At 44.2% G+C, this 144,179-nt stretch overlaps 1 protein-coding gene and 1 pseudogene across 2 annotated transcripts; one reads left to right on the top strand and one right to left on the bottom strand.

The window, feature by feature from the left end:
• Nucleotides 1-36,044: 36,044 nt before the first annotated feature.
• Nucleotides 36,045-87,613, bottom strand: DUSP22 (dual specificity phosphatase 22). 2 transcript variants are annotated; one of them, XM_049765058.1, is made up of 8 exons: nucleotides 87,218-87,613; nucleotides 76,178-76,211; nucleotides 70,596-70,678; nucleotides 50,131-50,180; nucleotides 41,850-41,924; nucleotides 38,867-39,038; nucleotides 38,147-38,219; nucleotides 36,045-36,584 (listed from the first exon to the last, which is right to left on the bottom strand). In XM_049765058.1, exons 1-8 carry the CDS (start codon nucleotides 87,236-87,238, stop codon nucleotides 36,538-36,540), a joined length of 555 nt encoding a protein of 184 aa, XP_049621015.1. In that variant the 5' UTR covers nucleotides 87,239-87,613; the 3' UTR covers nucleotides 36,045-36,537. The 2 variants fall into 2 exon arrangements, with proteins under 2 accessions (XP_049621015.1, XP_049621014.1); XM_049765057.1 differs by lacking the exon at nucleotides 36,045-36,584 and having other exon boundaries at nucleotides 36,966-38,219.
• Nucleotides 87,614-116,380: 28,767 nt separating this feature from the next.
• LOC125996179 (THO complex subunit 7 homolog) lies at nucleotides 116,381-123,354 on the top strand (annotated as a pseudogene).
• Nucleotides 123,355-144,179: the final 20,825 nt, after the last annotated feature.

Here is a 144,179-nt window from a genome sequence, read left to right as displayed (position 1 = left end):
TCACTTTGTATATAAGAAAATAAAGACAGGAATTAAGGAACTCATAGCCTAACCTCAAGTACCCAATAAAGGAATTTATATCTGCTACATTTCATATATCCTAGCCTTTATCTTCTGCAATCTTCCAACTGAATTATCCAGTATGCACCAAATGAAGACAGAGATTCAGAGAGGAAGTATTCTTGGGATCTGGCCCATGGAACTTGTCCATGGCTGCACTCTGAGAAGACTCCAAAACCAGCCTTTGGCCGCTTAAAAGCCCATCAGTATAGTATAGTACCTAATTGAGCCCTGGATAAATCAGTCAGTATAGGCCAAAAGCTCTCTTTCTCTTTGACCTCCTCATTGACAATATAGGCTGATAGCCAACGACCACCAAACCTTTTTTCAACTCCAAGCAACACTTTTCTTCTTTCAGTTCTGGCTTGAAACTATCCCTGGCAGCTCCAAGGCCTTATCAATCATGGTAGATTCAGAATTAGGAATTATTGATTCAGTCATTGCTTTTACCACTGATCCTCACTTTATTTTTTCCCCCCAAGTTATGTTGCCATTGAGGAAATTGCTGGAAACAGGGCTGCTTCGTGGCGAAGGAGAGGAGCTGGGATGGAACATGCTGGAAAGAGAATTCCATGTCAATGGTGCTCAACACACACACAGTTGAAAGGCATGAAACTGAGATTTCTTGGCCCAGCTAGAAAGGCTTTGGTAATATCAACAAGGCATCAAACCCAAATAGATTTTTTTTTTAATTAGGGGCTACCTACATCTTCTTCACTTACTCTGCAAATTGAACTTCTATAACTTTGGATTTTTTAGAGCTAGTGTGTTTGATACTTTCAAGACAGATTGTAATGTGGGGAAACTCTTAGGCTCCAAAGCTATGAGGCCTGAATCTCCCCTGGGCCCACAGCTCTACCCACTTTTCAGGCCTGTGGGACGTTGGATTTGTCACTGTCTTACCTTGGTAATACAGCAGATGTGGTCTTGTTTATAAACAACGTTCTGTCGTCTCCTGCTCTTGCCAACATTCTAAGAAGTCCCGAGTAACATTTTCTTTCTCACTGACTTGTTACGTTCTAGACCGAAGCAAGTGACGTGTCTTTTCACAAGGGATTCTCTGGGTTCTGCCAACGTCAGGTCCCTGCAGCCAACAGGCATGCACATGGCCTGCAATCACTTTGGTGCAATTTTCTGAAAACTGAAGCAAGAGAAAGAAAAAAAAAAGTACAGAGTTTGTCTCTCCGCCCATTTGCAGTAGTCCCAGTCTTGGTGGGTTCTTTTGAAGTTTATCATCTGTCCTTTCAGCTGAAAATTGTGAATCAACATGCTAACACTGGTTACATAGGAAATGTCACTTCTCAGAGCCCAGGGCAGGCTTGGAGTGTTCATCAGAGGTCAGATCATGGCGATGAGGCTTCTAAATCTCAGGGGCTTTTAACCATGAAGCTTGGCTTCCTGCTCATATAAGTGATTCATGGCTGGGTCTCGCTCTTCTCAGAATACAGACCAGACTGACAAAGCAGCCTCCTTCCAGAATGTTCTTGCCACGAAGTGGAGAGAGAAGAGTTCTGCATCCTTGGGACGTGCTTTCCTTTCCAGAGGTAAGAATTAGAGCCAAGAAGACCCAGGAACAGACCCTCCAGAGGGCTGGTGGGGACCATCTCCAGGAACTGCCCAGTAGCTGGGGGTGTCTCTCTCCCTCTTGAGTGTGAGTTGAAGCAGGCCTGAGAAACCACCCAATACTGTGCTTGAGTCCACTCTCAGCCATGCTCCTGGGAGTAGCTCATCTGGAGACCAGCAGTGTCTCTGCCTTGGGGATTGGGGGGTAGATAAAATGTCAAACTCTCAGGGATTGGGGGGGTAGATAAAATGTCAAACTCTCAGGCAGGAAAGATCATAGAGCAGCTAAATGCCCAGCACCATCTCTGGTCTTCCTAGCATCACCAGGGGTAATCCCTGAGCACAAAGCCAGAGGTCAGCCCTGAGCACGGCCAGGTGTGGCCCCAAAACTTAAGGCAAGAAAGAGAAGAGTATAGAGCTATAGTGTAAATATAAAATATAGAGTCCTAAGTTGGGAGTGAGGCCTTTCTTAGCATGGCTCCTATAGCCCCTTGGCCAGTGGGTCTGAAGGTTGCAGGATAGTGGCTGATGTTCACAAGCCAGTCAGATGAAGTTTCAGGAGACATTTAGCTTTATTTCACAGCCCTAATCTCCATGTAATTTTTTCTCATGGCTTCTATGCTAAATGTTTCATGCAGCCTCTTTCAGCAGTCCTCCATGATTCCTTGCTGCCTCTTTCTCTCCTCCTTCCCCCCAAGGCAACACCTTTATTCCCAACTGCAGATCCCTCTCAGCTATGGGTGGGTCTGACCATCCAGGTGATGTTAGCATTTGGAATTGGGGGGATGGTAACACAGAGCTTTCAAAACACTTGAATTTCTGGTGGGGGGGGGGCGTAATGCAGGAGAATTAATGCAGGGTTGAAGCACTTGCCTTGCATGAAATCAAATTTTCCTTTGGTCCCCTAAGCATTGCCAGAATGGATCCCTGAGCACAGAGCCAGGAGTGAGTCCTGAGCTTTATGGGGTGTGACCAAATGACAAAGCAGACCAAATGACTCTTTTTTTTTTTAAGGAGATGTTCCACGCAGGGTAGGAGACACATGTATTCCAAATAAATGGTTTGCTGTTTCTCTAAATGTCAATGTAGCTGGGTTTCTTCTGTCTTTCCTGACAAGCCTGGAGTGGGGGGAACTGCTAAGAGGAAGGTGAGAGGGATGAAGGGTTCCCCGAACACACACACACACATACACACACACACAGCAGTTGGCCTCCATCTCCATCAATGAGTTCTCTCTCTTCCTCTCCACCCATTCCACCTTGTCCTCTTTCAGCTTGCAACTCAGCTGCAAAGGGGTGCGGGGGACTGCTTTGCTATGAAGACTAAGTCTCCATCCCAACACCTTTGAACTCCAGGTCCCCAGGCTGCCCTGGTTCAGGGGTGCTGCACCCCAACTTTTCATTTACCATCAAAAACATACAAGGATGCATTTCTGAAGCCCAGTGGGTGTCTGGCACCCCCATATTTCCCACTGAGCTGGGCCACCATGGGTCACTTGTTAGAGACCCCCAGGACCCCGCCTCTAGAAGGGTGCCTCATGGCTCAGAGTACAACTATTCTCTTGCTGTGTCTCCCAGAGTTGAATGCCCCTGGTGAAGCCCGAATGTGAATGTTTGAAGAGTACTTTTTTTTTAAAAAAATTTTTTTTAATTCTAACCTTTAAGAGCTAATTTTTTTTTATTTTTTGACTCAGAAGAGCCATTTTCTTTTTTTACAATTAATATCTTTATTTACACACCTTGATTACAAACACGGTTATGGTTGGGTTTCAGTCAGGTAAAGAACACCCCCCTTCACCAGTGCAACATTCCCATCACCAATGTCCCTAATCTCCGTCCTCCCCACCTACTCTACTCTACCTCCCCTCTACTCTAGAGAGGCTTTCTACTTCCCTCATTCATTCACTTATTAGGATAGTTCTCAATGTAGTTATTTCTCTAACTTCACTCATCACTCTTTGTGGTGAGCTTCATGTAGTAAGCTGGAACTTCCAGCCCTCCTCTCTTCTGTCTCTAAAAATTATTACAAGAATGTCTTTCAGTTTTCTTAAACCCTATAGATAAGTGAGACTATTCTGCATCTATCTCTCACCCTATGACTTATTTCACTCAGCATAGTAGATTCCATGTACATCCATGTATAGGAAAATATCATGACTTCATCTCTCCTGACGGCTGCATAATATTCCATTGTACATATGTACCACAGTTTCTTTATCCATTCATCTGTTAAAGGGCATCTTGGTTGTTTCCAGAGACTTGCTATGGTAAATAGTGCTGCAATGAATATAGGTGTAAGGAAGGGGTTTTTGTATTGTATTTTTGTGTTCCTAGGGTATGTCCCTAGAAGTGGTATAGCTGGATCGCATGGGAGCTCAATTTCAGTTTTTCCATAAAGGTTGGACTAGACGGCATTCCCACCAACAAGTGGATGAGTTTCTTTCTCTCCACATCCCCACCAGCACTGTTTGTTCTCATTCTTTGTGATGTGTGCCAATCTCTGTGGCTGAGATAGTATCTCATAGTTGTTTTGATTTGCATCTCCCTGATGATTAGTGATGTGGAGTATTTTTTCATGTGTCTTTTAGCCATTTGTATTTCTTTTTTTTTGTCAAAGTGTTCATTTCTTCTGCCCATTTTTGATGAGATTAGCTGTTGTTTTCTTGTAAAGTTCTGTCAGTGCCTTGTATAATTTGGATATTAGCCACTTATCTGATGGGTGAATAGTTTCTCCCACTCAGTGGGTGGATCCTGTGTCCTGGGCACTGTTTCCTTTGAGGTGCAGAAGCTTCTCAGCTTAATCTATTCCCATCTGTTAATTGGAGAGTCCATTTTTGCAGGGAAGATTTTGGATGCCTTAAATGGATACAGGCTACTTTGGCAGTGGGGCCCCCATTATCTGCCGGACCTAGGAACTGAGCTCAAGTCTGACCTCAAGGTTCTGACCAGCTGTAGCTCTGACGTACTTGTGTCCTGCCCCCCAGTTTCCCAGTGGTCCCTGGCTGCAGCACTTCTGCTACCACCAGGGACCCCCAAAGCTTTCTCAGATTGCCAGTGTCTGGCATGCCACCTGCACTTCTCCCCCACATCCTGACCAGCGGAGGGTCTCTTATACCTCTCTCTCTTTTATGGAAGGTGACCTTGACTCCTTGTCCCAGTGCTCCCCAGAACTTAGGACTCTAAATGCTCTCCCAGATTCTGCTCAGAACACCTTGGTGTGTGCGACAACTTTGTGGGGACAGTCCCCTGGTTTCCCGGCTATGTGCTGGACCACATGATCTGTCCAGCTTTCTAGAAACCTGGTCTGGTTCTTGACTTTGTGCAGGGCAAGAGGGAGAGATGGAAGGATGGGGTAGAAAGAGTGGAGGCACAGGACCAAAGATGCTGCTTTGCAAAAGCAAAATTAGGGTGCTGTTTCTGAACATGGGGGACACCTGTCCTTAGTTGCAAGATGACTCATGGCTTCTTCTCAACCTGGGTCCTCTCTGCAGCTTTTCCAGTTACCTCAAAACAAACCTTTTCCTCCCCTGATAAATGACTCCTGGTTCTTAAATCCTTCCCAGCCTCCATTGGGCTCTTCACTATAAAATCCACAACTTGTTTGTTTCTTAGGCACTGACTTTCTTCCCCTGGTCTGACAGAGGTGACGTTAGAGGTCTTTTGGGTGAGAGAAGTGTATAGAAGACCTAGCTCATTTCCCACAGGACCCAGCTCTGGGCAGTAAGGCAGGGGGATTTGCAAGAAAGCAAAATGGGAGAAATGAGATCTGGGAGCAGAACTTGGATTTGCCTCGAATCAAGCTGGAAGGAGGTATTTTTTTTTTTTTTTTTGCAAATGGGATTTTTGCAAACTGCCTTCAAGACAGAACAAATGTGGGTAAGGACGCCCAGGCCTGGTGTGGTAACTAGAGGGAGGTTGGCACTAGGCAAGCCTGGCACTAGGGAGAAAGAGCTGGCAGGGCAGGGCATTCTCCCCGCTGGCCAATTCCAGGAGTGCTGTAGGGTGGAAACAGGCTGCATCTCCATTGCTTCAGCCTTTCTATGTCAGAACCACTCCTGACACAGTGTTTTAAGGCTTTCCACGTCAGAGCTGCTTGAAGCCAGAGACTCACTGCGTTTATTTTGATTTAGGGGTTAAGCAACCTCCTCGCATCCTCGTTCAAGTTCTTTCCACTCGTGTTAGGAAAAAAAAAACAATTAGGACAAAAAATAAACAAACAATCTGGGGTCTGGAGAGACAGCACAGGGGTGGAGGCCTTGCAGAGAGCCAGCCCTGGTTTTGAATCCCTGGCATGTCATAGGCCCCCCCCCCAACACCACTAGAGGTCCCCCCTGAGCACAGAGCTAGGAATAGTATAAACAGCCCCACTCCCCACCCCCCTGTCCAAATCTGAACAGAAGCCCCAGGAAAGTTTCAGTGGCAAAAGGTCTTGAACGGTGAGACTGTGAGTTGGATTCCTGGTACTGCCCACATGTGCCGAGCCTGGTCTTAGCTGCTTCGATGTTGGGACCTCTGGGCACTGTCACTTGTGCCAACTCCCGGGGCATACTCAGGGGTGTGTGCCAGCCCTGCAGTGAGCCCAGGTGGGCATAAGCCATCCAGCACTTGCTAACCCCGGCCATTGAAACAAGAGAAGAAAAGAAAAAAGGAACCAGGTACAGAATGGGAGCATCTTTTTCTGGAATGGAGAAATCCAAGGAGATGGGGCTTTTAGTCTCCCATGTGTGCTGGGGCCCCCCAGGAGGCCATTGGATGAGGACAAGGGCTTGGATGTTGCTCTCCTTCTCTCCCCTCCAGAACCACCTGCACTCAGGATAGTGGAAGCTTTTCAGGGATCAGGGAGGCTGCAGTTTCCCCCTCTGAGCTGGGAGAAAGGCCTGCCCCCCCCCCCAACAGCCTTGTTTCTGTCCCAGATCCCCAAGTACAGCATGGAGCATTCCCACAAATCCACAAAATCATCCTGGGCTGGTTTTTGGGTGGGGGACACGGAATGATGCTGGGTTGGGCTTCTGACTGGGCATTGAGTTTTGTTCTCCAGAACAGGCTTGGCTGGTCCCAGCCAGGGGAAAGGACTCTTTACTTTTGTGCTCACAGGGGTGATGAGGGGCACTGGCCTGTTTGACTTTTGGGTCACACCCAGCAGCAATCAGGGGTTGCTCCTGGCTCTGGGCTCAGAAATCAATCCTGGCAGGCTCGGGGAACCGTCTGGGATACCGGGATTCAAACCACTGTCTGTCCTGGGTCAGCTGAGTGCAAGGCAAATGCCCTACAGCTGTGCTATCTTTCCGGCTCTGGCACTGGTCTGTTTGGGAAGCTTTGCTGTCACCTAGTCAGTTCTGCTGCAAGTACTGGATGAGTCTATTGTACAGGTGTACTTGTGGAGATGGGGGGGGGGGGAAGGAGCTGGGCAGGGGGCAGGCTCACCCACTTTTCTTGATGCCCATAGGCCTCAGACTCTCACTCCCTTCCTGTCTATCCCATACAAGCCCCCCCTCACTATGGTGAGGAAGCAAAGGCAGTTGAACTTGGCTCTGCCAACAGCAAAAATCAGGGTTGGCTTTTGTCTAAGTCACTTTCCTCCAGCCTCAGCCTACGTGCCCAGGGATCTGGGGACCATGAGCTTTCCATGAAGCTGCATGAAGCAAGTCTCACTGGCTGGACCCCAATTCCTCACACCATCTTCCCTACAACCCAACTTTTGACTCTCTCATCACGTGTTTCATTGCCCAGTGCAGACTTATGCTATCTACTATGTCCCTGCTGTGAACACGTTCAGGGACGCACTTGACTCTGTGCCTGAAGGATGAATAAAGATGCAGCTAGGAGGAGACTTGGGAGGTAATCTGGGGTTAGGGTGCCTGGTTCAATCCCTGCCCCCCAATACTAAAGGGCTGTCCTGGAGGACCCCCAAATACCATCTAGGATGCCCAGAAATGCAGGGTCTAAATAGCTCTGTTCCCCTGAACCCAAGGATGGCTGAGAGTGACCTCTGGGTGCCCAGAGCACTGCTTGGGACAAACCCTCTCCCACCCCAACATTAATACCTAGAGTTATAACCAGAGGTTATAGTCCAAGTCCCTCCCATCATCGGTGGCAGAGGGGGAGACCAGGGCATCCTCCCCTTGAATGTGTCCTCTCCACTTCCTCTCAGAGCTGCCAGGTGACATGAAAAGGGGTTGGTAAGGGTAACTGGTGGGACTGTAGAGGTGGGTGACATCCTGGCACAGAGTCACATGGGAAAGGCAAAGTGCTGGTCCATCTGCATTTGCTGATGCTGTGACTCATGACTCCTGCCTGCAGATGAGATTTTTAGGGGATGGTTCTATGGGAAGGTTCTGAACACCCAGCAAGACCAGGGCTTATCCAACCCCATGCCCTGAGGATCTGGTCCCTCAACTTCATTCCTCTCTGCCCTCCTAGAACCTTTGGTTGGAACAAATTTACCCCCAGCCTGGCACCTGTGTGGGAGGTGATGAGCAGTGCTGCTCGTTCCCAATCCAAAACATCGACCGCAGAAAACTACCCTCAGAAATTCCCTTTCTCTGCTAAGCAGCACAATTGTTCTTTCTGCTCATTGCCAAAGTAGCACCAAGCCGCAAAATAGCACATTTCCAGAAATCCCTAGACTGGTCGCTCCCTTTCTGCTCCTTGAATCCACTTCTCTTGCCTTTTCTCCTTGGGGTTTGTCAAGGGACCAAGGCCAAGGCTTAGGGATTGGGGGGGCCTAACTGGGATGAAGATCTGTTTGTCTAGCTTCTCTGGCAAGAGTGTTTTGCTTTAACTTGGAGCAAGTGCCTTGTCACTTTAGTTTCTAAGCCGGCAAAGTTCCTCAGTGAATTCCTGAAGGTTGTTTTTGACTATCCTCATCTTGGAATGGGGGGGGGGGGATCTCTGCAGGATTTGGAGGAGACTTATAAAAGGGTTTTTGATGCAAAATGGTTAAGGGAACTACTCCCAGGGAGAGTCTGCTTGCATAGGGGTACGCCTGTTAGTTCTCAGAGTGTATGGCATTCGGGATGTTGGGCTAGGAACCTCAGCACACCCAAGTCCTTGATCTCTTTTTCCAGGCTGAATTAGGTGCGACTTTTATGTTAGAAATGAATGTTTTAAGTCAGAGGGAGAGATATAGACACAGAATAGGTTCATTCATCTGTGGGATTTAAGAAAAATAAATAATAGTATAAAATAAAAAAAAAGTAGCATGGTAATACTATCCAGGGACAATAGAGATGAGGGCCAGAAGAACCAGCCCATGAGATAAAGTTTATCACAAAGAGTGTGAGAGTGCAGTTAGAGAAATAACTATACCTCCAACTATCATGAGGATGGTAGTGAGTGAGAGAAAAAGAATTCCTGTCTCAAATACAGGCCGGGGGTGAGGGAGGAGGAAGAGTGGGGGTACTCTGGGGGTGGAAAGATTGCACTGGTGAAGGGAGGTATTCTTTTTTATAACTAAAACCCAACTGCAAACATGTTTGTAGGGGGGCGGAAAGATGCACAGTGGTAGGGAGTTTGCCTTGCACACCGCTGATCCAGGACGGATGGTGGTTCGAATTCCTGCATCCCATATGGTCCTCTGAGTTTTCCAGGAGTGATTTCTGAGTGCGAGCCCCCAAAATTCCCCAAAACAAACATGTTTGTAGTTATGGTACTTAAATAAAAAATATATATCTTTATATATACATGTCATATACATGGTGTATATATACACATATATGGTATATATATATTTATATAAAATAAGTGAATGTTTCTTTGGGGATGTTGTTACTTCATCTCGGATCCTTTCTGTACTATCCAGAACAAAAGTTTCCAAACCCTTTCCTCTCAGCCTCACTCTTGGCAAACCAGAAATCCGTATTCCTTCCATTTTCTCCTAGAAACCACTTCCTTCTGAAGCGATATTATGCTTTGCCTGCAAAGCTACATCCTGGGGTGGGGTAGGGTGGGGTGGGGGATGGTCCCTCTGATTCTCATCTTCAACCCCCCCACATGCCACTGTCTGTTTAGCACGTGTTGTTAGTTCCAGATGCCAAGGAAGAAACTTTCAGCAAAGGTTCCCCTTGGATAAATGCATGGCTAACCAGACTCTCTTGGCGTGGGCTCTGTAGCTACATCCCCTTATCTTTGTTGTTTTTTATTTTATTATTATTATTATTATTATTATTATTATTTTGAGTTTTTTTGTTTGTTTTTTTGGGTCACACCTGGCAGCACTCAGGGGTTACTCCTGACTTTACGCTCAGAAATCGCTTCTGGCAGGCTTGGGGGACCATATGGGATGCTGGGATTCAAACCACTGTCCTTTTCCATGCAAGGCAAATGCTCTACCTCCATGCTATTTGTCCGGCCCCTTATATGATGATGATGATGATGATGATGATTATTATTATTATTATTATTATTATTATTATTATTATTTGTTTTTTGGGGACCACACCCAGGGCTTACTCCTGGCTATGCACGCAGAAAACGCTCCTTGCTTGGGGGACTATATGGAACTCTGGGGGATCAAACTGCGGTCTGTCCTAGGTTATTGTGTGCAAGGCAAACGCCCTACCACTTGCGCCACTGCTCAGGCCCTGTCTTTGTTGTTTTTTAGTTTGTTAGGTTTGAGGCCACACCCCGCAGTGCTCAGGGCTTACTCCTTGCTCTGCTCTCAGGGATCACTCCTGGCAGGGTCAGTAGACCATATGGGAGCTGGGATCGAACCTGGGTTGGTGGCATATAGGGCAAAGGCCCTTCTCGTTGTGCTATTGCTCCATCCTGAATCTCCTTGTCTTGGGACTGCAGAGGTAACATCAAGGGTCATGTGCTTGCCTTGCTCAAGGCTGACCTCGGTTCGGTCCCCAGCTCTGCATATGGTGCCAAGCGCTGCCAGGAGTGATCCCTGAGTGTGGAGCCTGTACTGAGAACTGAGCACAACTAGTGTGGCCCCTAGCCAGGACTAACTCACTTTTTTTTCCTTTCTTTCCCAGCAGTTTACTTATTGATTGATTGGTTTTGGGGACACAGCCAGTGATATTCAGGGGTTATTCCTGGCTCTGTGCTCAGAAATCACTCCTGACAGGTTTGGGGAACTATATAGGATGCCTGGAATCAAACCCAGGTCCATCCCGGTTTGATTGCATGCAAGCCAGCTTCCCTACTGCTGTGCTATCTCTTCAGCCCCAGACTACCTCCCTTATGATGGTGTAATCTTTCCACCTGTTCATTTTCCAGGGGCTAAAAACTATGGCACCAAGTGCTCATCTGAAGTGAGGGAGGGCTACAGAAACCATAGGCTCCCCTGCTAGGCCTTCCTTCAAATGGGTCCCTATACACAATACATGAAAGAAAAGCTGCTTGCCTCTCCGCTCCCCCTTCCTGGAACACTGAGGACACTCTAGGCACAAACTTCACTGAGTTGGCCATTTGGCTAAGGATTTACGAATTCTTTCCATCTTGGTGTGAAGGAAGCATGTTCTATGTTTCATCTTGGTGTGAAGGACATATGCTCACTTATATTTCATCCAGGATGAAAGGACACATGTTTGCCCAGGTGGTCTGAGGGATACATGTTCTCTCATTTTTTTAATCCTAGTCTGAATGACACATATTCTCCCATGTTCCATCCTGGTGTGAAGGACATAGAGTGGGGGAACGGTGGCCTTCATGGGCTCTGGAACCATTCTGGGGCAGAGCAGGAAGCAGGCTGGATCAGTTTGAGCCTTTGCTCTGGATGGAGGACACCCCAGGACTGTGGCCGGACTGTCTGGAAGCAGCAGCAGGGAACTCCGAGGGAGGAGACTGGCGTCAGGCCCCGCCTGCTGCTGCCTCTGGGAGGCCCCCGGGGTTGCCCTATATGCCACCATCTGTCCATGGTGCCTGGAGGATCTGGGCAGAGGCCAGAGCTTCTGTCTTTGCGGTGGGGCAGGGACAGGGCAGGAGGAACTGGGTTTGCTCTGACCCCAGGGCCAGCACTTCCCCCCGCAGGTTTCACTGGGGGGAAACCACTCGAGCTTCTTCCTCTGGAGGTCCACAGGGAGCCAAGAGAAAAGAAGGAGCAAGGGGAGCCGGGACGACTCTCAGGAAGATGCTCTGGGCCGAGGGGGATTGTGGGAGAATCCCAGTCCACCTGCTCCAAGCTCTCTGAGCCACTGCCTGGTGGGGTAACACTCCTGCAGTCAGGCAATAGGATGGAACTGGGCTGAGAAAGTCAGCCTTGTCATAGTGAAGGGGCAGGTGGGTACATGGGCCAGGGCAGTGCAGGGAGTGACGGGGATCCCAAAATATGTGCCCCAACTCATCCCTGCACCTGAGCCTGTCCCACACCCATGAGCCCACACCCCCACACTATCACTCACACAGAATTTACACACAAATTCTCTCTCACCAAAACGCTATTCTCTCCCCACACAAACTCTCCCACAATCATGCACACACACTATCTCTACACACAACCTCCAGTTCAACATATACACTTCCCCTCAGGCCACTATCTACACACACTCACGCCCACACACAACCATATCACATATATCCACACACATCCACAACCTCCACTCTCCCACACTCACAAGCTACCCCGACTCCCACACACTCGGTCTCACCCTGCTTTCATTGTTGTCTTCTGCTCATAGCCTCCCTCAAGGCCTGTTCCCTGTCAGTGCCTCTCACTGAGGTACATGACTCTAAACCAGGGTTTAAACCCATTGAGTCAGAACCGTGTTGGGACAAGTGAGTAAGGTGTGAATGGTGCTGAGGAGAGAAAGCAAAAGCAAGACATCTAGGGAGGCCATAGCTAGGCAGATGAATGGGTAACTCCTAGAAAGGCCTGCACTCTTCCAGGAAAGGTTCATCCCAACGTTGGTGACTGGACTACTTGGGCTTCATTTCAAAACTCACCAGGCTGCACTGAGTGCATGACAGGACCTTACACATGGTTGGGAAACTATGAACATTTTTTTTGTTAATTTGAGGAGAAAGATTAATATGAAATTCATGGAACAGAGCAAGCTCTGAAATCGCCTTCACAGTAGGTCTTACTGAGAAAATTGTATGAGCATTAGGGGGAAACCCCATCTGAATGGGAGGCCCACAAGGTTGACATACATAGCCTTTATCTCAGTCTTTCAAAATGTTGTCTTTGGGGCCTGTACAATATTTTGAAAAACCATCCAAAATTCTCAAGAACATAAAATGAGCTGCTTGCTGTCCCATTGTGCGACAGTATCTCTGGCCCTTCACTTGATTCAACTTTAATCTCTCTTCTTCTATATAGCGTTCTTCATTCCTTCCATCATCAGGTCTTTGATGCAAGAGACTCTTAATCTCACATCAGTGACTTTTTTTCTTGGTTCTTTGGGACCCTGTCTAGGTTGAAGCTCTTGGGAAAAATAGGGCTCTCTCGCTCCATTTGTCCAAAAATTGAAGTGTCAAAATTGAAGATGCTATTCTGGGTGAAGTATTTTGGGGAAATACAAAGAGATGTTAGAGCGTGGTTCCTGCCCCTCATAAATTTTCAGCTGAGTGGCCCTGCTTCTCTGCTCTTCATCTTGGAGGAACTACTGTTCTTAAAACCGCTGATGACATTCTTTTGGCCCAAATCCAAAGACCTCATCCCTTTTCTGAGCTTCTGGGCCTCTTTGCTCTGTTATGGCTAACCAGCACCCTGCTCTCCTCAGACAGCCCTTTTAGGCTGGGGTTCTAGAACATTCCCTATGTTTCATCACAGATCTCGTGATGCGTTAGGTGATTCAACTCCTGCCTTCTCAGAATCTCTAGTCTCACCAGGCTCTTGACTCCACCACAATTATCTGATCTATTATTTTGCGCACAAAACAAAGATATTTATCTACCTGACACCAATTCCCCACCTCAACCTCGGACCCAGAGCCCAACTTCAACCCTCTTCAGGCAAATAATAATAAAAATTCTCAGTCACATTCTAACTTCTTGCCTCTGACATGGTTCCAGGTCCTAATAATTTACAGCCTTGGCGTTAGAAAAAAGAAATGCAGTTTAGTCTCAATCTGAGAATATTCCCTTCACAGTTTGAATTCATCCAGAGCTTGTAACATCTTTCTTCTCTCATCCAGTGGGTCCCTTTTATCTTTAATGCGTAGTTGGACTTTCCTTCCCACAGCTATAGCTCTACAAGAACGACTTCTTCTTTTTGTTTTTGGGTCACACCTCGAGGCACTTAGGGGTTACTCCTGCCTCTGTGCTAAGAAATTGCTCCTGGCAGGCTCAGGGGGCCACAGGGGATGCTGTATTTGAACCACTGTCCGTCCTAGATCAGATGCATGCAAGGTAAATGCCCTACTGCTGTGCTATCTCTCTCCAGCCCCAGAATGACTTTATTTTTTTTATAAAAATTAATAACTAAATCACCTTGAGTTATGACCAGCTTGGACAAGGCAGGACATATCCAATGCATTTAAGGTGAATTTGACTGTCTGTACCCCATTCCCTATAGCATACAGGCTGTAACTAAACCCATCACCTTTCTGAGTCCCTTACCCTCCTTCCGATGATTATTTTCTTCCTGTGTGATCAGAATACCGAAAATGAGTACTCTCTCATTAGCAATGTGTCAAACTGAGCTCAGAACAGTTCATCTATAGACTATGGATATATGATGACTCTCATGGATAACTCCAGAACTCAGCCTAGATGATAGGAATTTTGTGAGCTTGGGTTGAGGGAGAACTCAAAGGTCCGAGTGCTCATTGGACAGGCAAGTAAGAAACCCCAGTTCAATCTCCGCTACTGGATGACACACAAGGTTTTCCCCAGGGGTGGCCCCAAACACTCCTTCTCTCCCCACACCTTCTAGCTGCAGCCACCCACGTGTTTTCTGCTTCTCTGAGTTTGATGATTTCTTGAAGTGGAATCATAGAATGTTGCCTCTATGGTTTATTTCCTGAATTTGATTGATTAATTGATCCCTGTTTGGTTGATCCATCTAGGACCTATGGCAGGATTTCCTTCTGTTTGAAAAATAGACACATTTCCCAGTGTGTTTTGGGTCTTGGACTTGATTTGCAATTACCTACCAGGGGTCCTCAAACTTTTTAAACAGGGGGCCAGTTCACTGTCCCTCAGACCATTGGAGGGTCTGACTATAGTAAGAACAAAACTTAGGAACGAATTCTTATGCACACTGCATAGATCTTATTTTGCAATGAAGAAACAAAACAGATACAAATACAATATGTGGCTCGAGGGCCATAGTTTGAGGACCACTGGACCCTTGCTCATACATTCTTAGACAAGGACACGTCTTTGTGTTTGTCATTTGCACCCAGAGTTTATGTCACAGGACAAGTGCTCTGCCTGAGTGGCAGGATAAATGAAGCAGGAACTGAAAACTTTTCCAGTTTGGATGCTTTTGAGAAAAACAAGAACTTTCCCACTGTGTGACCTAATGTATCTACAGTGGCAAATGCTATAGCTTCTTCCTCTTATTCTTCATTTTCTCCCCACCATGGCCTCCAGAATGTGTTTCTCATGCCTCTAGGGCTGCCCAGGCGAGACTCATGTCCTGCCAGGTTCAAAAGCATCTCTTTATCTCAGCCTTTATTTTTTGATTTTGAGGAGAGGGGTATTGGCTCACATCTGGCGGTGCTCAGGGGTTACTTCTGGCTCTGTGCTCAGAAATCACTCCTGGCAGGCAAGGGGGACCATATGGGATGCTGGGATTAGAACCACCATTCGTCCTGGATTGGCTGCATGCAAAGCAAATGCCCGACCACTATGCTATCTCTCTGGCCCCTTTTGATTGTTTCTAAGGAGAGAAAATTATTAGAATTAAAGGGGTGGAGGGGCCAGAGAAACAGCATTGGAGATAGGGTGTTTGCCTTGCATGCAGAAGGACAGTGGTTCGAATCTCGGCATCCCATATAGTCCCCTGAGCCTGCCAGGAGCAAATTCTGAGCACGGCCGGGTGTGATCCAAAAATCAAAAAAAAAAAAAAAAAAAAAAAGGAGGGTTGAGAAAAATCACTAGAATTAAGGACTTGTTCTTCAGTTTTTCCCTTGGCATGTTTTTTTTTTTCAGTAGACCCTAAAAATCAGGTTCTGTGTCCTAGGTCTTCTTATGTAGGGATCAAATCTTGATCAATGACTTGCAAGGCAAGTTCCTCAATCCTGTGCTCTCTCTCTCTCTCTCTCTCTCTCTCTCTCTCTCTCTCTCTCTCTCTCTCTCTCGCTCTCGCTCTTCCCTCGGTACTTTTGCTGGTACAAGTCTGTTACATCCATTAAATGTCTCAAAATTGGGGTTCAACCAATGTTGGCTCAATTGCTGATGGCGTGGACCTTTTACTCATTTCTTTGCACCTCTTTGAACTCATGAATCTTTGTTTTACTCTGTGGATTTGAGCCTTACACCTGCCATCTATGAATCTATCATTTACTTTTGTGACTCCAGTTCTTCCAGTTTTGGTCCTTGGGGGGCTCTTCTGGATTAGTTCTGGCAACTGTTGGCATGTGCCCTGCTTTCTACATGCTTCCTGATTTTCAACTCATCTGGTGTTTTGGCTGATCCAACCCTGAATTTGGCCTCTTCTGAGGAAAACTCTTAAGAGGAAGATCTTCCTTCCTCTTTCTTCTGTTCTCTTATTTCTTCCTTTTTCTTCTCCCTCCTTACCTCTATATCCTTCTTTCTTGCCTTTCTTCCCTCCCTCCTTTCCTTTCTTTCTTCTTTCCTTCCTTCTTTCCCTCCTTCTTTCCTTCCTTCTTTCCTTCCTTCTTTCCTTCCTTCCTTCCTTCCTTCCTTCCTTCCTTCCTTCCTTCCTTCCTTCCTTCCTTCCTTCCTTCCTTCCTTCCTTCCTTCCTTCCTTCCTTCCTTCCTTCCTTCCTTCCTTCCTTCCTTTCTTTCTTTCTTTCTTTCTTTCTTTCTTTCTTTCCTTCCTTTCCTTCCTTTGCTCCCTCCTCCTTCCCTTGATCCTCCCTTCATCCTTCCATCCCTCATTCCTCCTTCTTTCCTTCCTTCCTTTCCTCCCTCCTTCCCTCCTTTCTTCCTTTCTTTTTTCCTGTGTCAGTAGACCATATACAGTGCTGAGACCAAACCAAGGTTGCCTGTGTGAGGCAAATGCCTTATGTTTATACAGTTTCTCTGGTCCTCAGTCTTTGAGTCTTTGGGTCTGTTTGGCCCCCACAATCACATTCCCATCACCATTTCTATTGGTGCCCTAGTCTCAGGATTCTTGTCCTTCTTGTCTGTTATTACTGCCCCCTGTCACTCCAAAGAGCTCACAAGTTTTCTTTGTGAGCTTTCGGATCATCTATCACTTCCCAGAGAGCTGGTGAGTGGATGCAGGAGAAATGGGCGACTTTGAAGCAATTCCTTCTCCTGCCAGTCTGGGGAGCCTGAACCTAGCAAAGAAATCCTGATGTCCATTTTCTAAAAATAGTTCTTTAGGAAGCAGGATTGAGGCTCCACACGGAAGCCACTGCAGGGAGCCCAGGACCGGGAGAAACCTCTTGAGCCTGCTGGGACCATACTCAGCTGTGAGTGTGACCTTTCTCTGGCGAAAGGAGATTCATGGGCCAATTCATAATCTAGCAATTGAGAATGAGGCCAGGAGCTTGTTTCTGGTCTGGGGATGAAAAGAAACCCAAGAGGGGCCCGGAGAGATAGCACAGCGGCGTTTGCCTTGCAAGCAGCTGATCCAGGACCTAAGGTGGTTGGTTCAAATCCCGGTGTCCCATATGGTCCCCCGTGCCTGCCAGGAGCTATTTCTGAGCAGACAGCCAGGAGTAACCCCTGAGCACCGCCGGGTGTGGCCCCCAAACAAAACAAAACAAAACAAAAGGAAAGATACCCAAGAGCATGGGGAGTAAAGCTGGGTCTACACCAAAAGGGAAAAATAAAACCCAGAATACTAAAAACAAAAGAGAAGTATAAGAGTCTCTGTTGACCCTTAGCATGTCTCCTTGTGAGGCTGTGTCACTGATGTTTAAATTAAGCTCTTTATCATATTTCTTAATGGCAGCGGATTCTCCCTAGCTAAACTTGCAAAAATAAAGTTTGGTTTCAGAGAGGAAAGATGGGGTGAAGGAGCTTGCCTTGTATGCAGTGGACTCTGATCTAATCTCTGATCAAAATACATGGTTCTGGGAGCACTGTCTGGAATGATCCCTAAACATAGGACTGAGAGTAGCCGGAGCACTCTCTGTGCCCAGAGTCACATATGATGATGATAATTAATAATAAGAATAATAATTAATAATAATAATGATAAGTGGAGCCCCAGGTTTCTAAAGGAGTGCCTGGTAAGGCACAGGTCTTCTAGCAAATGTTGATGCAGGAAACAATTCACACAGTGAAAAAGTACAAGAATGGGTTTAGGAAATCTCGCACTCAGGCCAGGAATCCCACCTGCTCCTAAGAAGGAAAGCAGCTTAATGGAAGAAGATCAAAGCATGAGCTCCTGCCTTCCTCAGACTTCTGCTTTTATTCACTTGAAGCAGGCCACAATCCAATGTGGGAGAGGGATACCATATGTAGGGAATAATCCAATAATCCCAACACCAGATCACACCTTAGGGTGGAGTATGAATATTCCTTAGGGTTGGACCAGTATTCCAACAAATAATAATAAATAATGATAATAATAACAATGAAGGTTGAATGCCCTAGGAAGGCTGGAATCATCTAGTTGCCATAATCATGGCCTAGGAGAGTGCAAGGAAATGGATCTCTCTGGCAATCAGGTGAAAGTTCCAGCCATGGCCACAGTGGCTCAATGCTCCTTGGGCTCCTGATTCGTGTTGCTGCTGATTGCTCAGATCCCACTGAATCTCTGACTTGCTCTCTGTCTCTCGGCCTCATAGCATTGAATGGTGAGGCCTTCATAGCTCTGCAGGCAGGCTGAGGGCTGATGCCCCTGATGGTGAGCTGCAGGGTGCCACCTTGCACTTGTCCTAAGAAAGTGTTGTGCTCCTTGTCTTCTGAGAATTCAGTTTCAGCATGTCAGGGGGTGTTGGGTTAACTGGTTCCAGCTTCCTCCGCTGTGTTCCCCTGGGCTCTGTCTATGCCTGTTTCTCACTGCACAGATGGAGAGAGGCGAAGAGTAGACAGAATGTCCAATGTTTCCTGTCCTGGACCACTGTACTCAGGGTTTAGTGCTCCCTGTCCTGTGCTCCTGTGCAGGGATCTGATGTTCCCTGTCCTCTGGACCCAGGCAGAACAATTTCTTCTTCAGGGCCTTGCCTATACCCTTGAGAGTAGGCTCAGTTTCTGCCTCCAGTTGGCTATGCTGAGCTCCTGGTGAATCCTGGTCTGTTGGCCTCACCGTGTCCTTTACCAGCATTCTAGAAAGTTCTGTGGGCCAGAAAAAATTTCTATTGATGCTGGGATAGTTTCAGAACCTTTCATGATGGCCTGGGAAGAAGGAGGGAGGGGACAGGGGCCACCTTGTTCAGGGAAGGGCCTGCAACCTGGGACAGAGAAATGGGGAACAGTTGTCTACCTCTCTTTCTTCCAGCCCATCAAGGCTCCCCTGTATTAAAGGACTATACCAGCAGGACCAAAAGCAGGAGACCCCCAACTCCACAGCCAAGAAGGGCAGGAATGGGGATCTTGGGGGAGGACTCAGAACTGGGACATAGTGGGTCTCAAGCTACTATGGCTGTTTGTAATTCATGGTGTCGGATGACCAGAATGATAGTGAAAATCCAAAGAGGTCCCTTGAAATGAAGCCTAGTGGTCTTAACGCTCACGAGTGTTCATGTCAGGATGTCGCAGGGACCGGAAATCTAGATTCTTCCTCCCTCCACCCCTCCCTGGGTCCTTTTCAAGTGCTGGAAATTACCCAGGACACTTTCTAATGACATCAAAGATAATAAATCTAGCATTTGAGAAGAAATCATTCAGTCCCGGTGCTCAGAGTCCCCCGGGGAGATCACAGGCAGCCAAGTCCAGTTGTTCTGTGGTGTCTGAGGGTGCAGGGTGACCAGTGTCTCTGCCAAGGGCAGAGCAGCCGTATTTCACCACCAGGATTGACGTCACCTTCTTGGTTGGCTTTGGAGGTCAGTGCCTGTCTCCAGGGTTGGGAAAACAGCTCCTGAAAGCACTGGGAAGTAATGAGAAATATCCAGGGGCCAGAGCAGATAGTAGCATAGTGGGGAGGGTGTTTGTCTTACGTGTGGCCAACTCAGGTTTGATCCCTAGCATCCCATATGGTCTCCCATCTCATATGGTCTCCCATCCCATATATCCACCTGAGCCTGCCAGGAGCGATTTCTGAGCCAGGAGTAACCCCTGAGTGCTGCTGAGTGCGACCCAAAAACCAAAAAAAAGTAAAAACAAAAACAACACCCGGAGCCTCTTAGGTACAAACTGGACACCCCTACCTAATCCCCAAGAGGATAGGAAGGTCACAGAAGTAGGCATGGACAAATGGAGGAAGGTTCTGGGGGGCAAACTTGCCCCCTCAATTGTAGATTAGGGTGAATTTCTCTAAGGGCACAGCTTCCCCCCTCATAGACACATTCCACTTCCCTGAGATTTTAGGGCTCATTAAGGGGTTGTTTTGCAGCAACTAGAGCTCCCACCCAGGCACCCATGGACACATTCTCCAGGGGAACAGAGTGAGGCAGCTGCAAGCTAGACCCTGCCTCTCTGGGGTGCTGGGGGGGGGGTCCACTCACTCTTCAATTCTGTGCATAGGGGCCCCAAGCAACTCTCATTCTCAGGACACCCCCCTATTTCACTACCACCCACCACTCCTGGAAATCAAAACACTCAGCTCTGAATTATTTTAAAAAAGTTGGAGCTGGGGGTGGGCTGGATTTACATCTTTTATTTATTTGATAGTGAGGAGGAGAAGAGAGGGGGAGAAAGGGGAGAGAGGAAGGGAGAGGGAAGAGATAGGACAATAGGAAGGAGGGGAGAAGGGCTGTAGGGAGGGGAGGGGAGAGGAGAGAAGAGGAAGGAGGGAGAGAAGGGATGAGAAGTGGAAAGAAGGGGGAGGTGGGAGTGGGTGGTGCAGGTAAGCTCTAACCACTGATGCGCCCTGTTGCGTGAAGTACCGCTGGACCAGCTACTCTTAGAGGCGACTTGTTCATACAGGGGACCCAGTGGGGCAGGGATGAAGGAGGAAACACAGATTTGCAAAGGTGTGTGTGTATGTGAGACTCAGGTGTTACATGTCCCACATACCTGTACAAGATATGTTGATGCATGTGCCATGTTCATGTTCTGTGCACAGGTGTGTTCATTTGTGTACATGTGCTGCAGTACATTTCACCTTACTTTATTTCCACCTTCTATTTCTGTTCTGATTCACTATCACATAAACAGCTGGCACTCTGAGGGGCTGGACGGGAGGCAATATGGGACCTTAAACAGCTGACCTGCAGTGGGAGAGACCCCCAATCTCTCCTCGGTCCTTCCAGCCAGTACCCACCCTCTCTGCGTCTCATTCATCATTGTCCACCGTGTGGGGTTGAGACTAATCTGCCCACCTGAAAATGGAAGGGGTCTGAGCAAGGAGGAGTTTCTGAGCCTTGGGAAAGTCCCTGCTGAGTTTCAACCTCCCAGAGGTACCCCTGTGCCGGGTTCAGTTCCCGATTCTCAGCTCCTTTACCTCCTCTTTCTGAGGAAGCTGCAATTGGGATTTGAGGTCCATTTCATCATCACTCAGACAGAGCTCAGGAGGATTCAGAGATAAAATCCGACCTTTGAGCAGGACACAGCCAGCCATGAGCAAGTCCTTAGACTATGATCAAAATCTTTAAACTCTGACGTATTTGTGCTTATTTCCATGAAGGATTTGTTTTGGCTGCTCCAAATACAAAGCAAGACAAACCTCTTTACTTTTGTTCTTTTTGGGGAGAGGAGGAGTTATCAATTTTCTTTTTTTGTTTGTTTTTGGGTCACACCCGGCATCGCTCAGGGGTTCCTTCTGGCTCTATGCTAGAAATTGCTCCTGGCAGGCTCAGGGGACCATATGGGATGCCGGGATTCGAACCACCAATCTTCTTCATGAAAGGCAAATGCCTTACCTCTATGCTATTTCTCCAGCCCCTATCAGTTTTCTTTTAACCTTAATGACAACTTTATTTAAGTGCATAAAGTGGTGTGAAGAATAAGACAACAGACTCAAGACTCCTGGAGCCAAACTGATCAAGTAGAACTTGACTATGCAACTCTGCTCCTGCCGCTGCAGATTTGGTGGCCTTTTGTGGCTGAATAATTTGATGCACTTTAGGAAATGCTCCATGTGCTACTTCCTGGAAGCTTCGCCATCCCAGTCATGCCTGTGTGTGTCTCCATCATCTTCAAAACTGAGTGGTACTGAAAACTCCACAGACAGGTACCATCAACTTTAAATGTTCTAGCCCCCCCACTTTTTCTTCTGATGGACACTGAAACCTACTAGATAATATTTGAGGAGATTCCAAAATGAATGCACATGGTTAAAAAAGATCAGTGTGACACGAAAGCTAGGATAGTGAATATGACACAAACATTGGATATGTCACTTCCCATGACAGTACAAATTCCCAGGGTCAGTTTCTGTCCCACTACACATGATCTGAGACCTGTGCACCAATGAGATGGGGAAATTCTGTGAAATTAGCTCTAAGCTTCTCTATTTCAGCATCACTGACATGGGGGGAGGACACAGTCTTTTGGTGTTGGGGTCCCTTAATACAATGCACAGTATTTATTTCATCCTGGACTCTTGTCTATCAGAATTGTGTCCCCTCCCCTTTGAAACAATAAAAAATGCCTGCTCAATGGCTGGGGTAATAGTAGGGAGGAAGAATGTTTGCTTTGCATGTGGCCAGCTAGAGTTTGATCCCTGGCATCCCATGAGGTCCCCTGAGTCTACTAAAAGTGATTCTTCAGTGCAGAAACAGGAGAAACCCCTGAGCACTGCTGAGTATGCCCCCCCCAAAAAAAAACCCAAAAGAATATGCCTGCCTAGATTGGCCCAGAAGACCAGTTCACTGGTTCACAACACTAGGGACAGATCCTTAACTCAATTTTAAAAAATCAGAGATGGGGAGATTATACTGTCGTTAGGGTGCATCTCATGGTCTCCTGAAAATTGATGGGGGTGGTCACAGAGGTCCCAGAACTCTTTAGCTCTACTGGTGTGACCCTGACCCAATAGGCAACTGTTGAGCCCTTGCATGAAACCCCTGGTGTGGTTGGCTAAGAAATCAGAGATGGGGTTCCCTGGACCTCCCTGAGCTTCATTTGGGAGGTTACCCAAAAAAACTCTGAATGAAAGAAATACTGATGCATGTTCCAAGTATGGATATCCAAAACAGAGACAAGGGCAGTTCAGAACCTTTGGCCTGCAGAAACAGATGAGAAGGCAGAAATGGCAGGAGGACTTCAGGGGGAGGGTGGAAATACCTTGAATGGGATAGTATTTCTGGCAGCACAGTTTGGGGTGACCGGAGTCAGGAAAGGGAGCACTTCCAATGAGTGGGTTGGATCCCACAAACATGCCGCTTCAAATAAGCTGCTTAAGAAAATGGAAATGATAGATCTACAGAGAGTATAGTGGGAGGATGTCCACCTTGCATGTAGCCATCCCAGGTTCAGTCCCTTGTACTGCCCATGATCTTCTGAGCACCAGGAAGGATATCTGGTGTACAGAGCTAAGAGTATGCCCTGAGCACTGCTGAGTGAGCCCAACCCTCCAGCTTCCAAATGTATTACAGGAGAAGAGGAATAAGGGTCAGAAGTAATGTCCAGCTTTGGGGTTTCTCTGCTCTCTGACAAATAATATGACTCAACTCCATTCTGGCCTAATCCCTCACTTTCTGTTCAGCCCAAATGACCGTTTGAGCAAGGATAAATATTTTTTACTGGGCAGACAGCTGCAGAGGCTGTTAGCAGCTGACACGACTCACGGGTAGCTTAATTTGAGCAATGGTGTCTCTTCCTATGGAAAAATCATGGGTATGCATGGCCACCCATGTTCAAAATGGCCAGGAGAAAACAACAGGGTGACTAGACTTTGGTTGGTCTTTTCAGACACTTAATATTTTCTTCAAGTGCATAAAATATTCCACACTCAGGATACAACAGGTTTGGGGGGGGGCTTGCCATAAGAAGGGAGAAAATTATGAAATCCCCCCCAAATCTCCCAGTGCTCATGCAAACCTTTGTCTACCCAAGATAAAAACCGAATTTCTCTTTTGATGTTCACAAAATAGCAGCTGGTGTTTCTATTCAGAGTCAGACAGGGGACTTACTAATCGTCTAGGGAGAGCACATGTCTGCCTGGAGAGTGGTCAGCTTCTAATTTATTTTAGACTGTGAGGTCTAGTGATTTTTAGGGGGTGTGGCCAGACTTGGGACTGTTGAAAGAGGGGTGAAAAGGTAGCCCCTAGTCAAATTAGAAAGACTGAGTTCTGCCAGTCAAGAACCTGAAAGGAGGCAGTCCTTGAACTTTCTAGAATCTTCTGCTCAGAAAGACTTAAGACAAGCAAGAAATGGATTAGAAATCAGGCTTTGGAGGGTGCTGAAAGAAAGTACAGACGTGAAGGCACTTTCCTTGCATTCTGTGGACCCAGGTTTAATAATTCATGGCAGCCCCTCTTGTTCCCTGAGCACAGAGCCAGGAGTAAGCCCTGAGCATTGCTGGATATGGCTCCAAACCAAAAAAAAAAAAAACACAACAAGAAGAACAAAAATGATTTCTGATCAGTCCTAATTTGCACAGCATGGAGCTGAGGCCAGAGCAGGTACTGATCTATCTGATTAAATTTCCCCAGTTTCCTAGAAAATGTCACAAAGAAACTTGCCTTTGATTTTTTTTTCTTTTTGCTTATCTAGTATCAAAACCAGCATTGAATGTAAGTGAGGACTATGGGGCAAGATCTACACATATGCTACATATATGATTTTACCTTGACATTTTTGCTGAACAAGAATAAGAGCAGACACAGGTGAAAATCAGGCATTCTTTTTTTCTGAGGTGGCAGGGAGATAGTTCCAAGGGTCAGAGTATGTGTTTGGCATGAGGATGGCTGGGGTGCGATTCCCAGCATCACATAAATTGGATCCCCTGGGTTCCAGGCAGGAGTACTCGCCTCTTTACATACAGCCTTCCCCCCACTAAAAAAAATAGGGAATAAGGAAATAGAAGATTCTAGAGAAAATCCAAAGGCTTTTGATTATTATTTACCTTAAAATGGTCTTTCTGACATTTTTAACAGCATCTCAGAGACAAGAGAGATGAGGGCTGGTAGGTGCAGCTCATGACATGAAGCTCACCACATAGAGTGATGAGTGCAGTTAGAGAAATAACTACACTGAAAACTATCATAACAATGTGAATGAATGAGGGAAGTAGAAAGCCTGTCTTGAGTACAGGTGTTGGTGGGGTGGGGAGGAGGGAGATCTGGAAAATTGGTGGTGGGAATGTTGCACTGGTGAAGGGGGGTGTTCTTTTCATGACTGTAATCATACAAGTATAATCATATTTGTAATCACAGTGTTTAAATAAAGATAATTAAAAATGGTCTTTCTGTCTTTTGGCAAATAAAGAAACACAAGGGTCAGCATTGTGAAAAGAGAATCACTTTTAGAGTGTTGAGTTAACAGAGGTTATACTCATGCTAATTTGTTGAGAATCTCAACAGAAACTCCTGCTATATTACAATGCGAGGCTAGGTCCACACAAAAATCATTAAAAAATAAAGAACAATTTTGACATAATTTATTTCCAGCTGCAGAGTTGTTAATTGCTGTGATAAGGTCAAGCAAAACAGAACTGGGTGACTACGTAACATCCTTGATTCTTACATGGTGCAAGGTGGCTTTTTTGTCCTCAAACATTGCCTCCAACTTATATAAAATCTCATGCATTTTTACTATCAAGTTTTCTATTCATAGCAATGTATACATTCCCAACACTTCCACCTAAGCAAGATGGGTTCTGAGTCTTTAGCCTTTGGGGCCTCTTCACCCCAATTCGCCCCCTTTTCAAATAGTGTCTTCAAAATGATGCCCAGAGCTGTTTTACCATGGTCTCAATGCTGACTTCTTTCCCGTTCAAGTATTTTCTTCATTATTTTGGTCTTTGGGCCACACCTGATGATGCTCAGCAGTTACTCCTGGCTATACACTCATAAATCGCTCCTGGCTTGGGGGACCATATGGGACTCCAGGCATCAAACCAAGGTCCATCCTGGATTGGTTATGTACAAGGCAAACGCCCTACTGCTATGTTATTATTGCTCCTGCCCCATGTTCAAGTATTTTCTTTGAAAAGGTTAGCTCTTTCCTACAAATCGGAGGCATATTATTTTTGAGGGCACAATTCTTCCGTCTGGGCCTATGGAGACTGACACTGTGGAACATATGTATATATTCCATTATTTGGTATGGGATGGTCCAGAACTGTATTTCTTGACTGTGCAACTCTGCTTTCCACCAATCCAACTTATTTCAAAGCTGTGCTTGATCGCTAAGCTGTCCCTCCAGATCCCAGTGGCCCACAGGTACTGCTTCTGTCTTACCATCACCCTATCTTACCAATCCGCTCCTTCCTGTTTGCTGAGTTTAGGGGCTACTAACTTGCTCCCCCACTCCTAGGGAAGCTTCTATTGCCTCTTGTCTGCCTCTTGTCCTCAGTTGTTCATCATGGTGCTTCTCACAATGAGCCTCCAGACAGACTTCAGCTCTCTCTACTGTCCCTCCTAGTCCAAGGTGCTCAACTGACCTGTCCAGTAGACCCCAGCACTACACTAACCCACTACTACACTAACCCACTCTACAAGTGTCAACCATGCAATGTCCTCAAGGAGAGCCATTTTCTTGCATGAATGTCTTTTTTTTTAATATCTCTTACAGACACATTAACTGTAAGCCCTGTGCAATTCTCTCCTGCTTTAAGTTAATCTCAGGAGAACCAAGTCTGCATGGCAATAAAGTTTCTTCAAACTTGATTTATATATGATCTGGACAGGTTTGATTTGCTTGAGTCTAGCAGACAACTTGTTGTCTGGTAGTCTGAACGTTACATAGTCCAAAGCGTCCTTAGAGTAGTGGAGGAAATGAAGGCTAGCATGTGTCATAGAGGCAAAATTACTCCCTAAATGGAAACTCAAGCCCTTTATAAAGCAATCCAGGGTTTGACGCAATAAAGATGATTTTTTGTGAATTCAGGGTGGGCTTCTCTTATTTTGCTAAAGAAAACAAACTTTTCACCCTAATCTCTGAAAGAATCTATTGGACAGGAAATCAAGGGTGTGTATAATCTTTGCCACTAAAGGAAACCCAAAGAATAGATGTTGCAAATAAAACCAGAAGCAGATATGTGGGGTCCGTTGTCACTCTCTGCCCTGTGGCGTTCCCATCAGGTCTGAATTAGAAGCCTGCAGGATGGTCCTGGCCAGCAGGCCATACAAAACTTGATATAGCTAGTGTACTACTAAGTCAGATTCTATCTTTTTTACAGAACCCTGGCACCCCAGACTCAGAAACTGTGTCTGGCTAGAAGTAAAGGGGCTGCAAGCGATGTTTTCACCAAGTCCCCTAAACTTTGCTCAGAGCTGGTTTCAAAGCCAACAATCAGCATCTCTGTCTTCTGAGAAACACGAGTGAACTGTGAGAAAGGCAGTGAATGAGGAATTCCAGGAAACAGAATCAGGTGATCAGATAGCAAGGGCCTGGATCTGAGTGAGGGGTGATGAGAATAAGGTCAAGACAATGCTAAGAAGCCTGGACACACATACACGAATCTCAGGCCCACTAGGTGGAAAGTTCTAGAAGTGCATGGAGGAATTAATCACTGAAGGAGACTCCGCCACCATTTTTTGCTGCACCAGAGGAACCCCAATACTTTCAAGAAGATGCATATAGGCCCAGCTGGACAGAGCCTTTTGCTTAGTGGCCAAGAGACCCCCTGAAACATAGACTGATCAGTTTAAGCACCACAGAAGCAGAAGAATAAGATTTTTCCTCTACTGAAGACATTTAGGGTCCCTGGCACTGACCACCAGCCTGTCTGATGAATATCACGGAAATGGCCCCTGGCACTACTGACCACTGCTTGGAGGACCCTCCCTTCCTCCCTCCCTCCCTCCCTCCCTCCAAACAAACAAACAAATAAACACAAAAACCTAGCTAAGGTGTTGGTGGGGAAGCTTCAATACACAGAAAGTTTATGAGACAAACTTCCCACCTTTAGAAATCTTTGTCTCCATAGCCAGTAATGCCAGCATTGATGGTGGTGTGTGAGGCCCTAGGTGGGCTCAGATTAATTGGGTCCCCAGAGGTCTTGGAGCCTGGCAAATTGTTGATTTTCTCTCATGGGACACAAAATCAAGGGGTTCCATATGGGGTCAGGAAGACTTGTAAGAAGTCAGTGGGCTTGTATGCAAGATAGCCCACCCTGGGTTAGAGGATGTGAGCTGGAAAACAGTAATGGAGCCAGGCCTCAGGGATATGGGGGGGATGCTGCAGGTGTCCTGGCTAGTTTGAGGGGTATAGCAACAGTCTAAAGAAAGGAATAGTAGAGCTGGAGAGAGAACATGGAGGTAGAGTGTTTGCCTTGCATACAGAAGGATGGTGGTTTGAATCCTGGCATATGGTCCTTGGAGCCTGCCAGGAGTGATTTCTGAATGTAGAGTCAGGAGTAACCCCTGATCACTGCCGGGTGTGACACAAAAAACTAAAAACAAACAAAATGAAAAAAAGAAAGGAATAGCATGGAAGAGACTCTAATTACAAGAAAGCAAAACATAGACCCTAAAGTTTGATTGACAGCAGCTTGTCCTCTGCAATGATTTTGGGAGAAAGCACCCGAAAACTCCAAAGAACATGCAAATAGGTGGAGAAACTTCTACATGGGGCCAATCCATGCACCTCATAGGGAGGACCAAGTTGAAGCAGCCAGTCATGGTTGTTAGAGTGACTGAACCAAACTAGAAGGCCAAGAATGGGTGTGCAGGCTGGGTGCCCACCAATGGGCTGATACCAAATTTCCCACATTTCCAATGAGAAAAGGGTTGATTCAGAAATGAGACAAAGATGTCTGTAAGGCTACTGGCCAGTTCATGTTCTCCATGATGAACCCCGTAAATGCAGGTGCTGTTGGTGACTCTTCCACAACAGGACTTCCTGGGACAATCATGGAATCTCCACAGGCATTGGGGCACGAAAATCAACAAGGATGCCAGAATGGCCAGGATGTGTTAAGTTGCTATTATCATCCTCAAAATCCAGAATGGAGCTGGAGAGAAGCAACCAAGCTGCCTAGGCATATCATTGCATTATCAAGCTAAGCACCCAGAATGGAGCTGGTGAGAAAGGAGCCTTGAGCCAAGTACAGAGGTTGTTTCCATTGCAGTAAGAAGTTTGGAAAATGGGGAGAAATATAAGTTGGTCCTTCATGTGGATGAAGATTTCTAGCTGATATGAGGGTTTGGGGTGTGTGTGTGTGTGTGTGTGTGTGTGTGTGTGTGTGTTTTCATCTCCCAAAAAGTGTCCCAAAGGCTTAGGGTCCCACTGGAGATTCTCAGCACTCAGGCTCTGAGATCCATGTGAGGGTCTGAGAATATGGTACCCGAAAGTGCTCAGGGCTCCAGACTTTGCCACCTGATTCATATACCTGATTCATGTCCCTGAGCTCTGGCCACTCTTCAGCCAGTGGTCTTGATGGCAGGACCCATGGTTTCATCACCTCCACATGTATCTCAGTGTTCTTGCACAAAGCCCCCCTCTGATGGCCCTACAGGTAGGCCCTGGTGTTCTCCAGAGCAAGCTGTGTCACCCCCAACCTCATTATTCTTCCTTCTTGGGGGTCCCCATGCCACAGGACATGATACCCCAACACTGAGTCCCACACCGAATTCAGGACATTGGTCTAAGGGCACCTTCCACACCCTCTGAACCCCATCTGTGCCTAAAACCCTTTTCCCAGAAGGCCTTGCACTGAGGGGTTTGTCCCCAGCCCTGGGCCATATGTGGCCACAGGAAGGTGCCTGAATGCCTGGCATTGTCTGGCACCATGCCCTGTGCCAGCTTCTCTCTCCCTGAGATCCTCTTGACTCTGTACCTTATAGTCCCCAAGTCCCCTCAGCAGTTGGGCCTCTTGATCTTTGGCACTTCACACAAAGTGACTTTTTCTTTTATTGTTTTTTGGGCCACACCCGGTGATGCTTCGGGGTACTCATGACTCTGTGCTTCAGAAATCACTCTTGGCTTTGGGGGATCTTATGGTGTGCCGGGAATTGAACCCAGATCCATCCTGGGTCATCTGCATGCAAGGCAAATGCCCTACTGCTGTGCTATCACTCCAGCCCCCACAAAGTGGCTTTTGCATCGAGTGTGACCACTTTCAGGACCCCTGTGCTCCCTGCTCCCCTCTTCTGAAATTTTTGAGAGAAGGAGCACATCTGTCCCATAGATGCCTCCCTCACCATATCCCTTCGTCTGAGGATGCCATTTCTGCAGCTAGGCCTCTGGGAGGCAGTGCCTGGGGAGGGGCATGGATGCTTCCAGAAAATTCCATAAAGCACAGTGCTCAAGGCAGAGCCTGTTGACATCAGGACCTTCCTGGGCCATTTCCTACTGTTATCCCTGTGTCGTGTCCTTCCTAGCCGAGACCCTGCACTGCCTCTCTGAGCAATTACCCCATGGTCTCTAGGGCAGACTCACCAAGCAAACGAGCATGGGGGTGCCAGGATGGCACATGGGTTGGCTGCATCCTGACCATATCTCACTCTTTCCAGCCCTTCTGGCCTGTGGGGTCCCCCAGAAACAGAATCCATCTTCCATGCTCTGAGGGTCCCATGTGGGGTAATCAGACATTCCTGAAACCCCTTGGAAAAGTCACTGGAGAGTCGCACACTATATGTCATAGGGCAGATCAAGGCCAGGACCTTCCACACTTCCACACCTTCCACTTGGGTTTTATATGCCCCCCCCCAAATCATTTCATATCCTGCAAACCGTCACTCTGCTTTCTTTTTCTTCTTTGTTTTTGGACCGCACCCATCTTTGCTCAGCTGTTACTCCTGCTTCTCCTCCTAACTCAAGAATCATTCCTGATGGTACTTGGGGGACCCTAAAGGATGCCAGAGATTGAATCCAGTTTGGCTTCGTGCAAGGCAAATGCTCTCCCTGCTGTGCTCTCGCTCTGGTTCCCACTATTTCCAGTAATTAGACTACTGGGGAGATGCCAGTGGCAGCGGCATGGGGCCAGGGAGGGCGGCAAGTAGGGGCTCTCTCTGCTTGGCTCACCCCCATTCCATGCCTTTCCTGTGGAGTTTTGGGGCCCTCACCTGAAAAGTGGGGAGACTGAGGATGGCAGGACAGTGTAGGATTAAAGTGCTGACTCTGCATGAAGTCCAACCCTGTCTGATCCCTATACTGCATAGCTTCTCTTGGGAACCTATGGGAGTGACCACTGAGTGCAAAGGGAATGCAGAGACAACTAGCTAAGCCCTACTTGGGAGAGACTGAGATGCTGTGATGCCAGCGAGATTTCAGGATGGGATTTCTGCCCTTTAGGCAGTGCTCTATGGCTGGGGGTCTTGACACTAGATGGGGGTTCTTGGGGAATCCAAGGGCCCTTTTGTGACACGTGCAAGCACCCCTCACAGAAGGCCATAACTGGTCCTGCAGCTGGGCTGTTACCAGGGGCTCTCTGCCCTAGACACACTTCCAGGGGTTCCTGTCTCGCTGGCAACAGAAGTTCTGCACATGAGTGGGCTCTGGGACTTCCCGTGGGTTCCAGGGAATTTTATCTGGCTGAGAAGCCACAGCTGTCAGGCCTGGACGCCCACTTGGTCTCGGGAAGCGTCCCTGCTGTTGGGGACCCAGAAGCAGAGGCAGGGAAGGACTGTTGGGAAGCAGGCAGGTCCCTGTGCACACTTTGGAGTGCATGTGACTGGGGGTGCTTCAGCCAAGTGCACCTGTGAGCACCCATCCACCTCTGTGGGACTCAACTCTGCAGAAGCCCCAGGCACTGGGGCCTCTGGCTGTGAAGGGCACAGCCTTTGTAAAGCAGAAGGTGACATTTCTTCAGCGTGGGGCCTTTCGAGGCTTGATCCAACCAGGCTCCCCCTCAGCGCCTTGGGGAAGCCCAGAGTGGGAGCCGCGGGGGCGAACCTGTTGGCCAAACAGTGAAGTTCCTGTTTGTGCTGCCCTGAACACTTCTGGGGATGGGTGGGTGGGGGACAGGCAAGGGAGGGAATCATGGGAGGCTGAGGGCCCAGTAGGGGACCAGGTGGTGGCTGGTGGGGGCAGAGGGCCAAGGTTCAGAGCAGACTCTGATTACACCAGACTGGTCCCCCACGTCTGTCCTGCAGGAAACAGTTGGAGACTGCTTTGATAGGTGGAGGGGGTGACTAGCCTGGGATTGTTAACTCCACCCCAAGTGGGGGGGAATCGTTACTGCCATTCCCACTTTGCCTGACTTCTCTATTAGATCAGTCCAGGCAGAATCTTTCAGATCTCTCTGATGGCCATGCACACTCTCTGGCAATCACAGAGCCCAGGGCTTCTGGGATGGCACTGGCTTCCTCCTCCTCCTCCTCTTCCTTCTCCTCCTTTAGCTCTGGGGTTTGCTTCGATTTCTCTCTAGAGCCTAATAAGCCCACTTGCACAGGCATGTCTCCCCACCTTTCCCTGTTCCCTCAGCTTGCTTTGGAGCGAGACACAGAGGCAATGTTGGCAAAGTCACCTCTTAGGAGGTGAGGCTGGAGGTTCTTATTCAACACGAATGTCAGACTAGCTTGGTTAGGTTTGGGGCATAGTGTAAGCCTCCAACTCCCAGGCAGGACTTAGGTGCTCAGGATAGCTGTTAGGCAAGAGAGCTATCTGTGTGGTGAAATCAGGCCTGAGTGTTACAGGTCGTCCCCCATGCAACTTCAGAAAACCCAAAAAAGGAGTGATGGACAAGCCAAAGGCAGTTGGTGTAGATGTATGTCTAAGTGTGTTTTTCCCTTCTCAGTTTCTCTCTTTCTCGGAGCCACGGAAAGGAAAGGGAAGAGGAACTTCCCTAAGAGGACGCCTTGTTGATTTCTTGTTAAGTACATATATAAATGCAGGCATGTTGAAAGCACATTCTTAATAAAATTATTAATAACTCAGGGCTGGTCAGGATGGGAGGAGACAGCTGGGGCGGGATCGGAGGGTTTTCATTCTTCGCGTGTTCCCCATTTTGATGAACAGGGGCTGCCGTGCAGAGCAGCCTCTGGGACCAGCCCTGGTTGTGCAATTCGGGCTCTAACCCTGCCCCCCCACACACACCCACTACCTGAGCTCCACCCGGCCATGGAAGTTTGCAAGTGTGCGGTGGAAAAGGCTGTGAGATGGGGCTGCGTGCAGGTGTGTATGCGCTGCCCTCCCAGAAATATCTAGGGCACTGTAAGGTGGGCAACTGGCATGAATGCCACGAACACAACATGTCATGAAATCCCATGCAACAGGCATGAATGAAATGGATAGGAGCAGGCCAACATGCAACTGGATTGAAACCTTGTAACTGACCTGAACTTCAACTGAATGGACTACAACTAACAGGAGAAGGTCCACAGGCAAATGACACGCAACCCACATGTGATAGAAAATCTACATGTAGCCATGAATAAAATGAATAACATGAATAAAATTGGCAAGAGACTGTTCACGTGCAGCTGATATGAAATTATCCACTTGCAACTGACATGGAGATCGACCACATGCGAATGACATGAAATCCAGATTAGCTGCATGGGACTGACACATGCAACTGACTCGATTGCGACTGACAGGAGATTAGCCACATGCGACTGACATAAAATAGACATGCAACTGGCACAAATGCGACTTGACAGGAGACTGGCATATTCAGTGATATGAAACTGTCTATAGTCAAGTGCCCATGAAACTGTACGAGAAGCTGGAAGTGGATTCCGAGACAGAAAGGACTAAGATCCTGACAGGAAGCAGAGAAATGCGAGGCTGAAGAAATGAGGATCATGGAAACAAGATTCAAACTCAAGCACCCCTTGGAGCAGAGGGTCGGCACAGGGTGATCTTCCAGGAAAGGTGACTGGGGGAGTGAGCAGGGTCCTGTCCGACCAGGAGATGTGTCCCTGAGTTGGTGCGGAGGAATGTGACTGAGAGAGAAAGAAAGGAACTGCCCAGCTGTTGAGTGAGAGCAACCTTTGGGAAACCTTTATTTTTTTTCTTTCACAAAACCACCAGGAATTGGGACCTTGTGACGAGTCGGGGGTTTCTGAGAGGCGGCTCTGGGGAATGGACAAAGTTGAGCACTTGGCTCAAAACAGGGGTCACACCCAGGACTGAGACTCTCAGACTGAGGTCTACCATGAAGTCACTGGGCCCACACACCATCGCAGTTGGAGCTGGACGCACCCTGGAATCATTCAGTGCCTTTTTTCCAGCCTGCTGGCATCCTCAGGGCCTTGGTCTCCACCACCGTAACCTTTTCACACTCCATTCAGTCTCCCACGATTAGCCATTAGGGCCTCTGCCTGCCTAGAGCCCACCCATGTCCCCCATTCCCCACCACCATCCCTCTTTCCCCCCGAATCTAAATGCTCAGCACAGCCAGCCAAGGTCCTGATTTGCACAACGGCCATCTGCTTCTCTTCCTGCGCCCCAAACCTTGAGAAGCTGGAGCGCAGGAGACCTGAGCAGGGCTCGTCATCCATGAGTGAGAGTTGAGTCATTTGGGGTGCAGCACAGCAGGGGTTCAGGACCCCAAAAAGGCTGCGCTCCCTGATACAGGCGGATGGGCCTTTGCAGGTACCTGGAACTTCGTCTCCACTACTGTCTCTCCCTTCCTATTTGCAGCTTTGTCTACACGGTCTCTCCTTCCACTCAGCTGCTACTTGCTCTAAAGTCACAGTGATTTGGGGTCCCCTCATGTATTCAGGCTCGCAGGGTGATAATGTTATAGCACCCCCTCCTCCATGGGACCACACATCTGTCAGCACCTGAACAAAGAGGGGCTATATGTGTGACCAACCACATCTTCACAGATGGGCTTTGTGAACTTTGGGGGGGGGTCCGGAATTGAATGCCAGGGTCCAGAGCTATATTGTACAGACTCCCTGGCATACAGTTAATCTGGGCTCCATCCTATTCATCCCATGTGGTCCTTTGAGCCCAGAGTTAGCCCTGAGCACTACTGAGTGTAGCCCAAAACCAGAAAAAAATAATAAACTGACTGTCACCTGCATTTTACCTTCCTCCAAATGGGGGTGGTGGTACCAGCCAGACTAAAGTCCCCAATCTAAGGTCAAAGTTCTGGGGCACGTTAGCCTATGGACATGGGATCCAAAGATTCAAGTTCAGACCAAGCCACTCTGATTTTCCTGGGGGTGTTTGTTTCCTGGCCACTTCTGTGTGTTTCTAAAGCTTTAGGGGTGACCCACCGAGAATGGGGTAATGGTTGATGACTTTTGCCAGTGTTGGGTTTATGGCAAGAGGAAATGGGGGAAGGGACCCCTGACTTTGAGGGACGGGGGTCTCACTGGATAGGGACAGTCCCCCCAACCCCTGCCCTTGACACCTGCCCTGTCTCTCCCAAGTTTCCTTGAGCACAGGAAGAACTTGCAACCACTGTTCTACCCAGAGCAGGTTCTGGGTTCTGGCTCATGGGAGTAGGGGGATGACCTAGGAGACACCCCAGGCTCTGAGCACCTTAGACCCGTGTTGCATGTAGGTGAGCATGAGAGTCAGAAAGATGGGTCAGTGTCTGAGAGGATGAGGGTGAGCTCAGAGACTGGGGAGCACAGGCTGCAGAGGATTCCCCCTTCGCTCAACATAGCGCCTCTACTTCCCCGCCCTGAGCTATGAGGCCACAGACACTGCAAAGGCAGAACCCAAGCCCAGCTTGCCACCCACGGCTGCAAGGTCACAGTCAGCACTCAGCCCCACCCGAGAGGCCGACCCAGCTGCCCTCTCCCGCCCTGTACTGAGAGACACAGGCTCTTAGATGCTTCTAGAATGTGTGCTCTATCCAGCTGCAGCCCCATTGGGAGTTGGTTGCACTCAACATCAGGCATAGGGTCACAGCTACACCGCTGTGCTGGGAAATCCACCCCCATATAGGTGCCATTTTATGGGAGACACCAGGTCCCACGCAGTGAGTTGGGAATAACAGCTCTCAAGGGTGCAGGCTCAATGGGGTGTAATTATAGGTCCCCCAGTTCCATCCCTGTCACTGCAGGGTCCCCCAACACTGAGCCAGGAGTGACTTAAAGCTGGATGTCTGTCACCTCTCTCCAAACTTGCATCCACAAATCATCCCATGTCTACCAGAACTCTGACCCGCAAATGTCCCTCTGTCCAAACACCATGAGAAAAAGATGCGGGTGTCTCTCCCGGAAACTGCATCCACTCGAGTTAGCTGCTGTTATAGAGGCAAAAGGTCTGATTGCCTCACCCCAGGGACAATCAATCTCCCCAGGTAAGAAGGCGGCACATGAGTGAGGCCTGGCTGGTTTAGTTGCCCTTTATTGACACACACACAAAGGGAGTATTTTGGGGGGTTCCATCCCAAAGAGCTGGCATGGAAGGTGCCAAATGCTCTTTGCCAACAAGCCGGGGTACAGGACCTCTCATGAGCAGAGTGGAGGCTGCAGCTCTACCCTTGGGAGAAATGACTGAGATTGGCCAAACTGGAACCCCACAGGGCATGGGGGCCGGAGCTGATTTTTGGGGATGTCCCAGTGATGTTTACTGCAGTCCCACCCACCCAGGGACAGTCTCCTCTTTGGAGCCTTAGTCCTCAACAGGCAAAACCACAATGAGCCAGTGTAAGAGGAAAAATAAAGTTTATGGATTATGTCTGCTACAAGGGGGCAAAGAAGAAAAAATAAATTCTTTTTGGTTGTTTTTCTGGCTATTCTCATGATTGTTATTTTTTATTTGGGGGTAGCACCAGCCTAAACTCTGGGGCTCTGTAACATTTCAGACACTGCAGGCACAATTATAGTCTTCTGAGAAAGGCCCAATACTTCAGAATCCCAGGAGAGGCTGTGGAGAAAGGACGTTACTGGCGACAAACATTAAAGCAACATTTCCAGACCCAAATGGGGGGGCCTGTGTCCATGCGCTCCCCTGTGAAATTCCAGCTGGGGGTCCTGAGTCCTTTTGCTATTCACAGATTTCTATTTCTTTTTGGTTTAGACAAAGAAAAACGTGCTAGGGCCGGATTCATCCAGGGTCGATTTCCCACCTCCCTTGGGGGGCACAAGGACGCAGCCACATTGGGAGACACAGGCTTGACCGAAGTTTTGTCCTTTATATTACAGGGGCCACACCGAGCTGGTTTGGCGGGGAATAGGACTCAGGGCTTTCCACTGGCTAAGCCTGTGTCCACAACCATGTCCCACAGAGGGAACTGCTGGTTCCCAGGGGAGAAGCCCACTACTTTTTGTCACTGTGGTGCCATGTGCTAAGGATTAGGGAGCCAGTGGCAAAGTTGTCAGTGGTGCTGCTAGCCACATGCTAGGCCTGGATCTCCCCTTGCCCCCCCCAATGGGAGAATTGAAAGTCATCAAGACCACAGATGCCTTTTCTGCCTGACCTCTTCTGTGCCTTCTCAGAGTAGAGGCGGAGGGGAGAGTGGGAACCTGGAAACCAGCTCTTGAGAGACCCTGGAGTGAGGTAGCTGAGATGAGAGCAAAGCGGGACTTGGGACAGATAGGACAGGCGCCTCTTCCACATGCAGAAAGCCCCTTCACCGGCTCTTTCCTGCCAGTTTTCCATCCTGGCCACAACAGGTGGATTTGGCCTTGGGGAGAGGAGTGGGAAGCCAGGTGGATGCAGGGGGGAGGCTGCAAGGAGAGGGGCAGGCACCCAGACACTGATGGGCTCCCTGTGGCAGCCAGCAAGGCCAAGATCAAACACCAAGTAAAACTTGGGATGAGGGGAGCCTGAGGAGACTTATTCGGACTGTGTCTTGCAGTCCTGGGACTGGGGCACTGCCAATAACATCCCTTTTTTCAGGGCCCCCCTAAGAGGGAGCTTGGTCTCCTGCTGACCTGATTACGACCACCCACATTATTTTGGGGTCCTGCTGTTTTCAACTCATCCCCCTGAATACTGGTTGCTGCTGGGGTCAGCTTTGCAGGTATCAATTTCAAATGTCTTCTGGGGCCTCTTGGATGGGGAAAGATGGGGACACTCTCCAAGCAGGGAAGGGCTTGCATGAGCGTCCACCAAGTGTCACCAGGCCCCATGTCCAGCACCCAGCCAGCCCCGCACACACATGCAGACGCCCTCACCATGCCCTGTGCTGGGGTCTCAGAGCCACAAGCTCAGGCGGAGCAGGGGAAGGGCCCAGGGGAGCAGCGGGGAAGGGGAAGGATCCGAGTCCACCGGGGTCACCGCTCTGTCCTCCACACACCCGGTGACAAGCTGGCAGGGAGCTGGGAGCTGGGTGGCGGGGCGGCGAGGCGAGGCACGGTGAGGTCTCTGTGTCTCTTAGGTCTCTGTGGTGTAGTTGCTGTAGGACGTGGCGGGCAAGGCCTGGAAGCTGCTCCAGCGCCTGGTGCCCGGCGGTGCCTCCGCACGCCCTTGTTCTTTATATTTACCCAGGATGCTCTTGGCTTCTTCGGCATCACGCAAAGGGCTCTCACCAAACTCCTCTCGAAGCCACTGGCGGTACTGCAGATGGGGCAGAGTCAGGGGGGGCACCCATGGGCACCCGGCACCCACGCACACCCTGGCACATCCATTGCACTTGGCAACCACTCAGACCCAGCACCCATGCATAGCCTAGAACTCATGCGCCCATGCAACCCAACACTCATGCAAACTCTGGCACCCATGCACACCCAGCATCCACGTGCATTTTGCATGCATACACCTTGGCACCCATTGCATCCTGAACCCACTCACACTGGCACCACGCACACCCTGCACCCATGTGCACCCTGGCACCCATGTACACCATGAATCCAGGCACATACCTGTGTCCACGCACACCCCGGCACCCACACCCAGACTTTTCTACCCAGAACTTAGTGGGCACCTCATTTGCCACGCAGCCCCAAGAGGAGAAATGAGCACCAGGCATGAGTGGGAGGACTCCTCAGGGGGCCCACAATGCCAAGGAGGAGTGATGGTGCGGCTTCCTCCCAGGACTGCTACAAGGAAACCAGAAGACCCAAGCCAGGGGTGCTAAAAGAAGATGGATGCCCCGAGCTGGTGTCACTGTCAAGGGCTAAGGTGGGGCATGGGGTGCTGCCTAGCTCCTAGGCCACAGAGGCCAGGGCATCTCCCAGGGGTGTGTCTACCCCTGCCCAGCTCACCTGGTGGACTTCGTGCTGCTCGAACTCCTGCAGCTGCTTCTGGAAGCCCAGGTTGGGGTTGGCGCAGGAGCGGCCAGCGCGCACTGTGTGCAGCGCATCTTCCCAGCCCAGGTCGGTCACTGTCATGAGGTAGGCGATGACCAGAGTCACGCTCCTCGACACTCCAGCTAGGCTGCAGCGACAGGGTTTGGGTGGGGTGAGTTGGGGTAGGGAGGAGGGAGCCGATGGGAGTCAGAGCAGGGAGGAGGTGGGAGTCAGGGTTGGGAGGGGGTGGGAGTCAGGGTAGGGAAGAGGGAGGAAGAGGGAAGAAGAGGGAGGAGGGAGGAGGAAGGATGTGGGAATCAGGTTAAGGAGAAGGGAGAAGGTGGGAGTCATGGTAGGCAGGAGGGAGGAGGTGGGAGTTAGGGTAGGGAGGACGGAGGAGGTGGGAGTCAGGTCAGGAAGGAAGGAGGTGGGAGTCAGATAGGGAGGAGAGAGAAAGTGAGAGTCACCACAGGGAAGAGGGAGAAGGTGCATAGGCACCCCTCCCTACTATGTGGCAGAACTACTGATTCCCTTAGAGCAGGTAGGTCCAATTTAGTGGGCCCCCAGGTGGTGGCAATCTGGGGCCTTCTCAGACAATTCCTCTTTACAGACAAGCCTGCCAGGCACACTGGGAAACAGCCATGTCTCAGCTCTGCCAACGCCCCATTTTCTCATTTTTCTATGGCCCAGACTGCTGAACTTCCCGACCACTGGCTTGGGCTACTTTTTCATTTCAAGAACATGCAACATCCTGTCTCCACTCCTCTTTTGGTGGGCCCCCATATTCCTGGAGAGACACATTCCAGGAAGCAGGCCCAGGAAGGGAAGGGCATGATGGGGATCTTATTAGGAACCCTCGTGGCCTGAAGCACCTCATCCTTGCAGAGGGCAGACAAAGCCTCTGGCTGAACTGGCTGTGGAGCACTGGAGCCCTGAGCAACCCTGGGGTGCTCTAGGCATTACTTGGTAGGGCTCCGAGCTGTCACTAGCTTGTGTCCCATGTGTGAGACTCATGTCTGGTTGGGTCTCTTGGGCATAGCAGCAGGCTGAGGAACAGGGCCGATGTTAGACCCACATGTCCACATTGGCAGTCGCAGTGGGCAGACTGCATCACAGAGGGCAGGTCACAGAGGCCAGGATAGACTGAGAGTGTCCTAGTGATGGCCTGGATGAGGATGTTCAGTGCGCTTTTTGTTTTTATAAAACCACTGTTGGAAATAGGAATTCCTAGCGTGTTGGGCCTATGTACATTCAAGTCTAGAAATTATCCCCATAGTCACCAGGACAACGATGATGACCAGAAAACACTCCCCAAACCCCTCAGAAATATTGAGAGCAAAATACAGCCTTCTGTTGGCAACTCTAGAAATTCAAATTCTTCTGAACTGTGGAGCTCTGGGGCAAGAGTTCAGAAGATCCCTCTACTTTTTTTTCTAATTTGGGGGCTACACCCACAGTGCTCAGGGTTTACACCTGGCTCTGCTCAGGGATCACCCCCAGGATGGGGGTATTTGAGGGGACATGTGGGGTTCCATGAATCGAACTCAACTTGGCTACATGCACACAAGGGACTTCCCTGCTGTACTATGGTTCTAGACTCTAGCAGACACTTTGAAATGATTATGGCTGCACTTTGCACCAAGCCTTTCCAATTCAATGCAACCAAACCTCATCAAAGCTGTCATTTGTACTGATCATTCAGCCCCTTAAAATGAGCGAGAGGGAATATTTCAATATTCTATAAGAGCTGCAGAATCTATCTTTAAACAAGCACTCCTCATGCGGCTCCCATCCTGGTTTATTGGCTCTTGGAGCAATCATCAGCTCTCCCTGGGAGAGATCTTTGCATTCCCAAAGGCTTTCCCTACAAGCACAAAATCTCTGGGGAACTCAAAAGATTGCTTGCTAGGCTTTCTTTGAGTAGAGGATGAGTTAAGCCTAAGCTGACCACAGGGAAGGGCGACTGGGAGCTGAGCATGTGAGGGATCCACAGGAAAACCTGGCAGATTCACAAACACAGCCGCTGGGTTCCAGGCAAGAGGTGCCTATGTGCTGATTCTGGGTTCTGTGGACCAGAGCAGCTTCCCTAGCAGACAGAACATGGACCTGTAAGAACATGGACCTATAATCAGCCACATAGTGGTGTGATTGGATGCAAGGGGACAATAAATTTATAACCCGCTGAATGCTAAGAATCAACTCAGTTGTGCTGGGAAGGGTAAGCAATGGTGGTGGCAAGAGAAGAGAGATCTGGCAATAAATATGTCAAAGGATTACATACTACAATCAACTGGGTTTCATCCTAAGGATGCAAGGATGGTTCAATATCTGCAAATCAGGCTCAAGGTTTACTCCTGGCTCTACATGCAGGGATCCCTCCTAGAGGTGCTTTGCCTTCATAGGGAATGCTGATGTTAGAACCAGGGTCACTGTGTGCAAGACAAGTGCCCTCTCCACTGTGCTCTCTCTTCCAGTCTTCTATTCTGATCTTCTTCAAGTAAGTCTGTAGAATTCTCCCAGTAAATCATAAGTCAAGCACATATTAAAGCTCTTAGTGGTAAATGGAGAGGAAATGCTGGCTTGGTTCTAAGAGTAACTCAACATGACACAGCCACATAGGCCAAGCTAATATGTAGAATGGAAAGCCTGTGTCAGGGATAGGCCAATGGCATCGTAGAGGCCAGCGCTTGGGGAAGAGGAGATGGATTCCGAAAGGGCAGAGTCCCCTCAGAAATTCTATGTGTGGAAGTGAAAATCCCAGGTCTAAAGGACAGAAAAAAAAATGTCAGGCTCTCTGAATAGTGAATAACACATTAGTGCTATTCAACATGGGTGCCATGTAGGGTGCATATTTGAGACTCGGAGGGTGGCAAAGCTACCAGAAAAGGATGATACTGAGGGTGCACAGAAACTTGACCTAGAACATTCTAGGCCAGTTTGAGCCCAGAGGTGCACGTACCAGTGGACAAGACAGCCTTCTCCCCGGAGTCGGCACTCATGGATGAATTTGATGCTTTCTTTGAAATGTCTTGTCCTGTGGGAAGAAAAACAAAAGGAGGAGAAGTGAGATTTCTCTACTTTACTCATAAATGATGAAAAGAAAAATCCACTGGAGAGTTCTAGAAAAAGCCTTAGGTTCCTGCAGTTTCCAAACCCTGCACCCCAAGGTTGAGTTGGGGGGCTCTGCTAACTTCTGGCCCTGTTCACAGAATTCTTGAAAGAAATCCTGGATCACAAGACACTAGCATAATAACAAATTTGCAGACAAATGGAATAGAATGAAGAGTACTGAGGTAAGTCCTGAGATTCATGGGCCGCTAATCTATGACAAAGGAACTAAATATTGGAAGTGGACTGAAGTAAATCTTTTCAACAAATGGTGTTAGGAAAACTGGATAGCCATATGTAAAAAATAAGAAGAAAAGAAAATACCTTATACCATTCACAAAGGTAAAGTTAAAGTGGATTAATACATAAAAAGCATCATTGACAAGACTATCCTGGAAACTGACCACAGGGGAGTCATTAAGGAGGAGACTAGAGAGACAAAGACAAGGAAAACAAAACTAAACAAATGGGACAACATCCTAGTAAAAAGCTTCTGCACACACACACACACACACACACACACACACACACACACACACACACACACACACACAAAAGAAAACTCAAGCTCTAACAAAAAGACACTCTATGGGAGAAAATATTCAATATGGGAGAAAATATTTACTATGGGAGAACATATTTGCACACAGTAAATCAATTTGCTATCAGAGATCTAAAAAGCACTCACAAAACTCCACCACAAAAGTCTAATGAGCCCATCCACAAATCGAGGGGAGGGGTGTTGAGGTCCAGTAGGAAGAAGAGGGCTATCCCAGAGGCAGTGTGTTGTTGGAATGATGTGGATGAGAAGCTGTATTGTATTAAGGTTGTTGTAAATCATGGACTCTCCACGAGTAAGGAGAAAATGATGGATCAGTTTCACCCATTCCCAGAATACGAGAGTGGGCTGTGGGCTACGGCCTGAGCTCAGAGCTAAGACACGGAGGAGCCAAGCCCCTCTGCCCCTCCCCTGACCCCACCTCTGCCTTGGTGTACAGCAAGGAGGTAGGGGAATAGGCCCAGTCTGGTTCCCATCTACTAGATGAGCAGCTTGGGACCCATCTCAGGTCTTGACTCATCGCTTTGTGCCAGACGTTCCTCGAAGCGCCTTTTCCAAGAAAAGTGGAGGTTGGTAGCAGGCTGGCTCCTGGGGGAAGCCGCGGAGGTGTAGGGGGGTTATTTCCAGGGAAGCCAGTGACATAAGCTCGCAGTCCTGGAGCCTCTCCTCTGGCCTGGGAAATACCCCTGGCCGGCCTCTCCTCCCTCAAACCAGTGCGGGAGGTCCAAGACCCGGTGGCAGAGCTGGCTGCCCTGGTAATTTCAACAAAAACAGGTTCCCCATTCCTGCAGGCACTGGTTTCTCTTCATCTTCCATGCACTGGCCCTGGGCCGAGTCCCCACCCACAGGCACCAGCTGCGCGTGTGCAAAGGGAAGAAAGACCCGACATGCGTGTCACAGCCGTGTTGGAGCCTTGGCAGGTGGTCTCGTTGTCTTCTTCCTCCTCCTCCTTATGGCTTGGGCACCCCAAACACTCTTCCTCTTTGACCCCACAACAGATGGCAGGAAGGCCTCTCTGTCCAGGACCAGAGAGAATCTCAGAAAGGGGTGGGGAGTCCCAGACAGATCCATGGGCCCTCTTGGGTTCAGTTCTGGAGGCTCACTTTGTGCAAGACCCAGAAGCTGTGGTACCCGGGATGGAATCAGTCAGCTTGGCCTGCTGCGGGGGCTATTGGGGCCTGAGGATGAGCCCAGAGTTCTGGTGAAGGCCCTAAATGTCAGCTGTGTATCCTCCTACACACACACACACACACACACACACACATACACATGTAGACATAGACACAGACACTCTCTCTCACTTGCTCCCTTTCATACTCACACACACCAGTCAGTAGGAAGCAGATCAGACTAGAGTGAGAATACAGCAAGAGCCATCAGAAGCTGAAGACAACCTGAAATGAGGATGTCATCTCTTCTGGCTTTTATTAGTGGGGAGGAGGCCACACCTGGTGATGCTTACTGGCTCTGCACTTAGGGGTTACTCCTGACAGTGCTCAGGGGACCCTATGCGTTACCTGAATCACACCTGGTTGGTCATATGCAGGGTAAGTGTCTTTCCTGCTAGAACATGGCTCTAGAATCCTTGGTTCTGGTTCTAAAAGATGAGAACCCCAGATCCCATACACGTTTTGTGGGGAGAATCAGGCGGGGTGGGGATGTTGGCTGGTGCACAACTGGGGAGTATTCAGGATCATCCTCTGCAGGGTGGTTGTCAGAGCTCACTCATCATCACACACACACAGATTTTCACTCCCGGGCATAGTGCCTACTGCACACAATCTCCCATATTGCCATCCTGGGTAGGACTCAGGGCACATCTACGGTCCTTCCCACCATTCCAGGGCAGCTCTCATGTGCCCTGCCATGTCCCAACCAGCTCAGCTCCAGAAACTTCAGATGGGATTCACCTGTGACTCAAAAGTACGCTGTCCCTTCTTCTCCCTGCTCTGATTGCGGCTACATGGCAGGCGACATCCTCTTGGGACATGTGTGTGTGTGTGTGTGTGTGTGTGTGTGTTTCTATGCATGCTGCTCTTGTGACTGTGTGAACGCTCCTCCTCCCTGCCTGCACCTCAATCTGGAAGCAGGACCACGGCCTCCCCAGGCCTCCACCAACTTCTGAGTTTGCAAAGCTGCTCTTGCAGAAGGTAAGTCAAGAGCAGTGCACAAAGTATTGGGAGCGCCTCAGCTACATTCAAGCCAGATCACAGTCCTGGCCTTAACAAGCTATGCCGCCAGGTATATCTTCAGATGTGACCTTTTTCTTTACATTTTGCTCATGTCTCTGCTCCCCACAGAAACCTCAAGAAAGTAGAAGCCTGCTCGAGTCTCAGACCGCTGAATGTCAGATGCTCTCTAGTGATGCAATGTCACTGACTCCCCAGCCCAGCCCAGACCCACATCGGACTCTCCTGGACTGGACAGGAAGATGAGAGAAAAAAAGGTCCATTTGAAAGGTGCTACTTCTCCCAACATGGTAGAATGAGAAGAAGGGAAGTAACTGAGAATCTGTGCCCAACCATTCCCTCTCCATGCATAGCAACACTGCTTACTGGAGGAGGGCAGAAAATAGAATATTATTTTTGAAAATTGCTTCATGTTCATAAAAACACTTTCACTCCTCCACCGAGCACTGCAGAAAAATCTCTGAGCTCAGCACTTTGCAGATGGGAGAAGAAAGGTTTCAAAAAAAAATAATTAAAACTCACTGCAGGAAGTTCAGAGAGAAAGCAAAAGCAACCAAGGATTTCCAAAGGCTTTTGCCCTCTGACTCCTCTTCTTGCCCAGGTACGAGGGGGAACCTGCATATTTGATTCCAACTTGACAGTGCCCTGAATGTGACCAAATGGTGGCCTAGTCACCAACTGGGGCTTGTGACCTTCTGAGAACCTGAACTTTCACATCTTCTGACTCCACAGGGTGAGGAGGTTGGGGAAACCAAGCCAAAAAAAAAAATTTGACCCTGTTACTGTTATCTCAGACCAGGTCTGTGCATTTGAACTTCCTGGAAGAGGGGGTAGATGGTAAGTTTGTTTGTGTTTGTTGGTGAGGGGTTAGTGGGGGTGTATTGTGAAGATTAAAGCCAAGCCAACCTTTTTGGGTTACTGGTACCCCAAACCCTCCCCGCAAACCGAGGGAAAGCAGTGGTCTGGAAAGGTTGGCTGACAACATCTTACTAAGCAGAATTCACAAAGATTCTTGTTGGTGGATGAGCTTGTGGAGGAAGGCGTGGTCTGACGAATTGAAAGCATGTCCACACTTAACAAGGTGCAACTAGGGCTAAAACGATCTGCAGCACAGGAAATATCGTTCTGTGTAGCAGGCATCCAAAATGTTCTGTGTAGGGGTCTGAGCAATAGCACAGCCGGGAGGGCAATTGCCTTGCACGCAGCAAATCCAGGTTCGACTCCCAGCATCCTCTGATCCTGCCAGGAGTGATTCTTGAGTGCAGATCCAGGAGTAACCCCTGGCTACTGCCAGGTATGGCCCCCAAACCAAAACCAAATAAAAGAAAAAAAAAAAAGAGAATGTTTTGTGCAACAGACATCCAGAATGGAATCTCTCTGCACCGAAAGATGCCAGGTTTCCACAGTCCAGGCTGCCAGCACACATTTTTTTCTGAGATGGGTTTTGCTTTTGTGGCCCTATGCAAGGCACCTAATTCCATAGTTTTTGTGGCTTCTCGATACAGTAAGTTTCCCTGCAATTTCCACTCCACGTAACTGGGGGGCACAAGGACACGCAAAGAATCAAGGTGCCCAAAACTTCACTCATGCACATGTGTCAGCAAACATTTTTCCTGAGAGCCTTACTCATGGGTCCATGGGCACAATTCAATTGTGGAAGCACCAGTTACTTTCTGGGCATTGTGAGTAGAGGAGCTTCCTTTGTCCACAGAAACAGGGGCCAGGCTCTGGGAAAGTTCTGGAAAGAGCAGTGATGTACAGTCTTTGTACATTTTTTGTAACTGTGGGTTCAGAGAGTTGGTGGCATCTGATTGGAACCAGTACCCCTGTCTTCTGCCCACATTTTTGCACTGCTCTGGACAAGAGAAAGTGGGGGAAGAAACGTAGTGACTTTTCCGCGTTGTTGCTTTTGAGTCAAATGCGGTAATGCTCAGGGGTTACTCCTGGCTTAGTGCTCTGGGAGCAGTCCTGGTAGTGCTCTCAGGAGTATTTTTGGGGCTGAGGTTTGACCCTATGTTGGCCACAAGTGCCTGATTTTTTGATCTAGTGGATACCTAAGCCAATGGATCTGCCACACGGATTTGATGCAGAAGACAGACCTCCTGGACTCATCACTTGCATTCAGGTGATTGCAGGATCTAGGCTGGTTTTGTTGCTTATTTGTTATTTTAACAGGAGATCTGAATAGATCCAGGAGACACTAAAGAGCAGTGGCTGCATCTCCACTTCCCTCCAGTCATGTTTGCTACACATGACCCCCGTGGGTCTCTGAGCACTCAAATTCCTTCCCCTCCATTATCTCCGAGGGACCAAATGCAGGAACATACAGCAGAGATGAAAAAGAGACACTTTCAAAACCACTCATGCCTCTAAAATACATGTCAAATACATGATTTCCACCTCAATTCTCACTCTCATGCCCCAAACCCAGAGGCAGCTCAATCTTCCAGGAGAGAGAATTGAGATTCTGGTGGGTTCCAAAGACTTGCTTCAGGATAGCTGAAAGTATCTATAGACCTGAAATGCTGAGCTTGAGGTTGGCCACAGTCTTGTCAGCTCAGGCTGGATTTGACTCTACGCTCCTCCTTCACTTGAGCCCAAGGCCAGGCAGCATGTGGCTTCCAGAGGGGGTGGAGAGTATGTGACCACCTGCCCTGACCACGAATGCCCAAAACATGTGACAGTCTGAGTCTTCCAAAGAGGCGCATGGACAACTGGGCATTGACCAATTGGGCCGTATCTGAATATCAGGGCTGGCCAGAGGCACAGAGCTGCCACTAAAAATAGCGCCCAGTGGTCTTCGGGAAACAGCGGTTCACTTCCTTCCAGATACACGATGCCCTTCCAACCACTTCTGTTTCTTGACAGGGCGAGTAACCAAGGAAGTTGTCCCGTGCCTCTTCCCCTTCTCCAGCTGTCCGAGGGACCCCAGCACAGCCTCCTCTGTCATTCCTTCACAGAAGGGGGCCAGCTCTGAGGAAGGTGCTCACTTTTGCCACTGCCATTTCCTAACCAAGCTCAGTGGATCTGGCCTACTCTGACACCCTGTCCTTCATCTACTGGAGCTCATCTGCCTCTGCTCCCGTTTTCTGTTCCAAACTGGGACATCTCACGAGATTACATCTTCCCTTGTGACTTCCCAGCATGCCAGTGGGGGAAAATTTCAGGATGGTTGAGGGTGTCCCAGTACCAACAGCTGTAAGATGGCTGTAAGATGACACCCACTATCAACCCCAAACAAAGGTGTTGTCTCAACTTCCTCCTTCCTTAAACCTCTTCCTTTGATATGTAAAAGCCCACTGGATAGATACTTTTGTTTCACTCTCACCCTTTCCCCTCCTGGTGGATGGGTATTGGTATAATAAAGAAAATTCATTTTTGGCTTGGCGCTCAGAGATAGCACCAGGCGTAGACTGGCTCCATGGCGCTCTCCTGACTGGTTTGGCTTATTATTTCTTCGCTGCTGCCTTGCTTCTTCAGACCCGTCCACCTAAGGGATTAGAAACTCGGTGTGTGGGTTGATCTCACAAGTGGAGTCTAGCACTCCTCAACTACCAGATGATGTAACCAGTGCATCACAATGGAATTCCCAGGCAGTAGAGTTGGTGTGACTTGTATTTCTGGTGGGATTCACTGGCAAGAGAAATGGCGTGACCTATAGGTCTGGTGGGATTTGAACAGGTAGAAGAGCTGGATCTACTGAAGGGTGAATCTTCCCCAAATGATGGACTTTCTTCATGCTTGGCTGACACTTTAGCTTTTAAATGTCCCTGATGAGGCACAGAGCCTGGGCATCATGGTAACATGAGGTAACATCTCACCTCTCATTCACAGTTCCAGGCCCCCTGAAGGCAGAGGCTGGGGTTCGATGCAGGCACTTGGTGACTAGATTTCAAGCCCCCATCTAGGTTCTGTCCCCAGCCCCAGAACCTGTGCGGTTGAAATGCAAACTCCAGTCAAACGAGAGTCAATGCCATAGCAGCATTGCTCTGAGACCCATCACTCTGGGTGCAGGAGGGTGTAAACTGTTCCAGCCTTTTAACTCTGAGGTCCCCAGCAGTTGGCCTCACACTATCAAGGCCAGCACCCTCTGATTCCTAAAACAGCGAAGACCCAAGATTCATTTTAGGGACCAGCAGATGCGATGGCACCTCACTGGGCAGTGAGGACACCAAGGACCAATTTTTCCCTACTCTAGAAAGTTCTAGTCACTCAACTCAAGATAGTCTGTGGCCATTGAGTGCCTGAAATAAAGTTGCTTCCAAGTAACATGTTCTTGGTATGAAAAAACAGGTTGGGTTCTGATAGAGACTCAGTATGGTAGGGGGATGATATAAAATATATAATTTTAAATTTAAAAATAAAATTCAACGAAGAGCTTACTAAATGTTAAAAATAAAGTACTGGGGGCTGGTGAGATAACACAGCAGTAAGGCATTTGCCTTAGATGCAGAAGAAAGGTGGTTCGAATCCCGGCATCCCATATGGTACCCCGAGCCTGCTAGGAGTGATTTCTGAGCACAGAGCCAGGAGTAACCCCTGAGCACTGCCGGGTATGACCCCAAAACCAAAATAAATAAATAAATAAATAAATAAATAAATAAATAAATAAATAAAAATAAAGTAATTGTAGTAACATGTAGTAAAATGTAATAAAATACAGGCAGGGGATGAGAAGGAGGGAGGGGGGCATTGGTGGTGGGATTGTTGCTCTGGTGAAAGGGGGTGTTCTGTTAATGACTGAATCCCTACTACAATTATGTTTGTAATCATGGTGCTAAATAAAGAGCTTATATTAATAAAATAAATAAAAATAAAAAAAATTTTTTTTGGTTTTTGAGCCACATTCAGTGGGTTACTCCTGAGTTCAGGTGTTATTCAGGGGTTACTCCTGGCTCTGTACTCAGAAATTGCTCCTGACAGGATTGGGGGACCATATGGATGTCGGGGACCTAGCCAGGGTCCGTCCTGGGTCAGCTACATGCAAGGCCTACCATTATGTTATCACTCTGGCCCCCAAATAGATCATTTTTATCTCAGACATAACTCACGATGGGAAATATTCTGGATAATTCTGGATTCAATTAAGCCCATTATGAAAATTACTGTCATCCACTTTTTTTTCTTAAAGAAGTGATTGTGTGTGTGTGGTGTTGTGTGTGTGATGCAACTTCTAAAAGCAAATTAAAATTCTTTCGGTGACTCATACTTGCTTCTTCTTAAAAGCATGTGTGACTTTGGAAGGAAAAGGCACCTGCCTAGATTGGTTTCCAGAAGTGAGAATGAACATAGTGAAGATTGTTGGATCCGTGATTAATATCCAAGATTCCTCTTATGATGAACCTAGAGAGGGAAAAATAGCAATAACAAAACAAAACACTTACAGGTTTTGAGACGGCGAATCTGCCGCTGGAATGCACAGGTATTTAACTCCCTGCAGAAGAATGAAAACAAAAATAATGAAGTCAAAAAGATGATACTCAGTGGAGAAAAGGAACTCTTTACTCAGGTCAAAACATTGTAAAAAATAAAAAGGAGAAGTTTATCACTCATCTTTTGTTGCCAAGGAAATGGGGGAAACTTGAAGGTTCCCTGTTATTTTTCCTGACAATGTGCACAATATCCATGTTCTAGCTTGCCCACAACTTGGTGACTTAGGGTGCAACAACAAAAAGTGAAAAAAAAATTTATAATAGATGTCAACAAGTTTTAAAGCTATCATCTCAGAAGATTTTTTTTTCCAGAGTCCATTTAAAAACAATAATCTATTTCATTTAGGATCATGCATAGCCAGAAAGGAAACACTATTAGGTAGAACTTAATAAATTATAATGTGACATTTGGTTTTGGGGGTCAAAAGTGTAGGGTGTGGTAAGCTACAGTTTCATGGATGCACTGACACAAATTTTCCCTACCGACAAAAATTTGATTTAATTTGTTGGCTTTTCAGAAGAGTGAATGTGAGTGTACCAAATGCAATGTTTTCAAACGAACAGCTCTACTTGATTTTTTTTTTAAAAGGCACTTTATGTCAAGATGTTTCTATATATTCATACTATAAAAGTATGCTCAATTTGTTTTAGAAAACCTAATTGCTGCTTCCTGAGGAGATTTTAAGTTCTAATTGGGAAAGTCTTTGGAGGAGGGTCAGCGGCATTCCTAAGCAGTGTTTAGGAGATACGGTGGCCATTATTAGTGGCAGTTGGCCATCTCAATAATGTGCTTCAATGCTGGGCCCCAAGATGCAAAGCTGTGGTTGGCCCCGTGATGCTTAGAAGCCCTCCAGGTGTGATCTGGGCCATGTGATGCCAGAGTTTGAACGTGGGTCCTGAGACATGCAAAGCATATACTCCTGGCCACTGAGCTATGCCCCAGTCTTCCATAATCTTTATTGTCCAGTTAAAATACAAAACTTAGAGACTTGGTGACCTTGGCCAAATAACATGGCCCCATGAAGACTTACTGGACTATGTAAATCTTCTTTCTCCTTGATCCTAGGAGCTCAGCTAACAGAATGCCCCTGCCACAGAGTCAGGGCAGTAAGGGAAGAAGGGGTAAAGTGGAAACTAGAAACAGCGCCAACCTCAAAGAACACATAAAGGTCATGTGTAGAATAGAGGTCTGGACAAGCAGCCTCCCCAAGCAGAAAACGTCAGCCAATAACTCATCTTCTAGAATCCTCTACGTGTTCTTTCGTTTTTAGTTTTTATTTAAACACCATGGTTACAAGGTTGTTTATAATATAGTATTTTTTTTAACTTCACAGATAAAGTTGTCCCTGGTTAAGTTTAAGTCATACAATGTACAACAACCTTCACCAGTGCACACTTCCCACCACAAATGCCAACAGTTTCCCTCCGACCAAACCTCTCTCTCCCACCTGACTCTGGGGCTGGCATTTTATTCTCTCTCTCTCTCTCTCTCTCTCTCTCTCTCTCTCTCTCTCTCTCTCTCTCTCTCTCTCTCTCTCTCTCCTTTTCCCCTTCTCACTTCTTTTGAACAAGTGCCATGTCACTTTATCCCCTTTCAGCATCTATGAGTTTGTTTAGTTCATTGTCACAATACTGAAAGAGAAGTCCCATCATTGGGAATTTCTGTGCTCTGACTGTTTTACACAGAGTACATTGTGGCTACTCCAACATCTGGATTCTCCCCATTCTCATTATCCATCTGCTACTGACAGCAAACAACCCACATTTCTCTTGCTGGGTCATTGGACACACCTAAGTTGAGCAGGCTGGGCAAGAGAATTGGAGGGCATCACCTGGGCAGGGTGACAGTAAAAGATAGTGTGCTGGGCACTGATGATAGATGGCATCATCTATGGGGGTTGGTGGTGTGCTGTGGGTTTCTGATCCCAAATTTTTATTTCAGACCAGCCCCCTTTCTCCAGCACTTTGGAGGAGGCATAGCAGATGCCAACAGTCTCACCCAACTCCTCCTTACTGAGATGGGCCAGAGTGGGAAACAATGGGGCCATGAATGAATGACAATTCTCTTTCCTGTTTCCATTAGGAGAGGCAGGAAAAGAATGGAATTTGTTTGCTAGTATTCTGCATTGTTCCCATTTATCATATAAATATTCTCCCCTCATCCCAGCACTGAATCAATCATTCTATCTTTCAACAGAAAGCTCCTTTGGGTCTTGAAGATGATGAGCTCCAACACAGTTTTTCTGTAGGAAAAAACTTTTTGCAAAGATCAAACATGTATTAAGTAGCTCAGGGTAAAAGTTAGAAATTGCTGCTTAGAGAAAAGAGTGACATGGAATATTATTCAAACTCACTTGCTCTCCCTCACTGCCTCATATTCCCCATACTCCAAGCCACCCATGCTGAAAAAGGGGAAAAAGGGGTCTTGGTTTCTAAAGAGCCTCCAAACTCAGAGAGGTATGAGAGCAGTGATTTAAAGACAAAGAAAATGGGAAAAAGGATGATGGTGTTAAAAAAAAAAAATCAAAAAGGACATTTCAGGGCCAGAGCAGTGATGCAAGTGGTAGGGCATTTGCCTTGCATGGACTAACAGGATGGACCGTGGTTCGATTCCTGGCGTCCCATATAGTCCCCCAAGCCAGGAGCGATTTCTGAGCGCATAGTCAGCAGAAACTCCTGAGCATCACTGGGTGTGACCCAAAAAGCAAAAACAAAAACAAACAATAACAACAAAAAAAACCCTAAAAAAAAACAAAAAAAAGACATTTCATTCTGCCTTCCACTGGGGCAAACATGCTTGTCTTTGTAGATCCAAGCCCTGGCATTTCGTCACCTGACATTCAAGTGACTCAGGACTTTTTCCTCCCTCTTCAGTGACAGCTGGCACTGCACCAGGCCCAGAAACTTGTGAAATTCTTGCCTCCCACACACCTCCTCCAAGCTCTTCCGGAAGGATCTATCCAGAGGGACGAAGGGTTTCCAAGCCCCCTGCCACTCTGGGAAGGAACGTGAGTCTGAGGGTCCTTAGTCAATGGTGGGGCCACAGCAAATATCACAAAGGTGGGAGTTAAGATGCCCATGAAGAAAACCCAACAAAGCAGAGGCCAGGAAGAGAGCAGGAAGAACGAAAGGCGAATGGCTCTGGGATGTTAAGAATATTAGGACATGGGTGACAACGGCACATATGCACAACACTGAACTTCTTTAGGCTTCCCTCGAGGAGGGGTTCACAGCATCCCTGGGGAGAGGCCACCAAGGAGGGAAGAATTCATAGTTAATAAGATGCTTCCTTCAGCCACAAATCTAGGGGGCTATGAGGCTCCCACTACTAGAGCAAGAGAGAGGAACTGTCGAGGAAAACAGGATCAAGCTCTCTGCAGCAAAATTGACCCAGCAATAAGCTGGGATCTTGTGGGCACACGGGGGCTGCTCCTAGCCATCTGCTGAGTCACGTGACCATCAGAGCTAAGACATGTGCAGAGCGAGGGGCCTGTGTCTCATTCTGGGGGACACAACATGAAAGAGAGAGAGAGTGTGTTGGCCCTCAGGCCCCGCTGTGCAAAGAACACACTGCGTGCACCTGAGTATCTGCTCCCTGCTGTCCCTGACACCCCTATCCGAGGGGGTGACGTGGCAGAGCCTCAGTCTGCCATGACCCACAGAACTATGCAAATGCACCACAGGAAGGAGTCGAAATGGTCACAAAGGCTCCACCGTTCACAGGCCCAGTGAGGTCTACTTCTCTTGGCTTAGTCATTAGCAAAGCCCCAAGAACATCACTGTTGGAGGTCTCAGGCAACCAGAACACACGAAAGCACTGAAACTGGCCCATGTGCACACTTGGTGGCAGTTAGTTAGTAATTCAGAAAGCAGCAAACGTGCTGAGGTAGGCCAGAGCTCAAGGATGCAGGAAAGTTGGACAGGCTTATGGCCATCTGGGGGCAGTGGGTGACTGGGCTCTGCAAATGGTTGAATAGTGTGCAGAATTACCGATTTTTTCATCTCCTTGGCATTATCCAAAAGGCCATTCTGTAGCTGCTGAGGATTGTGGAGACATGGATCCAGGGGAGGGAATGTATTTAATTAAATTTAGGAAAGCAAATCAAATCAAAGTACAAAACAACAGCAACAAGAACATCCACATTCTGATGCACCTGAAAAATGCCTAGGAGTTGAAAATTGCAGCCATCCATGCAGACACATCAGTGCAGCCTCTGTGGGACCTATTCTCTTATACTGCCTCTGTCACTCCAGGAAAACAAGACGCAATGGGTTATCTTCTTTGAAATAAAATTCTGACTCACTAAATCGAAATTCGGTTGTTTTCATCTGGTATTTCAAAAAAAATATATGTGACCGCTGGAAAGCCCAACTGACACTCAGACCTTGTGGCCTAATTATGATCAAGTGACAGACTTTGGTTTTGGAGTGTTGTAGCAAGAATGAACCAAAATACAAAGCCCAACTCAGTGAAAGGAAAAGCACCCACTGTGGCTTTGAGATGGCCACGATTCCTTCGAGGGACCAATGAGAGCAGTTGCTTGGGTGACGCAGCACTTCCCATGACCACAAAGATCCAAAATCTAACAGCAACACTGCTGCACTGACCAGGAGGAGGGAACAGTGCAAAGAATGAAGGAAACCCTTCTTGGATACAGCGACCACAAGAACATGGATTTCCGCAATACCAAGCACCAGGTCTGTGAATGCAACAGGACATGGAGGGGAAGAGTAGAAACATACAGGAAAGAAGTAAAGAGTCCATTGTACTAAGGAAAGGATCAAGTTTCTGAATGAGGGAGCAGAGAGATAGCACAGAGGTTAAGGCACTCGCTTTGCACAAGGCTGACCCTGGCTCAATTTCTGCTACCCCAGAGGCCCCCGCCTCCAGCACCATCCACGAGTATTGCAAGGAGTGGATCCCTCTCTAGAAATGTTCATGCATTGGGCTTTGAAAAAGCAAAACAAAACAAAAGAGATTTCGCTGGGCTAGAAGAAAGTTTAGAAAGTATTCCAGAGGCCTCTTCTTGAATACAAGGTTAAAGCTTTCTAGGCCCAGATTCTCAAAAGTTCAAATATTTTTCAGTTTTCTGTTTCAACAAGCAGGGTAACCACCAAAAGTAAGTTCTTGCTTTTCTGTGGGTCTGAAACTCAAGGGTCTGAAACAATTAGATGAGGCCTAGGCAAGGGGCTGAGAAGGGACCAGGATGATTTCAGGAGAGAGTAAAAGAGAAAGGGAGAAAGAGAGACAGAGAGACAGAGAGACAAAGAGAAACAAAGAGACAGAGATAGAAAGACAAATAGAGAGATTGGGGGTGGGTAATGAGCAGAGATTGAGAGAGAGAGAGATCAACCAACTCTTGTTTCTAGTATAATTTCTCAAAATTCACTCTCTTGGCTCTGAACAGCCTTAGCAAGTCTTCTGAAGGGAGGAGCCACCATCTACTTTTCAATGGAAGGTCATGGCTCAGGTACTTTCTTCCAGAAAAGCTCACAGAATCCTGCCTTGGGCAGAACCCAAAGAACTCTATTCTTAGCTAGGACGGGCTTAAAACTCAGCAGGAAATTTCCAGAGGCTGTGGGTGGAGGGGAGCTTGCGAAGGAGAATCCGTGGAATCCATGCAGCTTAGAAGCTATTTTAGCTGCATATAAAAATGGTCCCAAAAGAAACCAACATGTACCCGAACCGTGAGGTCTCAAGGTTGGGTGTACCTACAAAGAAGGTGGTCTTTTTCCTTTTGGCAATCACATTTCATTCACAGTTTTTGGTTTGTGTGTGTGTGTGGGGGGGGGGGGTGTTGCTAAAGCTTCTACATCCATCTTTGTTCATAGGGATCACTTCCTACATCCTCCTGAATGAGGCTCAATATGCAGAGGACCCCAACAATTCTCATTTGCTCCATATAGCAAACAGAATTTTAGAAAAAGAAATAAAAGGGCCTGGAGAAATAGCACAGTGGCGTTTGCCTTGAAAGCAGCAGATCCAGGACCAAAGGTGGTTGGTTCGAATCCCAGTGTCCCATATGGTCCCCCGTGCCTGCCAGGAGCTATTTCTGAGCAGACAGCCAGGAGTATCTCCTGAGCACCGCCGAGTGTGGCCCCAAAACCAAAAACCAAAAAAAAAAAAAAAAAAAAAAAAAGAAAAAGAAATAAGAGATCCAGCCAGTCCCACTGCAGAATTTGTGTCTGTACGGAGAAACCCAACTTGGCTCCACTAAAAACAATCACTGTACCTCCTCTTAAAAAAAAAAAAAAATTGTGCTATGTGACCCACAGGTGGTTTGCCACGACAACTTTTCGGGTTTTGATTTTTTGTTTTGTTTTATTTTTGGACCACACCTAGCTGCTCTCAGGGGTTACTCCCGACTCTGTGCTTAGAAATCACTCTGCGCTTTTCTAGAAACCCAAAGAGAAGCAAACTCAGAAAAAAAAAAAGAGCCTGGCAGTATACTTCAGGGCTAGAGACCCTAGAGATGACAATTTCTGACTCGAAATTGCTTTTGGACCTACCAGTGCTTGGCATGGGATACCCCAGCTGCCTTGAACTAAGTCTCTTTTTATAGCATCGAACTCTAGAGAAAGAATCCAAAGATTCTGGCCATGTGTCTGCAGGTGGGAGCCAGGCTCTTTATTGATACCTGCGCAGTAATTTTTTCTAGAAGGCACCCGCTGATGGAAGCCACACTTGGGAGAAAATGGGTCGAAGACCAATTCACAGCCTGGTTAAGATTATACCTGGACTATATATCTGTGGATAGAGAACTGGGACTGGGCTTCTAAGGCAGAACTGGCTGGGCTATCTCTCTTTGTAGCTGCTTGTACCATGACTAAAAAAATTACTCAAATGATAGATGGTGGTCTAGGATGGACAGTGATAACCTTGGTGTTGGCTGTTCAAAAACTGCCTTTCTCTGTTTCCCATCTCCCTCTCAGATTAGTCAGTGTGCCATTCCAATTCAAATTACACACACACAGACACACACAGACACAGACAACAGACACAGACACACAGACACAGACACACACAGACACACACAGACACACACAGACACAGACACACACACACACACACACACACACACACACACACACACACACACACACACACACACACACACACACACACACCTGCCACCGAAACCAGCTGGTTCTCAGCCTTTCCGAGCCTTATTTCTGGACTTTATTTCTAGACTCTTGATGGATGGTGCATTTTTCTCCAAGACCCCCTGCACACCTGCTAAGCTGAGTCCCCGCCACCATCAGAATAACTTCTAGGAGTTCTGCGGCACTGGGCGTGAGGTGGGGGAGGGGAAATGCCTGGCCAGATTGAGTCCCTAGATGGATTTGGTGAGAAAGGGATGCAAATAAGGCCTCAAGGCACCTGTGGCTTCTTTCAGGTGAGTCAAAAGACAACAGCCATCTGACAGCCATCTGACCACCTTCTGACCACTATCTGACCACCATCTGACCGCCATTTGACTGGCCAGGACAACAGATGAGCCTCCACCCCACCCCCCAGCTAATTTTACTGCAACGACTTCTAGGAAAGGCTCAAGTGGAACACAGGAGGGTTGATGGGAAGCAGAGACTTACCCCCACCCTTCAGCTTTCCTGTGCTTGGTCCCCCCACAGCCCCCCAAGTCCAGGTCTCTGGGTCACTGATGGGTCTTCCATGATGTCTGTCTCTGCCTTCTCCAATTTTTTCTCTCTGGAGCAAACTTCTCCTTTGGAAATTTCTGAGGATATTTATATTGGTTGAATTTGTCCAATGTGACTTGCGAACACCAGCACTAACCTCACAGAGCCCTTGCCAAATGCCAGCACCACCCAGAATGCCCCACGGCTCAGCCAGCCTGAGGAGCCCTTCACCAACACAGTGATATGCTCCTCCCTGGTGGCCCCAGACTTTCCCACAGCCTCAGCCCACCGAGACCTGTCTTGGCTTTAGCATAGGCCTCTGGGTACTAGGAGATAAACAATCACAGGACAGGCCCATCCCAGTGGCTAGAGCCACAATATTTGGTCCCCTGCAGCCTCCAGCTCTGCTTACTCCTACCAAGGTGCTCTCGGCAGGATTCTCCAACTGGTCTCACTAGCAATGGGATGGGCAGGCAAGATCCTTAGAAATGTCCAGCATGGCATGGAACTGGGGTCCACAGAGCCCCAAGTGCAGAGCTCACACAGGCCCTGGAAGGCCCTAGAAGGATGGGCATTGGGATCCATCCCAGATGGTGATGCTCCCTAATTACAGGGTTCACCCCAATCCCTACCTTGAGATTCCCCCACCTTCTGATTTCCTATGGCCCTAGGCACGTCTTTTGCTCAGCGACCCACCCCAAGAAGTGGTTTGCTTTGAGGATGAAGCAAAAAGTGACTCAGAGCAGGGCAGTGCCCGAGTGCTGGCCTACCTAACCATGGGCAGATGACCCCAAGGCTGGCAGTGGGGAAGGTCTGGAAGTTCTGAGCACCATAAAGGGAACAGTAGACAGCTGGAAGGCCAGGGGTCACCCACAGGAGCTGGGGAGGCGCCCAGAGGTACTGCAGAAACTCCTCAGCCAGGCAGTGATGGACAGCAGGAGCACTGAGAGCCTGCTCGGGGATGGTTGCCAAAGGCACAAGGAAATAAATGTCTCTTTGTTAGGTTCTCTGGGGACTTTGTTTCCTATGGGTGCAGAGCTGGGCACACTCGATGAAATGCATAGCTCTAGGGAGTAAGAAGAGGATACTGCAGAGCAGGGCTCCCCAAGACACCAGGGCACTGCCTGGAGTCAGCTCTGCTGAGCCAGCATTAGACAAACGCACCAAAAAGGCTCCAGGAAAGGGTTCCAGGGAGAAGGTGCAAAATATCCTTATGGATACAGCCCTGGCCCTCAATCCAGGCTGCAGTGGGGCTGTTTGCAGTTGTTTAAATGATCAAAACTACCTCCTCACACCCCACATCCCAGCCCTGTCCTCTCCCTGATTTCATCAATGTCAGTGCCAAAGCACATTATGGATGAGCAGACTGGCTTGGGGTAAACTTGGACTCACACATGCATCTTTGTGGCTAGTGATGTGGGATGGCTCAGTAGCTGGTACACTCCGCAATCCAGCCACCCACACTCACACCCATTCACCTTCACCCACAATCTATTCACCTATCCCACACCCCATCTACCTTCACAACACTCTATTCGTCTTCTAGTAGGATGTAAAGTTGCTGCTCCAGCTTATAATAAACAAGGGAGCTCTGAGCCTTCACATCTGGCCCAGCTGTGACTGTTACTAAAGAGAAAAAAATTCCAGGGTTGATATCAGCTTCTGCTTCAGCGGACACACATATACACACAAGCTAACAACACACAGAGATACATACAGACTCACATATAAGCATACACAAACTCACCTTATATTCATGCATATACAAAGTTATACTCACATACATATATATACTCTCTCTCACACAAACACACACAAATACACTCCAGGACATCCTAGGACTTGCTCCTCTGTCATGACCCAGCCACTCTCCTCTCTGAGGTGCTGCCCCAGTGGGTGCCCTGCCTCCCCCACTAGTTAGAAGGGACTGGGGGGGGTTCACTTCCCCTGCAGGTGCTGTGTCCCAGGCCCACCTGTTGCCCTGCCAGGCAGAGGAGCCTCTGAGTACCTGAAAGCCACCGATTTGCTTAAAGTGTCTCGGGTAAAGCCGGCTGTGTTTCCATCTTTCTCATACGACTCAGAGTTCCACAGTGCCTGGAACCCCTGAACCCTGCTCTGTTCGGAACTTTCTCAGCTGCTTGGGGCCTGGAAAGTGCCCCCAAACCCTTCCTATGCCACAGACCTCAGGACCCCTGCCTCAGTGTTTGAGAATGGCTCTCTAAGGTGACACTGTCCCTTCTCACTGTGCATCATGGACCGCTGTAACCAGCAAGTTCAGCCCAAGAGTCCACATGGGGCCATTTCCTTTCTGGGCACTTTTGGTCCGTGTTTGCACCATCAGAAGTATTTCCCGGCCTGTGTCCTTCTCTGGGCCACAAAGGCCTCTCTGTAGGACCCCTTGTACCCCGCTGTCATGGTGAACTCCAAAATTTCCTGCTGTCTCTGAGTACTCAGGGCAATGCCAGTCCTGCCCACCATGCTGATCACCTTTCCGTGCTCACCTGTGGTCTCCCCAAATGGGGTGGACTGACCTCTTCCTGCCCAGCCCAGAATGTTTGCTCAGCCCCTGACACTCTTCTCTTTCCTTCTCTGCACAGAACCAAGCCATAGTGGAGGAGGAACACCCCACTTTGCAACATCTCCCCCAAATCCCCCGTCCACAGGTATAAGGAGCACACAATCTCTACCCCTGCTCATGCCCTGCACCTCAGCACTTGGGGGCACCTCATGTCAGCCTCAGATTCCCTTTGACTACTCAAGCTGAGACTAAGGAGGTCCTTCCTATGACATGCTTCTCCCAAAACATGGGCTTTTGGAACAATTCCCAGGGAGACTGGGGTGGGGCACACACCTCATAAACCCATTCTGCACACAAATTTTGCCCTAATCTGCACTCAGTACTGATGGCACAGGGCAGGGTGGGGATGAAAAGGGAACACCTCAGAAATGGGGGACTGAGTGAGGCAGAGGAAATATCTGAGGGAATAAAAGGGTTTACCAGAAGCCTTTAGTTGGATGATGGGGCTGAACAAGGGCTGACGAGGCACTCTAGAGTTGAAGGGACTGAATGGTGGACCCAGATTCCTTTCAGAGGGAAGAGAAAAGGATTTAGGGTCCTCTTATACATGAGCAAGGGAAGCTTGGAAGGTCTTGGGCTCCTTTAGCTACGTGCCAAAGTGAAGTCATGGCTTTAGAATTGATGGTGTGTGTGTGTGTGTGTGTGTGTGTGTGTGTGTGTGTGTGTGTGTGTGTGTGTGTGTGTGTGTGTGTGCTTCTGTACTTGACTACCCACACAGGGAGCCCAGAGAACACGGCTCCAGAGACACCATTACTCGACAGTTTTCGATCCCCGTCATAATCATTTCTATGTTTGAGTCATTTCTATTTCAGTCTGGGTTCGGCTTCAAACACATCTTCCTCCACACATGAAACGTACTGCAAAGCTTTGGTAAGAGGAGGGACCCTTGACCTGGTGGCAGCCGAGACTTTTCAAGAGATGAGAAAATAGTCAAGGCTGGTTGGGATCATTTATGGCTCATGAACTAACCTGATGGATCTGGGTTCCAGAAGCCCTGGAACTCATGAGCACTCTCACAGGTGATGTGGAAGTGTGTGTTGTGTGTATGTGTGTGTGTGTGTGTGTGAGAGAGAGAGAGAGAGAGAGAGAGAGAGAGAGAGAGAGAGATATGCCAACAAGACAACTGAAAATCACCCACACTAGAAACAAATGGCCAGTAAAAACAGAACATTTTGCCCATAGCTTCAAGCTACACCCCTGGGAAAACAGTGACTCTTAAATAAAAGGACATTCTGATCACAGCAGAATACATGAGAGTTGATACAGAAACAAAATCTACCTGGGTGAAAGTGTTCTGGGCTCTCTTTTCCCTCTCAGAGGGAAGGGAACTGAGATGAGGGCTTTTGTGAAGCCCACCAGCAAGATTGGAGCCTGTTCGATGGCCAACATTCATGCACAAATCCACTGACAACAGTGCTCCCAACACTGGATTTATTTCTATCACATCTGAATATCTAAACACAATGTACCTGTCACTCCCACAGACACTCAGAGCATGGGCCCTCTCCTGCTTCCATTCCTACACGTCTTTTCTATAAGAGATACTATGAAGGTCTTTCCATGGGAAAATACATAAAGAGATAGATGAATGGATGGATGGATAGATGGACAAATGGACAGACTAACAGATAGATGGACAGACAGATATGCTTGCCCTTACTTGCTGCTGACCCAGATTCAACCACAGCACCAATCTCAGAGGGTCCCTGTAAGCTCTTCCAGGAGTAAACCTTGAGTATAGAGCCAGGAAGAAGTCCTGAGCACTGCTGAGTGTGGCCCTCTCCCATTTAAATACATACATATAAATGAAAGATAAAGCAAAATTCATTCTTCCTGCTATCTCCTCACTTCTTTTCAGCATGCTTAGAAGTCTGGTGGTGTCCTTCCAACCCTCCTGCATTTGGCCACTCACATACTCACATACGGAAACAGATCATTTAAATGAAATTTTACACAATGGGATGATATCGTGGGCATCATCCAACAACTCCACTCGACTGTGAACCTTTTCTTATGCACAGATCAAACACCCCTCTTCTTTTTGAGTTGCTCCAGGGCCATGCTTAATGTGCTGGTACAAAGCTAACACTGCTTCTCTACTCACCATGTGAACTGGCTCCTATTTCTTGCTGTTATCAAGAGAGCTGCCAGTAACATCCTTCATAAACCTCTGTGTAAAGGAGGCAAGACCTGTAGCTGACAGCAGTGGCCCTTGAGTCAAGACCCTCCTAACCTGAAATTTTGGACAGGGTGGGTCCTGGATGCTGGGTCCTGAACACTGAACACTGTCCTGATGATCAGAAAGAAAGTGCCAGCTGGTGGGTGATATCCTATGCAGCCACTAGAGAGGATCAAATCTCAGCAATGAGGATCTCTTAGATCCTCACCAAGCACACTGAGCTCCTATTACAAATTTTCTCTTGGCTTTTCTCTAGAGATGACCTCTCAGTCCTGAGAATCTCTGGGATCTTTGATCATGCACGTTGAGGTCCTATTGACTTGATCTTGATCCTGGGTCTCTGCTTTTCACCCACCGACTGCCAACCCTCTGAAATCTGAGACAGCATCTCTGCTAATTCAACCCCCACTTTGGGTATCCTATCCTGACCCCAGCAAAACATTTCTGACTTGATGACATGGGCCTGTTGTCTTCCAGGTCCTCCCTCTTTTGGAGGGTCCAGTTCCTAATGCTGAGGGACCCAGTAGGAAGCAAAGAGTCACTGGGGTGTCACCAGGGATTCCTGGTTGCAACCACTCCATCAGAGGACAACAGCTCTCCAGATGAGAAATCTCTTCTCCCAAATGCCAACTGCCCAGAAAACCTTCAGCACGAGGTCAGACACCTAAGCAATTCAGGCTTCATAGATTATTCAGAGCGAATCAATCAGCCATTCTTCAAGTTCTGTTTTCTCTTTCTTCAAGGTACCACCTGACACCCAAGACCTGAGTTCTACTGGGGAATAGATTTGGCAAGCCACTTGGCTCACCCTTGGCCTATGAACACCTCAAGAGGGGATTCTCGTGTCCATTGACCTAGCTTGAGTGGTGGTGTAGGTGGTGGTGGTTTGGGGAGAAGACATGACAAAGGAATCCTAAGAGGGCTTCTCTTCCTTGCACTGAGCTAGGCCATGGGCTCCAGGGCTCAGGAATAGGTCCGAAGAACTATGCTGTTGCACGGATGATATATCACCAGGGACAGACAGATACAGGAACTACCACAGAACAATTGCAATTCATGATCTAACCGAAGAGAATAAACTACAATTATTATTTTTTTTAAAAAAAAAGGGAAGAAGCAGTGAGGTTAGCAAGCTCTGGGAGTGTCCTTCTCAGAAGGAGTAGAGCTTGGGCTGACCTTTTTTGGGGGGTGGGCGGGCGGGTGGGGGTAGGCAAGAGGAAGGTGGAAGAAAGAACATATCAAAGCAGAAAGCCTTCCACTTTCACTGTGCTGCTATCTGGCTTCTGCTTTGCTTTCCATTTGGAAAGTCGAGAAAATCTTTGAGAGAGATGAAAGGGTTGGGTAAGGGGGAGGCCCCGCTGTCCATGAAGATGGGGTAATGAGCCTTGGGGAACTTCCATTTAGAAAAGGGAAAATAAGCCTAGAGACAGAGGAGAGTATCTCTGAGCCAGATGCTAGTGATTTGCACATGGAGCCTAGACTGTATCCTTCAAAAAATGTCTTTTGTGTCCAAGGAAATAGAAAACAGAATGACCAGGGGAGAAGCCTGTCTCTGAAAATGTCCATTAGCAAACCCTGAATGGTTCCAACTACGAAAGCTACAGTGCAAAATGAAAAGACTATTCAGCTGCCAGTTGAATTTAAACTCCATAAAAACTGCTTCCCAAATCCTACTTGGGGTATGTGTGTCTGCCTTGTGTATGTGTGTGACAAACATGGGAATGGATAAAGGTGTATAAAGTATTTTTTTCTATTTAATCCTAAAATAGGGATTATTTCATTTCAAACATTTTTGGGGGGGTCATTTCCAGGGGGAGCACATCATACAGTGTTCAGGGTGACTTCCTGCTATGCTCAGGGATCACTCTGCAAACTGGTACTGGAAATGGAAGCCAGAATAGAAACTGGAGAGGTAGATGCCTACCGTGCTGCACTCTCTCTCCAGCCCCCAAACTTCAAATTTCTCTATGCTACCGGTCCTTTAAAGGAATGACCATTGTTTTTGAAGGCATTTTTTGTTAATGGTTTAAAACAAAACAAAACAAAACCCAGTTTTGTTTCCTGCAGGTGCTCTGGTTAAAACCCCAGAATGAAAATGGAAACACCCAGAAGAAGTTCTTACATCAGAAAGAGGGGTGCTCCTCCTCTTTGGGGGAGGAAAGGGGCCTCCCATTCCTGCGTGTGGCTTTCTTGGCACAAACAACACAAGGTTTCAGGGTAGCCTTCGTGAGAGGGATCCCTCACTTCCCAAATCTGGGGTGATTTTTAGATCACATGAAAGGAAAGACCTGTGGTCGTTCATTTCCCAGCCAAGTCTTAGGCCTGGGAACAAATGAGAGGACCTCCCCTCCTCAGACCCTTCAGCGTTATGCAACAAATCACAGATCTGGGCTTAATCCTTTTTTGTTTTCTTTTTTTTTTGGGGGGGGGGTCCACACCCAGCAATGCTCAGGGGTTTCTCCTGGCTCTGAACTCAGAAGTTGCTCCTGGCAGGATCGGGGGACCATATGGGATGCCGGGATTCGAACTACCTTCTGTCCTGATTGGCTGCATGCAAGGCAAATGCCCCACTGCTGTGTTAGCCCTCCGGCCCCGTGGGCTTCATTCTTATTTGAGATCAATGAATGTGGCAAACTTCCTCCCTTACAGTCCACTGACCAGTGGGTGATGCCATCAGTAGTGATGGGACGATGCCATCTGCCTGCTGTTCTGGCTTAGTTCCTAAGAGCTTGTGCATGAGCTTGGGTGATGATGGTACGGGGGCAGATGCCAGCAGAAGATAGCTTTGCCTTGAAGCAAGTTCCTACTGGTCTCTCTGGGTGCCAAAACCCTGTTTTCTACATTCCCAGGGAACCTCGAGAGCCTACGCAATGCCAGGTACTTGCATCTGCCAGCTGAGAGAGGGCTGGACCTGTCCCTGAAATGAAATTTCATCCAAACTTTACAAAGGGCCAAAGCATCACTCTCACTTTTACATGAGTGTCCAGCGGGCAGATGTTAGGCCTGACTCATCTCTTCTCTTTCAACCTTCCCCAGGCCTGGCATGGAAGAGGAGCCAAAGGAGCAGATGAAACAGCAGCTCTGTACCATGGTAGGGGTGTGGCCTTCTGAACCAGTGACTCAACCGTGTGTAATAAGTGGATGCAGCAAAAAAACACAAACCGAAAATCTGATTAGTTAAAGGAAACATGGAGTCTGGGGCCAGAATGATAGGATAGTGCGTAGCACATGTGCCAATGAGAGTTTTAGCTCAGACATCCTATATGGTCTCCTAAGCCCTGCCAGGAGCGATTCCTGAGCACAGAGCCAGGAACTGGCCCTGAGCACTGCCAGTTGTGCATGAATGAAACCATTTGTACAGTCTAAGAGCTGTAATCCCCACTGCTCTCAGGGGCATGTGGGATGAAGGCCTTCCCCAAGCTGAGCTGGAAAGACCAAAGCATCTGCCTGAATGTTGACGTAATGGCAGCTGGACTTGAACATGCCCCTTGGATAACCCCATTCAACTTGGACACACCCCTTGGATACCCCCCCACTGTAATGACAGTTGAACCTGGACAGGCTCCTGAACAGCCCGCTTGGACACACTCCCTTGCCATTGCCAGGTTTAAAAGGAAAATCTTGGATTGTTCCAGAATAATGGCCAGAGCAGCACCTGCTGGTTTGTAGGAATGGGGTAGGGGACAAGGATAAAACATCGAAGAGATGTTGCCCGCTTTGTATATATTCCTCTCTCTTTCTTTTTGAAGCCAGGCTTCTCCCAGACACCTCAGGAAGGTGAATTTTCATCTCTGCCTCTCTTTCTGAACCCCCCAGGCAGTGGCAGTAGGCCTCAGATTCTAGAAGATTCATAAAGGAGACTTTGATTCTCTCTCTCTCTCTTTCTCTCTGTCTCTGTCTCTATCTCTTTTTTGTACAGTTTGGTTGTACAAGTTGGCATCCCTGGGTGGGCACAAGGACCCACCCAGCAGCTGGGCCCTACGGGCTCTTTAGAGCCATCTAGCACCGGGCCCTAGCATCTTGGGCCTCTCCAGCATGCAGTCCTGAGCTTTGGCAGCCTTGGATCTCTGCAGCCTTGCAACAGCTAAGCAGTAGGCGAACCTGCAGCATACTGCCGTGCCCTGCTGGATAATGGCGTATTTCTACACCTGAGGACCAAGGTGGTGAGGCCTTCTGGGAAAATCGCTGGCCTGCACATGAGGATTAGGGCTGCCAGGAGCTCCATAGTGCACTTACAAACACCTTCAGGCCTTTTCTCCCACTCCTTTTACCACACTGGGATAGAGCCAGTGAGCTCATACAGTTGGGATTCCTATGTGGAGAAAAAGGGGTTGGAGATATGCGCATGTAGGATATTATTAAGGGCTGACTCATGGGGGCTCTTACCCCGAGCCTCTTCATCCTGACAGGCCCACTCTGCACACGCTCTTCCAGAGAACTGGAATCACTGTCTCCAATCTCTGGCCAGGAGGGATCCAGTTGAGCTACAGGGAAGTGCTGAAAGCCTTCCCTCACAAGCACAAGGAGCAGCCTGAGTTCCAGAGCTGTGAGAAAGAGACCCCCTCCTTTCCACCACTGTTGCACCCCAGGAAAGTCTACAAACCCTGCAGTGGGGATGCCCCACCCCAAACTGTCAAAATGATGGTGAATTGCGTCTCATCTAGTGACAAGCGACCCAACTGCAAGTTCCTTCCATTTCCCCTTCAAGGTGAAATACAACCCCAGTGAAGGTCCAGCCTCCTCTGTACCATGGACCTGCATCTCTTTCTGCTTTTTCTGGGAGTCCTGTCTTCTACTGAAGATGTGTGGGGGCCCTGCCTTCTGCCAATATGTGAGGTCTTTCGAGTAGGTGCTCCTGAGTCCCTGGTGTTTTAAATTGTGGGTCGTGATCCCTTCGGGTAACTGGCTCCATGTGGTAGGGAACATTGTAGCTACAGTGTATGGAGGCACTCTGTTTTGGATGAGACTTGGGCCAGATCCAGGGCTGCCCATGCCCACAGGAAATCCCCTGTGCAGGGGTCCCCAGGGGTCTTTGGGCACCCCTACTTATGAGGTACTTCTCAGGCAAATGGGGCTCCTGAGTGGCAAAAGTTCAGGAGGTCCCTGATTTACTGAGGATGGCAGAACCCTCAAGACTGTGGGATCTACACAGTAATCTAAACAGATGTTGGAAAGAACATAAGTTTGGGGTCTCTGTCACCCCTCAAGCAAGTGCTGCCCAGCAGATGTGTGCAGATTCCTGGGAGCAGCAGGCTCTTTCCCAGTGGCTGGGTCCTCATGAGGACATTTAGGGGAAAGTTTCAGAACATGTCATCAGTAGCTAGTATCAAGAGCATGCTTGTAAATGTGCATATACACAAATATTCACACAAGAAGAGACTCACACATGCATCCTCACAATCACACAAGCACAAAATCATATGCATACACACATGTATACTCAAATGTACACACACTTACAGAAATGCTAGGAACTCGCCGGCACATCTTTGTAAGACTATGCATGTGTGAACCTTTGTGCCATCCACATGCCTTGACTCTCCCAGATGTGCACTATGGTCCCTAAACTTAATCATCACCCATCCCAGACTTCCTGGCGAATCCTCATGGACTTTGAATCTCTGCCATCTGTTGGGGAATCTGGGACTGACCTTCCTCTCCCATGCACCCACAATGGCTGCGAAAGCAGCTCTATAGATCCTTGATTTGTGGAGCACCCTGTGATATTCACCCCTTGAGATGCTTGTGAAAACGACCCATTGAAGGCCCCAGCATGCAGTATCCAAGCAGGAGTGGCCAATTCCCCCCAGAGTCTGTGTCAGAGCCTCTCGCATCTAACAGCCACCTGCCTGCTATTGGGCTGGCCCAGGAAGTGGGGAGCATACCCACAGATGGACCTATAAGATCTCAGAAAATGGGGGGCAGCATCTCTGTTCCTCCCCTCCATCCTCCCCAGCATTCATATGCACACACTCCTTTTCTTAGTTTCCATTTGCATCCAGCAAGGATCAGGCAGCATATCCAACTCCACTACTTCCAGATCTTTCCCTGTGTCCTCATGGGGCATCCACATACCAGGGCCTGGTGCTCCTGGTAGAATGGCCCAAAATTTGGAGGAACTACAACAAACCTCCTCTATTCCAGTGACTTTCTGTGAGCTCTTATGGGCAGACTTGACTTGTACCTTTCAATTTTCTTCAGAGAGCCAGAGTTGCAATGTTTAGGACTGTTTTTAGGGGAACTGCCTTCATGGGTGACTTGGGGAGCTCAAGGGAGGCAAATGCTAGAGCTCACACTCCAACCCAGAAATCTTTCACTTCACCTATCTGACTGCAGATTTTCCACTGCTCTGTGACCTGAGGTGCTCAGGGGTCTCGATTGCATTTAGACTGCAGTGTGGAGAATGAGGATGCAGAGCAACCAGGGGGCAAGCTTTCCAGAGCAGGTGAAGAGCCTAGAAAGTCACTATCGTGTGTGATGAGAACAAAGCAGCAAGGACAACATGATGGCGTGGCAAGAACATGAGTGAGATGCATGCCTGAAAATCAAGGACACCTTGTGTCTTGAAAATCAAGGCCCATCTTGTAATTGAAGAGGAAGTCAGCCACGACCAGCTGGCACTTGAATTTCATTTATCCTCTCAGCCTTGTTTGGTTCAGTTGATTCTATTTTTCTTTCTTTCTTTCTTTCTTTTTTTAATAAAAATTTGCCCTGGAGGGTAGACAAATGAAATTGCTGTTTTCACTGAAACTGTCAGGACTCCTCCACAAATGAAAAGGTATAGTGAGAGCTGATATTTTCACCAAAATCCAGACTGCGACCCAATTCATAAGTTCCTGAACCAAAGCCAAGCCCTGAGCTCAGACAGCAGAAGGGAAAGTGAACTCAAAAAATGAGGGGCCGGGCGGTGGCGCTGGAGGTAAGGTGCCTGCCTGCCTTGCCTGCGCTAGCCTAGGACGGACCGCGGTTCGATCCCCCGGCGTCCCATATGGTCCCCCAAGAAGCCAGGAGCAACTTCTGAGCGCATAGCCAGGAGTAACCCCTGAGCGTCACCGGGTGTGGCCCAAAAACAAACAAAAAAAAAAAAATGGGAAGCACAGAAGGGAGGGCTTTTGGTCTGTGGGGTCTTTGATCGGAGACGGTCTCAGAGAACCAGAGTCCATGTTCTCAATTATTCCACACCTATGGAACACCGGCTGCTCCAAAGGTGAAGGAGGAGAGATCCATTTTCAATGAAAAAAAAAAATCACAAACCAACCTTCCCCCCCCCCCCCAATCTTTGTTCTTGCATCAGAGAGATTTCAATGAAAACAGCTTGACCTGGGCCTATTTCTTTCAGAATAGGTCACCCCTCCCTCTCTGGTACCCCACCCTAAAATTGACAAACAACCACACACACACACACATTCTTTTCTAAAAGGAGGTAACTGGGCCTTGGTCAAGGCTAAAGGAACAGAAATAGATTCTCCTCCTGGCCAACAGCTCAAAAGGCCTACGGGGGTCAAATCAAAGAGGTTTTAGGAATTAGTGTACAGGCGAGACACACCCTGTTTACCCGCAAACTTAAACCCCAATAACTGCTTTTTTATCTACTGGCTTTCTACCAGGTCACTTAGCATCAACTTTGGCTCATTCTTCAAGGCAAAAGAGTTTTGAGAGCTAGGCTGGAAAAGAAATGTTAGGCAAAGAGCAGCTTGAATTTGGTTGGAATCTAAAGACCCGGGGTCTTTTGGAAAGGAATGAAAATGGGGCTTTAGATGGCCTTAAAATCTAGAGGGAACTGCAACTTTGGCTTATGCTCTGGCACAGAGCCAAGTTAGTATGCAAGCAATGTGGTTGGACAGTCACAAATTGGACATACTCTCTTGCAGGCCTTGGGTGGGGCTTGGATATCCATAAGGCCTGAGCATAGAATGGCATGGTGGGCAGTCTTAGATGCCATGGGTGCCAGACAGAGTCAGGCAGCTGTTGTTCATTTCTAGAACACATACACACACAGACACACACATCTCTTTCTCTTACCTCCAACATTGGCCGAGCACTGTCATGGACAGATAATATGTGTGTCACTTTGTTCTTGCTCAGTTGGTCTGCATCCCTGGCATCTGTCACAGAAGGCAGAGGTTGGGCAGTTTAATATCATTTTCAGAAAAAGTCCTCTCAGAGGCTCAGCCATGGAGAAACACAAAGTGACTTGCAGGTTTTTCCCTTTCAGAATTGTACTATGGATGCTATATAGAATAATCTAGATCAAGGGAATTCGCGGCTACTGCTTTGTCTAGATCTCAAGGATGACTAAGTTGGTGGCTTCTTGGCACATCTTGGCACATAGTGTTCGTTGACAACTTGCAATGAAATTAAATTAATGAACAGAGTAAGCACAAACTAACAAGTCATGGGAGTCATGAGCCATGTAAAGGAAATGAAGAAACAAAATGCTTGTCGCTGAGCTTTGCACAGTTTGAATACTCAGTTTAACTTTTTTGTGGACAGCCAGGAAAGTGTTCAAACTATTTTTTAAATATCTCCTCAGTTTTAGTAATCAAAGTTAAAATTAAGTAAAAAAGTTCCCTTTATATGGAAGATATAGGAAACTTTTTTTTTTAACCCAGACATCAAGGCAGGAAGAGGGTTAGGTACAGACAAAAATGGTTTAAGAGATCTACAAATAATTAAGAAAAAATAAAAACTGAACACTTCCTAGAAATTCCAAATAGAACTGCCCTTAAGTTACCAGTTAACTATGTCACTATTTCCATAAAGAACTGGGGAGAGTCTGCAAAGTAGCATTCCCTTCCACAATTCCCACCTGAAAAATGAGAAAACAAATACTATAAATTGAATTCTTTCAGCTAATCTACAGAATCGAAGACAAGAAAATATATGTCATCTGGCCGTCTGTCCTGTCCTGCCCTGGGATCTGATTTTTAAAATGTCACTGGGAAAATGAACCAAAAGCTGAATGTTTAGTGATAACATTTCCCAAAACTATCTAGTGACATGGGAAAGCACTCCGGCTGCCCAGTAAAGCTGGTTATAACAAACTATAAACACAATGTAAATTGGGACAGAAAGTGCTACAAGGACTTGATCCAACCCTGGCCATCTTTATGAGATGAAGTCGTGAATACTATAAAGATATATGTTTCTTCTTTGTAGGTTTCTCATGGGAGTTGCACAGAAATGATTCAACAGATGAACTAGAATAAGCTTTAGCTGTAGTCCTTCAGCCCACTGATAACTTGACTCTAGGCCAAGCACCATCCACTTAGGAGGAAGAAAGCCCGGTCTTTCACCGAAAACGTCACCCTTGATACCCAGCAAGGCAGAAAAGCCCATCCAGCATTAGTTCATGCGTTGCCTTAAGCAACTCTTTCATCCCTGAAAGGTGTCAAGAAGAGGAAGTTCCGCCATATTTTTCTGATTACCACTAGGCATACACAGTCCCTAGAATTCCGTACAGACAAGGGAGCCGCCATGTTGCACAGAGGCTCCCTTAAAAACACAGCCCTGAGAGTCTTCTCCTAACTGGGGTACAAGTCCCTCTGCTCTGCCACCCTTTCACAGTGGCACTTTGCCTGGAAGAAAGAGAACCGGGCCTGCAGACTACGGGCTAACAAAAGTCTATTACAGGCCTGGAAGCAAGGGGGCGGGTGTGGAGGGTAAAGCCTTGTGTATAAGGCAGCTTTCTGGGCTCCAATGTCATTCAAGTCAATGGCAAAGCAGAAGAATTGTATTTTCTAAGATCTAAATGATGGATTAGACATTGTCAGAATCCCCTCTACAGGCCAGCTACACTTTCAGTATCAGGAGAGAAATCTTGCAAAGTAACATGACTGGAATTTACTATCAAAATGAATAAGGTATTTTCTAAATAATATTGGGGAGGGGAGTAGAATTAATTTTGTTTTTATTTTAAGAGTCCCTCCCTTGCTCCAATCATCTCAGATGTTAGCCTCAGCTTCTATTTTTATCTCTCTTATGGAGAAGGGCACCCCAGAGTACTTTCTGAGGATTCGTTGAGAACTAGAGTGACGTAGGAGCCTCCCAACCTTATCACTAAGTCTCTTCCGGGCAAATATTGCCAGAGCTGTGCTGTGGAAACTCAGGAGAGGGTGTAGGCAAGATGGGGTACAGAGGAGGGAGGGCAAACCCACACAGAGTGGGGCACAGACCTGTGAGAGCCGTGACAAAGATGTGACAAAACTGGATGGAGGACAAGATTGTCCAGATACTGACACTGCCCACGATGTGAATGTTGAATGTTGAAGATCATTAGTTTTACAAATTCATTTTGGTGTTGTTCGGGGGACCAAACCCAGTGGTGCTGAGGACTTACTCATGGTTCTGCAATCAGTGATTACTCCTAGCAGTGCTCAGGGGACCATATGGGATGCTGGGGATCGAACATGTGCCTTACTCGCTGAACTATATCTCTACCCTCTATTTTTTTAAACATCCACTTTACTGAGATAAATAGCATACCAACAATAATAATTATTATTTATTGTGGCAAACAATAACTACCTATAACCTATAACCCATAACCCATAACCCTAACATAACTCACACACAAGCCATGTACTCCAGCACTGAGCTATACCCAGGTCCCAATTCTTTTAAAGCACGGATGATAGTTGGATTCATTCCGAGCAGCCAGAAGCATCTCCCCCTGGGCTCCCTCCATTCCCTCTCTTCGCTGCTAAGTAACAGGTTGGGTGGTGCCTCTCATCTCATCCTTAACACCACCCTCTTCTAGATGTGAGGCCAGTTTTCCCAGCAGACAGGTGTGCCCTGGGCCATCCCATCTGGCTGGCTCTCTCCTGCCATTCAGCCCCCATCTTTTTTCCTTTTGTGGGTGACTGCGGGCACTGGGTGACCGGTGCAGGGGAGTAAATCAGGGGATTCCTAGGTAGGTCCCAGCTTCTCTCCACTATTCATCCGCCTTCACCAGCACCCCAGAAAGGGCAGAACAAGAGTTTGGCAGCCATTCAGCATGCAGATCACCTACAAGGACGGACAGATGGATGAGGTCCTTCCCTCTAGCCTTGTGCATCCCTGCAGTCTAATGCCTTTCAGATGACTTTGCCCCTGATCACTGCCCAGTGCCACACAACAGAGCCACAGGAGCAGAGGGACAGGCTGCTGGCTGTGGGGCCCTAAGGGACACCTAGATCAGCCCTGAAGAGGAGAGCAGGCATGAATATTAGAAGAAGAGTCTGCAGCGCACCCCCAGATTACCAGCAGACAGACCATCTGCTTCAGAGTTGGGGCAAATACAGCCTCCTCTCTTTTCTACCCCAAAGCCTTTATCCTAAACTCGGTCTCCTGGCCACCAGGCCGGCCTCCCTACCCCCCCCCCCCCCCCCCCGAGAGAGCAGCTAATAATAACTGTGCATAACCCTGAGCTGCTCACTTGATCCTTCACTCTGGCTACCTACCGCAAAGTGCAAAGCGCTCTCTGGGCCGTTTGTTTTCAGATCACAGAGTTTACTAATTTGGGAACTCCGGGGGATATTTTTAACACATTCAGCAGCGTTTGTTTGCAGTGTCAGCTCCCTGCGCTGCATCTCTCTCTGCTGTTTGGTTCTGGAGGCCCTTGAGCAGCAGGAGAGCTGGGGAGAAAAGGAACCGCCCGCTGGGGCCACCAGAGGCTTTTTACTGGCTCTCTGACTGATGCATCCTGGTAGCAGGATTTGCAGGGGGAGGTGGTGACCAGCAGACACTGCACACACACGGGGTGGGGGGTGGGGGGCAGTGTTCCCACTAGATCGAGAGGGAGGGACCACTGATGCCTGCTGGACTCCTACCAGCCCTACAGGACAGACCAGCTGCTGCATGTTTCCCAGGGCCACTCCACCCAGCTGCCTGGCACAGTCTCTCTCCAAGGCCTGGATGCCCGCATGCCTAGACAAGCTCTGACATCACCCAGCATAAGGCATGGAGTGTTCCAAGATGACATGCCTGCTACCATGCACTGTGATCCCAGGGCTTTGTCTTCCTTCCAGGGGATGTCCTGAAGCAGATGCCAAGAAGTTGCATCTTTAGAGGTGGAACCATCCAGGAACGACATGGATGACCCCAGGACACAGCCATCTTTCCCACAGGATTTGAAACAACAAAGCTCGGGTGCTGAGGGCCATCAGGAGGTTGCCAGCTTGTGCTAAATTGGCTTTTTTGCCTACCAGCTTCTTTGACATATCAGGGCAAGGGGGTGCCAAGCAGTGCTAAGGCTCCAGAGTCTAGTCTAGGCCATTCTCAGTCAACTAGACTGGATGAGTGTAAACTCACCCCTCATTATTCCTGTGTAACCTTACCTATAAGAAAGACCTCCCATTTCTGGGAGGGGTCTTTGGTAGGTAACAAAAAGGTTTGACCTCAGGGGCAAAAGGGGGATTTGCATGGATGCAGGATAGAAGAGGAAGCAGGAGGAGATCTCTGAGGGACAAGGTGCTATGCAGGGCTGAATAGGAATTCAGTGTAAATGGTTATAGTAGGCCACACATGTGGTGGCTAGGGCATAAATAAAGCTGATATTTCTTGGAACCTGTTTGTGGATAATTTCCTTGCTGCTACCTGAAACTGCAGACCTGCCGGGGTTGGAAACACATGGCCTGGGCTGGAGGAGAAAGGCCTTCATCACCATCCACCACCATCCAGCTCCATCCAAAGGGCCTTTTATTATTTAATTCTACAGATGAGAGGTTCTCAGGATGCACTGGTCAGGCCCCAAGGAGGGGAGGTAGGATGAGATGTCAGGGTTTGAACTTATGTCTCAGATCTTGCAGCCCTGAGCACTGAGCTAGCTCCCTAGCCTCCAGCTGCCTTCTGTGGGAAGAAAGCACCAGCATTTACACTGCAGCTTGGCTGTCTCTTTGGAACCAAAACAGCCCCATGCCATGTAGCTAATCATGGGCAAAGGGCCCTGAACGCCAGGTGGAGAACCAGCCCAGCCACAGAGAGAGGAGCCTCTTCAATTGTGCACAAGAGAGAGCCCAGAACTGACCCTTCCCAGAGTGAATTCACTTTTGGTGAAGGCAACCCAAATCTCCACCTGGAATGCAACAGGGCATATGGCAGAATGGCTCAGTTGTAGGAAGGAAAAGTATCGGGGCCCAGGCCCTCGGCATGCCACAATCAGAGAATGAACGAAGCTGAAGTCAGGCTCAGGCAGGGACAAACATTACATGGTTTTCCATCCCCAACCTAGTAGACAGAATGAGGAACTCCAGCTTCTGCGTGCCAGGAGAGAGAAAGGCCCACAAGAAATTATGCATGGGATGGGTCCCACAGTCATCTGCAGTGGCATGGTGGGGGTGGTCAGAGTCAGGCTATGGCACAGAACATGGAAAGTGAGGTTCCTGGAGCCCAATGGGGAGACAGAGAGGGGTAGAGTAAGAGGGAGAGGGGGAGAGAGGAAGAGAGGGAAAGAGAGAGGGAAAGAGGCAGAAAGAAAGTGAGAAAGAGAGGGAGAGTGAGAATGAGGGAGAGAAAGAGAGGGAGAGAGAGGGAAGAGAATGAGAGGGAGAGAAAAAGAGAAATAAGGATAGTGAGAGAGTGGGAAAGTGAGAGGGAGAGAGAAAGGGGGAGAGATAGATGCTTACCTTTGAAATTGCCGATGTAAAGGCCAGGAAGGATCTGTGGGAGAGACACAGATACGAGTGAGTGGGCTCCTAAGTGGAGCTGACCATTTTCCATGCAGCAGCACAGTCCATGTATTCCAAAGGGACAGCAGGAGTCCAGGCCACTAGGGCATGGGTCTGCTCAGGACACCAAAGGCTGATCCTGGACATCTGTCATTAACTGTCCCCGTAGCTCTTCTGAACCCTGTATGACCCTCACAAGGTTGCCAAAGAAGAAATCCAAAGCCCCCTCCAGTGCCTAATCCAAACCCCTCTCCAAGCCTAATATGCCTTCCTTCTCTCCCTAGACCCTCAGCACCCCAACTTCTTTTTCCCACGGACACCCCCAGTCAGGCAGCACTGCTGATTCCTCTCCCTGACTCTCTGTTGCACAGATCCACTGCCAAGTGGAGCCCAATCCTCAGCTCTGTTCTAGAAGGCTCTTTAGGCAGCAATGTATGTCTTGCCAGTTTCCTGGCCCAGGGTCATCTCTGAACACAGCTGTGAACAGAGCTGTCTAGGCCAAAGAGATGAACTATGGCAAGGATAGGAGTCTCACACAAGAATGAGCTGTGTTTGGAGCTCAGCTCCATAGAGGGTCCCCTAAGAACCACCTGGAAGAAGCCCTGAGCACAAGGTCAGGAGTAAGCCCTGACCACAGCCTAGTGCGGCCCAATCTACTCTCCCTGCTCAAAACAAGCCATCTACACATAGCGTAGTAAGAACATGTATTTGCTGAAAAGGCGAAGCTTCTCAGGCTGGGGTGTTTAAACCAGAGTCTACCGGGCCCCCCTGCATGTATGAGCATTTCTTTTTTCGGGATCAGATGTGGCCTGAGTAAGTGAGGCACATGTGAGGGGCCCCCAGTTCAGTCCCTGGTGCCACATGATCAGAGCACAGAACAGCCAGCTCACGGGTGTGTGTGTGTGTGTGTGTGTGTGTGTGGCATGGAGGTAGCTCTGGGCTTTCTGGGTACCCCAAAATGTGGCCCTAATAAAACATAGATTCGTATCCTGAGAGACAGAAGGGGGGTGGGGGGTGGGTAGGTTGATGTCTTGTATACAGCTTCTTCCGCCATAACTCTGGTCCCATCCTATGAAACTATGGTATCCTGAGCACCATCAGGGGTCACTTCTGAGCACAGAGCCAGGAACAGCCACTGAACACTGACAGATATGCCTGCATTCCTCCCCCAAATAAGTAATTTCTGATTTCTAGACAAGCCCTTCCTTCCCTAGCCAGCCCCCTAAGAAAACTCATTAGTTCTGAGATAAAACTTGAGGGCTGACTTCCTCACTTTGGTCTTAGCCTTTTTTTGAGGAGTCCAAGTATCTCCCATATGCTGAGTGAAGCCAAGACTGTGTCTTCTCTGCTGTGTGACAGAGAAGACTGTTGACTTGCAGAGGTGTTAGGGCAAGAAAGCGGCCACTACCCCAGCTGACCCACACCCAGGTTGGGCTTTTCAAGAGCTGCTGTCCTCTGGCCCATGGGACCCCACACAGGATCCACGGCTCAAGGTGGGAGGCTCAAAAAAGCAGCATCAAGTGGCTCTTTGACAAAAAAGAAATACAAATGGCTAAAAGGCACATGAAAAAAATGCTCCACATCATTAATCATCAGGGAGATGCAAATCAAAACAACTATGAGGTACCATCTCACACCACAGAGATTGGCACACATCACAAAGAATGAGAACAATCAGTGCTGGTGGGGTTGTGAAGAGAAAGAAACTCTTATTCGCTGCTGGTGAGAATACTAGCTAGTCCAACTTTTATGGAAAGCGATATGGAGATTCCTCCAAAAACTGGATGTTGAGCTCCCATATGATCCAGCTCTACCACTCCTAGGGATATACCCTAGGAACACAAAAATACAATACAAAAATCCCTTCCTCACACCTATATTCATTGCAATGCTATTTGCAATAGCCAGAATCTGGAAACAGCCTAGATGCCCCTCAATAGATGAATGGCGAAAGAAATTATGGTGCATATATGCAATGGAATAATATGCAGCTGTCAGAAGAAATGAAGTCATAAAATTTTCCTATACATGAATGTATATGGAATCTATTATGCTGAGTAAAATAAGTCAGAGGGGGAGAGATAAACACAGAATGGTCTCACTCATCTATGGGTTTTGAGAAAAATAAAAGACATTTGTGACATGATTCTCAGAGACAAAACAGAGGAGGACTGGAAGGTTAAGCTCATGACATGAAGCTCACCACAGAGAGTGATGGGTCAGTCACAGAAATAATTACACTAAGAACCATCATTAACAAAATGTGACTGAATGAGGGAAGTAGAAAGTCTGTCTAGAGTACAGGCCCATGTGGGGTAGGAAGGAGGGACACTTGGGACATTGGTGATGGAAATATTGCACTGGTGAAGGGTTTGTTTTTTAAATATAAAATGCTAAACAAAAAATAATAAAAAATAAAGCATTCTGTATCAGAGAACTGCAAGTGAAATCCAATTAACATATATTAATATCAGTATAATCATAATAATATAACAACATCATAACATAAAGATAGAATTTAGCTGAATAAAAACAAACAAACAAAAAATAAAAAGTGGCTCAGAGCTTTGCTGCTCCCTTGGGTCTGTTGGTCCCCGATACCCCCCCTTTAGAGGAAGGGTGGAGGACAATCCATCAATCTGTTTTCAAAACAAAAACAATTCAAATACCTCTGGAGAAGGCACCAGCCCAGGATTCTTGGCACCTCCCCAGAGCTCAAGACGTTTCCTAGGGACTTGACTATTCTTGGGGCATCACTACTTCCCGTGAGGAGGTAACTTGGAGGGTTTGAGGCGAGGTCATCATCATCACAGGCTCTTTAGTACCATGAATGACCAGGCCCCGTCCTCCTGGAACACCATGCCCAAGCTCCCTGAGCCCACCAGCCTTCTGGGATCTTGTTCTAGGCCCACAAAACTGGGCCTGAACAATAGCACAGTAGGTAGAGTATTTGCCTTGCAAGCGGCTCACCACAGTTTGGGCCCCAACATCCCATATGGGATGCATCAAGCACCACCAGGAATGACCCTTGAATACAGAACTAGGAGTCACCAAAAGCCAAAAAAAAATTTCACAAAACCAGTTCACCAAGAACTTGCAAAATCCAGCCAGTACTTCTCACCTGCCTGGCTAATCAGGTTCTAATTTGTTTCCCACGCTCACCTGCATTTGCTTGGATGAATCCTCACTGGGGTGCAGAGTCCCCTCTGTCACCTACCCACTGGTTTCTCCCCTGGTGTGCTGGTCTGGAATAAAAAAGTCTTCCCTGGGCTGAAGCAATAGTACATAAAGGAGGACGTTTGCCTTACACGCAGCTGAGCCGGGTTTGATCCTCGGCATCCCCTATGGTCTCTTGAGCAACTACCGGGAGTGATTCCTGAGTGCAAAGCCAGGATTAAACCCTGAGCACTGCTAGGTGTGAAGCAAATATAAAAATACAAAAGAATCTTCCCTGTGGTGGAATTGTGGCTCTGATACCATTGGCCATAAGGGACCTCGATTCACAAAGCTGACAGTTATATGAGACTGTTATACTTGACATTAGCATCACAACAGATACGACAATGGCCATATGTATATGAGTTTGTGTCCACCTGAGGACTTCCAGGAAGCAGTGACCCTCAGGCGGTCTGCAGTCCACCAAGATGGGCCAGGAAAGAGAGGAATGCACAGGGGAGCAGAGGATAGGCCCTAGAACATGCAGCCACTGCTGCACTTGTCTGGACTTTGCTCTAGGATCTGACTGTCCACTATTACCTCAATTTACTTTTTTGGGAGGAGAGGTGCAGGGGGGAATGTAGCCACATCCACTGGTATGTGGGGCTTCTCCTAACTGTGCTCAGGGGGTGGTGCAGTGCTGGGGATCATACCTGGCCTCCTGGTGAATGTGTGAGGCCTAACTCAACCCCACTGAGTTCAGTGAATTCAGCCATCTGGTTGACTTTTTACATTTTAAGTCAAGTGGCGAAAGCTCATGACCCAGTGTAGCTTTTCTTTGTACTTCTACTACTTTCTCTATTCTATGCGAACTACTACCTCTCTATAATGAGAAGTGTTTTTTTTTTTTAATTAAGATTATATTGATTTACCACTGAAATTATCTGACGCCTGGCTCAGGAGCTTCTTCTTGCAAAAAATGACTTTTTACCAGTTCTAACGTCTTCTCTTGGAAAAGACACTCATCGTTTGGGATCTCTTTGGTGCACTCGGTTCTCATAAACCCCAAGGGCTAGAGAGATAGCACAGGGGTAAGTAGTTGCCTCGTGTACAGCCAATATGGTCCCCAGAGCACTGCCAAAAGAGATCCCCGAGTACAGCGCTAGGAGTAAACTAGGGGGCACCACCAGGTGTGGCTCTCAAAACCAATATGTATGTATGCGTATATATGTAACAAATATATATAACAAATATATTAAAACAGGATATATTATAACATGGTATATTTATTTATATATAGGCTATATATATTTGGCTTATATATTTGGCACACATTTATAAACATATATGTATATATATTATATGCTATTTACATATATATTTTATATTATATAGTGAACAAATGACTTAGTTTTTAGCTAATTTTGCAGTACTTTCCAGAGTAAGGGAGCCCCTGCCCTGCCAGTTCCACTGTGTTTGTAAGGAGAATAAAAGGTTCAATAATACTTAAATATCTAAACCACCATTTATAATACTTAAATATCTAAACCACCATTTCGCTTCATAATTCAAATGTAAAAATCCATACCACCCCCAAAGTTACCTATTTACTTCCCAAAATTATTTTTGGTGGTGATCCCCAAGAACAGAGAAAGAGAAAATGAAATGAAATCATTTTCTAGCAGTGAGAAGGGTTTTGTACAGAGGTGAGAGGGGAAGAGTACTCATCTGGGATGGAAGGGTTGAGCAGAGAACTCAGCAAATAGAAGAAAAAGCACAGTATGACTGGGATCTTCTCCACTTGGGAAGAAGGAAGGACAGGTCAAGGGGAGAAACTTCTAGACACAACATGGAAGCGTTTCACCACACTGAGGCAAGGGGTGCAAAAACAGCTGAGAATTATCTTCGGACTTCAGAAGCAACTCTTCTTCTCTTTTGCCCAGACTGCTCATCTAATGACAGCTCCCTGAACACCAACTGCCTGAACACCAACTGCCCTGTCACCAATTCCTGCACCACTTCATTTAATCTGCTTTTCACCACCACCATCACCTTCAGTGACTGTGTGGGTTAAAAGGCTCTGGTTGACCTTCACTGACCATGTTCCTCCACTGTATCCCCCGTGACAAACTTGCCATAGAGTCTGACCCACGCAGAGATGAGTCATTGAACAAACGATGAATAAAGAAAATAAAAGGGGGATGAAGGTCAAAACAGAAGCCTGTTTTCTGTAAAAAGGGTGTCTGGAACGGACAATGAAGGCAGCAGTAGGCTAGACTGAGATGGTTGGAGAGTCATGTCCATCCCACTGGACCCAGATAGGAGCAAAATCAAGTCCTTGAAGCAAACAAGGCACCTGAGCATCAGAGACTACAGCTTCAATGGCAGGAAAAAATTCTGAGTTCATTTTTGAAACATCTCACTCCTACTTCAGGATGTCACTGTCTTTACCAACACCAGCCAAGCTGATGGGAGAGATAAAATTCCTGATTAACCAGTAGGACAAGGCTGCAGGGGTGTGAAAGCGAAGATCTTAAGTCTTCTTAGATAAGAAAAAATTTACAAGGACAGGGAGGAGAGAGAAAACTTTTGACAGAGCCCCAAAAGGGTTACATGGCAACATTTCTGAATGGCGTTTGGCCAAGGATTCAATCTGTTGCAGATTAGAACCCAAGGATGAGAGGAACAATCTGAAGATACTCTTCTCTGCTCTGCAAACATTGCATTATGCTTATGTTTCTTCTATATGAAATCAGCTGTAAGGTGACTTTATTGGTATAAAGACCAATACCACAGCATGTTGTGTCCACGTCAGTACACCCTCAATATAGACATATAGCTGTGTCCCCCCCACCACCACCAATCTTCTTACTTTACATTCACATTCTATCCCTAGATTCTCCTTGGTGCCTTGGCAATGGGAAATGTTCTATATCACAGTCTGATGAATGGGCAGATAAATGAATGATGCAGGCAGTCAAGGAAGCTACCTATCTTGTGCAAAGAGCATATCTGTCTGTGAAGTCAGACTTTCAGGCCTTCTCATCCCAAAGCATGTTCACCTTTTTGCCATATGCTTCTCTTTTAAGAATGACCACCCAGGCCTCAGGAGACTCTGAAGAGAATGGCAGTTTGGTGCTTCTCAGTGTGCCATGATTTTGCCCTTTGAGGGGCATCAGGCAACGCCTAGAGTTATTTTCTGTTGCTACAGGGCAGGGAAGGAGGGTGTTCCTCTCACTTTGCCCATGAAGGCTTGGGATGTTGCTTGATTTTCTGTAATGAAAAGTTTGTATTACCCTCCCCCTTGCATTCATCAAGAAAGAACAGTGCATAACACACTGTCAATGCACAATGTCACCATGAGGTTGGGGAGTCCTGCTCTATGCCTGGGCGGGGGCGTCATCCCTTGAGCTCTAGGACTTTCTCAGTTCTGTTCACAAAGAGCAAAGTCAGGTTCTAAAACAGGTGTCAACCACATCAAGGCTGATGCTGTCACTTTAGCACTAAGGGCAGGAGTCCAAGAACAGGGTAACAGTACATGCTCGTGCCGGGAAGTATGTAAAAATGTCCCCTGATAAAGCCTTACATACTTCTCTCAAGTGCCTGGGGAGGGACTGGCAGAAGTTTTCCAATACAACACTTGGAGCAGCTCCGTTAGGAGCCTAGACACCCGAGGATGTTTCTTATGGCTGGGGCCCTTTTTCCTTCACCCTCTTTCCTGGTAGACACCTAGAGAGAATGTAGTCAGTTCTAAACACACCAGAAGGATGGATGCTGCCTCTTGTTGGCCCACTGGGTCAGCACAGTGGAAAAGGCTGAGAGGCCATTCAACTAGGCAGCCAAAGACAGAGAAAAGAAATCAAGAGGTTCCCTACATCCAACTTTAAAGAGGACAATGGAGCAGCCCATTTCCCAGGCCTTCATTTAGGTTGATCAAGAGCTGACAGAAAGCCTGGCTTCAATGAATGCGTCTTTGTTTTTATGGGGGCAAAGCTAGCACAAGGGATTGCAACTTTCTTTAGCATGCTTCCCCTTAACCTTCACTCAAATGAAATATCTCAGGGCTCAGACCCTTGAGAAAATAAAGTCAACTGGGATTTTTCAAAGGCTCCCCCTGAAACCTGACATTTGCATGCAAGGGTCGCTTCTACTTTAACCCCACCTGATGAGAGCTATTTCCTGGACTACCCTTTAGAATTTCTGAGTTGTGGCCATGAGCCAGACCACCTGGCTGGGAGCTCGGCTTTTGCCACTCGCCAGCTGCACGACTTCAGGCCAGTGACCTGAGCTCTGTGGCCCTCTGTGAAGCGGCACAGTGAAAATAACAGCACCCCCTCTGTGGGCTTGTGGTGAGGGTCAGATGAGTGGTTGTGTGGTCAAGTCTCAAAACAGGCCTGGGCGTTCCCAGGAGAGTTCTCAGCCTCTCTACAATTCCGTCAGTTGGCATCTGATGCCAAAGGAGAGGCTTCTTTTATTTTCTAAGTCAGTAGGTACTGGGTCCAATTTAGCATCCTCCTATCGCTGGCCCTACTGAAACTACTGAGCTTCTCCAAGTCTTCACTTCCTAACACCTACAAAGAGGGTAAGACTATCTACCCTCCTGAGGCTCCAGGAAGGCCTGGGTTTTATTGCCAGGCAGTGACCGGAAGCTCAGAAGGAGTAGATGACCCTTCTATCTTCTATTTCCTCCTTGTCTTGAATGGGTCATAAACCAGCAACAAATTCTTATCTTCTCTGGAACTTGCTAGGCAGAGTCTTCCCAAAGCATGAAGTTGCACCACAGAGTAGTTTGAGTTGACGTATATGGATGGATGAGAAGATTCAATACAAGGTGTGAAAAGTACAGAAAAACCACTGTATTCACAGAAGTTAAACAGGCTGGAAGCATACCTGGGTGCAGAAGATTGGGGTACCCTTCCTCCAGCACCACAGAATATTGTCCCCCCAAACCCAAACAGACAAAATCAAGTCAGATAGCTCATTGGTTTTCTTTTGATCGTTTTATGAAAATCACAATTGTCAAAGGAAGCTTAGGACCTACACATGGAATTGCAGGTTTTCTATCACAAACGTTTTTATATTACTTCTTTAAAATACCTTTGCTTTACTTTACTTTACTTTAAAACACCTTTCTATGACTAGGACCATATCATAATTTCACCAATTCTACAAAACAACCACTAAATGGGGGGAAATATGAAACCAAATTCCACATCACAAAGTCATACATGAATCAAACCTAGTTTAACTTTTAATTTCTGGCTTCCAGCAAGCTGCTTTATCAGAAAACTATCTTGGAACTCTGGATAATGCCTTTGATTTTCTGCTTAACCATCTTTCTTCCAGGGGGATCCGTTACTGAAATAAATGTCACTCCAGGCTGCCCTCATCACATCTACTTGGCCCGCTCCCAAAACTGCCTCTTATTTTATCTCGTCTTCTCTTTCCCTCTCACACTGGCAGACACCTACATACATAAGTGACCTGTGTTGTCACAGACATTGCCCTCAAGCCACAGTGACTGCTAAGGACTCAAAATGTGGCTCAGACCCAATGAACAGTAGTTGAAGTAAAAGAAACTATACTTTGAAGACTTGGTACCCAAACACATCTGTTTCTGAATAGGTTTACAGATGTCATTATAGGTGACATTCGAAATGCCCAATATTCTAAGTGTGTTTCTATTAAATAAGTTCTATTATTAAAATTTCACCTGCTTTTAAATTTTTTAATGTGGTCCTTCATTTTCACTTATATAACACCTAACATTGTACTTCTAGTGGACAGTGTTGGTCTATACTAAGGATTCTATGAATTCTGAACTACCTGGCAAATAGTATAAACCATCTGGCTAATAGAATGTACATAATATTCAAGGAATTAATGAAGTTGCTAAATCTGTCTGTTTCTCCATCTTTACATTTATATTGAAAATTCTTATGATAATAACACTTTAGAAGTTGAAAAAAAGGACTATAAAATCATAATATGGACAATCATTGCTTTTGTAGTAAAACCAAAAATGAACTTTGACCCCTTAGATAATCGTTTGTATTTCTCTTAAATTCGTTATAATATTAAAAATCCAATTAAGTTAGATGCAGCAAGAGAAGAGGGCGAATGACCTTAGTGAAGTAAAAGTATTGAAAAAAAATCAAAGGAAAGGTGGGGTATGGTTATGATGAACAAGAAGGCAAACAGAACATAAAGACATTTTTTTCCCAATAAAACAATACAAGCAAAATAATGTGCTGATTAAGCGGATGTAGACAATGCTAGCAAGAACATACCATAACATGCAATTATCTACCTAGAATACTTTGAAAACAAATTCAATATTTTTTGTTTCTGTCTTTGTGTCTGTGTGTCTCTCTTATACACACACACACACACACACATACACACACACATACACACACACACATACACACACAACTTTCCTTCCCTTCCATGAATATTCCAGATTCCTAACTCTTCCTCCAACACTCCGACTTCAAACACCAAATTCACTGACCCAACAAGTGAAATGAATCCAAGAAACTAAGGCCCACAAGAGCCAGTCAGGACCCCTGGCAGGGGCCAGAAGCCTTTTAAAGACCATCTCTGCCAGGGCCTTGCCAAAACCTTTGTTTGGGATACCAATGAGTGGATAGTGGCTTTGAAAGGGCTCTGTTGAGGGGCCCCAAAGCGACAGAACAGCAGCTTAAACATTTGCCTTGCACTTGGCCAACTTAGTTTCCTACCCAGGCATCCCACAGGGTCCCCTGAGCCTGCCAGAACTGACCCCAGAGCACAGCCAAGTGTGCCCTCACAAACAATCAAACAATAAATCAATAAAACAATAAATAAAAAGGCTCTAATAAGTCTTTAAAAAGAAAGGATCCTGAACCTTGTGGTTGACAAATTCCCTCCGGGCTACCCTCCACCCCCAGAACTGGAATCTGGCACTTTCCCAGGGCCAGGACAGGGACATTAATTAACTGCTGGTGGAGGAGGCAGAGGAAGGCTGGGACTGAGCCAAGTGGCCAGCTCAGGGTGGGGCCCAGCTGAGACACAGGCCAAAAGCCCAGAGCATGGTGGTGGTTTATTCTAGAAGGAATCCTTCCTCACCAGCAGCAGCTCAACAGGTGCTCTGGGAGGAGAAGCGAAACAATCCAGCCTAAAATCAGCTCTCAAGAGTGCTCCTGTCTCCCCCTTCCCTGGGCCCACAGCCCCCCTTTAGCCCTTTCTAGATATTTAAGAAAACATCTCAACACTTAAGACCTGTCGACTGACTTCTCTATTCAGCAAGGAAAAAAATTTTTTTTAAATAATAAAAAAAGAAAACCTCACGGACACACACACACACATACAGACACACACAGGAGAAAGAGGAAATCACTATCAACTCTGTACTGGAGTTTACTAGTAATGTGGGCGGGTGGAGATGCTTCAAGGGCCAAGTTGGGGAGTCAAAGGGGAGGGGAGCAAAAAAAAAAAAAAAAAAGAGAGACTTAAAAAAAAAAGAAAGAAGAAACCACAATTTTTCTAAGAGCCCCGCGGAGGTTCCCCCCAACCCCCCAGGGCCAAGTGTCAAGGCTTTTTAAAGGGAGTGCAATTGCAAAAAATTGCAAAAAAGCACCGGCTGGGCTTTGCAGGCTGGGAAAAGTGGGAGTAGGTAGAGTTAGGGGGAAGAAGGGCACCCCCAAAACCCACCTGGACAGGAGGAAGATCGTGGCCCCGGCTTCTGCCTTTTCCCTCCCTACCCCAAAACCCACCCACCTCAACCTGCCCAGTCTCAGGGATCGGGGTGCACAGTCAGTGCATGGGGGCGCGTGGCAGGCGGGGTGCGGGGCGCGTTACCTTGTTCATCCCATTCCCCATGGCGGCCCGTCGGCTCTGGCACCCTAGGGTCGGCCACCCGGCCGCTCCTCCCGCCTGTCACCTCCGGAGGGTGGGGCGCGCAGGGGAGGAATTTGGCGCCGCACAAACAACAACAACGATCCCGGGCATCGGGGATCGGCCTGGCGGGGGCCCGCCCCGGACTTCCCGGCGCACCCGCAGGCCCGGCCGGGAAAACGATCTGCAGAGCCTGGCGGCTCCCCGGGGGCTTGGAGTCAGGCTGCGGGGCCGGGCGTGTGCGTACGCGTGTGTTTGTGTGTGTGTGTTTGTGTGTGTGTGTGCGCAGGGGGGAAGCTAGGATGTTGCGGGGCGCGGGGACCAGGGATTGCAACTCCTGGGGCTGCGGGGACAGGGGAGACGATCGCGCACGCGCAGTGGGAGACGCCAGGCCTGGGGGAGGAGCCAAACCAATAACTCCCGCCTTTGTGGGCGTGGCCAAAAGGCAGGAGCGGGACCTAAGCGCTAGAGTCCCGTTTCTACTGCCGTAGCCCACAGGCAGGGGCGGGGCTTGTACGTTTCAGACACGCCCCCACTTGCGGAGTCAAATGGTAGGGGGCGGAGCTTGTAAATTTCATTCACGCCTCCATTGGCGGAGCCCAAAGACCGAGGGCGGGGCTTGTAAGTTTCAGCCACACCCCCACTCGCGGAGCCCAGAGCTGGCAAGGGGCGTGGCTTGTAAGTTTCAGCCACTCCCCCACTCGCGGAGCCTAAAGGTCGGGGACGGAGCTTGTAAGTTTCATTCACGCCCTCATTCGCGGAGACCAAAGACGGAGGGCGGGGCTTGTAGGTTTCGGCCACGCCCCTACTCGATTTCCAGCGATGGGGCGGGGCCTGAGCTTTAGAGTCCTGTTTCTACTGGTGGAGCCCAGCCATGGGGCGGGGCCTGTGCGATCGAGCCACGCCCCCTGGACTTGGGCCACCTGGAGGGACCAAAACTCCCGCTGGTGAATCAGATGCTAAACCTGGCGCCTGGGTTTTCTGGGTGCGACAGACTTAGGCAACCCCAGAGGGGGATTCCTAAGGCCCTGCCTGACCCGTGATGATGAGAAGACTGATCTGGTGGGGGAAAAGGTGTGCTCAGTGACTCATGTCAGGGGAAGGTTGCACCCCCTCTTTGGGGAAGCAAATGTGCCCATCACAGATTGTCACCATCCCTAAATGCTTCTATTTTCTTACCTGGGGACAGAATTCCCTGAGCTAGGTTTTTCAGCTGATTTTTCAGCACGTAGTAGGTATCTCATAAGCATTTAATATGTACTTTTCAGCTATCTCATCTGGTTGTGCTGGGACCCCCATCCCAACCCAAACTGATTGTACCTCTCTAAGCCACATCTCACTCTTTGACCATGTGTTTTTCTGCTTCTCACACACACCCATAATCAATAATATGGTCGGACAATATCAGAATTGTTTGCTTTGCTTATTTTTTTCCCCTAGGGCCCAGACAAACAACTTGGTCACTTCTTACTCTATTTACTTATGGTTTTATTGTTATGATTTTATTCAGTTGCATGATCTGAGATAGTGCCTGACACAAAATTTGGGGTCCAACAGTCAATATTTGCTTATATATACATATATATTAACTACTGAGGACAGAGCAATAGCACAGCAGGGAGGACATTTGCCTTTCACAGGGCCGACCCAGGTTTGATCCCCAGCATCCTGCATGGTCCCTCCTGCCTGCCAGGAGTAATTTCTGAGTGCAAAGCCAGAAACAACCCCTGAGCACCACTAGGTGTGGCCCCCAAGCAAACAAAAAATATTCATGACTTCCAGGAAGTTAAAATAAATAATTATGTGACTGGAGAGCTTGTGCAGGGGTTAAGTTACATGCTTTATCATGTGTTTGATCTCTAGTGCTACCTGGTTCCCTGAGCATTGACAGGTATAGCTCTCAGAGCACCTCCTGGCACTCCTTTGGAATAGCCTGCGGTCCCCAGATCTTCAGGCCCCAGTTCTGATCCTCAGGCCGATTTGGCTGAGTTGTCAGCAGGGGTCCTTGAAAGCTCCTTCCCCCAAATCAGTCATTGGGAGGAATACTTGTTTAGGTTTAGATGAGGGATGACATACCCAGCAGTGTTCAGGGTTTACTCCTGACTGTGCTCAAGGATCAATTCTGGCAGGACTCGGGACAGAAAAACCATGTGTAGGCAAGTGCCTTCACTACTGTTCTGTCTCACCTGCCTGGGGTGGTGTGAAAAGACGTGCAGGCTCTCCCTCTCCTTGTTTCCTAGATCCCACATCTCCTGGTGAAGCCACAAGTACCAGAACCTTCTGAGCAGGAACCTCCCCATTTTGTGCGCACCCAAATCTTCTAATATGAATCAGCATCCTTCCTACCCCACCCTCCAGCTCCTGGGATGTCTTTTCCCTACAGCCTTCATTTCCTCTTCTCTCTCTAGTTCCCAGTCTTCAATCTGTGCAGCCTACCTCCACCTCATCCTCATCTACTCCTTATTCTTTCTCTTTCTCCCACCTACCTGCTTTGGGACAACTCAGCCTAGTCAGGTGCTAGGCAGGGGGGATTCCTGAGATCCCTTTTTATCCCTAACTCCAGTCACCAGGAGTTAGAGGCGCAACTTTCCAAACTCTTGTCTCCTCTCCTTCAAATGACAGCACTGAACTTGTAGATTATGCACATTCAGTTTTTATTCGCCACTCTTATTCCTGTGCTTCTTTCTCGTAGTCAGACGAACCTTTAAGAACACAAGCAGTGTTCTTAAACTGAAATGGGGGCAGAGAGATAGCATGGAGGTAAGGCATTTGCCTTGCATGCAGAAGGACGGTGGTTCAAATCCCGGCATCCCATATGGTCCCCCGAGTCTGCCAGGAGCGATTTCTGAGCATAGAACCTAGAGTAGCCCCTGAGCACTGCCGGGTGTGACCCAAAAAACAAAGCAAAACAAAAAAGAATACAAGCAGTTCCAAAGTGGGCTCTTGCCTATAACCAACAGTTTCCTGTCCCATTGAGCTTCCATTTCCCATCTGGAACATTTTTTTCATCTTACTAATTCAGAGCTAACTTGCTTATCACGTTGAGATAAGAGGTTTAGCCCTGTGCGCTGGACTTAGATCTAACTAACCAGGGTAAATTGCTTCACCTGCCATTTTGGCCCTGCAAGTTCTACCTGCTTGAAGCAAATTTCAAATCCTTAATTTTTTCCTCTTGGTTCAATGAGAAGGAAAAAAAAATAACATGATGGAGGAGATCCATAGACCCCAGAAGTTTGAAAAAAAATTATCTTATAGTCTCAATCACTCACTCAGACCACATGTACTAATACTGGAGTGATCCTGAGATGAGCATGGTTTTGTGCAAGACTTGCACACACATTTTTAAGGAGTTTGATTTTATAAATAAATATACATATATGTTTCTATATATTGGTTTGGGGGACACACCGATGGTGCTCAGGAGTTACTTCTGGCTCTGAGCTCTGGAGTAACCCTGGTAGGTGGTGGCGAGGGGGTCATATAAAATGCTAGGGATCGAACCTGGGTCAGCTGCATACAAGGCAGCGACTGCTTCTGCCCCTGAAATATATGTATGTTTGTGTGTATTAGTGGGTTCTCCATCAGAGATTTTCTTTTTATCCAGCTTGCTCTAGATTCTAGATTCTAGAGCAAGTGATCCTCAAACTATGGCCCGAGGGCCACATATTGTATTTGTATCTGTTTTGTTTCTTCATTGCAAAATAAGATATATGCAGTGTGCATAAGAATTCGTTCATAAGTTTTGTTTTTACTATAGTCAGACCTTCCAATGGTCTGAGGGACAGTGAACTGACCCCCTGTTTAAAAAGTTTGAGGACCCTTGCCTGAATCAACCTCTGTCCCTGTGTCATAAAGCAATTAGTTCCCTCCATTTGTTGTGTCTCCTTTGATGAAAAATGAAGGGAAAGAAAGTCTGATTGATCCTATTTCACTACCTATGTGGGTTTTCTCTCTTTTCATTTTCATAATTCTACCTCTGAGGTTTTTCAGGTTCGGCTTTCATGGTACCCATATTCAATGTTTTTAACTCCTTCCTCTCTTCCTTCTAGATTCGCCTGATGGCCCCTGAGTCGAGACATAAAACAAGGCAAAAAAACACTTAAGCAAAGCTGAGATGTCTCAGCTCCAAAGTACAACCACCCTGTTTCATTTGCAATTTTCTCACACCAGATTTTTAAGATGTCAATTCAAGCATCTCAGTTTTTGTAAGAGAATCTCAATTTCTGTAAGAGTTTTTTTTTTAAGCTTTTACTTTCATTTTCCTTCTTGCTTTTTCCCTATCTTAACATAGCATGCATAGATAGCCCACTCCTCCCAAGTAAGGAAAGACCTCATGCACAGGAGGAAGAATCTAGAAGTCATCGGGGCCTGCTACAGTGGTGTGCAGTGGTTAGAGAAAGCCTCTGTGTGAGGAAGCGTTGAGTGAGCTGTAATTGTGGCTGTATAGGTGAGACTGTGGAAAAGTCCACAGGAGAAATTCAGCAATGAAAATCAGCCACATCATTTGCCATATCCAGATAAGTTCAGAGAATTGAGCTAAACCTCAGGTCAAGGGCGATGTGATGCTACTCCTTTTTGGCCTTTTGAAAATACTACAATTCAGAGTTGCTTGACCACAGTACCACTGACATTTGGACTTGGGTAATTTTGTGTTGACATGGGACTGTCCCGTGCATTACAGGATGTCTAGAAACATGCTTGGTCTCTACCGGAACCCAGAACACCCTATTGCAGTAACTGTCATCCCTTGTAAAGGTAAAATGCACCTTCTGCCAGGGACCAACCATAGCAAGGGCAACTAGGGTAATCAGTTTATCTCCTTCTCTCACTTGAGAGTCAGTTAAGTCTGAAGTATCAGGTTAGTCCTGTAAGGTAAGAAAAAGAATGAAAACAAAAGATGAATTTAGCCAAAGCCTGACTGAAAAGTATAAGTAAAGCTGAACAAAAATGAATGGTAGGAAAAAAGTGGGGGAAGAAGAATTTGTAATTACTTTGTGCCAAAGCACAAACTATTTTCTTTTATTTCTGCAGGACATTCTAGAATAGCTAGTGGTGGCCTGATTGAGTGCTTGGACCAAGGCAGAGTGTCCTAACTATAACTGTGTTTTCTTATGTACAAAGGACCTCGGTCTGTCAAAGATTGCTGATGCCCATCACACCAGGATGCCTTCTGCTTCTAAACTTGCTTTACTTCTTCCAGTTAAGGAATTTGGGGCGGAGGGTAGGGAGATAGAAGAATGAGTAAAGTGTTTGTCTTGCATGAAGTTGATTTCTGTTTGAATCCCTGGTAGCCCACAGGAGTCCCTGAGCACCCCCTCGGTAGGGCCCCAACACTAAAATTAATAAATATATTTTTAAATAGAAGGTATTTTGGGGAGCTCAAAGTATAGGCATGGGGTGAATGTTGGTCGGGAAAGACTGTTCTAAGCAGAACGAACACTACATGTCTGGAGAATGTGGGGATGTCTCTTTTCTTGTTTGAATGAGTTTGGTTCACTCTGCCAAGGAAGCAACATACCAACCTGTCCATAGAGAGAAGGAAGAAAGAGAATGAAAGAGAAAGAAAGAAAGAAAGAAAGAAAGAAAGAAAGAAAGAAAGAAAGAAAGAAAGAAAGAAAGAAAGAAAGAAAGAAAGAAAGAAAGAAAAAGAAAGAAAGAAAGAAAGGAAGGAAGGAAGAAAGAAAGGAAGGAAGGAAGGAAGGAAGAGAAAAAAGAAAGAAAGAAAGAAAAGCAAGAGATGGGAGGGAGGGAAGAGAAAAGAAAAGGAGAAAGGAAAGAGAAAAAGAGAGAAGGTAGGGAAGGAGGAAGGAAGAAGGGAAGGAAGGAAAGTAGGAAGGAAGGAAAAAAAGAAGGAAGAAAGAATGGAAAGAAAAATCCCACCCCCAACAGCTACCCAAATAGCTGAGCCTGGACCAGAGTGGTGGCACAGCGGTAGGGTGTTTGCCTTGCACCTGTCTGACCTAGGACAGATTGAGGTTCAATCCCCCGGCGTCCCATATGGTCCCCAAGCCAGAAGCGATTTCTGAGTGCATAGCCAAGAGTAACCCATGAGTGTCACAGTGACCCCGAAACAAAAACAGAACAAAACAAAACAAAACAAATAGCTGAGCTGCCAATACTTTTTTAGACTGAACAGAATCATCTTTTTCTTCTATGCCTAACAGGACTTGTATTAGAAGCAACTGGAACCTGACTGTGGGGATGAAGTCTGTGCCAAGAGCTTGCTCCTGGCTCTGCTTTCAGGAATCACTCCTGGCATGACCCAGGGGACCATATAGGGTGCCAGGGATGGAACCTAGGTGGGCCTTGTGCAAGGCAAGTGGCCGACCTGTCACACACCTCCTGCTTTTGGGGGATCTAACTCACCTCGATGCCCTCACACACTGGAGCTCTTGCCAGCTGCTTTCACAATGCTATGTTCAGGGCCTCCCAACCTTCTTCAAACTCTATCCTGAGCGCCTCATGGCTTAAAATCCATGGGCACCCTGGTCAGAGGGTCCCATTTCAGCCTTGATCACACCTGCACTGCCAGCAGAACCTCAACACTTCTGCCTCTTCAGAGGCCCATCGGGACCCAGGGAGCCACAGCCTGAGAAAAGATTGAGCAAGTGCCATCTGGCTGCCACTTGCTTCTCAGAGGGTTCTCCCCTGACGGCCTAGAGCCCCGAGTTTGTGCGTCCCTTCACCCCTTTTGTAAAACAGAAATGGAATGGATCTGTAGACATTTGACGAATGTCTGGGGAGGGGGCAGAGGGGGCAGAAGGGAGTTTCCTCTCAGCATGGAATGTCCCAAGAGAATTTTTTACTTCTTGTGAGAGGGGAAGTCCACTGCATATGACAGAGACGTCAAGACTTCACACTACTGGGGTTTATATTTATAAATATTTAGCCTTCCTTCCACCCGATTCTGGTCAATAAAGCCCCGTGATTTCTGGGGAGACACCAAACACTTCAGCTTGTTGCAGGCCCCTGAGCCCGTTTGTTTCTTTTCCTTTCTTTTTCTTTCCTAGCCAAGGTACCTGGACTTTCCTCACCCAGCTCTTGGTCTGGCAGAACAGTGCTCACTGCCTTTGCCCCCCACAAACAAGCTCATCTTCTCCTGGCTACATCTTCATACCCGATGATTCTTAGAGATACCAAGATCTGTTATCTTCTCAGCAAAATAGAAAAGGACACAAGATGATGGAGAGATTCAGACTGCATTAATCATTATTTGCTTATAAACTTGAGTTCAGGGCAGAACTGGGGTCTGCCTACGCTGGGTTTGTTCTCATCAGGGAAAGTTTGTAAGGGTCAGAATTGGGAAAAGCTACAGGAATGGGGAGGTGCAGGGTATTGGGTGATGCGCCCTTTTGCAGGGGACCCAGATGTCAGAATTATGTTGTAAATCGACATCTCTGGGTGTGAGTTTAAGCATTGAAATGACTAGCTCATATTTTGTTTTTGTTTGTTTGTTTTTTCTTTTGCTACTGTTGTTTTGGGGCTCTGTCCGGTTATTCAGGAGTTACTCTTAGCTCTGTGCTCAGCAATTACTCCTGGCAGTCTCTGGGGACCATATAGGGTGTGGGAGATCAAACCCTGGTCTGTTGCTTGCAAGGCAAGCGCCCTCCCTGCTATGTTATTTATTGCTCAGATCCCTTGTTCTTACTTTGAATGCCACAGACTCTATTCCCTATACCATGTGCTCCTCTGAGCAATCCCAAGCACAGAGCTGGGAATAGCCCTTGAGTACTGATGGGTATAATGAAAGCACAAAATCCATTTAGACGTACAGGAAGAATATAATAATATGAGTGGGAAGGTCAGTGATGGGTCGGCGCCTGAGTGTCTCTTGGCACTAAGTGGCACAAAGTGGCCCATTTTGGAGGGTGAAGCATCCTTTGCCTTCCACTGAGACAGGCTGCTTGGAGCTAGGTCTTTCCATTAGCTAAAAACAATCACAAAGCAGCATTTTGTTTTTGTTTTTGTTTTTTTGTGGTTGGGTCTCAGGGAAGGCGACAATGCAGACAATTCCAATTCTATGCAATGACCATTGCCTTCAGGTGGAGCCTGACCAGGACTCTTTTGCTTCTATCACACCTGCCCTTGCTTTCTGGCAACCTTTCAAGTTCCAGAAAATACCGACGACTCACACAGGAACAGATAGTTATACAAAGGGTACAGAACATACTGTTCACAGGAAGTTGAGTGAATGTCACCTCTGATACCTGCAGGAACTGGAGCAAGAAAAGGGCGAGGGAAAACATGTCCCCATGTACCAAGAGATCATTTATGTCTTGAATAGGCTTAGCACAAAAATCATCTCCTAAAACCATTTCTTGATGATGTGATGAAGAAAGCAACAATCTCCCTCATTCTGGTCCAACACAAGGAACACGATTCATGTCAGTGCTAGTAGTATGGGCAATGAACTCCTATTTCTTTGTCTTGAAGGTGGTATGAGATGGATAGTTTTAGGGGCAGAAAATCATGTGACTTTTCCATGGCAATTCCTCCTTCTGCTTGTCAAGGTTTCAGAGGATAGTCAGACAGGGGGCTAAATGCAGGGGACCAGAGGGAGGGTGCTAATTACACAACTGATGTGATACCCAGGTATCTTCGACACCATAATACTTTCAAAAATATGAATGTTAAAATGAACTTTTTCCTAAACAATATCTTTTTTTCTGTAGTCATAAAGTCAACCCAAGGGGACAGGAAGCATTGTGGTTATATCATGTAACCTATAGTAGGAGACTTCTTTTGAATATAAAGATGTGTGTGTGTGTGTGTGTGTGTGTATGTGTGTGTGTGTGTGCTTTCCTTGAATAATTGAAACTTTCATGTTGGCTGAGCAATTCATGGTTTATCCAGGACTTCCCTGTGTTGAAAATTGAAAGTCCTGTTTCCTAGGGAACCCTGAGTCACAAGCCGGGCCTGGTAACTCAAGAAAAGTGTTAGTGAATTTGCAAAGGGATCCACGTGTTTGCAACAAGAAGAAAAGAAGAAAAATACTAAACTTCCTCCCTTTCTACTTGCTGAGAACTCTGTTTGCCAAAGGGTTCAGAGGAGAGGAAAGTTCTCTGCTTTGGCTAGAATTAGGAACTGGGACTTCAGGGGTTATGGCTGGCAATGAATTGATCTTTATTTTAGGAAGGAAGTATTGACTACAGAAAAAAAATCAATGTCACTATTTCTCCCTGAGGAGAAATGTTTTGATTTTACCTCAAACAAGCAAGTTTTGTACCAGGTTCCAATTGAAGATTTTCTCTAAACACTTTTTTTTCCCAGAAGAACCTAGAGTCCAATAGAGTCTCTTTCTAATAACATAACCCCCCCAAGACCCAATGCTTGAAGAAATGTTTCTTTAAAGACTGGAAAGACTCCTTAAAATGATTAGGTTTTCCTAAACTTAAGGTTTTAAAAGATTCACCAGTTATCTTTTCCGCAAAAATACATTCTATGGAATTCTCACAGGTATTGTCATTATTAATAATACTATTCATTATAATTACTAATATTATTATTTTGATTTATGGAATGAATTTAGTAGTATTTAGGGATTACTCCTGGCTCTGAGCTTAGGAATTCTGGAATAGACCTCAGAGGGCCCTATGTAGTACCAGGGATCTAACCCAGATAGCAACATGCAAAGAAAACGTCCTCATTGCTGTACTATTTCTCCAGCCTCACAAGTATTATTTAATGGGAAGATTTTTGGCTCTCAAGAAACTAAAAATAAGTAAAACTATAACATACACGTGTGAACACACACACAGGCTTGGGGAATACTCATTTTAGAAAAGAAAACCTTTTCTCTTTCATTTCCTGAAGAAACCTGGTTGATATATGAGGTAAATCAGCAAACCCAGCAAGGCAGAGATTAAGGAAAGTAAAACATTTGAACCTGAAGGCCCTTTACAGATTACCCAATTCCAGGGAAAACCATGGAGCCATTGAGACATCAAATTAAAAGTGAATTTCTTTTTTTCCACCCACTTAAAATAATTTTATTATCTACATACTTATTATGTAAATATTACATATAACATACTATAATTTACATGGTTATTTTTATTTGAGTTTCAGGCATAAAATATTCCAACACCACCAGTACCATCACCAGCTCCCTCCATAGTGACCCCAGTTTCTTTGGCTCCCAAGACTGCCTCCTTGACAGGTACATTTTATTCTTTTTCTTTTTTAAATTACTTTATTTAAACAGTGTTATTACAAGATTGTTCATAATACAGTTAGGTGGTTTTTTCCCCTATAGTTATAAAATTATTCATGATTGAGTTTCAGCCATAAAATATAAAACGCCCTTCATCAGTGTATATTTTCTTGCCACCAATGTTCCCATTTTCCCTTCTGCCTTCCACCGTGCCCTCTCTCCTGCCTGCTTCTGGGGCAGACTTTTTTTTTAGGACAAAAGTTAAATTGGATCATAAAATTCTGTGTTGTTCCATACTCCCAGATTTCTTCTCTGGGATTCCCTTCCTCTTTTCCTCTCCAGCAACCAGAAAATATCCAAGGGTACACTTCAAAACTTTCCAACTTTAAGCCTTGCTCTTAGACCAATTTACTTTTATTTAGGTGCTTGGACCCAGGAGAAACCAACATGGAGAACCTCCAGCCCCGGGAGCTGCATGGGATTCCTGTCCGAGACAGGTAGGTGGCCATGTTTCTAGGTAGAGGGAGAGATGTGAATCTGAAAAGTAGGAGTTAGTGATGGACCTGGGAGTTTTAGGAGACACTGAAGGTGGGCAATGTGGAGTGGGGCCTCCCTAATGCACCTGTGTCCCAGAACCACTGTTCAGGGAATCTCCCAGGGGAAGTTATATCTCTGGTCTATAGATGCTAAAGTTGGAAGCTAAGGAAGCTAGTCTGAAAAGACAGCAATGGAATATGGGATAGCTTTGCTCAATGACTAAATTGTTCAGCACATATTGAGTGGTTTTTGGATCCACCAACCCCCTATACCAGGTCAGACCCTGAAGATACTAAACTAAAAAGACATCGTGGTCATCTCTGAAAAATCTAGTGTTCCCTCAGGAATGTGGTCTGAAAATTAGGCAGTTTCCAGGCCTCCTGTCTACTGTTGTGGGCAAAAGTTAAAGTGACTGTGAAACTCATGGAATAAGTGCTCCACCAAATTCTCTGCTGGAAATTGAATCTGAGGGCACCACATAAGTGACTTCACTGGCCAATTATGACATAGCTGTGAGGATGTAGGGAACCCAAAAGAGCTGGTGAGGCCGCAGGAGAGCAGCCAAGTGGGAAGGAAGATTGATGGGACTGGAGTAGAAATGGAGTCTTGGTCCCAAATCTGCAGAATGTTTTTATGGGAAGAACCCATAAATTTTATCTTATGGTCCTACCTCCACATTCCCCAATCAGTACCTTAGAATGTGACTGTATTTGGAGATAAGATCTTGACGGAAGTAATTAAGTTAGCATGAGTCATTGGGAGTTAGCCTGGCTTTGTGTGACCGGTAGAGACCATCATAGAGAGGAAAGACCAGCTAAGAACACAGGGAAAAGTCAAGCAGGGTAATCTCAGAAAGAAATCATCCTGACCAGGCCTTGGTCTTGGACTTCCAGGGTCTGGCCTGGTGAGACAATAGTCTTCTGTTGTTGAGACAACTACTGTATTGTTCCTAATGGTGTCTGCGCGTGTGACTGGGTGATGGGAGCAGATCTGGCAAACTAATGCGAAGGGTGGGGCTGTTGCTAACAGGAATGAGTCAGTACTGGAGGCTGAGGCCACTTCAACTTCTTTCAGATCTCACTCAAAAGCCATATCTCCTGGAAAGTCAAGGAACTCAAGAAATGTATTCTCTACATGGACACTCTCAGGACATGCACAGGGCAGAACCAAGTAAGAATGGATCTCAAGGACACATGTGGACAAAGTAATCAGAAACAGCTAATCAAGGCTTAAGAAATTAAGCAAGAGGAAACAAGAAAGTGACTTTTAAATCTTATTTGGCTCAGAATAAGAGAGAGATGTATGGCTTGTTACTCCTTCTGCTGTCAGATCTTTTAAATTTATTACTTCTGGTTCCTCTTAGCAATTCCAGAATATTGGTCTTTTCTCCTTTTTTTTACATTGAGAAAATATTGCGCAAAGAATTTTAAGGATTGGAGATATAATAGCTTAAGTGGGATGCTTGCCTTACATGCTGCTGACCCAGGTTCAATCCCTAGAACTGAATATGGTCCCCAAAATTTCATTATTCTTGAACATAGAACCAAAAGTAAAACCCTGAGCACGGCTGGGCATGGGCCAAGATACACACATACAAACACACACACACATGTGGTTGTGTAAATAGCTAAGGCTGATCTGTAACATTCCTTGCTTGCAGGCCAGGTTGCATTATTGGATATGTTTTCATCAGCCAGATGAAAAAGCCTTTATGAATGACAACTCCAAAAGAGAATGATCAGACACATGATGATCAGAGGCATGAGGCAGAAGAGACATCAGCATCTTCAAGAGACCAGAGATGGTTTTCAGAGATGAGAACACAATATTGAGCAGAGAAGGGTAGAATGCGAGAAGAAGGAAGGGAGAGCTAGAGCCAACACAACTTTATCCACCATCCCTGGAACTTTGGGTTTCTTCTTGAAGATCACAGGGTGCTTTAGGAAGAACTGGAATTTCAGAGTGAGTTTTTTGAGGGCTCCATAGAGGCAGCCACATTTTAGGGGTGAAACTAGGGGTCTGCATCTGCTTAATCTCTCCCTCTGCTTGGCCAAGTTTACCTAGGAGGATCTAACCCTCTGCTTGATGGTGTTCATGCAAGGTTGGAGAAGTAGCAGAGAAACCATGACATTAGATCTAATTCTGAATAATCTCAGTCTTCTGTGTTGATGTGCCCTGTCTTCTAAGAGGGTAGAACATAAAAGGAAAGAGAGCCCAGATAAATACGTATTAAAGTGCTTCACATAGCCAAGCATTGCAAGTCAAAGACTGTATTTTCCCAACTCAACCCAACCTGTTAAATTATGAAAGGTCCTTTATTTCTACAGAGATTAAATTTAATAGATTGAGATGATACTAGGCACATGTCTAAGTTTCCTGTTGCTGCTTTAGCAAATGACAATAAACAAAAGCAGATGAAAACAATAGAAATTTACTAGTGTACAGATGTGCAGCTTGGAGGACTGATGTGGTGCCACTTGACTAAAATCAAGGTGTTGGCTCTTTGCATTCCTGAACAAACTGACTTCCTCTGCCTTGGTTTGCTGGAAGAATTCACTTCCTGCAGTTGTCTGACCTAGGTCCACGATTTCTTGCTGGCCTTGAATGAAGAACTCTTCCCAGGTTGTCATATTAAGGCTTTTGGAGTTGCATCTTTCTGAATGCCTCTGTTTCACGTCTCCATATTTAAAGACTTGCCTCAGTGATTCAAACACAAAAATCCTGCTGCTTAATATAACTTCCTCAAATGTGTTTTTTTTTTGTGTGTGTGACATGTTTGGCATCATATTTAGAGGTTCAGGCATTCAAATGTGGAAAACTGTTCTGCCTAATAAAGAACACTCTATGCAAACAAGTATCTTTGTAGTCACAAAATAGAATGTGTGACTCATAGTAACTTAAAAAAAGAAAGAGATCTATTCTTTAATTTTTATTTGCTTATTTTTTTTTAATTTTGGGGTTCTCAGGGCTAATTATCTTTTAGGCCCCCAAAGGGATTTATTTTTTCCTATGTTAAACCAAGTGAGAGGCAATGAGATTAGATTCAGGTAGTCAGTGAAGGCACTGATCTCCTTTATCTTCCTATTTCACCAATATATGTTGCTCTGTGTTGTGTTTGTTCATTGAGTACAAACACAGGCATTATGTCTGCTCTCAGGGTCAAAAGGAAGACATAGAGTGATTCCAAAATCCCTCCTCCAAAATTCTTTCCTATACATTTGCTCAGTGTTGGGTCCAATGACTATGCTTGTTGCAGGAAAGGATGAAGATTAAGAATAACTATTAAAAATAAAATCTATTGTATGGAAAGTCTTTGGGAAATAAGAAATCATCTCAGGAGATTCTAACGGGGAATATCTAGGTTTTTAAGCCAAGAAGAACAAGGGCTGGTTCTTGGGTAAGCAGTGAACAGAATCAGGAAAAAAATGGAACAGAGATGGAGGAATTAGTGAAGCTTTTCCTTTGAAACAACATAATGTCATTTTTTTTTTTCTATCAGCGACTCCTCATCTCGAGATTCCTCTGTTCAGACATAGTGCAAACCACATGGTTTTAGGTTTGGTGGAGTGCCAGCCTGTGGGCACATTGCAGTCAAAGCTACACACACAAAAAAACTCTTTTTCTAGAAGATTCTGACTGAAATAACTTTCAGAACTCTATTTGGAGGCTTGTAATGTTTAGATAAAAACTTAGATGGAATCTAAAGATTAGGCCACTCAGAACTACCAATTCTGTAGGGAAGCTTATAAAGTTATTACACGACTAAGGAAAGAACTGAGAAGACTCTAAGTTCATACTTTAGGCTGATTCTTTACATGGAGAATTTTCTACAGATGAAAATTCAGTATGTGACCATAATTTGGCTATATTAGAATCAGTTAATAGAAACACACAGAATTTAAGAGCTTACATGAAGATCAGCAACAGGCTATTTTCTCTTGCCATTTGAATTCACTAATGAATTCAACATTAAATACTAGCCAGAACAATTAGGTAAGAAAAATGAGGGAAGAGAAATAAATGAATATCCAAATCTGAAAGAAATAAGTACTTGAAGATGATGATGATGATGATGTGATAATATATTTAGAAAACTTGTAAGATGGTACAAACATGAAAAAATAACTGGCAATGAATAAATCTAGTCAAGTTGCAGGAGACAAAATCAGTATCAAAGAATTGGCTTCATTTTTATACATTAATAATGAGCTATCAAAAGAAATTAAGTAAGCAATACCATTTATAATTGCATCAAAATAATGAAATACTAGGAATAAGTTTAAAGAGGTAAAAGATATGCATTGATAGATAATGGTTAAGGAAGATGCAAGTAAATAGATAAAAACAAGTATCTATGAATGAATGACTATATGAAGAAGCTGTGGTGTAAATGGAAATGAAATACTACTGGGTCATCAAAGGAAGAAAACCCTGCCATTTGCAAAAACATGGATGGGTGGACTTTGAAGACATTATACTAAGCAAAATAAGTTAAAATGAGAAAAATATGTAATGCATAATCTCACTTATGTGTGCAATGTTCAGATACAGAACTCATAGAAACAGAGAATAGATTTGTGGTTGCTAAAGAAAGACAGAGTGGGTGAGTGTGGTCAAAAGGTACAAACTTTCAGTTATAAAATAAATAAGCTCAGGGGAATGAAATGGAAAACACGATACCTAGAGTTATAACTTTATTCTATATTGGAAAGTTACTAAGAATTCTCATCAAAAGGACATATTTTTCTACCTTTGTATAATGGATATCAAACATTTTGTAACACACAAATATCAAATATAATGAAAGGTATACTATCTTAGCTATATAATTATATATATTTGACATATAATTATATGTCAATACATCTGGGGGTATATTAGAGAAAGAAGGAGAAATTTGTGAAATAGAGAAACTATAAAAATAAAGGAGGCGGGTTACAGAAAGAATATTCTTTTCGTTTGTTAGTTTCTTTTTTGTTTTTGTTTTTGGGCCACACCTGGTAGTGCTCAGGGCTGACTCTTGTCTCTGTGCTCAAGGAGCACTCCTGATGGGGCTCATGGGGCCATGTAGAGTTCTGGGGATTGAACCCTGGTCAGCTGCATGCAAGGCAAGAGCCTTACCCTCCCTACTACCTTTACAGATCCCATAGATTTTTGACATTTGATCACATATTTTGTTTCTGGAAGAAAATTGGGTAAGTCCTAGTTCATAATGTTTAGAAGCGACTTACTTAGTTGATTTGTGTATTTGTCTACTGGTCCAAATACTTTCCAAATTTCATATAGGTTTTGTCACACTCTGATGATGGCCATAGGTAAAAGCTTTGTTCTTTGTAAAATGCCTTCAAGAAAACGTCAATTGCTGTTTCACAAAATAGATGCAAATGTGAGAAAATGGGAAAAGTTTTAGAAAAATTTCTAGTCATTGTTAAAGATCTGCTGTGCAGTTATAATTTTTCTAACTAAGGGAAAAAGTTTTATCTTGTTTGATAAACTGCTCTCACATCAATAGTCAGGGTGTATTGGACAAGATATATAGAACACACAACAAAATACTTTGCATTTCTTCCCAGAAGATAAAAGTTTCTGATGAAGAAAGTCTGGTTTTCAAAGTTTCACTAAACTATAAAAGTGTCCAGTTTTCAACAATAGCCTCAAAATCATAAAAAGAAAGAGAGAAGTGAAGTCCATTCAGTGGAACAAAATCAAGAGACATAAACGATCCTTGAGGAAGACCAAATGGTAGATTAGCTAGACAAGAATTTACAAGTACCTTAAAGATGTCAAAAGAGCTCAAGGAATGTGTGGATAAAGTCATGATGATAATCTATAGACAAAATAGAAGCACCAAAAAAGACAGGAAAGAGGCACATAAAAAAGAGAAATTCTTCAGCTGAGCAGTAAAACTGAATATTTTAAAAATTACTAGTGATTTCCCATAATAAACATGATTAAGCTGATAGTGGAAAGAATCACCACCATTCTTGAAGAAACAATAAAAATGATCATAACTGAGGAATAGAAAAAATAATGTTGAATAAAGGTAGATAGAAATTAGGGCACTTAGGAGACTTTGGAACACAACAGACTCAAATACACCTTGTGAAGTACCAGAGAGAAGCAGAAGAGATTTGGAGAAATAATAACTTCAGATTCCCCAAATAAAGGAGCAAAATATTAATGTACAAAATCACAAGCTCCATAAGCCTTAAGAAAAATTAATTCAGAGAGACTCATACCTCTGCATGTCATTAACCTCCCTGTCAAATACAAAGAAAAATGATGGTAAAAATAATTCCCAATTTTCAAGGGGTCTATAGTAAAATAATTGGCCTCTTTCTTAGGTAAAAATTTCGGTGGCCACAGGCATCATAAATGAACGGTTAAGCGCCAACGTGGAAAAACTATTAACTAAAATCTCTATGCTCCAAAATGTTTTTGTTTTGTTTTTGGCCCACTCCCTGTGCACTCAGGGGGTACTTTGGGCTCTGAGTTCCTTAAATCTGAAATCTGAAATCGCTCCTTGGCAGGCTCTGGGGAACATATGGGATGCATCCCAGGTTGGCCACATGCAAGGCAAAAGCCCTACCACTGTGCTATTGCTACTGCCTTCCAAAACATTTTTGAAAAAAAAAAAAAAGATAATTATTCCTAAAGAAATGAATGCTAGGGAAGTTTATCACTGCTAAATATCTCTGCAAGAAATGAAAAGACATAAAATTCTTCATTACAAGTAATGTATGGGCAAGGAAATAAAATAGCCCTGTTATAATTTCAGTTTATGATTCTAGTCTTTGATATGATATTTAAAAAAGCTAATATTTTTTTTAAAAGATGCTAGTCATTGTTTGGAAGTATTTCGTGTTTAAATAATTTGTGGTCTAAATTGTGCAATGAAAATGGCAGGGAGATGGCCTTAGAAGAGCTGAAATTTTGTGTATTGTTAGATTTGAGATGGTATACATTTAAATTATAATGTGGTAACTTTATGCTGTTAAATATAACCCCCAATGTTACTATACAGAAAATTGCTATCATAAATACAAGGCATAGGAAACCAGAAAAGAATGAAAAGTTCTCACTACCAAAAAAAAAAAAAAGACAGTTAAATAGTAAGATAAATATTATTTAGAAAACTAAAGGCAAAACAGCTATAAACCATAGCAAACAAGTAGCAAAAGGAGGACTATGGGCCTTGTATGTGCTGGTTTCTACCTTCAGTCCTGCATGAACCCCTAAACACCTTGGTGTGGCTTTGGTGGCCCCAACTGCACCAGGCAGAAGCACTGTATCTGAGCACCAGGTTTGCAGGTGGGCTGGGCATCTCTTGGAGTTCAGAGACTCTCCTAGAGACTCTCTTAGAAACTTTCCTGGACGTGGCTCCTATTGGATAGGTGAGAAGTTGGGTGGGTAGGAAGCAACAACAAAATGTCTGAGGCTAGTTACTCCTAAATAATTTAAATGTAAATGGCCTAAACTCTCAAATGAAAAAGACAAAGATTGGTAAAAAAAGATCTAAAGGAAATTATTCAATTATGCATGTCATATATATGTGTATATATATATATATATATATGAGATTTCTTTTGAAAACACACAATGTTTTCTTTAAATAGTATCAAGACAGCCAGGGAATTCTATGCTAATAGTATTCAGAACTATTTTAATTAAAAAGATTAGTTGGGGCCGGAGAGATAGCACAAAGGTGTTTGCCTTGCAAGTAGCCGATCCAGGACCTAAAGTAGTTGGTTCGAATCCGGGCATCCCATATGGTCCCCCGTGCCTGCCAGGAGCTATTCTTTTTATTTTTAATTATGAGAACAAAGATGCAAAGAAAGAGGACAAGGTAAAGTTACAGTGGAAGGACAATCACCCATAAACAGAATTCTCAGTAGTCCCATTGCTGATATCTTAACTTTGAACTTTCAGCCAAAGAACATTAAGAAAAATAAAACAGAACCCATGTACAATTACTTTGTCCCTCAAGTCCCCAGATTGTAATACATAATATTTCTTAGCAGCACACAAAGCAATCTAAACACATAAAACTTATGTAACTCCTTAAACATTGAAGGCAAAGTACTTTTTTACATGTTCATGCACATGCATATTAGTTTAAGTTAACCTCAAAGGTTTAAGTGGGTTGTTTTTCTTAAGGATTAGAGTCAAAGGAGCACAGTAAAAACAGTGTTAGAGTGGCAATTATTGTTTGCATAGGCCCACAAAAATATGAGGGACATGGAAAGGAAAAGTCTTGGCCTAAATGCAAGGAGACCCTACCCCTGAAGTTTCCTGGCTTAAGACCAACTCTAGGCGCAGGAGCTATTTCTGAGCAGATAGCCAGGAGTAACTCCCAAAAAACAAACCAAAACAAAACAAAAGAGTAGTTGACAGGGTGGGAGAAATAGTGCAATGGGAAGGGAACTTGCCTTGCTCTATTGGATACTATTCTAGCATCCCAGCTGGTCTCTTGAGCACTGCCAGTAGTAATTCTTGAGTTCAGAGCCAGGAGTAACCACTGAGCACAGCCAGAAGTGGCCTCAAATCAAAAAAGAAGAAAAGGATCAGTTGTGGTCAAAAATAGGTCATTACTTGGCAAAAGTGTTGCAGTACATCAGACAGCAAGATTATGTAATAATAGTTTTAAAGATTGACATGTTTGATAATGGATTCTCAAAATATGTGAAACAGAAACCACATAAATGAAGAGAGATCAATTGAAAGTGCTATACTAATTCTTGAAGACTTAATACACTGTTTTCAGTAATGGACAGAACAACCAGATAGAAAATTAGTAAGAAAAGAAAGAATTAAATAACACAATAGACCAATTAATCCTAACACACATATAAATTATTTAATCCAGCACAAACCACAATGTACATTCTTCTCAAGTATATATCTACCATACTTCTTAACATTAGATATTAGATTGTGAATAGAAGGTGACAAATTGTATAGGAATCAAATAGCATATTGTTAAACAATCAATAAGTCAAAGAAATCACAAGAGAAATGATAAAATACTAGAAATTAACACTCATACCAAAATTTGTAGATAAAACAAAAGTGCTGCAAAGAAGGAAAGTCATAGCAGTAAATGCTTACTTACATTAAAAAAGAAGTCCTCAAATCAACAACCTAAATTTACAATTTAAGGAAGTGGAAAAAGAAGAACAAACTAACCCCAAAGCTAGCAGAAGGAAGGAAATAATAAAGATTCAAACAGAGATAAATAAAATAGAGAATAGAAAAACAATAGAGAAAATCAATGAAGCAGAAGTTGCTTCTTCAAAATGACCAACAAAATTGATAGACTTTTAGTGAAATAGACTAAAACAAAAGAGAAACAAACAAGAATGATTAAAATCAGAAATGAATATAGGGCCTATTACTACTTACTGTGTAGAAATAAGAAGAGATCGAAAATGTTACCTTAAGCTATGAAATCTCAACACATTGCAGGTCTGAATAAAATGAATTAAAATCTTAAGACACAAAAATACTAAGACTCATACAGCTAAAAATTCTGAATAGACTTCTAGCTAGAAAGGATGTTGAATCAGCAATCAAACAAATTTTCCAACAGCAACAACAACAACAACAAAAATTGCCTGAAATGAGACAGCTTCATTGGTACATTTTATCAAATATTTCAAGAAATAATACCTTTTCAAACTCAAAAAATTGACTCGAAAAGATGGCTTTCCACTTCATTTTATGAAGCCTTCATTGCCTGGCTATAAAAGCTGCATAAGAGTATACAAAGAAAACTACAAAGTATTTTTCTGTGAATATTGAATATTAGGTACTGTACATATTTTCATAAGCATAATGGGTTTTGTATAGTATCTTGGAAAAAATCTATTTAGGTATTTTGCTCATTTTTAAGAAGGGTTTGTAAATTTTTGGTTGTTCTTGTTTTTGAGCCACACCCAGAAATACTCAGGGGTAACTCTGCACTCAGAAATTCATTCTTTTGGACCTGGGGGGACTCTATGGGATACCAGGGACTTGGTTGGCAGAGTGTTAGGCAAGGGTCCTACTCCTATAATATCACTCAAGCCTAGAATATTACTAATATTTTATTAGCATTTTTTATTTTTATTTTATTAAACCTAATTTTTATTTTTATTAAACCTATTTTTATTTTATTAAACCTAATATTTTTATAAAAATATTAAAATCTAAATATGTTTTGAATATGAATACCTTTGGATTTAACTCAAATACCTTTGGGTTAATTTTTTCTCTATTTTGTAAGTTTTTACTTGTTGAAGGCCTCTTTTGCTCTTCGGAGCTCTTGCTTTTAATGTTCTCTCGCTTATTTTGTATTTTCATGATTGTGCTTTAGGCATAATCTTAACAAAAAACGACCATGACCTCAGTTAACAAGTTTTAGACAGGAACCAGAGAGGTAGCACAGCAGATAAGGCACTTGCCTTGCATGCAACAGGACACAAATTTGATGTCTGACACTTGATATGGTGCCCAAACCCAGACAGTTCCTGCCCATTAGATTTATTCTCCTGTTTTCTTCTAGTTTAGTGGGTCCAATTGGTACTTTGAGAATCATACATCTATTTCTGAGTTCATTTTAGTTCATTTTAGATCACATCGTCTCATCTCCACTGAATATTCTTGGCTTTCATCAAATATTAACTGATTGTATATGCTTGAACTTATCCCTAGGGTCCAGAGTCTGACCTTCGCTTTATGTGCCTGTATTTATGCTTGTATCATTCTGTTGTGATTACTATAGGCTTATAGTATCTTTTGAAATCAGGAAGTATGTTGTCTTCCTCTTTGTTCTTCTTAGGATTTCTTTGATTTCCCCCCCACCCCCAACATCTGTTTTGTTTTGTTTTGGGGCCACACCCAGAAGTTGTGCACTCAGGGTTCTACACTCAGGAATCAATCCTGGTGGGGCTTGAGAGATCCTAAATTATATTTTTAAGCACTTAAGTTTCTTTATGTAGTCCAACTTATTGTCATGTAATTGTTTAATTTTTAATGAGGCATTGCATTTCTGTAATATCTGTGTTTATGAATCCTTTTTTATTTATAATCTTCTTGATTTGAGTCCATTCTCTTTTCCCTTGGTTCATCTAACCAAGATTTTGTCTGTTTTGTTCTTCTCAAAGAATCAAGTGTTAATTTGATTAAACTTTTCTATTATTTTTTTTCTGTTCCCTATTTCTTTGATATCTGCTCTCATTTTTATTGTTTCCCTTCTTCTGCTAGGTTTGGGCTTAGTTTGTTCTTCTTTTTCTAGTTCCTTAAAGTACTGAGTTAGATTGTTTATTTGGTATATTTCTTGCTTCATAGTATAGACATTTATTTCTATGAAATTAGATCTTAGACTAGTCTTTTCTGTTTCTCCTAAATTCTAATATATGGTACAATATTTTTCATACATCTCAAAAAACTTTAAAATTTCCTTTATACTTTCCTCTTTGATTCAGTGATGGTTAGGAAAATGTTATTAATTTCCATATGTCTCTGAATATTCCAGACTTTTTATTTAGTTTTCAATTCTCATTTATGTTAAAAAATACACAGTATAATTACAGCAATCTTTAATTTGCTGTAATTACCAATTATCAATTGAATTATCTATTAGCAATTTGAATTGATAATGTTGATCTGTCTTAAAGATATCTGAATGTATTATACTGTTATTGAATAGAATATTCTATATCTGGGTTATAGCCACTTTATCTATAATGCTTCCTTCATACTAATTTTCTGGATTATCTATTAATTCTGGAAAGTGGTAAATTTAATTCCCCAACTCTTATATATCTTTGTTTATTTTTTCTTGTAATTTTTGTTTATGTGCTAAGTGCTATGATATTAGATGAATATATATTTATAATTTTATATTTTTCTTTATCATGATATAATGGCCTTTGCTAATTTTAGTTTTCGGGTCAAGTTGATTTTCTCTGCTACCCATGCTTTGGAGAGGTTACAGGAAATAGTTTATTTTCTTAAGTTCCTTTCAGTACATTATGCTCTTCAGTCAAAAATCAGTTCCTGTGAAAATCATATTATAAAAATTTAGCTCTTGATTCATTTAATCATTCCATGTTTTTTAGTTGGAGAATTTAATCTATGTCCACTTTAGGTCATTGTTATCTGGTAGTTTTGCAGATGCATTGTTTATAGTTATTGTCCTGCTGCCTTTTATTGTGTGTTTAAATGTCTTTTGTCATCCCTAGTTTTTGACTTATTTATTGTGTTATTTTGCGTAATTTCTACAGGATGTTCTATTGCGCTTCCCTTGAAGCTTGCAAAAAATAAAAAACATTCTGCCCTATTTTAAACTGATAATAGCTTCAGTGGATTTTATAAACTTGACTGTTTTCTCCTGCGCCTCACATTGAGTTTATCACTCATTTACATTTAGAAGTTTCCTAAACTTTATATTGTTATTTTTATATTGTGCAATGAACAAATTATTGCAATCATTGTTATTCTTTATTCATTTTTCAGCTTCAAAGTAGTATTGTAAGTAAATTATTCATCACTGCTATCACATTAGAGAATCTAACCATGGCTATATTTTTACCCTTCGCCAGTGAAATTTATGTTTCTTCTTGTTTTTATTTACGTTTAATTAGCATCATTTTACTTCCACTCAAAGAACTCCCTTTAACAGTTTTTATTAGGCAGATCTGGGTGGGTGCTGCTGAACTCTTTCAGTTTTGGCTCATTTGAAGAAATCTTTTGGAGAGAAGAGGAGGGATTCCTACATGGCAGTGCTCAGGGTTTACTCTTGACTGTGCTCAGGAATCCTCTCTTGGGGTATTGTGGAAAACAGACAAGGCTGCCTATCTAATCTACATCAACCTCATACAAAGCCAATGCCTTTATTGTATTATCTTTTCAATTTTAAGTTCAACCTTTTGAATTTTAAAGTTGTTTAAATGTTTAAAATTGTTGTTGTTGTTGTTTTTGTTTGTTTAGGAGGCCATATGCAGAGGTGCTCAGGGGTTATTCCTGGCTCTGCACTCAGAAATCTCTCTTGGAAGGCTTGGTGGACCATATGGGTTGCCAGGGATCGAACCTGGGTCTGTCCCAGGTCTACTGCTTACAAGGCAAACACCCTACCACTGTGCTATCACTCCAGCCCCTAAAGTTTTATTTTCTAATCCTAGAATTTCTGGTTTGTTTAATTTAGTTAGTTGGTGAGGTTTTTTTTTTCTTATTCTTTATAGTCTAATTTCTGTGAACTTCCCATTTCCTTTATGCATTGTTTTCCTAATTTCTCTTAAACATAGTTTTGTGTTTACCTTTAAGCTCTTACACTCACTATATTTACTCCAGAGAATTACTCTAACACCACAAATCATTCAGGATTATTGAGAATTATTATGAATTCTTTGCCTGAACATTTGCTTTATGAAGTCCCATTAATCTACTTTTGTGGTATTTGCCTTTTTATTTACCATATTCACCTTTTTCTTCTATTTTAAACTTTATTTATTTATTGATTGGTTATGGGGCAACACCAGCAGTGCCCAGGGATTACTCCTAGCTCTGCATTCAGAAATCACTCCTGGCAGGCTAGGGGACCATATGGGATGCCAGGAATCGAGCGGGGTCTTGGCCATATGCAAGGCAAATGCCCTACCACCGTGCTATCTCTCCTACTCCCATATTCACAAAACAATATTAACCCTCTTTATTTAACCCCCCTTTATTTCCTTCCTTGGGATCATTTGTACCTGTCAACGATAAATATCTTCTCTCTAATTTTTACAGACTTGCCTCCTCAGAGAGTCTGTCTTGCCAATCAGCTAAATTTAGGAGTTCCTGGGCTTGTCTCCTGGTAGTGACCTTGGGCAGATAAGGCCCAAATGGTATGGTTTACTTTGTGGGTAAAGCAACTACTTAGGCTCTGAGAATTTAGATAGGGAAGTGCCACTGGCCAAAAACAATAAAATACAAGTAGCAGCCCCTTCCCTATTCCAGTGAGGCTGTAGAGTGAAGACTCAGGATTCTCTACTGAGACTCCATCATCAAAACTAGGTTCTCCATTCAGTAGTAGACGGTGCTTTCAATGACTGCCCATGCCCTGCAAGAGTCTTTACAACTCATTGTTTGGGGACAGGAATCAGGTCAAATGTGGGCTGAATATCCTGGTTAAATGGAACTGCTGGTTTGGTTGTTCAGATAGGGGAAGTCTCTAGCTTTTCTCTCTGACTAATAAAGGTCAGATTGTTAAATACTTCTGTAGCTTCCTTTGTCTCCTCAGAAAAGCTGAAAGACTCTTGACTTTTTGTTTTGTTTCGTGCTGGCCACATCCAGTGGTACTCACAGCATAATTTTGACTCTGTTCAGGGATCTCTCCAATTAGATGCTCAGAAGATCATATGCAAGGCTGTATTGGGAAATCAAAGCAGGGGTGTTCATGTGCAAGAAAGGCACCCCCCCCACCCCTGGGTTGTCTCTCCAGTCCAAGGCTGAAGACATTCTTCATTGTTGAACTGATTACTAATTATATTTAGTTATCATACACACACATACATATTATATGTACATATATACACAAACATATATATCACACTTATATACTGAGACATCTCTAAGCAAATGTTCGCTCTTTGTGTTACATTAACTCACCCTCAAATTCCCTAACCAATGTAGGCCCCTATGTCTCCTCTGGAGGCATTTGGGTCTTACTCCTATCTCTCTGTAAAAGCACTGCTAGGCCACATGACTTTCAAATGTCCTTCCAAGGCTCTTGCTCTAATGGGTGTTACCAGTAGTCACAATCTCTGGGCTCTGTCTCAGCAAACCTTCCTGGGTGGAAAGAGGAGAAGCCATTCCTGGAAGGTCTGAATTTCCCCAAATGGACATTCCAGATGGATAGGGCTGAGAGCTGCCTTCAACCTTGTCCTTAAGTGGGATCATTTCCATTGCCTGTGCGCCATGAGAACCCTTCGTTATGGTACTGGTTTTCCTTAGTGGAAATCATCTTGGCCTACTATACTACATACATTTTGGCGGTGGTGCTTTAAGGAGGTCTTGGTTCTTGCCCCACCCTCATGCTGTGGTCAGGAGACACTCTTCACAGCCAATACAGCTGGAATGGATAGATCATCTTTTATGGCCTACTCAACTCCTCATCTGAGAATTCAGACCAACCCAACATGCCAAATCTTGCCTACTTACCCAGTTTGAGTGAACTGAACAGGAGTAAAGCCCTGCATGGGGACATTTTGAGGGGGCACTGCGGGCATGAATGCCTCCTGTCAAGACCTGTGTGTTCTGTGTTGCAAACTTGTACCCACTCATCAAAGTCAACTCTTCAGTGATTAAAGGCCAGGAATTTCCCTATAACCTCCATGGGGATGAGGTAAGAGCTGGGGATCCCACAAAGTGACCCACAGTGTGTAATGGGTGGGGATGAGGATGCTTCTGGAAGCACAGGGAAGATCCAGTTCATGCGGTACTCCCTGGCTTGGGTCAATGGAAAAGAGTCCATAGGTAACCAGTTACCTCAATGTAATCTATCTTGATCTCTGTGTTAGTCTTACTCTGGTGCACTAGGATTCTCTCAGCAGAGTCTAATATTCTTCAAAGAAATCAGTTATTTTGAGGAATGGGTTAGTTAGGGCCTCACCTAGTGATAATTACGGGTGCTGCTGGATCTGCTCTCAGGAATTACTCCTGGTGGTGCTCAGGGGGACCATGAGGGATTCTGGGGGAATTGAACCTATGTCAGGTGCATGCAGGCAAATGCTCTACCCACTGTGCTATTGCACTGGCCCCTGATTTTCTTCTGAAATCAAACAGATATGACATCTCAGTGATATTGCTTCCATTTGTTTCTCTATAATATTTATTAAACCACTTCGAAAGAAATGCGAAGAACCACATAACTCAAAAGGCTCAAGCTCAGGCTCAAAGTTTGATCCCTCATATTGCAAGACCCCCAAATACCACAACCGTGGACGTGTTGCCCAATGGTCCCCAGCATTGTTAGGCCCCAGTAACATAGCTCAGTAGCTTAGCATTGCTGAGTTTGGTTCGTCAAATCTTGCCAGGAGTTTGCTGCTGAATCTCCTTGGCATTGCTTAAAAAGCCCCAAAATAAACAGAAGGGAAATAGTTGCAAGTACAATTGAATAAAAAGATGAAACAGGTAGAAATTAATTAAGGAAATTGATGCTTCGCACTAAAATCTATAAAACATAAAGAAGCGCTAGAAAGGCATTTATTAATGGTACATGATATTTTAAAGATAACAATCTGCCCAAAGAGATCAATATAGGTTATGCAATCCTTATAAAAAATCTTCATTTTTTTATTTTGCAGAAAGAAAAATCCACATTAAAATTTATTTGTAACCTAAAGGAACTGGGAATCTCCAAAAGTTCTTTAAAAGAGCAAAGTTAGAGCAGTCACACTGCTTTAAGGACTTATTACAAAAATATGTAGTGTTCAAAAATAGTGAAGAGTAACATGAGGGCAGATATGTAAACACACAAAAAACCAGCAGCCCAGAAATAAACACACATAGTCATACATATGTTAAATGATTTCCAAATTATGTGAGGAAACTCAGTCTTTTGTTTTGCTTTTATTCTTTGACCACACCCAGTGACACTCAGGGGTTACTCCTAGCTATGCGCTCAGAAATTGCTCCTGGTTTGGGAAACCATATGGAATGCTGGGGGATCAAACCACGGTCAGTCCTAGATTAGTGTGCGCAAGGCAGATGCCTTACCACTTGTGCCACTGCTCTGGCCCCAAACTCATAGTCTTTTAAACACAAAGCGATGGAAAATTTGGGTGTTCATTTGCAAAGAGCAAATTTTGATTCTGAATCCCAGGACAAACAAAAAAGAAAAATGTAAAAATGAGCAAGGACTTCCAAAGGTCTTCAAAGGAGATGCATCACTAACCAAAAATTTCACGAAGAGAAATTTTCATGAAGAGATGTCATGAAGAGACGTTTATGTTCATCACAAACATTAGGAAAACACACACCAAATGCAAAGAGATTCATTCACAGTCTACTACAGTTTAATTGCTGATTGTAAATTTAAATAAATGGAAATGTGGCAATTGGAGCTTAAGATGTTCTCTTATTAATATTTGAGAAATTTATATTCGTTTTCCATATCAGCATGTTGTGGACTTTTTTCACACTTTGATTGCAGTCATTCCCACAAATGTGAGGTGATATTCCATTATGTGTTGGTTGCAGTGTCCTCATAAAAAGTGATACTGGACAAAATTTTTATGTCAGGCAATGATTTGTATAGGTATTTTTGAAGATGTATCTATAAGATCTTTGCTCACTTTTAAATTCACTAATTCTTTTGTTCCTGAGCTTCTTTTATTGGTTATCATTAGTGATACCAATCACTTGTTAAGTCTATGATCGGTACATACTGTCTCTTGTTTTGTTAACTTTTCATTTTGATAAGGTTTTCTTTCACCATACAGAAGCTTATTTTTTAGTTGAGATAGCCCTATTTATTTATCTTTTCTTTTATTTCCTGAGCCATTGAGTTAATTCCCCAAAGATTTATCTGAAAATGTGGTTTTAAACTGCCAAACTAGGGTTTGCAGGTGCAAAAGGTTCATTCAAAGCTAGTATCAACAAGCTTCAAACTAATATTTTCTACTATTTATTTAAATTTACAACAACAACAACAAATAAAGAAAAGGTGCTTCTTCTTGCCTGCTACACAACCTTTCTGGCGTCTCTTCAAAGGATCTATGTACGTTTTAGATTATTCTTCTCGGGAGCTTGTAGTTGATTCCTTGATATATGTTTCTGGTTTTAGACACCCTGTGTTTAGGTTAGAAGTTTTTCTTTACATTTTCCTGTGATGCGTTTATGCAAACAGCCACTCTTTTATTATGGACTAATTTTTCCTTTAATAATTGTAGACAATATTGTTTGTTTACTAAAAACGGGAGAATTGTTGTGTATGTAAATATTTTAGGATTACTATGTTACTCACCCTAACCTGATTGGTGATTGTGCCCTACCCTAGGGTGTGACCTGGCATTCTGCCTCCACCCTAGGGTGGTACCTGATTCTGCTTCCACCATTGGTTGGTATCTGATCCCACCATTGGGTGGTACCTGATTCTGGGGGATAAAAACAAGGGTCTGTGGAAGGCGAGAGGCTTTTTGGCTGGAATTTATGCTGAGTCTTTGGACTTCAGTCTTGTCCACCGAATAAAGCTACTATTTCCACAAGCCTGACTGTCTGCGAGCTGTTTACCCGCCGTTTCACCTCAGAACCGTGGGCTAGACAGGGTGGCAGACGCGTGCTCCGAGCTGGAAGAGAAAGGCCTCATCCTCCATCCCTCCATCAGTCAACCTCTTCAGGGGCTGACTTGCAAGAGAAGGGCGCCTCCTCCACCCCAGCTGCATTGTGGAAGTTTGACCTCCGCTGCACATGCCATGGGAGCCGTGATGGACAACGAAGTCATACGAAAGCGTCTCCTGATTGATGGAGATGGTGCCGGAGATGATCGGAGAATTAATCTGCTAGTGAAAAGTTTCATCAAGTGGTGCAATTCTGGATCCCAGGAAGAAGGATATAGCCAGTACCAACGTACTCAACGTACTCAACTCAATGCTGAGTACATTGTCCCAATGTGAATTTTCTTTTTTTTTTTTTTTTTTTTTTTTTCTTTCTTTGTGCTCTAGGCTCACTGGTATAAGATGATGTCTCATTGTCATTTTGAGTTGCATTTCCCACATGATCTGTGATGCAGAGCATTTTTTTTTCATATATCTACTGGCCATCCAAGTGTACTTTTTGAAGAAGTTTCTGTTCATGTTTTCTTCTTATTTATTTATTTATTTTTTTTTTTTATTATTTTTTTTTTAATTTTTTTTTTTTATTTAAACACCTTGATTACATACATGATTGTGTTTGGGTTTCAGTCATAAAAGGAACACCACCCATCACCAGTGCAACATTCCCATCACCCAAGTCCCAAATCACCCTCCTCCCCACCCAACCCCCGCCTGTACCCTAAACAGGCTCTACATTTCCCTCATACATTCTCAATATTAGGACAGTTCAAAATGTAGTTATTTCTCTAACTAAACTCATCACTCTTTGTGGTGAGCTTCCTGAGGTGAGCTGGAACTTCTAGCTCTTTTCTCTTTTGTGTCTGAAAATTATTATTACAAGGGTGTCTTTCATTTTTCTTAAAACCCATAGATGAGTGAGACCATTCTGCGTTTTTCTCTCTCTCTCTGACTTATTTCACTCAGCATAATAGATTCCATGTACATCCATGTATAGGAAAATTTCATGACTTCATCTCTCCTGACAGCTGCATAATATTCCATTGTGTATATGTACCACAGTTTCTTTAGCCATTCATCTGTTGAAGGGCATCTTGGTTGTTTCCAGAGTCTTGCTATGGTAAATAGAGCTGCAATGAATATAGGTGTAAGGAAGGGGTTTTTGTATTGTATTTTTGTGTTCCTAGGGTATATTCCTAGGAGTGGTATAGCTGGATCGTATGGGAGCTCGATTTCCAGTTTTTGGAGGAATCTCCATATCGCTTTCCATAAAGGTTGAACTAGACAGCATTCCCACCAGCAGTGGATAAGAGTTCCTTTCTCTCCACATCCCCGCCAACACTGTTTATTCTCATTCTTTGTGATGTGTGCCATTCTCTGGGGTGTGAGGTGGTATCTCATCGTTGTTTTGATTTGCATCTCCCTGATGATTAGTGATGTGGAACATTTTTTCATGTGTCTTTTGGCCATGCGTATTTCTTCTTTGTCAAAGTGTCTGTTCATTTCTTCTCCCCATTTTTTGATGGGGTTAGATGTTTTTTTCTTGTAAAGTTCTGTCAGTGCCTTGTATATTTTGGAGATTAGCCCCTTATCTGATGGGTATTGGGTGAATAGTTTCTCCCACTCAGTGGGTGGCTCTTGTATCCTGGGCACTATTTCCTTTGAGGTGCAGAAGCTTCTCAGCTTAATATATTCCCATCTGTTAATCTCTGCTTTCACTTGCTTGGAGAGTGCAGTTTCCTCCTTGAAGATGCCTGTAATGTCCTGTAGTGTTTTGCCTATGTGCTGTTCTATATATCTTATGGTTTTGGGGCTGATATCGAGGTCTTTAATCCATTTGGATTTTACCTTTGTACATGATGTTAGCTGGGGGTCTAAGTTTAATTTTTTGCAAGTGGCTATCCAATTGTGCCAACACCACTTGTTGAAGAGGCTTTCCCTGCTCCATTTAGGATTTCCTGCTCCTTTATCAAAAATTAGATGGTTGTATCTCTGGGGAACATTTTCTGAGTATTCAAGCCTATTCCACTGATCTGAGGACCTATCCTTATTCCAATACCATGCTGTTTTGATAACTGTTGCTTTGTAGTACAGTTTAAAGTTGGGAAAAGTAATTCCTCCCATATTCTTTTTCCCAATGATTGCTTTAGCTATTCGAGGGTGTTTATTGTTCCAAATGAATTTCAAAAGTGTCTGATCCACTTCTTTGAAGAATGTCATGGGTATCTTTAGAGGGATGGCATTAAATCTGTATAATGCCTTGGGGAGTATTGACATTTTGATGATGTTAATCCTGCCAATCCATGAGCAGGGTATGTGTTTCCATTTCCGTGTGTCCTCTCTTATTTCTTGGAGCAGAGTTTTATAGTTTTCTTTGTATAGGTCCTTCACATATTTAGTCAAGTTGATTCCAAGATATTTGAGTTTGTGTGGTACTATTGTGAATGGGGTTGTTTTCTTAATGTCCATTTCTTCTTTATTACTGTTGGTGTATAGAAAGGCCATTGATTTTTGTGTGTTAATTTTGTAGCCTGCCACCTTGCTATATGAGTCTATTGTTTCTAGAAGCTTTTTGATAGAGTCTTTAGGGTTTTCTAAGTAGAGTATCATGTCATCTGCAAACAGTGAGAGCTTGACTTCTTCCTTTCCTATCTGGATTCCCTTGATATCCTTTTCTTGCCTAATCGCTATAGCAAGTACTTCCAGTGCTATGTTGAATAGGAGTGGTGAGAGAGGACAGCCTTGTCTTGTGCCAGAATTTAGAGGGAAGGCTTTCAGTTTTTCTCCATTGAGGATAATATTTGCCACTGGCTTGTGGTAGATGGCCTTCACTATATTGAGAAAGGTTCCCTCCATTCCCATCTTGCTGAGAGTTTTGATCAAGAATGGGTGTTGGACCTTATCAAATGCTTTCTCTGCATCTATTGATATGATCATGTGGTTTTTATTTTTCTTGTTATTGATGTTGTGTATTATGTTGATAGATTTACGGATGTTAAACCAGCCTTGCATTCCTGGGATGAAACCTACTTGATCGTAGTGGATGATCTTCTTAATGAGGCATTGAATCCTATTTGCCAGGATTTTGTTGAGGATCTTTGCATCTGCATTCATCAGTGATATTGGTCTGTAATTTTCTTTTTTGGTAGCGTCTCTGTCTGGTTTAGGTATCAAGGTGATGTTGGCTTCATAAAAGCTATTTGGAAGTGTTTCTGTTTGTTCAATTTCATGAAAGAGTCTTGCCAAGATTGGCAGTAGTTCCTCTTGGAAAGTTTGATAGAATTCATTAGTGAATCCATCTGGACCTGGGCTTTTGTTTTTCGGCAGACATTTGATTACTGTTTTAATTTCATCAATGGTGATGGGGGTGTTTAGATATGCTACATCCTCTTCCTTCAACCGTGGAAGATTATAAGAGTCCAAGAATTTATCCATTTCTTCCAGGTTCTCATTTTTAGTGGCGTAGAGTTTTTCAAAGTAGTTTCTGATTACCCTTTGAATCTCTGTCATATCAGTAGTGATCTCTCCTTTTTCATTCCTGATACGAGTTATCAAGTTTCTCTCTCTCTCTTTCTTTGTTAGGTTTGCCAGTGGTCTATCAATCTTGTTTATTTTTTCAAAGAACCAACTTCTGCTTTCGTTGATCTTTCGGATTGTTTTTTGAGTTTCCACTTCGTTGATTTCTGCTCTCAGCTTTGTTATTTCCTTCTGTCTTCCTGTTCTTGGGTCCTTTTGTTGAGCATTTTCTAGTTCTATTAGCTGTGTCATTAAGCTACTCAGGTAAGCTCCTTCTTCCTTCCTGATGTGTGCTTGCAAAGCTATAAATTTTCCTCTCAGTACTGCTTTTGCTGTGTCCCATAAGTTCTGAGAGTTTGTGTCTTTATTGTCATTTGTTTCCAGGAACCTTTTTATTTCCTCCTTGATTTCATCTCGGACCCACTGGTTATTGAGCATGAGGCTGTTTAACTTCCAGGTGTTAAAGTGTTTCTTCTGAGTCCCTTTGGAGTTCACAAATAATTTCAGAGCCTTGTGGTCAGCGAAGGTAGTCTGCAAAATTTCTATCCTCTTGATCTTATGGAGGTATGTTTTATGTGCCAGCATGTAGTCTATCCTGGAGAATGTCCCATGTACATTGGAGAAGAATGTGTATCCAGGTTTCTGGGGATGGAGTGTCCTATATATATCCACTAGGCCTCTTTCTTCCATTTCTCTCCTCAGGTCTAGTATATTCTTGTTGGGTTTCAGTCTGGTTGACCTGTCCAGTGTTGACAAAGCCGTGTTTAGGTCCCCCACAATTATTGTGTTGTTGTTGATATTATTTTTCAGATTTGTCAGCAGTTGTATTAAATATTTTGCTGGCCCCTCATTCGGTGCATATATGTTTAGGAGAGTGAATTCTTCCTGCTCTACGTACCCCTTGATTAATATAAAATGTCCGTCTTTGTCCCTTACAACCTTCCTGAGTATAAAGTTTGCATTATCTGATATTAGTATGGCCACTCCAGCTTTTTTATGGGTGTTGTTTGCTTGGATAACTTTTCTCCAGCCTTTTATTTTGAGTCTATGTTTGTTCTGACTATTCAGGTGCGTTTCTTGTAGGCAGCAGAAGGTTGGATTGAGTTTTTTGATCCATTTAGCCACTCTGTGTCTCTTAACTGGTGCATTTAGTCCATTGACGTTGAGAGAAAGAATTGTCCTGGGATTTAACGCCATCTTTATTTCAAAATTTGGTGTGTCTTTTGGGTAGTCTTGTCTTAGATTAGGTCTTTCAGTTTTTCTCTTAAGACTGGTTTTGTGTCTGTGAAGTTTCTGAGCTGTTTTTTGTCTGTGAAACCATGTATTCTTCCATCAAACCGGAAAGTGAGTTTTGCTGGGTATAGTATTCTGGGTGAAGCATTCATTTCATTCAGTCTTGTCACAATATCCCACCACTGCTTTCTGGCATTGAGCGTTTCTGGTGACAGGTCTGCTGTAAATCTCAGGGAAGCTTGCTTGAACATGATTTCCCCTTTTGATCTTGCTGTTTTCAGAATTCTGTCTCTATCTGTGGGATTTGTCATTGTGACTAGGATGTGTCTTGGGGTGGTTTTTCTGGGGTCTCTTTTGGTTGGTACTCTTCGGGCATGCAGGATTTGATCACATATATTCTTTAGCTCTGGAAGTTTCTCTTTAATGATGTTCTTGACCATTGATTCTTCCTGGAAATTTTCTTCCTGGGTCTCTGGGACTCCAATGATTCTTAAGTTGTTTCTGTTGATCTTATCATAGACTTCTATTTTCGTCTGTTCCCATTCTTTGACTAATTTTTCCATTGTCTGCTCATTTGCTTTAAGTTTTTTGTCCAATCTCTCCTGCTGTATGGAATTGTTATGTATCTCATCTTCCACAGCACCAAGTCTATTCTCAGCTTCTGATACCCTGTCCCAGAGCTTATCCATTTTGTCATTCACTTCGTTTACTGAGTTTTTCAGGCCTGTTAGTTGACATGTTATTTCAGTTTGGAGTTTTGTCATTTCTGCCTTCATATTTTCTTGGTTCTTATTAGTGTTCTGTTCAACTCGATCCATGGTTTCTTGGAGTCTGTTGAGCACCTTCCATATTGCTAGTCTAAAGTCCTTATCTGAGAGGTTGATTAGTTGTTCAGTCATTATCTGGTCCTCAGAATTGTCATCTTCATTCTCTATGTCTGATGCTGGCCTGCGCTGTTTCCCCATTGTCACATTTGTATTGTGGGTTTTTCTACGTGTTGTAGTGGTATTCATTGTCTATATGATGTAGGCAGCACACTCCTCTGGCTCCTCCCTTTCTGGATGGGCTGACTTGCCTCTAAGGGAGGGGAGTCCTCCGTGGATGAAGCCTCACACTGGGTCAAATCTTAGGCCCGAGCATGTAACAGAGAAGACAGTCCAGAGAGAAATGTTTGCTTCTGTGATATAGCGCCGTTCTTAGTGTGATTTTTCCTTCTTGTTGCAATGGAGTTCTTTCCTTAGAAAGAGTGCACGGCCGCGTAGCGAAGCGGAGCGGCCGTGCTCCTCTGAGCCTCTTTTTGCCCCACTCGCAAGAGTTTCACGCAAGAGGACAGTAGACAGACATAGACAGGTCACACTCACAGTCTTTCACAGCTGAGCCCCACTGGGCCGGTGTACTTTCGCGGATTTTCCCCGCCTGGTGTCACACACAGGGAGCCAGCTTTTGCAAAGGATAGCCGGTTTTTATGCTCTGAAGTCCCTCCCTGAAAATGGCGTCTGGGCGAGCGAGGTTTCTGGAGGCTCTTTTTGCCCCACTCGCAAGAGTTTCACGCAAGAGGACAGTAGACAGACATAGACAGGTCACACTCACAGTCTTTCACAGCTGAGCCCCACTGGGCCGGTGTACTTTCGCGGATTTTCCCCGCCTGGTGTCACACACAGGGAGCCAGCTTTTGCAAAGGATAGCCGGTTTTTCCCAATGTGAATTTTCAATGGGCAAAACACTGCTGGTATATGATATGAATCTCAGAGAAATGGAAAATTATGAAAAAATATACAAGGAAATAGAATGTAGCATTGCTGGAGCACATGAACAAATTGCTGAGTGCAAAAAGCAAATTCTTCAAGCAAAACGAATACGAAAAAATCGTCAAGAATAGGATGCTTTGGCAAAAGTGATCCAGCATCATCCAGACAGACACGAAACATTGAAGGAACTTGAAGCTCTGGGAAAAGAATTAGAGCATCTTTCACACATTAAAGATAAGCTGGAATTGAGATGGAAACAATTTCATGTTCTTCTTAGTACTATTCATGAACTACAGCAAACACTGGAGAATGACGAGAAGCTCTCAGAGGTAGAAGCTCAAGAAACAAGCATGGAAACAAATTCTAAATCATAATCATTCACCATTCCCACAAATACTGAAGTAGTGATAGTAAATAAGAATTTGTTGTGCTCTTCAGATAGTTTTGATCGTGAGCTACTTCATTTTAATTCTTAATGCACAATTTATATTTCTCTACATAAAAAATTAATTCAGTATAGATTTGTTGTTAATACATTGACTTTTTAAATTAAATGTTAAAAGTTAGAACCACATTCAAATGTTTAATAAAATATTATCCAGCCAAAAAAAAAAAAAACAAAAAAAACAAAAAAAAATTTTTTGAATTTGAAATGATTTATCTAAACATTTGCCGGCTATTACATTTTAAGGCGCTTTTAGTTGATTCAGCTGAATTCTCTTTTCTTTTGCTCTATTTTGGATCCTTTCCAAAAAATTTTTTTTAGTATGAGTGAGTGTTATGACCATATTTTTGTGAAGCCTGTATGTGTATGTCTTGTTTAGTGTCTGTCTGTTCTGCATATTTTGTATATAGTTCCCTTTTTCCTAACATTATCTTCCCCAATTTAGTCTTCCTTATCCTTCCTTCTCTTCCTAGTCCTTAACATTTAATTTTCAGGATTCCCTTCACATGTGCAACTCATCTCCTTCACCCACGACTACAAGCCTCCTGATCTTGGCCTGAGGAAGACATCCGTGACTGTTGGAGTTTTACACCATATATGCTGCAAACTTGTTGGAAATGAAGCCACCTGGAATTTGTGTCACAATGTAACTCCATAGAAAAGATCCATGGATAAGACCCACAGTCTCTGGATCCCAGTTAAACTGTGCTATCTGAATTTCTGGTTTTCCATCCACATACACAGTGCTATTGTTGACCATTTCTACAATGGCTTCCCCAAGATTGCACCGATCCCAAAGGAAATGCAGAAGCCCAACCAACTCATGATGGTAATGATGTAACGCTTGGGGATGCCCCAACACATGGATGACTGTACTGGCCTTCCTTCTTCATTCAGCTTGATGTTATCTCCTGTATAAGGCTTCAACCCGCTTTTCCAGACCCATCAAGTGTCTTTTGCTGGTCTTTTCGAAGTTCCAGACCCATTATCTTTACAGACTGGCATTGGACTCTAGAAATTTCACCTTTTGTATTTTTCTTATAATTGAAATCCTTTGAAGTTATATTTGGTACTACACTTCTTTTGACTATTGTAATTAATGTTTTTCTATTTTAGTTTTTAATCTTAGGAATTGATGTTGTATTACATTAGGGTTTTTGCTTTCTTGATTTTAGGTTTGTAAATTAGATATTGTTGTCTATAATTTCCTAATTGATATTTTTGTCTGTTCTCAGGGTTTTTTTTGCGTGAGCGCATCATAGGCAAAATACTAGGTTTATAGGAAGTTTCATCCATTTTGGATGGGCCCTCAAGTTGTTTATTTACACAGGGAGGGTCTCTGCCTTAAACATTTTGTTTTGGTTTGTGACTTAAGCTCCCATCTATAAATAATTAACATCAATTTCGGACATCATATGGACTTCAGCCTGGGTTAAGAACTTGGATTACATTCAGATACCTATTGATCATCATTGCAGTGGCTCTCCACTGTGCAGGGGGTGTATGTGCCTCTTCCTCCGAAATAAAGGCCTAGTTCAATGCCCTCAAAGATGGGCTTTCTGCTCTACCTGGACTTAAATAAAAATGGGGCCAGAGAGATAGCATGGAAGTAAGGCGTTTGCCTTTCATGCAGAAGGTCATTGGTTCGAATGGCAGTATCTGCCAGGAGCGATTTCTGAGCGTGGTGCCAGGAGTAACTCCTGAGCACTGCCAGTGACCCAAAAACCAACATCATCAACAACAACAACAACAACAAATAAAGAAAAGGTGCTTCTTCTTGCCTGTTACACAACCTTTCTGGCGTCTCTTCGAAGGATCTAAGTACGTCTTAGATTTATCTTCTTGGGAGCTTGTAGTTGATTCCTTGATATATGTTTCTGGTTTTAGACACCCTGTGTTTAGGTTAGAAGTTTTTCTTTACATTTTCCTGTGATGCGTTTATGCAAACAGCCACTCTTTTATTATGGACTAATTTTTCCTTTAATAATTGTAGACAATATTGTTTGTTTACTAAAATGGGAGAATTGTTGTGTATGTAAATATTTTAGGATTACTATGTTACTCACCCTAACCTGATTGGTGATTGTGCCCTACCCTAAGGTGTGACCTGGCATTCTGCCCCCACCCTAGGGTAGTACCTGATTCTGCTTCCACCATTGGTTGGTATCTGATCCCACCATTGGGTGGTACCTGATTCTGGGGGATAAAAACAAGGGTCTGTGGAAGGTCGGGGCTTTTTTGCTGGAACGGAGGCTGAGTCTTTGGACTTCAGTCTTGTCCACCGAATAAAGCTACTATTTCCACAAGCCTGTCTGCAAGCTGTTTACCCGCCGTTTCACCTCAGAACCGTCGGCTAGACAGGGTGGCAGACGCGTGCTCCGAGCTGGAAGAGAAAGGCCTCATTCTTCATCCCTCCATTAGTCAACCTCTTCAGGGGCTGACTTGCAACAGAAGACCACTCGCTTTATAGTTTCCGACTTTTCTCAAAGTTCTTTTGACCATGTTTCAATAGAAAGGACAGACCCTCATACCCTAGGGTGAAGTTTGCTCCTTAAATTTAGCATCTGTGGTATTACTAGTTTGCCTAAGGAAAAAAAATATGATTACTGTTCAGGATCTTGAGATGGGGGAGATTATCCTGGCCCAAACCTAAAAAAATAGATGATAAGAGTGGGTTATAAAGATGCAATGTGAGAAGGTTTTAATCTGCCATTTCTTTAAGATGGAGAATGGGAACCAGGTACAAAGAATTTCATTGGCCTCTAAATGCTGGGAATAGACCTCAATTTAAAACCTGCAAGAAATCCAACCTTGGTCCTACCAGAATCAACTGAATTCTTCTAATAATCAAAGAGTGGGAAACGGGAGATCTCCAATCTCTGAGATAGTCTTTCAACATATTGCTTGACTCATCCAATGCAACCTATGTCAATCTCTTGACTTATAGAATTATAAAATATAAATTCTGGTTATTTAGATGACTATGTGAATAGTAATATTATTGAATAAGCTACTGGAAAAATAATATAAATAATCTATTAAATTCAGGTCAGAGTAGGTTGAGGATTTCTGCAATTTGCAAGGGTATGACTGTCTTAGCATGCAATCTGGCTGGGGAAGTTTATATTAACTAGATTAAATTATGTTTTTAACATATCAATTTAAAATTAAAGTGTAAAATAACTAAAATTTAAAATTTAATTAAAGGAATCAAAATTACAATGATGGTGTCTATTGAAATGTGATCAGGGAATATGCCTAGTGAGAGTTATAATATTTTCTTGCCAACTTATAAGATGACAAATAAGAATTCAAGGATTCTCAGCAAACATACGTATTTTTATTTTCCACCATTCTCTCATAGGAGCTAGGTATCCTTGAAGAAACAACCAATTTAGGAAGAGTGCATGGAAAAATACAAGACAATTCTGTGGCATTAGTCATACCTGCAAGAATAAGTTATTATTCTTCAGAGAAATTTCCCCAAGAAACCAAATGATTAGAACATGGCAGGGCTATAGACACCAACATGAGAGTTGAAAAATATTTGACTAAAATATTCTTCCACAAAGCCATAATTCTGAATTTAAAGTAAAATAAATACTCATGAATGTGTAGTGGTAAGAATAAATAATTGCTTGAATGCCAGACAAATAGAGGTAACCGTAGCTACAAAAGAATTCTATGAAATGCACATAGATGATTTGCCCTTCCAGGGATGTATAACTGTATTCTTCTCTCATGCCTCCACCATCTCTCCTGTGGGAACTTATGAGCTGCTTAAAATGAGTTGGACAGGGGAAGAAACATTTTTCAGTAGGAAAACTTAGAAAATCTGCTATAGGTATGTGATCAAAATTACTGATAAATTCACCAAATTCACTGAAATTATGTGGATGGTGCATACCTTCCTTCATCTTATATGATGAAAATGCGACTTCGGCTCTGTGGTCTTCCTCCCCAAACCTCAGAACCACAGTGTCCCCATCAGCAAATATCAAAAAAACCCAAATTGAGGAACATTTGTACAAAAACTCCTGACCAATACTTTTCAAAATGATCATTTTATTGAAAACCACACCTGAGGACGCATCACAGAGCAGAGGAGTTAACTAAGGATAATATTGGGATCCTGGAAAAGAAAAAAAAAAAACAAATGTCATTCATAGAAAAAGTTGTGATAAAGTTCATTAACAACGATATGCCATGTTGGTTTCTTCGTTTTGACCAATGATCTGTGGTAATGTGTGATTTTGACAATGGGGGGAAGAGGATAAATTCAATGGTCTCAGTCCTCTCTTTGCAATTTGTATAAATCTAAGGCTATTAATAAAATATTTAAAATATTATCCACCTTAATTTGGTACATTTTAAAGGCAGACTAGAACAAATAATAACAACAACAATAATAATAATCCCATTGTAATGTTTACATACACAACAATTGTATGACAGAGATCAACCTTTCTTCATATCAAAGTAATTTCTTATGAGAAAATTTCTCTTCTAGCACACACTTATTTTGGGGGTCTTCTCAGAGAATTATAGCTAATCCAAAGAAATAGATTAGTTTTCCAAACCTGGAATATAAAATTCTATAAAAGACATAATTAGGGGTCTGCATCTTATCCCTCTTAGAAGACAGAAATAAATCATAGATGTGTATATAGTCAAATATACTCACAAGCATATCGAACTATTTTATTATCTACCCATTCATTTCTGTAGAATATGTCCTTAAATAATGTTACTTAAGGACCTGGTTTTTAATGAATGTCACAATTTCTGAGAACACATAGATAATGTTAAATAAAAATTTTCTTTATAAAATTATATGTTTCTGAGATGAAGTGATCATCTTGCACTTGTCTTGCATGTGGCCAAACTAGATTTGAGCCCCAGTATCCTCTATGGTCACCCAGGCACTTTTAGAAGTGATTCCTAAGTTCAGAGCCAGGAATAATTCCTAAGCACATGGATTAATGAAAGTATTGCCGGGCCTGGAGAGATAGCACAGCGGCGTTTGCCTTGCAAGCAGCCGATCCAGGACCAAATGTGGTTGGTTCGCATCCCGGTGTCCCATATGGTCCCCCGTAAGTGCCAGGAGCTATTTCTGAGCAGACAGCCAGGAGTAACCCCTGAGCACCGCCGGGTGTGGCCCAAAAACCAAAAAAAAAAAAAAAGTATTGCCAATTTTAATTTTCTAGGGGACACTATTTTGAATTGCACTTCTATAAGTGCTATGAATTTGATGATAATTTTACATTTAATTAGAGAAAATTTTAAAACATAGTACTCTGGGCTGCAGATTTCTGTCAAAACTTTTCAGTAAAAATAATATTTAAAAAAATTGGCAACACATATTTGCAGTTAATATCACTAAAGAAAGAAAACATAAATATCATAAGATACAAAATTATTGATAGATATAGATAGGGACACCCTGGTATTTTTAGGCCAAGGATATTTCCTTACTAATTTCCCCAACATACGTATGCTAGGCCTATGAAGGAAAAAAAAAAAACTGCCACACATATTCTTTTTTTCTTAAATTTTATTTGTATATTTTATATAGAGGCTTGCTTCAGTCTTTCTCAGAACAAAAAGCAAAGCAGCAGCAGCAACAACAACTTTTCAGTGCTTCCCTATTGTAAATAGGCTTGGATCCCAATTTTCAACTTTTACAATTTTATTGTTACAAATGGCATTGATATAACGTAAATTGCACAGTTATTGGGCCAAAGATGTAACCCCATAGATTGTATAGTGAATTGTATAATAAATTGGTAAATTGGTAGATTGTACACCTTGCATGTGTGAGGCAAATTAGTATAAATTGAACACGGGAATACTTATTTTTATGGTATTGGAAATTGATGATGTTGGGGCTTCAGGTATATGCTCTACTGCTGATCAATGTCTCTGGCCTCGAACAGCTGGTTTGGAATAATATTTATATATGCACCTGTAAAAACCCTCGCCACAGGTTCAGTAGAATAAATGCATATATTTATCATCCCTCAAATATGTCAGATGTCCTCTTTGGAGGTCATTTCTTTTTCCCATCCCCTCTCTGCCCAACTTTCATCCCAGTACAACTATTAACTTCTTTTCTGTCAGTAAAGTAAATATTCCTAGAGCCTTTTTTGGTCTGTCCTTACGTCACTCTGCATAGTTTTTGAGTTTTCATCTATATTGTTGTAAATGTCAACAACTGAGCTCCTTGTTTACTGTGGAGGATAGTCCATTGTATGGAGTCAGACCACAAAATGCTTAGTCATTCCTCTGTTTATTATTTAGGTAATTTTCGCCAGCTTATTGATCTTAGACATAGTAGAATCAACAAAATTATACCGACTTTTGGATGAACGTGTTGATCAATGACTGACGTTCAGTATATATGTACGTAGCATACATTGCCAGCAGAAGTGAATGCAAGTTCCAGTTAGTTTTGCTTATGTCCTTACAACATTTTATGGCTATGCTATCTAACAGATATGAAATGGCATCTTATACCCAAATTTTCAAGTAGTGTTTCAAGTTAAAATGCTTTTCTTGTTCTTACTTGCCAAGTGTTATAACATTTTTCATTATCATGTCTATATTAGTAGGCTTGTTTTATGTTATCTAGTAAGTTGACATTTTGGGTCATTTTATTTTGTTTTTGTCTTATTTGGGGCCATACTCAGGGATTCCTGGGGCTATCCTTGTATCAGTGCTCAGAAATATCCTCTGGGGGTACTAGGGACCATATGTGCTGCCATAAATTTGAACTTGAGTTGCTGCTGCACTGTCTCAATGAAGTTAAAAATTGATCTGATTAAAATTTAATAAAATTAATATGATTAAAAGTGTTACCACTTATGGTTTTGATGTACAAAGCTACTGAACATCATCGTAAGCAGTATTGTAAATCACAGTAACTAACCTAAAATAAAAAATATCTTTAAAAGATGAGGACATTATAACTTTGTTTACTTATAGCTTTGAACCACACTACCTAATTTATATCGACACCGTGATATGGAGGAGACTTTGGAACACAGGATACAATCTGAACATTTGGAGGAGGAACTGGAAACTAAAGTCAGCTGTGTCTCCATGACTGGCCCTTCCAAAAATCTAGATGTCAAAGTTTGGGTGAATTTCCTGGTTGGTCATATTTTTTTGCATGTTGTCACACATCAAGCTTAGAGATTAATTCAGGTTTATTGAATATAACTGAGTTGGGGAAACTCCATGTTTGGTCACCTGCTGATGCTTTATTATCTTTTCCTGTTGCTTATTTTAATCTCTCTTCTTTTGAATACATCACTGAAGCTGAATATGGCTTGGTGACCCCCATGCAGTGACATTGAATTCTTTATCTTTGATTTTTCAATGCAAGAATTCAGTGTCATCATTTAAGCTTATAATGATACTTAGAATGAATTTATATCTTTTGGATGCAATTATAATCTATTACTCTATAAGGAATCTCTTCTGAACAGGCCAAATGAAATTCTCTCACACTCTTCTGTCTTTCTCCCCTTTCACTCTCATTCAACTTTGATTAAGAATCAATGACAACAAGGAAAAATGGCCCTAACTAGATTTTACCCATAAATCAGAACATAGACCTATAGTGACCATTGATCATGTATTGTATCCAATCTGCAGAAGTCCTAATCCTCAGGTTAATAAATTAAGATACTACCAATATTCTCTAATATGCCATAACTGGAACTTTTGAAGCCAACAGGATAAAATAGAAGAAATATTTTTAAAAGTGGTTGATTATATTTAAAAAATAAGAATCAATGAAACAAGTGAAACCACAACACTGATGGAAATAAAAATGGAAAAGATTTTGTTGGCTAAGTTTCCTGAGAATCAAGAGTGAGAATAGAAGTAATGTGTGCTGAGATGGAACTCACTAGAGAGTGACCCCCCAGTTAAAGGAGAGAATTGCCATGGGGCCCAGGGCACTCTGGCAAGGTCTGAAGATCAAGTTTGGTCCTTGTTATGACCTTCAAGTGTCCCCTGGCTAAGGAGCCTAGACGACCTGACATTTGAGAAAGGACTGAAGTGAAGGCACCTAAGGAGGCAAATTTTCAGGTGTTTTTCCTGTGGTAGGTCAAATGCTGGGAAAGGAGGAGAGGCAGCAGCTTTCTCAGAGCCACAAGTCATGGGTTGGGTGGGAAGAATGAAAATCTGTGGCCACTGGTTCCTCTAGTAATGATGAGTGTCTCTAGAAATTAGGGTGGGGACACGTTCCCACATATGAGGTCTGTGAGAGAATAGGGGAGGTCATTTGTTGAAAAGGTGAAATTTAATAACACATACAGTCTTTCCAAACTATTCTCTCAACTTAGAGTGACCAATGGGCAAAGACCCATTAGTCCACTTCTTGCTTCCATGTTGACCGACAGTAACACCCTGTGTCCCATTCCAAGAATTTTTCATACAAAGGGGAAGTTGGGTCCTGTCTGTGCCCCAAGCCTCTGCACAGAGAGAGGGAGCATCAGATCTTCTGTGAGTGTTGCTAGGAACTTACCCCACTCCTCTTGATCCACTCATGCATCAACAAGAATGACTATCTGTGCCGCCCATGAAGATCCCCTCTCCTGGACAATCTCTCACTCTCTGAGTTTCTTCTGAAACAGTCTGGCCACAGGAAGCACCTGTGTTACTGCCCTTCTGGGTCAAGCCCATGGAAGCAGGTGCTAGTCTCGTTGGGGGAGGCCTCAGGCTGACCATATCAATACAGTGTGGAACAAAAGGTGATGATTTTCTGGGTCTTAGGTGAAAACCAATCATTATAAATCTACTTTCCCAGTAATAAAACCAACATAAGTTGGTCCTGATGAGTCTCTGGAGCGTCTGGCTTTGACAAACTCATTCAGCCATCCAGACCAGGGAAGCGGTGTGAAATGAAATTCTCCCAAAATAACAAATTGGAACTGGAGATATAGCCCAGGGTCTAAGGCACTTACCTTCGATGCAGCTCAGCCCTGTTCAGTCTCCAGCCCCACCTATATATATAGTCCTTTGAGTATCAGGGAAGATTCTTGATTATAGTACCAGGAGTAGCTCTTGGGCATTGCTAGGTGAAGCCTTTCTCCTGGGGCCTGGAATGGGACTCAAGTGGTAGGGGACATGCAGATATAAAGTCCTAGGTTCTGTCCCTCTCAGTCTATGTCCCCCATGCAAGCCCCAACAATAACAACAAACCCATCACATGATTTTCACACACTCCACACTCAGTTTCATCAACAACTTTTTCCACACCGCCTTTCAGATAGTTTATTCCAAACATATTCTTGAAATTTGAGTACTTCTAGGACAAAGTTGACTTGTAAATATTGAAAAGTTAATTTTATTGTTTGAGCTGTGCTTAGGAGGGGTATGTGTTTGTGTGTTTGTGTGTGGTGTGTGTGTGTGTGTGTGTGTGTGTGTGTGTGTATTGGGGAGGGAGGACTGCCAGCAATTCTCAACCAGTTGGGCAGCTAGTTAGATACACTGACCTGAGATTAGGTGTTTAGCAGTACCCCTACCCTAACACAATATTGGAGATTACCAGATTACCCTAGTGGTGTATTTGGAGCTCCAAGGTCACCCCCCTGTAGTACATAGACCATCGGTTGCAGGAATGGAACCAGATATGATTCATATTGCTCACGCACCATAACCATTTTGCCCTTGATAAACTAATTTTCTAACTGACAAATTCCACCTATCAAGAGGTCGCTTTTTTCCAAGAAAATAAGTATTAAGCTGCCTTGGTTGCTGACTTCCTCTTAAAGAGAAATTGGAAGTTTTCTTTTCCACATAGTGACATTAGAATTACCTCATCTGTGGGACATTGCTCATGATTAGCCAACCAAAAAGAGAGCACGGTAAAATTAATTTTCAAAAGGAAACCGCTTCCCCAGGAAGTATATTTTTTAGAGCACAATCAACTTTTTAGAGAAAAGTAGACTAACTATATAATACTTTGTTGTTTTTCAATAGGCAAATAGAGTTCTTACACTAAAAATAAGTCTTATGAGTGTTGTTTCTCAAAGAATTTCAAATTCAAATTAAAATGTAAAGTAACTGGTTAAAGTCATGAAACTGAAAGTATTTGAAAAAATTATCCAATAATTATTCCCTTTAAATGACCTGTCTGATATAAAAATGAAATATAGAGGACCTGTTCAGTAGTACAGAGGCAGTCTTGGGTTTGATTTCTGGAGCCCCATGTGACCCCCTGGAACCCCTCAGGAGTGATCCCTTAGCACAGTCATGAATAACCCTTGAGCACTGTTTGGTGTGTTCCCCAAAACAAACAAATAAAAAAAAGAGGAAATGATGAAATACAGAGAAAATATGGTAAACTATTATATGTGTGTCTGTGTATTCAAATTTATTTCAATAAAATTGACAGGTAACATGGATATTTGTCAGTATTTAATGCAATAATATATGGAATCTAACTTAATAGATAACATTTTTTCTAACACTTTGCTGTTACATCAACTGGCTGATTGAAAGTTTAAATACTAAATTGTGGCTATCCTCAGGGAACCCATACTGAACACTTCAGGACACAGTGGGCCCACAAAACTTTGACAGAGCAATTGTTTAACAGGCATAAGAGAAAGAGTATGTCAGGGCAAACCAGGATAGGATACTACTATCAAAACAACATGCATACACACAAGGAGGAGCCCAGACATCCTGGATGTGCTAACACACAACCTACCTTTGCACATCTCCAGGTGAGAGCTAGATTTCCGTTACAACTTCAGGTACAACTTACACTTTTATTTATGAGTTCTCTCTGATCCTCTCCTCATCAGAATGATAGGATAGTGGGTAGTTGACATGTATATTATTAGTGCCAGTTGAAGAATGGGATACTCCGGAGCAATAAACTCCAGCTGCCCAGGTTTAGTTGAGATCTTCCTGAGAAATCTGGGTCGAGGATGGATGAGATATTGGTGTAGGATCCTTGTCACAATTTCCCCTACTAAGGTTATGTGACTGTAAATAATGTGCCTCTTGTGAAGTTTCACTGCCTTCTAAGAAGACCTATCTCAAAACTGTGTAGCTATCACTGAGTGATTGTTCTTTTACTTTCTTTTTAAAACCCAAAGGGGCATTTACTTGGCAAGTCTTTTCTCATGTCATTTCATATTCAAGTTCCCATTATACAGTACAGCGGCCTCAATCTCTACCTTTAACTTGGCCATTAGGGATTGCATTAGATTCAGTAGGAGAATAGAGGAGTGACTGACACAAAAATCAACCTAACATACTTCTTTCCTAGAAAATTTCAGTTGAGAATCAAAGGAACTTAGTTTCCTTTCATAGGATAACTCTTGTCATTTTATACAAGAAGCATTTGAAGAAGAAAAGAATGAATATGGATTATAAGAAGTGGAGATAAAGATGGGGTGAATGACCTCTGGTACTCTCTTCACATCTCATCTAAGAATCTCTTGATGAGTTCAGTTGTATCCTTGTGTATATTTTTTTCTGGAAGACTCTAGGTTTCTGTGTTTTTATAGTCTTTTCTCTTTTTGTTTTTTATAGCCTTGGTTTTTTGTTTTTATAGTCTTTATCTCTTTTGCTTAAGTAAGATCTAGTGTTCTTGTGTAGTGGATAACCAGAATTATCTAACATAGATATCTAGAATTATCTAACAGTGCTATTGCTCACTTTTCTAAGCCAGATTAAAAAATCATACCACGGGGCCGGGCGGTGGCGCTAGAGGTAAGGTGCCTGCCTTGCCTGTGCTAGCCTTGGATGGACCGCGGTTCGATCCCCTGGCATCCCATATGGTCCCCCAAGCCAGGAGCGACTTCTGAGCGCATAGCCAGAAGTAACCCCTGAGCGTCACCGGTTGTGGCCCAAAAACAAAACCAAAAACAAAAAACAAAAAAACAAACAAACAAACAAAAAAAATCATACCACACACAGTGTGGTGAGTCCCTGATTTCCAGGTCTAGTGTCTTCTGCATCCCTCTGATGCTGGGACATCATAGGACTCAACATACATCAATGGACTCAGTGTTAACTCTATACCTTCTTGGCCAAAAGATGAGTTGGGGCTACTTAGCTCTTTTCTTCTGGCTCCTTATCTAAAAGGGCCCTTCAAGATGATCTAGTTTAAGTGTTTATTCTATAGAAGAGGAAGCTGAGGCCCAGAGAGGTAGAAGCAATTGGCCCAAGGTCACACATCAAGTTACCAGCAGAAGTGAAACTACAATTCATGTCTCCAAGCTCTGAAATGAGTCTTTTCCCTCCCCACTCCACTCTGATGTTCTCTTCCCGCTGAATCAACTTCCATTGACCTCAATGGATAGCACTGCTGAAAGCCCCCAAAGTTGACCTCCCCACTTAAAAACTTCCTCAGTCTGGGTTGTTTACTCAGCTATCATCCAGACAAGCTCTCGAGTAAAGGAAATACAGGGCCCTGATCTTCCGAGCTGGTGTTGCCACAGACCTAGTGCACTGAGCCGAGGTGAAGCTACCCAGTATTGGCGTGTCATGAACAGACCGAACACCAGGCAGCTGAGCCAACCTCCAGAAGCACTTCTTGGTTTCGTTGTGTGGCGAGGTGAGCTAGATTTTGGCAGAGACAGTCATAAGAGTAAACGGAGTGTTCATTATCCCAATACTGTTGAGCAAAAACGTTCTTTCAAGGCATGTGAAAGGTATGGTAGAGGGGGGACTCTGGGAAGGAGGAACTTAAAAGTGAAAATAAATCAACCTCCTGTTGGTCAGGGGATGTAAAAAAAAAAACCAACTACATTGAAAAGGAAAGCAAGGTGATGCTCCCCCAGATAGCTGAAGTGAGAGAGCATATATCTAGTGCTTGTGAATGCTGAGTTCAATGGCCATCATCATTCCCCCAACTCTAGTCCAGTAGGGTTTTGGACCCTTATGGCTTGGCACAGAAAGGCAGAATTATTAGAGGAAGGGGACCAGAACACTAGACTTGTATGATTGCCAAAGTACTGATATTTGTATGAGTAATGGGAGGTGGGTTTCTGTGTATTTCCATATGATTAAAATGAAGCCAACAAATACATTCAAATAAAAAGGCAATGGCGAGAGTGAGTATGTAACTGTAATCTATTTACAAGAAACCAAAAAAGAAAAGTCAGAGTAATGGTGATATACACTACCTCCACTATTTCACAACCTTCCAAATCTATCCTTTTAGCTTCCATGTTAATTATTTGGGTTCTGTCAGATAGAAAATAAAATGAAAAGCATCTTTAACGTATTGGATATATGGGTTATGCAATTGACGCTGAGTTTAGAGAGTATATTGTTAGAAGTGATCATTCTCAACTTACTTCTTTAGAGTAAGACATTCTGCAATTCACATGGGTTTCCTCTATGTGGCTAACAACATCACACCGAGATGCTAAAACTTGCTTTAGTTTCAGTTATGAAATAATTGTGGACAGGATTTTAGGCAGGTCCTTCTGTGTTTTCTAAAAAGGTAAGAATATTTGTTTCTCGGACTTTCAGAAACAGTTTAAGAAACAAAACAAAACTGCAAAAGAAAATAAGAGCCAAGTGACTGAGAAGACCAGAGGTAAGTTTTGAATAGTAGCAAGGTTGTCTTGGTGATGCTCGATAGCAGAGAGCTGGTTGGCTGCCTGCCACTTGGGGAAATGAGATTGTCTATTCCCAAATTCCCCCCAGAGATCATTGTTTTATGAAAAACTTGAACATAGATAATGCCACTTGCGTCAAATGTTGCCATCTGGGGACTCCCTGTTTTTAAAAATGGGATTCTTTGTGATATTCTGTAAGCTTTGCGGTGGTCTGAAGTTATTTTTTTTAAAAAGACCTACAGATAAAGCAAAATTGAATAGAGATACTGCAATGCCAAAGAAGCAAAGATGGGAATCAATGGCAAACATCCATTCTAAGATTTAGACATCAGTCATCAAGTATTAATTTGCTAAAGGGAACAGAGCAACTGTTTTTAAGGGAATATAAAAGAAACAGTTGGACTGAATATAAACAAGAAGCCCAAGATTGTAGGACAGTGTTTGGATCAAAGAGAAACTTGGGAGTTTTTCTTCAATGATTCCAAATTTGTGCTATGGTTAAGAGCATTTAGAATTTCATATGTACTGAAAATCCATTAGCTGGTGGCTCTCAGTTAATTTTTGTGCAGTCAAATCTTCCAGAGCAAATAAAAATATGCCAATTTTCTCTTCCAAAAAATTTCTTGCTAATACAGGGGTGGATGAGGTGAAGATGGGGGAAGCAGAAAAGAGTATTTAAACCCTCAAAACAGAACCAAAAAGGAAAAAAAGACATAGTGCCTATGAGTACCAGAAAACTAAAATTTCTAGATAAGGTGATACTAGAAAAATGAAAATTAGTGAAAAACAGTTTTTCTTGTGGCCATTTGAACACAAGTGAAAGGGAAATGATCTTTGGTAATACTGGTAACAGGTTTTATTTTTTAAGTATGTGAAAAGGGTCTCTTATAACAAGCAAATGAAGACATCTGTCATTGGTTAAATTGAAGTATAGTTGATTTATTTATCCACTAACTCTGGAAAGAATAAAAGCCCCTTATTTAAAAAAAATCGACCTAGTTCTGTGTGAAAGTAATTCTTTAACAATTTAGTAGTGAGAAATTTAGTAGTCAGAAAGAAAGAAAAAAACTTGCAGTAAGCTTTCAGAGAGTAGAGAGGCTTTGTCATCTTGTGAAGAAGTCTGAGGAAGGAAATGGAGATTTCATGTCCTATAACTTCTCTGAAGTTACACAGCATAACACCTTTGCTGATAGTTACTCATTGTCAGATCTTGGAGAGACCGAAGGGGCAAACCCTTTGGGGCCTTTTGAGTTCTCTCTTTTCCACCCGTTACCCACAAAATATGGATGCAAATCTGACTGGAGTAGCTCTGGTCTTTTCTCACCTGCTTTTTATTTCTCTAGAGTTGAGAAACAGAAAAAAACAGAAAGAGCAGTAATTAGAGAGGACAGCATAAGCAAAGCAATAGGTTACAGCAAAATAGGAAGAATTTACAATCTATTAACTGATAATTATTTTTTGTTCCTCATTATTTTCTAGTTACTCTCAAGAAACATGTCTCAATTAGTAAAGAAGCCAAGTAGATTAGATGATGTTTTGAAAACTCTAAATTATGATTGTCATTAGCTTTGGGGTTACAGCTAGCTCTGAGGTCACTCCAGTCCGTGTTTAGGGATCATATTGGCACCTGCATCACACCCAGGTCACCTATATGCAAAATCCAGAGCCAGCCAGTCACCTCTTAAGTCAGGGGCTGGAGAGGTGGCACAGAGCGGTAAGGCATCTGCCTTGCCTGCACTAGCCTAGGACGGACCATGTGGTTCAATCCCCTGGCGTCACATATGGTCCCCTAAGCCAGGGGAGATTTCTGAGTGTATAGCCAAGAGTAACCCCTGAGTGTGTTTTTTGGGTGCGGCCCAAAAAACAAAAAACAAACAAAAAAGTGTAGTTCTCCCAGAAACAAACTACAGAAACGGGCAAAGAGCAGAGAGAAAACCTGAAAGGACAAGAGCAGATAAAAAGATTTGATTAGTAATTTAAAAACCATTTTTTTCACAAAGAAAACATCCGGAATCAGACATCATGACTAGTGAATTTTCTCAAAAGTTTCAAGAGTTAATACCAAACTTTTCTTGGGGTGTTCAAAGAACAAAGAGGATCATTTCGAACCGGTTTTATGAAGCAATTGTTACTTTGATATCAAAGATGACAAAAGGTGTTTTAACAAAACTATAGACCACAAGGATGCCCCATTTATTTATACTAGCAATAAATAAATGTATGTATTCTTCCTTTATATTATTTTTAAATAAAATAAATAGCAATATATAAATGTATTTATTACTAACACGCTATGCCCAATAAGTAAATCCAAAGAAGGAATGAAAATAATGTTTATTTAATGAGTGCAGGCTGGTTGAACATAAAAAGGTAACACAACATGATGTTGGATTAAATATAAAAGGCATGGTAATCCCAATAAATTAAAAAATATAAACCAATTCAATAAAATCCCAAGACTGCTCTTAAATAGGAGCACACAACAAATTAAGAATAGAAAATATTTTCCCTAATGTGATAAAAATATCCCTGAACAACTCATACTTCATATTATATTATATGGCCAAAGGCTGGATGTTTTTCCTCTAAAAGCAGGAACAGAACAGAATGTTCAGTCTTATTATTTCTATTCAATGATGTAGGGTAGGATCAAGCAAGGATGATTATGCAAGAGTCCGAAAGGCAATTTAAATCAGAAAAAAGATGCTACTATATTTGAGAGATGACACGCTCTTACATATGTAGAAAGAACAATTAATCCACAAAATAAACTGTAGACTGACAGATAATTTTATCAAAGTTTCAGGTACAAGGTCATTATAAAAAGTTTATTGATTCAAACCAACAGCAGTGAACAATCTGAAAATAAAGTTAAATAAAAAACAATTCTAGGTCTAATGGTCTCAAGAAGATTGAAATGAGTAGGGATACATTTCATTTAAAAATGCAAGGTTTATGTAACTAACACTTAAAAGGGCATTAAATTATATGAATAACTTATCTAAATTAATTATGGAAAAGACATCCATGCTTATGTGCCAGAATTGTTTAATATTTGTTAAGATGAAAGCACTCCCCCAGTTGACCTACCATAATTTAAGTGCAATCCCTCTGAAAGCCATTGTTCGCTATCTCTTTTCACAGAGAATTCATTTGGAAATGCAGCAGACCCAGAAAAACTAGAGCAAACAGAACAAACTACAAAATAAGTAAAACATTAGAAAACTCTCACTTCCTAATTTCAAAACTTTCCACAAAACTACAGCCATTAGGACATGACATGACACTTAGGACAGTCACCAATATGGAGTGACTTGAATATAAGTTAAATAAAAAGAACTGAGAGTCCAGAAAGAATCCCTTCCATGTATAATTCATTTATTTAAATGGAGAAAATGGTCATTTCTAAAAATTGGTACTGGAACAACTGGATATTAAATGTCTACATATAAGAGAAATAAGTTATATGTGATTCCTTCTTTATGTTCACAAAAATTGACTCCATATAAATCATATGCTTGAATATAAAAGCAAATGCTCTTTGAAAAACATGTAGGGATAAGTCTCTGTATCCTTGAGTTAGGCAGACCACACAAGTGACAGAAGAAAGATAAATTAGACTTTATTAAAATAAAAATGTTTCATTAGTTAAGAAGAAATACATATGGCCAAAAGACACATGAAAAAATGCTCCACATCACTAATCATCAGGAAGATGCACCACCTCACACCCCAGAGATTGGCACACATCACAAAGAATGAGAACAAGCAGTGTTGGTGGGGATGTGGAGAGAAAGGAACTCTTATCCACTGCTGGTGGGAATGCTGTTTAGTTCAAACTTTATGGGAAGCAATATGGAGATTCCTCCAAAAACTGGAAATCAAGCTCCCATACGACCCAGCTGTACCACTTCTAGAAATATACCCTAGGAACACAAAAATACAATACAAAAATCCCTTCTTTACACCATATTCATTGAAGCACTATTTACCATAGCAAGACTCTGGAAATAGCCAAGATACCCTACAACAGATAAATGGCTAAAGAAACTGTGGTACATATACACAATGGAATATTATGCAGCCGTCAGGAGAGATGAAGTCATGAAAGTTTCCTATACATGGATGTGCATGGAATCCATTATGCTGAGTGAAATAAGTCAGAGAAAGAAAGATGCAGAATGATCTCACTCATCTATGGGTTTTAAGAAAAATGAAGGACATTCTTGCAAAAATAACTTTCAGACACAAAAGAGAAGAGCTGGAAGTTACAGCTCACCTCATGAAGCTCATCGCAAACAGGGATGAGTTTAGTTAGAGAAATAACTACGTTTTGAACTACCCTAACAAAGAGAATGTACGAGGGAAATAGAAAGCCTGTCTAGTGTACAGGGAGGGGTTGGGTGGGGAGGAGGGAGATTTGGGACATTGGTGATGGGAATGTTACACTGGTGATGGGTGGTGTTCTCTACATGACTGAAATCCAAACACAATCATGTATATAATAAAGTTGTTTAAATAAAAAAATGTTTTAAATACAGTTTTTTTAAAGAAAAAAAAGAAAATCATGTCTTTTATGACACTTGTATCCAGAGTCATTTGCAACTTTTTATAAAGTAATAATAATATTTACAAAAATGATAATCATTTTTAAGATTATTTAAATAAATATTCAAAGGATTTGAATAGATATTGTGTCAAAGAAGACATTTAAATGATTATTAATCACATGAAAAGGTTTCCAAAATTACTAGTCATTAAATAATTTTTCTAAATGTGATAAGACATGATTTCTTATCCTCTAACAGGGGTCCTCAAACTTTTAAAACAGGGGGCCAGTTCACTGTCCCTCAGACCATTGGAGGGTCTGACTATAGTAAAAATGAAACTTATGAACGAATTCTTAAGCACACTGCATATATCTTATTTTGCAATGAATAAACAAAACAGATACAAATACAATATGTGGCCCGCGGGCCATAGTTTGAGGACCACTTCATATCTGTAACCCAGGAACTAAATAATAAGTGTTGGTAAGAATGTGCAGAAATTGGGACCCTCTTTATTGATAGGAATACAGTATAAAAGATTCTATTCACTTTGAAAAAGAATTTGGCATTTTTTTCCATAAAGAAACATAATAGAGTTTTCATATGACTTAAACATTTCACTCCTAGGTATGTGAAATATAATCAAGAGAAATAAAAATATAGGCAATACAAAAAGTTGTATATGAATGTTCCTCATAAGGGCATTTTTCTTTTATTTTTTGGTTTTTGGTTTTTGGGTCACACCCGGCAACTCTCAGGGGTTACTCCTGGCTCGATGCTCAGAAATAGCTCCTGGCAGGCTCAGGGGACCATATGGGATGCTGGGATTCAAACCACTGACCTTCTGCATGCAAGGCAAACACATTACCTCCATGCTATCTCTCCGGCCCCATAAGGGCATTTTTTATTTCAAGTCCAAGAGAGACAAGAACTCAAAGATCCATCAACTAACAGAGACATTAAAGAGGAATGTTATTCAGTCACAGAAAAGGGTGAACAACTGATGCATACTACAACATGAAAGCATAACAGAAACTTGGTGCCAATTGTGTCTTTGGAGACATATTTTGCAAGTCCTTGTTTGTGATCAAAACTGAGGCAGAGTGGTACACTGATATACCACATCAGCAGTACACAAGGCAGATACACAAAGTCTAACAGTACTTGACTGAAGGGGGGATAGGAGTGATTATTAAAGAATAATCATTTTTGGGGGCCGGGAAGGTGGTGCTAGAGGTAAGGTGTCTGCCTTGCAAGCACTAGCATAGGACGGACAGCGGTTCGATCCCCTGGTGTCCCTTATTGTCCCCCCAAGCCAGGGGCGATTTCTGAGCACATTGCCAGGAGTAACCCCTGAGCGTCAAACGGGTGTGGCCCAAAAACCAAAAAAAAGAAGAAGAAGAAGAAGAAGAAGAAGAAGAAGAAGAAGAAGAAGAAGAAGAAGAAGAAGAAGAAGAAGAAGAAGAGTCATTTTATGAGGCGTGATAAAGATGTTCTAACCATGAGAGTCTTGGTTACGCAACTCACAGAAGAGGTGAAAAATAATGAAACTTAATACTGCTAAGGGACAAAATTGATGACATATGACTGATCTCTTAATGGAAAACATTACATAAAGCAAGAAATACAGCGAGTTTCTCTTGTGTCCCTCACAAGTCTATGTATGTTTTTGGATTTCCTCCCTACAAAGAATCCTTTTTCACTTATATCTGTTGGCTCCATAAAATCCAATAAATTCGATTGAGCACATTTCAAACTGGAGGAGAGAACTCCTCTGTCCTTTCTGCACCCTGGAAAGATGACTCTCACTGGGGTGCTCCATTTACATTGCTAAGGGCTGGGCATGCACTAAAGCACATGGCACTGAAGAAAGGTGAATCAGCCCATGGTTTTTGGTCAGCCGAGAACCGAGAGCACATGTGATGCTGTGCTACAGGTGGGACTGGTGGTGCCCTCATCTGGTAGATGTAAGTCATTATTAACAGGGTGCCATGATGATTGTGATGAATTTGGAGATTGGAGGTGTGTGTGTGTGTGTGTGTGTGTGTGTTTGTGTGTGTGTATGGGATTTTGCTTAAACATAGGAAAAAAATCACTAGAACCCTACTTGGAAGAGGCTGATCTCAGGTTTCGTATCATCTGCTCTCCCCTTAACTGTTTGCCAATATGTCACATACTTATTTTGATAGGTAAAGTCTTCTCCAATGTTTTCTAAGTGTATATCTGAGCAGTCTTCATGTATATATATAATATGTATATATAATATGTACCAATCTTGCTTATATTCATCACTGATTCAACTTGTATTCCTCATCATGTCTTACATGACAGGCGTAGCACTAGAACTGGAAAACAATTTTTTTCACAATTGATCATAACACATTTGTTTCAGGAAGAACCAAGGCAACTTTATTAAAAATAAATAGAAAGACTAATGAGATGGAAGAGAAAGAAAAGGTTCAGTAGCAAGTATTTTTTGGAAAATCATTGAATGACCAATTAACTCATTGGAAAACAATTTTTTTAAAAAAGTGTTCCAGGTGACTATTCTAGGTAGGAGGCCAGCTTGTGTTTCCTGTGAAAATGGAGAAAATTTGAAGCGTTTGGATCCTGGCAGATATGCCCCATGGGAAGTTTTCACTGTGCTCAGAACCTGTTCATGAGAGCAGGGGGTATGTGTGGTTCAATAGAAGGAAATGATCCACATGAAGAAACTGGATCCTGATGATGGCTCTTCTGCGAATGGTGGGTGGTTCATGACTGCAGAAGGGTGAGCTCAGGGTGGAAAATCTGTGGAACATTTGATTAAATAATGTGGCAGAGGGAAGTGTTGGGGTAGAGAGATGCCAA

The sequence above is a fragment of the Suncus etruscus genome, chromosome 18 (assembly GCF_024139225.1).
Source record: "Suncus etruscus isolate mSunEtr1 chromosome 18, mSunEtr1.pri.cur, whole genome shotgun sequence".
In the NCBI taxonomy this organism is placed as follows: domain Eukaryota; kingdom Metazoa; phylum Chordata; class Mammalia; order Eulipotyphla; family Soricidae; genus Suncus; species Suncus etruscus.
This window is presented reverse-complemented; position numbering and strand designations above follow the sequence as displayed.

What these genes read in the sequence shown, in the direction of transcription:
- DUSP22 (XM_049765057.1), bottom strand. Translation starts at nt 87,238, where the DNA reads ATGGGGAATGGGATGAACAAG. An exon ending in TTACATCGGCAATTTCAAAG is followed by an intron (nt 70,679 to 76,177) that starts GTAAGCATCTAT and finishes CTTCTGTGACAG; the next exon opens with ATGCCAGGGATGCAGACCAA. An exon ending in GAAGGCTGTCTTGTCCACTG is followed by an intron (nt 39,039 to 41,849) that starts GTACGTGCACCT and finishes CTGTCGCTGCAG; the next exon opens with CCTAGCTGGAGTGTCGAGGA.